The 144,179-nt window shown below is 39.1% G+C and overlaps 4 protein-coding genes across 12 annotated transcripts in view; 1 reads left to right on the top strand and 3 right to left on the bottom strand.

Annotated features, from left to right (window-relative positions):
• The window catches only part of FAM71E1 (family with sequence similarity 71 member E1), a 27,170-nt gene extending 26,293 nt beyond the window's left edge, over positions 1-877 (top strand). For all 6 annotated transcript variants that reach the window (XM_039360189.1, XM_039360190.1, XM_039360193.1 and 3 more), the window contains 2 exons: positions 1-212; positions 568-877. The exon at positions 1-212 is cut by the window's left edge and continues 29 nt beyond it. In XM_039360189.1, coding sequence (XP_039216123.1) covers positions 1-212 — 212 coding nt within the window. In that variant the 3' untranslated portion in view covers positions 568-877. The remainder of the gene's footprint in view (positions 213-567) is intronic.
• Positions 878-1,006: 129 nt separating this feature from the next.
• Positions 1,007-75,542, bottom strand: MYBPC2 (myosin binding protein C2). Of its 2 annotated transcripts, XM_039360179.1 has the most exons (30): positions 75,419-75,541; positions 50,488-50,550; positions 47,112-47,141; positions 45,479-45,556; positions 44,026-44,174; positions 42,304-42,421; positions 41,285-41,333; positions 40,888-40,947; positions 40,005-40,216; positions 39,685-39,817; positions 38,242-38,366; positions 37,998-38,103; positions 37,286-37,452; positions 36,370-36,535; positions 31,680-31,786; positions 30,782-30,811; positions 29,145-29,287; positions 23,363-23,522; positions 23,168-23,272; positions 20,814-21,002; positions 19,909-20,043; positions 19,017-19,184; positions 18,160-18,248; positions 14,071-14,266; positions 11,547-11,686; positions 9,891-10,050; positions 8,620-8,756; positions 6,617-6,803; positions 1,912-1,955; positions 1,007-1,229 (listed from the first exon to the last, which is right to left on the bottom strand). In XM_039360179.1, the coding sequence occupies exons 1-29, from the start codon at positions 75,438-75,440 to the stop codon at positions 1,945-1,947; spliced, it is 3,435 nt and encodes a 1,144-aa protein (XP_039216113.1). In that variant the 5' UTR covers positions 75,441-75,541; the 3' UTR covers positions 1,007-1,229; positions 1,912-1,944. The 2 variants fall into 2 exon arrangements, with proteins under 2 accessions (XP_039216113.1, XP_039216111.1); XM_039360177.1 differs by lacking the exons at positions 1,007-1,229; positions 1,912-1,955 and having other exon boundaries at positions 6,603-6,803; positions 75,419-75,542.
• A 4,957-nt stretch (positions 75,543-80,499) lies between these two features.
• SPIB (Spi-B transcription factor) lies at positions 80,500-101,419 on the bottom strand. Its single transcript, XM_039360234.1, has 6 exons — positions 101,063-101,419; positions 94,809-94,836; positions 94,147-94,234; positions 86,258-86,466; positions 84,958-85,105; positions 80,500-83,172 (listed from the first exon to the last, which is right to left on the bottom strand). Exons 1-6 carry the CDS (start codon positions 101,083-101,085, stop codon positions 82,874-82,876), a joined length of 795 nt encoding a protein of 264 aa, XP_039216168.1. The 5' UTR covers positions 101,086-101,419; the 3' UTR covers positions 80,500-82,873.
• A 9,006-nt stretch (positions 101,420-110,425) lies between these two features.
• On the bottom strand, positions 110,426-138,755 carry POLD1 (DNA polymerase delta 1, catalytic subunit). 3 transcript variants are annotated; one of them, XM_039360164.1, is made up of 28 exons: positions 138,416-138,755; positions 137,589-137,690; positions 137,167-137,381; positions 136,233-136,346; positions 135,149-135,289; positions 134,940-135,065; positions 134,209-134,377; positions 133,365-133,479; positions 132,768-132,897; positions 132,018-132,184; positions 130,461-130,565; positions 130,097-130,237; positions 129,847-129,957; positions 126,679-126,870; positions 125,311-125,399; positions 124,466-124,582; positions 123,923-124,036; positions 123,412-123,559; positions 121,451-121,546; positions 120,342-120,479; positions 118,540-118,715; positions 117,911-118,063; positions 116,815-116,917; positions 116,409-116,541; positions 114,832-114,945; positions 113,673-113,725; positions 112,712-112,809; positions 110,426-110,785 (listed from the first exon to the last, which is right to left on the bottom strand). In XM_039360164.1, exons 3-28 carry the CDS (start codon positions 137,369-137,371, stop codon positions 110,689-110,691), a joined length of 3,345 nt encoding a protein of 1,114 aa, XP_039216098.1. In that variant the 5' UTR covers positions 137,372-137,381; positions 137,589-137,690; positions 138,416-138,755; the 3' UTR covers positions 110,426-110,688. The 3 variants fall into 3 exon arrangements, with proteins under 3 accessions (XP_039216098.1, XP_039216099.1, XP_039216097.1); XM_039360165.1 differs by lacking the exon at positions 113,673-113,725 and having other exon boundaries at positions 138,416-138,607; XM_039360163.1 differs by lacking the exon at positions 137,589-137,690 and having other exon boundaries at positions 138,416-138,603.
• Between the last annotated feature and the right edge of the window lie 5,424 nt (positions 138,756-144,179).

The following is a 144,179-nucleotide window of genomic DNA, read 5'->3' as shown; positions in this document are numbered from 1 at the left end:
ATGTCCATGATGAGTCACGGTTCCAGCTCAAGGTCCGCCTGGCCAATGGCCGCACCTTTTATCTGCAACTTCTAACACACCCCCTCAAGCAGGATAAGGTCTTTGGGCACTGGATACGGCTGTTATACCGCTTGCGCTTTTACCACAGTGATGCTCCCCTTACTTATGAAAAGGAGAATGTACTGCATCACCATAGAAATACCTTTATTTAGGTGAGCCTCAGCTCCTTTGTCCACTCCCTGCCCCACTATAGGATCCCCATTCCTCCAGTTGCCCAGGTCTCCACAAAGGGGCCTGATTCTTGGGATTCGATAGGGATTCAGATCCTGATGCTCAGAACTGGAGAAACAGTGAAAGCCTTATTGGAAAAGTAATGAGCACCCAAGGCCTGCTGGGAAAGGCAGTTGGTGAAGCAGGTTCTGAAACTAGTAGGCAATTGAGTTATGCTAAAAAGATGCTAAGAACATTTGGGGTCATTTTGATATTGCAGATGACTGGGTTTTTGGGGTCAGCTTCCTCTGTGCCTTTGCCTCTCTGTCCCTATCTGTTTCTCTCTTTTTTTTGCAGGAGGAGGAAAAGGAAATTTCTCCTGGTGAAAAAGGAGACGACGCTCAGGGGAACCAAGGATTTCTTTATCTCTCTCTCTCTCTCTCTCACACACACACACACACACACACACACACACAGAGGGAGGGAGACACACACACACACACACACACATACCCAGACACATACACACACACACACATTAATACAAAGTAACGTTCTCTTTCCAGCGCCGACTCACCAGTGTTGGATACCATCCTCCCCATATGGAGCTACTGCAAATTCCCCCACCCACTTACCCCATCAATAAATGAGTGAACAAAACTGCTTTCTACATAGCGGATAATTGTAAGACATCTGCTCAGACCAGCCATCCTCTAAACTAGAACATCTCTTCCTCCACTGTCTTCCACTCCACATTAGATGTTGCTGATCTTTCCAACAGGGAGAGGAATTCAGATTAGTCAATCAAGTTCTCTTTATTGACACAGGAACTGACTGAACAAACAGACAGATTAGGAAAAGATTGGCTGGATTGTTGTAATTATGCTCCAAATATGATATTTGTGACTTCTGTAATAGGGTCGGTGGTAAAAAGAAGAGAGACTGTTCTTGATGCACTTCTGTCCAGCCTTTGCACAAAGCAGGAGAGGATCCTGGAGCAAAAATGAGGTGACTACATGCTGAGGAAAAAGCAGAGCAAGAATCACTGTTTGTGGAAATTGGGAGTCAGTAGATAAACAGATCATTTGACTCAGTCATGACTTCCCTCTCAAGGCCCCCTTCCATGCTCCCTATTCAGTCTTTCCAGTCTTTCAGGGCTCCCAAATAATTCAGGTATGATAAAGTTCTTCTGCAGGAACCCAACCTGAGATCTACAGAATCATCTGGAATCACCAAACTTTGTGCTACAATAACATTAATGGATACAGGCTTTACAGTATTTCATCTCAAAAATAGTTGGACGATACAGAAGATGCTATAAACTTGAGGGTGAAGAATGGACAGATGTAAAAGACTCATCCAGATTCTTTTACAGGTATTAATCCAGTTTTTAGGATTTATATAGCACCCCTGAGTAAGACAGGTTGAATTTGCCCACATTTGGGGTGTAAACCTATGTAAGATGTAGTGCTAATCATCAGGTTATTTTAAAAAGATGTAGTGCTAATCATCAGGTTATTTTCTAACACATCCAAGTCACTGCTTGGGAGGGGTTGGCCTAGATGACCTACAAGCTCCCTTCCAACTCTGTTATTCTAATTCTTTCTAGAGTAATACACAAATGCATTGTTGTCCTCTAGATCCCAATCATTGACTTATTCACTCTTCAGATATATTGGAAAATATATACATGTTACTCACCATTTGCCTGAACTGACAATTGTGTCAACAAGATTACTGAGGTGCTGTTGAGGGAGAAGGAGGGAATAAAAAGGAAACACAAAAATGAATGAGCTTGGGAGCTTTGTGTTAGTTTCATGAAAAGATGAGCAAAGCTTCTTTCCCTTTTTAACTCATTTGAGCAACAAATTCCACATCCTGAGTTGGGGCTTGAAGACTTTCCCTGCCTCTACTGCTGGTTGTGTACCATCTCCCATTGACTGTATGATGTTAAGTACAATTTAAAGCTGATAAGTTGCAAGTGCCTAGAATCTCAAGTTCCTCCTTATTCTTCAAAAGTAAAGTCTGCCTTAAATTTAACTTGGCTCATGAGTGACAGAAGAACACGTCCATAGAATCACAGAATTAGAAGACCCCCAATTAGAATATCAAATTCAGCCTTTCAGAAATGTATATTAAAGCATCTCAGACTAATAACTATTTATGTTCCACTTGGGCTCAGCTAGTCAGAGGGGAGTATTCTCTAAGTCAGTGATGGTGAACCTTTTAGAGACCAAGTGCCCAAACCTCAACCCAAAACCCATATGTGTTGCCGGGTGGGCGTAGCTGCCAGGTGGGTGTGGCCCGCCAGGTGGGCATGGCTACAGTGGTCATGGCAGATGGGTGGTCGTGGGCAGGGTGGGCATGGCCAGCTCAATGTTGCTCCTGGGGAGGGACGCCTGTGGGGGCCGGGCAGGGTTGGGGAAGATCCAGAGGTCTCTGGCAGGTGGGGCGATGGGCAGGAGGCTGTTTCTGCAGGGTGAGGCGAGGCAGGGTGGGGGTGCCATGTCAAAGGGCAAGGCGAGGCAGGGGCCAGGGCGGCTGCTGCCTGACACCATCGGCCCTTGCACACAAAGGCCAGCAAGCACATGGGTGCTGGGATGCATCCGGCCACGTGGGACTTTGGCAGGTTAGCAGACAGCTGGTTGAAGAGGACAGTTACCATCTCTGGGGCATGATGCGCATGCCCACAGAGAGGGCTCCGAGTGCCACCTCTGGCACATGTGCCATAGGTTCACCACCACTGCTCTAAGTGATCAGTTTCAGCATGCAACTGTCCCCCCCCCCCTCTTTGGAAGCTTTTCTAGCATTCAGTCAGTATCTGGCTTGTGATAATTTAAATCTCTGTAGTTTTCTTGCCAATAATGTAAAAATAGTTTGCTAGTGACAACTTCTGGATTTTCTTTCAACTTTATAAGATAGTCTATTGCTCTGAAAGGTCACCCATAAAAGTATTATGGAGGCCTATCCCTGCTCAGCTTCTGAACATAGAGTAAATCAGCTGCTGCCATCTGCTGCTTTTCTTCTTCCCTTTTGCATGTCAGCAGCAGATGCAACTTGTGCACCAGTAAGCTCATCTTGTGTTGGGAGGCATTTATTTATTTATTTATAATTCAATTTTTTTTATTATTAAATTGCCAAGATAGTTTGAATGCCACACCTTTCAGAGGCTCCATACCAGCATGGAACTCTCATTTGGTTCAGTAATACGTAATACTTAGGCACTGTTGGCGTTAATACACACACACAAACTTTATCTGGCACGAGGAAAACAGAAGGCTTTTGGGGCTTCTCGGTACATTTGCTAATACTGTGATTTCAAAAATCAATCCTCTTTGCAGCCACCCATTAGCAGCCTTTTAGAAGGAATGTAAACTGCCAGACAGATGAACACAAATACATGGGAACAAATGCACAAACAAGTGAAGACAGCAGGCCAATAATCTAGCTCGGGTGTCAAACTGCTGGCCTGTAGGCCAGATGCGTCATCCGGAAGCTGCGCCCACCCCATTGCCGGCAATGGCGAAATTGTCCCGATATGTCTTGCAACATCACGTGACGTCACAAGTTTGACATGTCTGATCTAGCTGCTCCTGTTTCTTATGAAAGGAGAGAAGAGGATTTGTTTAATTCATAAACACTGAAAGCAGAATGAGAAAACTACAGGTAATCCTCAATTTACAACAGTTCATTTAGTGACTGTTCAAAGTTACAACGCTGAAAAAAATGACTTATGACCGTTTTTCACAGTTATGAATTTTGAAACATTTCCATTATCATGCAATCAAAATTCAGATGCTTGGCAACTGGTTCATATTTATGACCGTTGCTGTGCCCCAAGTTTATGTGATCACCTTTTATAATCTGACAAAGTCAATGGGGAAGTGAGATTCATTTAACCAGTTTACTAACTTATCAGCTGCAGTGATTCACTTAGCAACTATGGCAAGGAAGGTCATAAAATGGGGCAAAACTCATTTAACAAATGTCTCACTTAACAACAGAAATTTTGAACTCAATTGTGGTTGTAAGTTGAGGATTATCTATATGTTCAGTGACTGACCACTTTGAAACAGCTTTCTATACTCAGCTGTTAATTAAGTTTTGGTGGAGCAATGGTTAGTTGAATATGTTGTCTTTAAGTTTTAGGTTTGCAAGTATGCAGATAAAGTGCTTAATGTGCTTTCAGTCTATGGGAGAAACCACAAAGGTTTTTAAAAGCATTGGGAATAACTGACAATGGAGAAGATTAGTAGAGTGGTAGACAGCTTAATTATGAATGCTCTTAGTTTCTGCAGCCTCAGTCCCAAACTGAGCTGAAGAAGGAACCATCTTTGTGGCTGTTGTGAGGTACATAATAAATGTATATGTTATAATTTTTCATAATATAGATTAACTTTATTTTATAAAAACTATTTAGAGCCAATATTTTAAGGTATAATCATATAGTCAAAATGCAGCCATATTTAACCTTGCTAAAGTGATGACATACACAATTTTTGGTTTGAAGCAGGCATTAGTTAAATTGTACAGATAGGCAAGGGAACAGGGTTAAAACATTTGTATCATCCAGCTTAGACAAACAGGCTCCTATTGTGAGCTGAGTTGGTGGAATGTCACGAACATGAAAAGGGAAAGATAAAGGTAAAACAAAGGAGAATTATTAATTGTACAGCTGCAGTGTCTAATAATTTTACTAGGCGATTGGAAAGTATGGGACAAGACTGGACTTATCAACTGGGTCTGGAAAAGAAGGCTGTGATGCATTCTACCAGGCAGATATAAAGGTTTTTGCTGAACTAATCTGGGTGTGGCCCTTTGCTTGCAAGTAGAAGGGTCCATCAGCCTTTGCAAACTCTTCAATAAAACTTTTTTTGTTTTCCAATACCTTTGAAGTGGAATTCATTTTATTCCTAACATTGTGGTTTTAAATTCTATGGTTTTGATTTAAAATACTAGAATGCAGATTTACATGGGCGCAATGCGTGATATAAATGATGATGTTTTCCTTCAGAAATCCATCTTGCCCAATTCTTTTTACAACAGATCTTGCAGCCTTTGCCACTTTTGTGGGTTGCCAAATGGCTTCAGTGCTTTACTTTTAGGATACAAACATACCTGCTGCTTATGCAGCATAAGCAGAATCGCAAGAATGTTAATCAACATTGCAAACAGGGGAAACATTATGAAATTGACTAGATTCAATCCGATGACACTCCCATTGTGAAATTGCCTAAAGAAGGAACCAAAAGGAGGTAGAAATACCCCTGATTTCTGCTTCTCTGAGTAAATTGGTAGGCAAAAATGGATTTACATCTCTTTTTTTTCTGACTCTGTCAAATATGCAGGAGTACAAAAAACAATTGATCAAGTCTTTGCATGTTTACAGGTTGAAAACAGGACTAAACTATGTCAGCAAATGGAATCTACAATTGGTGTACTACTGATTGCTAAAAATATCTCTTTGTTCTCCCACAATTATGAGGTATCCCAAATAACCAGGTGGCCAAACTAGAAAGTATTGCATTCTTCTATTAATCACTTATCTACTTGGGCAAAATATGCCTTTAGAAGAGATGCAACCATCATGCCTCACGTTGTGAGGTAGATCCTGCCCAAATTATTAATTCCTTGTCCCTTTCTATGGTGCAGTGTGTTCCCAGAGGATTCTTTTGAATAACATAAAAAAGTGCACAAGGGTGAATAAGAAGGAAAAGATTCTTTGTTATCTAAAGATTCAGGTCTGAACTGGGGTAATTCCTTCCTCTGTGACCATGTCTGAAGTTTAATCATGAATTATTAATCAGCTTCTGTTCTGCTCTTAATGGTAAGAGCTGCCTATAATGTATTTCTTTGCATTATTTATTTCCTTTCCTTTTGGGTTAAAGAGTTACTTCGCTATAAAAGAAAAACGAGAAGAGAAAGTAAACCTGTAATTAACACACACACATACAAGCAGAGAAACCAGTTCAAAAGCCTATCCATGACTAATGCCCAAAAGCCTTGAATGGGAAGCAAAAGCCACAGAAGCAACAATCAAGAAGGCCTTAATTAATGATCCAGTCTTCTGTAAAAGAAGTAATAATGCTTTGCTTGTTCATGCTGAACAAAGCTGGTGTTGGTGCAGCAAAAGCTATTTCTTGTAAAAAAAATAAATAAATCATTAAACAAGTACAAAGAAACACTAGGCAACAATTACAAAATCCAGAAATGTGATAAGAAGAATGACATGCTCAATAAAAGTGAGTTAGCAAAGGATGGGAATTCTAGAGAATGATTAATATTGGGATCCTATGTGTGAACCAACATTGGAAAAAGTTAGAGGCATAGCTGCAGCCGCTGCTTTACATCTCTGATAAATATCATTGATGCATTTCCAGGCCATGTCATTGTCACTCCAAATCACCTTTGACTTCCAGCTTGCACTCTACTATGGACTCGCCCAGTTCATTGATGGCCTTGCAGGAGTAGGTGGCACTGTCAAAAGGACTTGGTTTACGGATATTGAGAGTCAACACTCCTTGGTTGTTTTTCTGCAGAAATTTGGGGTCCCCACTGAGATCCATTTTATTCTTCATCCAGATTACCTTTGGCTGGGAATGCACACAAGTGGGATAAAATAGAAAAGAATCCAAATCAAATATCTTCACCATCACACTCTAATTTAACCCAGGGCCATATGCTGTGTCATAAAATTTTACAATTCCATAAACTAACTATTTTAATTTGAAGATTGTGCAAAAATCAAACTAAAAGTTTAGATATGTTATTTGTGCATTCTAGTAAAGTTCTTAAAGCTGCATTTTGGCTGTCCTTCCAGTATTCCAAATCCAGAACCACACATATTACAATTTAACTAGGAGACAATGCATCACATTGAAAGAAGAGCCAGGGCAGAAGAAATAATTTATATTGAATTTTAAGGAATGTATTACCACAATATGTGGTGCTGCTCACTGACTTAGATGGCTTTAAAATCAGATTGGACAAGCTCAAACAGAATAAGTCTACAGAAACCTGTTATATATGACCATTACGTTCAGAGGCAGTATATTACATTTACAAAGGATGACAGGTAGTGGTATTTCCTGATGCCATTTTGAAGTGGCCTTCCTGGAAGCATGTGGCTGATCAACTTGAGAAGAACATTTAAAAAGTATAAGCATTTGATCTATTCCAGCAGGGTTCCTATTATGACTAAATTTCCACTGAAACTCTTTCTACTTTTAGCAGTTCCCCTCTACCTACTCCTTATCCTTTTTCTTTCCCTTTTCTTCATTAATTCTTTGTCCTTTTTCTCAACTTGCCAAGCATAAATATAAGATGGGAATTACACATTAGCTCAGCAGACATATATTCATGTGAGGACAGAGAGAAACACTCTATGGGTTCTCTCTCACAAAATGGTCTGAATTTTTTCCCCTTAGCCTAATTCATTTAGATGGGAATCTAGCTGAGACAAAAAAATGGTTCCAAGTACAAAAAGAAGAACTTTTCTGGGGAGAATTAGCAAGCAAGGGAACAAATCAAGAATCCCCATCTGCTTGGAGGGTGAAAAAATGGAGGTCACAGTAAAGAGATAAGTTAAGATAGAGACCAGAAATGTATAGTTGTATATAGATATATTATATGTAATTAATGTACAATATGGACTGAGATGTCAGTCAAAGACGATTTACCATGTTCAATGTTTTAATCCTTTTTTTTCCTTGTACTCAATACAATCTTTAAAAAAAAAAAAATCCCCATCTGCCAATTCACCCTAGATATGCTTCTCACTTTTCTTTTTCATATTTATGAATGATCCTTCTAAAATGGTCAAACATATCAACCATGCAGTGGTCAAGCAATGGATTTTGAAACATTGGCAGCAGATTAAATAACAATACATAGCATTATGCTAATTATTAAAATCCATCATGGTCATAGAATAGTGATCAGCAAAAGCTGATGTCTTGGCAGATTGGTTGTAGAAACTTATTTCTCTTATAAATCTTTTGGCTTTTAATTACTTCCCAAATGTAGGAGCTGTATCACGTAAATTGGAAGCTACTTAACAATTATTTACAAAACACAAGAAAACAATTAAAAATGAATATATATATGAGTTATTTTGTTTAATTAAACATAACCTGCATTAAAAAAGATACCCTAATATCTTGCCTAATATTGGTTTCGATGTCCATTAGTTATTTATTAGAATGGCTCTTGCTTTCAATACCGATTATAAATTCTTGAATCAGATGTAATATTATTTTCTCATTATTTATAATTCAAGATTATCTTTAAGATTGTCTAATAAAGTAGAAACCATTATTTTTTCTGCTCTTTCCTATTCTCTTGCATCATTCAGTTGATTCACATGGTTTCTTCCAACAACTGGATATCTCCTATTTATTTGGTACATACTTTAGGATGTCCCCTCACTGCGCAGTTCAGGGCCGTGGTATAGCCAGCCACTACTGTTCGGTCTACCAGTGGAGTCAAGAATATGGGGGCCATGCTGAAGTCATGTTCCTTATAGTTATACTTCTTACTGATCAAGCCTAGAAGAATAAAAAGCCAAGATGATCATCAGTGGATTCTAGCTCCAATCTTATACTCTAATTTCCTTGGTATCTCATTGAATGGGATTGACTTGATTAGATGCACATAAGAACCATTCCTGGATCACTTTTGCTGATTTTGTTCTTTCACATAAATCTGATGCAATCTATTTAAGCAGTGACCTATGATTTTAAGAAAAATCTATACAAATATTGGCATAGATGCATGTAACTGGCATCTTTAGGTACATATTAGTATTCCCTCCTCAGAATAAATGTATTTGCCAAGTGTGATTTTAATTGTTTTATATTTTTCCTGACCCAAGAATATTATTAACTTAGTTTGCAAACATGCAAAGCTGGTAGAAAGAAAATTAACTTATTATCTGTTCCATAGGCCAAGTTCTCAAGCATCCACAAAAAGTTCTAGAGAACCTAGAATTTTTAAACAATCTCTCCTTTGAGTTACTATTTAGGTTCTTCCTCTCTTACACAAGCTTTCCCTTTTCTCAAAGCTGGCACTCTACCTCCCTGTACTCATGCTCTTACCATCCTTTGACAGCTGAGCCCATTAATAACTGATTCAAACAGTTTTCTAGCAGTAGTGATGGATTGTGCAGGCAGATGGTTCCCCATTGACAGAAACTTTCAACTTGCCCTGCTTCTTGGCTTTATCCCATCCCCTTGAGGATTAGGGTTGTGATTGGCACTCCTTTTCAATAAACTACTTATACTAAGTGAAGGGTAACTTTGCAGCTTTCCTTTCACAGTGGCTGATCCATGATCTCTTTTTAAATCACCACAAATCAAGTATGAGTAAAAGTGGCAGATGGATTGCTGGCTCAATGCCATTTTTCCATGTCCCTGTTTTTCAACTGGAGGAACACCTGGTCAGCATATCCAGAGACTGTACTGTGTTGTGATGGACATAATGGATTAATAAGAATTGGCTTTTGGGGGTATCTGGGGTGCAAAAATAATGATTACTGGTATGTAAAAGTTAACTAAAGAATTCAATGTTTGAAAGTGATAATATATCTGCTCCTCTTCAGTTTGGGATAAAGGTCAGTCCCCTCTGCTAAATTTCTTTGGCTCCACTATCTTTTCAAGCCATCTATGTATACATGAGCTTACCAGATTTCTGAATGTTTGCAGTGTTTTTGGAGACCCCAGGTTGCTCACTGAGTCCACAGATATTCTCGCTGTAGACCCGGAAATAGTATTCATTGCCCATGATGAGATCAGACACTGTGCAACGGGTAAGGCGGTTGTGTTCATATACAGTGAACCATTCCTGAGGGTAAAATCATGGACAGACAGAAAAAAGATGATGAGGAGATAGGGAATAAGATAAGCTTGGGGCTAAACTAAGAAATGTCTTATTGACCACTGCATTTAGACACATTATTACCAAATGAAGTATGAAGATTTTACACAGGTTCCCTACATTTGCTACTGAAGACCTAATCCCAACTGCTGTACAACATTGAGGAGGCGGGGGGGGGGGATACCCAGATCTTCCACAGCAGAAAGTACAGGCTGATCCTCAAATCCAGCAGCACTGGTGTATCATGTTTTGAATGAGACATTAAATACTCATCCATTTAAATGGAGAACATCGATGCTGTCCAGGTACTTAAGTATGCACAGGACTACAAACTAACAGAACATGCTGGCTTACACCATCAAAAGCTGTAATATGCAACATACATATAAGGGTAATGGAGAGGGGAAAAGGTAGTTCTCAAAAAGCTTGTAATCCAGAGGACCCAAAGCTTCTTTTTATCTGCCCCAACAGACCTAATTTTCGTCCTCAAAGCAAAATTGATAGAATGACAAGTGTATCTGATGTTTCCTTGTTCAAAGAAGGAGGGTTCCGAGAGTGAATTTCTTTTTCTGTCCATAGATTATCCCAGTAAACTTATTGTATCATATCCCCTTACTCAGAAACCTTCCTGGGATCCATAACACAATGCCTAAAATAAATCAGTGGCATGAGTTGACATACCATTTCTAAAAAGGACACTTTTTCTTAAGATATCATTCTGGGCAGAAAGCAGCAATTACTCTAAATCCCAAAAGCACATAAATTGGATCTTTTGATAATGTTCTCACAGCAGTCTTGGAATTAATGCCTGATCATCTAGCTGTAACTGAATTGGATTTTGACAGTGAATTATTCTGGCAAGTGGAACTCCTGCAGTGATAGTGGGTATGTACTTTCTCTGAAAATCTCAGCAGTAAACCTGCTGTAGCCCAAGTATACTTAAAAGAATGTTAACCGAGGTTGTGCTAAGAGTCTATCTATCTATAGATGTCTCTCTTTTATAATATGTTCAGGTCACATTATGTCATCATCAGTTGAGTGTGTGCCTAAGTGAGTGTGAGTGTGAACTGGTCAGCAGTGCTGGATAGATCTTGTCTTTATTCATACTATTCATTCACCTCATTTTTTATAATAAGGAGCTTAAAGGAAGCTCTCCACAGAAGCTCTTAATTTATTAGTAGAAACATATGGACCTGGTTTTAAATCACAAAAGTCTTTAAAAATCAAAATATGGATATCCTTTGATTTGGATATGGAAAGAGACCAGTAGTCAGTGTAAGTGAAAAAGCATACACACAATATGATTGTAACACCCAAATCCATTCTAATTTCCTCTTTTAAAAAAATGATTGCTTATGTGCCATCATGTCAACCACATAGCTACACTTTCTCAGTAAGGGCCAGAAAAAGTCCAACATGTTCATAGGTTAGCCAAAGGAACTATGAAAAAAAATCGACTTTACCATGGTCTTCTTGTCAGCTTTTTGGATGGAGTAGCCAGTGATCTCCGAGTTCCCATCATCCTTGGGAGGCTCCCATTCCACTAAGGCATTGAAGCCCCATACCTCCTTTACCAGAACATTGTGTGCTGGGCCTGGCTTCTCTGCAGAGGAAGTGATAGACAAAGAGACACATTATTATAGAAATAGCAGAGCCCAAACATAAAGTTATTTAGTACACTCAAAATCACTAAGTGAACAAAATAAGAATGAAAGAATTGAGTGGGTGAGGGCAACAAAGGGAATCTCTTTATTTTTCAAAAACATGCTTAAATATATGGTGTAGATAATTTTTAAAAGTTTTGTAGTGGTTTATATTTCTAATTGTGCATTAGATTATATTAGAATAGCTTGAAATTTATTTGCTATTTACCTGTATTGCTTATGCAGGGGGATCTCTATATATCTGTTGTAAATGAAGCCACCTCCTACCCTGTCTGTTTATCTGTTTTCCTACTTTTTCTGTCTTCTCTTCTCCCCACCCACCCACCCACCCCTTTCTTTCTCACCAAGCAGGCTGCTAGGAAGATCTGAAGTGATTGCTTGCAGGGCTTCAACATTAGATTGAGGGAGGCCATCCCTGCTCTGTAATGCCTGCACTGTGTGCTAGGCTGCACCAGTTAAAGTAATATTCAAATTAGATGCAGGAAAAGCTGTTTCTTCATGCTGTACAAATGCATGCAAAAGACAAGCCTGTTCCAGCTGGCAGGGATGCAGAGCCAGCATAAGGACAGTACCATCTCACATCTATTCCTTGTTCAAAGAACACTCAAGAAAACCTGTTGAAAAACACTAAATTTCACTTCAAATCTTCCATGAGGCAAAAAGGGATTTAGATGGTGAGTGAGGGAGAGAGGGAGTTTTTGGGACTGTACTGGGAGGAGTGACATTTGGCTTAACCCATGAAGAATGCTTAAATATAGAGCTACGGAATATGATCTCACTCTCTTGCAAGGAGGAAGGAAAAGAGCTGGTAAGGGAAGGTGACAGACAGGGGGAAGCATTCAGCAAAGGAGAAAACATCCAGAGGATAGTAAGTAAGTACACTGAAGAGATGCGATAGGCCTCTAAATGAGATGAAAAAAGTCCAGAAGGTCAGAGAGATTCAGACCACTCTGCACCTCTTACTTGTTCCCACATGCTTACAGAACAAAGTTGTGTAATGCTTTCTGTCTCTTGCAAGCCTGAGAGCACCAAGCATCTGGCTTTCCCACAGAGACAAGGAAACTAGTGGAGTGGGCATGGATTAAGTCTGATTAACAGTTTAGCAGCTGCAGTGAAAAGAAAGGAAGGGAAGGGGGAAAGATCGATTGCTAAACCCTTTCTGATTCTACAGTTCTTTGGAAGGTAAAAGCCTGCAACAGGTTCTAAATGAACATTCCCAACAGCAGTTCTCTTTGCACTGGGCGTTCAAGAGCAACCACAGTAATAGGAAGGGCCAAGTAACCCGTTCCAGAGCCCCTGCTTTGCACTCTGATGGTCTCAGTTTCCACCTACTGGCATTTCCTATTAAAGGATTAAATAGCAGGTAATGGGAAAGACATTTTTCTGCCTGAGATCTTGGAGAACTACTATTGGTCAGAGTGGACAACCCTCGGCCAAAATAGAAGGCAGGTTCATATATCCCATGTCTTCACAAGGTCTCTCCATGCTTCAGAGAGAAAGATACATGTTAGAAAGTAGAGATAATTTTACCTGCAAGGGGACAGGTGGTTTCTGTAAGACTGGTTCAAGGCTCAAATTACAAGATAGTAAGAAGAAGTTGGAACTCTAAGTTTAGCTTTCTTTAGTGACTGTCTTTAAACAGCTATTAAAGGATCTTGCAGCGCTTGTGGATTTTAATAAGGCAGTCTACTTATCATCTTCCCGATAATTCATGCAGGTCACCAAAAGATACCCACTTCACTCCTTGAATTTCCTGGCCTTTCCCCAAAGTTGCCCTAGCCACTTTCAATAAGCAGTTCCCCAGCATGCTATTCACAGCAGCCCTCAAGTCAATGGAACTTGCATACCTGTTGTTCTCATAGCACTCAATAAAATACAATGCAGGTATTAATTGTATGGTAAGAGAACAGAGAGAGGAGTGGTTTACGTATAGATAGGAAGGCTACATAGACAGGTATTAAGTACATGAGGATATAATACTAGATGTTCGAGGGAGCTGATGTGAGAAATAATTAGCATTAAAGAAATTAAAGACAAATGTTTGCACAAAAATGTTTAGGGAAACAGCTTGTATACTTCAGCATCTACTGAGACTATGACTGATATTAACCTTTACATGTAAATATCTCAATAATGAAAATTTGAGACTGTCCATCTTAGCACACTCTTTCTCTTCTGACCCAAACTTACTTACTTATTCACTTCTTTCTTTCTTTCTTTCTTTCTTTCTTTCTTTCTTTCTTTCTTTCTTTCTTTCTTTCTTTCTTTCTTTTTTCTTTTATTAGTTTGCAGTTTGGTCTATGAAAGGCAAAACGGTCCTTACCTACAACACGGATCTTAATATCGGCTTTGTCCTCCATGCTCTCAATCTGCACTGAGAGGGTATAGATGCCTGAATGATGTCGCTCAGCCTTGCGGATGAAGAAGATGGTGTCAAAATCAGAGTCACGGATGTTAACCTCCTTGGGATCAAGAGGATGCCCATCCTTTGTCCAGGTGACCTTAGGGCGAGGCTTTCCCTGCAATGGATAAAATCTTTAGCTTTCACTTAGCAGCACTCCTTTCATTTTCCAAGGGAATGTCACTGATCCACAGAAAAAAAGTAAATTAGAGTTTGTACAACATTGAGAATGGTTTGCTGACTAAGAATCAATACTATCAATGAGATTTGCATTGCAACTTGGCATAGTTCTTTCTGCTTTGCTACATTACTCACAGGTGTACTGTGCTTTGCTATTTTTTTTTTTTTACAAATATACTTCAAAATTCCAAAGAAGCAAAGAGGCTGCTTGATATTTTCTAATGGGAGCTAATGGTTGAGAACCCTTAAAGATTTTTCAGATGTTAGCAAATTCCCCTGCCTCACCCATAGATATTATTAAATGGAGGGGCTGATGAAAAACTCTACAATTTTTTGAAGGAGGGAAAGGAAGGTGAGAAAAGAACTAACAATTTGAAAATACTCCTGGAAGTGCTACCCAGCCTTTTGGTTTTTGCTGTTATTCAGCATTTCACGTTTATGTTCCTTCAAGAACGTCATTGCTAGATTCCTCATCAAGTCTTATATGTTATTTTTGGGGTCTTGCAGAAATATCACCAAATTATCAGTGAAGGCCCTCAATTTATAAACTTCCTTCTTAACAGTTTGGGTCCTTGGCCACTTTTAAAATTAATAAGCAGAAAACATCATTGTTGATTAAGAATATGACCGCACAGGATGGTGATATATTGAATAAAAAGTTGGGTTTTAGGGTTGAGAAAAAGGTGAAATATTTGGGATTTATGTCATCAAATTCAAATACAAACTTGTTTAAAAATAATTATGTGCCACTCTGGAATGGTATCAAAAAAGATTTATTAAAATGGGACAAATTGCATTTATCATTACTGGATAGAATTTCTGTGATTAAGATGAATGTTTTACCAAAGATAAATGTTATGTTAAATGTTTCAAACATTACCAATACTTGCAACTGAAACTCTGTTTAAACAGTGCAGAGGGATATCTGCCATTTATATGGCAGAGGGGAAAACTGAGAATTAGATATAAATTATTGCAAGATGCTAAAGAAAAAGGGGGTTTGGGTTTATCTGGTTTGAAACTGTATTTTGATGTCTGTTGTTTGGTTTGGCTAAAAGAATGGGTGAACCTTCAGAATAAGAGGTTACTGGCCCTAGAAGGTTATGAATTAAGGTTTGGTTGGCATGGCTATTTGTGGTATGACAAAGTTAAAGAAAATGTTGACTTCAGTAATCATTTTATCAGATGTGCCATTTTGAGAGTTTGGAATAAATATAAAATAAGGTTCTCTACAAAGGTGCCACTTTAATTTCCCCTCAAGAAGCCTTTTTTTAGAAAAGAGGTGGTGATGAGGCCAATTTGGTGGACTTACGGTAAAATAATATCTTTTAATCTGGGTGAGCCTACCCTCAAATCCAAGGAGTAGCTAGAATCAGAAGGTCATGTCTACCATTGGTTTACATATATGCAATTGAAAGAAAGATTTAAGTTAGATAATTGGGTTTGATTTTGTTAAAAATGAATCGGAAAGCCTACTGTGTGTTAGTGGTGAACATATTATTGCTAAAGTTTACAAAATGTTATTGAATTTAAATCTGGAAAATGAACAAGTAAAACATTGTACAATTCAGTGGGCAAGAAATTTTGGGTATAACATAAAGCTTGGATAATAGGAAAATATGTGGAATAACGGATTAAAATTTACATTAAATTATAATCTAAAAGAAAATTTTTACAAGATGATGTACCATTGGTACTTAACACCAGACAAGTTATCAAAAATGTATAAAGGTATTTCAAATGCATATTGAAAATGTAAAGTAAAGAGGGGACTTTTTACCATTTATAGTGGACGTGTGATAAAGCAAGAAAATATTGGAGTAGGATTCATACGTTAATACATAAAATTCTTAAACTGAATATAGAAAGAAAACCAGAGACTTTTCTTTTGGGGCTAATGGACAGAGACCTGGAAAAAAAATATGGAATTTTGATGTTATATATGTTGACATCAGCAAGATTACTCTACGCTCAGAAATGGAAGACTACATTGATTCCAACAACAGAGGAATGGTTACAAAAACTGATGGAGCTAGCAGAGATGGCTAAACTGGCTGTACTGATTAAAGAAAAGAATACGAATACTTTTATTGCCATGTGGGAATCACTTCTAGATTTTATGCTTGAGGTGGAAAAAAATGTAAATTTGATTTTGGGCTTTACCAATCAGATAATTTGATGTTATTGAAATGGCTAGTTTATATTATTTTGTAGAAGTAAAAAGTTGAGGTTTGAAGTTGATACCCTATTGCACCACAGGAAGTCAGAAGTCAATACTTTTTTTCCCTTTTTTTCTCCCTTACCTCACTTCTTTACTCCCTTTTCCCTTCCCCCTCTTTTCCGCTATTTACTTTTGTATTTCCATTGTATCATATATTATAAACTAATAAAACTTTGAGTTAAAAAAAAAAGAATGTCATTGCTAGAGAAGGCCTCCCTGCAAATCTCTTACAGAGACACGGGCTTTCAAAGACTTGGTTTTGGTTTGCTGATAAGTAGAAGATGAAAATAGAAGGTAGCTTAGGAGTATTTCCCAATAGGGGCAGTGCTGAGCTGACAGAAGTAGACTCTAAAAAAAGAAACTCTGGAAAGGAAAATGTTGACGGGGGGGGGGGGGGGGAAAGAGTAGGTCTAACAACTGAAAATGGAGTTAAACAGTGTGGGCTATTGAACCTTGTTAGTTTTTAGAAAAGAATAAAGTTGGTGGGTTACCCCAAGATAGATTTAAAAGCTGTGATGGAGTCAGGCTTGCTGGATCAAGAGAACCTTGAAGATTGTCATCTGCAAGAATGGACAAAATCTGCAGGGTTCCAATATAGTATCAGACCCTTTAGTACCGTGATGGCGAACCTATGGCACGTGTGCCACAGGTGGCATGCAGACCCCTCTCTGTGGGCACGCGCACTGTCGCCCCAGTTCTAGGCCTTCAGCTGTGTTTTATAAAACCTTTTTGCTTTAGGCCTCCGCTGCCATGTGCAAAAAAAAAAAGGTTCAATCAATCAATCAATTTCAACTTCTCACGGGAAAAAAAATCTCGCAAAGTTGGAATTGATTGATTGAACTTTTTAGTCCCATCCAGTCTACCGTTACTACCGCAGCCATATCCACCCAATGAGCCACGCCCACACAATGGGCTATGCCCACACAATGGGCCACACTCACCCAGCACCCGACGATACATAAATGGGTTTTGGGTTGCAGTTTGGGCACTCGGTCTCTAAAAGATTTGCCATCACTGCTTTAGTATAATATCAACATACATACAAAAGGAGTAGAGACGGACTAAGATGTCATGCCCATCAGATTTTAAAACACACACACCCTGGACACTGCTGTGTGATGAAGAAAGGTTGATAAGCAGGAAGGAAGATCACATTCTACCAGCCAATACTGCATATGCAGCAGCCAATCTGAGAGAAAAAGAATACTGGCCAAGACATGTAGCCCTTTTTAAAATTCTACATAAACATAGTTATAAAGCAATATGAGTGTATAATACCACAATATTATGGACTGCACAATATGCCATTTGACATTGAACATGCATAATAAAGCTGCAGTTGAGGGGGAAAGCTCCCTTTAATAGTTAGTGGGAGAAAGCAGGAGAGGCCAGGTTTGGTTTCCAGCCACAATCATTAACCTTGATAACACTTGCTAAGGAATCTTACTGAATCAGAAGTAGATACTCTTTGACTTAACAGGAAAGGAAAAAACATTCTAAAGAATGCTTTACTCCATGTTTCATGGCAAATCCAGAGACCTCACAAAAAGACTATGATACTGTGAATTTGTGTACTGTAAGTTTCTCTACCTTTTCAACCAGTTGCCTACCTGGAATGGGATTACCATGTTGATTTGCTCCCCAACTTTCTTGATGTATGTCTGTCGGAGATGGCGAGGGAGACGAATCTTGGGTTGTTCTATATGAAAACAAAAGAAAGTATGTGGGGAAAGGAACTCAAAAACACATGGTGAAAGACGCTGGATGGGAAAAAATAGCACCTTGGGAAATATGTAGTTTCATAGACATACTTTATGAATTATTAGCATACAGCCATAAATATGAGTGGAATTCTGGCAATTCAGAATCATCTTCTAGATAAATAATTAAATAATGTCTAAAATCATCATGTCCGACTTTCTTTCCAACTTGGCTGTGCTAGCTAAAAGTGATGCTAGATGCATCTGCGGTATCTAGAGTACCAGACAGAAATATTCTGCTAATATCAGACTTATGAGGCTAGAAAGGAGCTATTGAGTGACTTGGATTCTTTTTTTTTTTTTTTTGCTATAATTGGAAGAACAGAATAGAAATGAGAACAATTAAGACGACTTATGCAATCCCAAAACTATTAATAATTTTTTAAAAAAATCAGTCAGGGGCTAAACTAGTTGGAAATACTTGGATGCAATTAATAATTGCATGAAGCTTTTTAAAAAATAGGAAGACTGGCTTTTAATCAGATAGGAAAGTACCTTTTATTTGCAAATTTTAGGAGGAAATCATGTGCAACACTCCCACTGTGGAGCACAGTGGGGCAAAATTTTGAGGAACCTGATGTGTATTGGGTCACCCCATTGCCCTATTGGAGCTTGAAATTTCTTCTTATAAGACAATTTGATCCAGGAGACAGAGCAAGCTACTGTATGTTCATGATTAACATTTCCAGATACTCAAAGTGACTCACCAACAATCTCACGAATGGTGACTGGCTGTGGTAAACTGGCTGGTAGACTTTTGCCTGCAATATTGATTGCAGTGACACGAAAGAAAAGCTTCTCGCCTGTTGGAAGTCCTTTGGCAGTAAAGCCACAGCGTTCTACAAGCTCTGTATTAGCAGGTATCCATTCATCGGCTGGGAAAGAGGGTGGAATATAAGATTAGGAGATAAAAAATAAGTGGGAAGTCAGAAGCCATTTTTTTTTAAGTAACTGAATGTCCTGGCCAAAGGTATATTTGGGAGAGGTATTTCCCAGTGAGTTTCTAAGCGTTATGTTATAGATATTCAGGAAGCAGCAAATAAAAGAAGAGAAACACTGTATATTCTGCTGAAATTTGATCTGGTCCTTGATTTCCAATTGGCACTTGTGGATCCTGCTATAGGGCTGGTGAAGGTTTAGCCCAGTCAACTATATCAGTTTTGTGAGGCAGACCAGACAGGGAGCACAGCCAGATGAGGGGGCAAGAGAAGAAATTATTTGCAAGATTCTGTTAATGTAACTTTACAATAATTTCTTCTCCTGCCCCCTTTATAGCCCAAGAAACTAAGAAGGGTCCCTTCTGAGATGTTTGCCACACCCACATTCTCTTTGGGGCTATGTTGCCTTTTATCTAAATGTTCCCTTGGCTGTGTCTCTTCTCCCTATCTTCCAAGGTCATTCCCACTATCATTACAAACTATCTTGCCAGAGATGAAAAGGAAAAAAAAACAGCAGCAACAAAGTAGGCAAAGGGAGCAATTAATCTGGCCTCCATCACTCTGGGGAACAACTTCAATTAATTGCTTAAATAAGAGAGCTATAGAAGGGCCATGCACAGCATACAAACTTAGATTTTCTTTTACTGGTAGAGAAACTCACTCCCTTCCTTGCAGTACTCAATGAGGTAGCCATCAATGCCCCCTGCACCGATTCGGTTTGGAGCGCGCCATTTCAGAGTGGTTGTTGTGTCTGTGACATCCTCCACAGTGAGATGAAGAGGCTCACTGGTCGGGGCTGAAGCAGAATTGAATAGGGAGGGAAATTAGTAAAATAATAACAATAAAAATATAAATACACACACATACATACACACAAAAATTATCATTTCCTAGTGTTTAATGGACAATAAGGAAATAACAGTCTGTCCCTACTTTCTCCAATTTTGTCCTTTTTTTCTAGTGTCATCCTTTTCTTGATACATTAGACTGCAAAATGTTTTTTTTAAAAAAATCTTTGAATGTTCATGCAGACCTCTTAATCTACTCATTTTAACCCAATTGTCCCTAGTGGCTGCATGTTTTGCAGTTGATTCAGTAATGCAAGCAAATCATTATTTGCTTATTTATCTATTAAATTTATATGCCAACCATTTCACTGATAAGGTGACTCTAGGCCTTATAGATATTCAGATAGAAATGTCCATTACATGTCCATAACATGTTCATTCTGTGACCATTTTTTAAATCAGTTTTTCAATTTGGGTATATGTGCTCAGGAAATTTTAATGTTTTTCTTATATCATTTCCATGAAAATGCAACCTGAATTCATCTCCCCCATATCCAGAATCAAAAAGTCGAGCAGAAATCTTGTGCTGTTGACCTGGAATTCTCAACTCTTCGTCATGATCCAACAGCAGCTCTTTGGCTTCTTTGGCTGCTACGTCTAGCTCAATAGTGGTATATGAGGGAAAGGACCAGTCTACCTTTTCTACCTGTTCCAGTGTCTTATCAGCTCATGCACTGCCCTTGCCAGTATTTCATCCCAAGCCAGCCATTGTGCTCACCGATAGGCATGAAAGGTTTGGTATTCTGGCTGGGTTGAGAGATTCCAATGGCATTGACTGCAAAGACCCGCATCTCATAGAGACACCCTTCAATCATCTTGGTGGACTCATAAGTCAACTCGGTGAATACTTCAAAATTCAGTTTCATCCAGCGCATGCTACCCTTCTTCTTGCGCTCCATCAGGTAACCTGGAGTCCAAAGGAGCGGGGGAGAAATGATATGTGGTGGAAGATATTTCATCAATCAGCATTACTCAGTCATTACTTATTATTATATATATATATATATATATATATATATATATATATATATATATATATATATATATATACACACACACACACACACACACATATATATATATATGTACACACACACACACACACACACAGACAGACAGACAGACAGACAGATAGATAGATATATAGATATAGATATAGATATAGGTCTTTGGTTGTTCGGGTTTTCTCCCGTGCTCAAAGCACGAAGCTGAAAACACCAGCCTGAAGATGACGAATGGGACTTCGTCGAAACGTCGCCAAGACACTTCCAATTTTACGTGGGAGAAAACCCGAACAACCAAAGACCTACATACAAATACCCGCAAAATATATATATATATTCCACTAAGCAAGAAGGGGTATCCATATCAAAAATGGAACAGATTTGTACTAATATGGATGGAATTTATTACAGCCTAAAATTTTAACCAGTGATTTGCACTGTGTTGACCATACAGTAGTTTTCTATATTAATTCTTAACTTAAGAATTAAGATAAAAGGATACACAGTGCATTCAGATACAGGTAATCCTTGAGTTACGAACAGTCACTTAAGAACCATTCAAAGTTATGATGGACTCAAAAAAACTTACTTATGACCCATTCTTGAAGTTATGACTGCATACACACCCTACGATCATATGATCGAATTTCAGGTGCTTTGCAACAGGCTCACATTTATGATTGGTTGCAGCATCTTACAATCACACGATCACATTTTGTGACATTTTGCTGTGTTGGGGCAAAAGGCACCTATTGGATGAGCTGGATTCAGTCTTATGATTATGTGATTTGTTTAATAATCATTTGATTTGCTTAACAAATATGGTGACCAACTTAACAATATTTGTAACAATGGTCACAAAATTGAGTCAAGTCATACGGCAACTTTACTTACAATTGCAATTTCAACTCAGTTGCGATCATAAATTGAGTATTTACAACAATGTTATCCAGGAAACTTATAATCTCCAGATTATTTCTGAAAAGTAAAATCTCAACTACAGGTAGTACTTGACTTGCGACCACAGTTGAGCCTAACATTTCTGTTGCTAAATGAAATAGTTGTTAAGTGAGCCTTTTCCCCATTTTATGATCTTTTTTACCACAGTTGTTGTGAATCACTGCAGCTGTTAAGTTAGTAACACAATTGTTAAGTGAATCTGGCTTCCCCATTGACCTTGCTTGTCAGCGGGTCACAAAAGGTAATCACATGACCCCGTGACACTGCCACCATCATAAATATGAGTCAGTTGCCATGTGCCTGAATTTTGATCATGGGACTATGGGGATGCTGCAATGATTGTAAGTAAAAAATGGTCATAAGTCACTTTTTTGCTGTTATAACTTTGAACAGTCACTAAATGAACTGTTGTAAGTCAAGGACTACCTGTAGTATCCACAAAGAAAAGGGTTCTTGGTTTTCTCCCACAACCCAATGTTGGATGTCTCCCACAGGGCAGACATCCAACATTTTAATTTCGGATGTGTTAGTTTACTACATCCACCTTGGCCAGCCAAAAAAAGCATAACCGTATTTCTTACAAAGACCTGAAGCAATGTTAAATTAACTAGGATTACAGCAGGTGGCAGTACTATTTTAATTTTAGTTTCAAGGAAACCAAACAATCAAAATATTCTTGAAACTCATTCTAGGCTTTGCTCTTTGTTTAGCTTGAATGAGGTATCTCTGGTGCCACAAAATTTGAGAAGCCCAATAATAACATGTGTCAACACTAAATGTAAATAGTTGTAAATTTAAATTAATTTAAATTATGTATGTATGTTTAATATACTATTAGATGAATGTATATCAAAACCTAATGGTAAATTTATTTCTTGCCCAACATTAGAATAATTAGTTTTATTTAGGAGCGGCATTTCATCAATTCATTTATCTTTTTAGGGTGAGCCCCCAAAAAGTTTCAGAATCAGTATGTTAGGCAATGCCGTAGCCTCCCTTAAAGACTGAGAGAGAGTCAAAGAGTAGGATGAGTTTATCCTTATTCCATTCCCTAACTTTAGGTTCCCATGTGTCTGAACAGCCACCAACATTAACTTGAAGTACTCACCAGTAATAGGCATACCACCATCGTAACTGGGTGGTTCCCATACCAAAATGGCCCAGTCCTCTCCGACGGAAGTGACACGCACAGCTTCAGGAGGATCAGGAACATCTGCCAAAGATAAGGAGCAAGAATGTTATAGGTGAAGAAATGTTGGGCAGAAAGAAGGATCTCTATCTTCCCACTGATCTACTAACTTACCCACAACCTTGATGTTGAGAAAGGCAACATCCTCGCCCACCGGATTAGTCACCTTGATAGTGTACATATCTTCATCAGAGCGCTCAGCACTTTCTACCACAAAACTGCTCAGCTCTTTGCGCTCTTCTATACGGACCCGGCCTTCTTTTTCTGAAAAAATCTGAGGGAGGATTGAAGAAGGCAGAAACAGTCAAGGGGATCTAGAAATTTACAAACTGGAAAGAAAATATATAAAGAAGCCAAGATTTTGAAAAGCAATAGAATGTTCAGCATTTCAGAAAGATGAGCTGTTGCTTTAAAAACCAAAACAAATCTCATCGCTTCTACAATAGGGCAAGCAGTTTCAACAGTGTGGACCTGGAGCTTTACAAAGTCATTGAATCATTGTCTTAACACATTATCCTTGCTTAGCCTGGAACAGAATTGGATGGTTTGGCATGTTGTGTGAATCAGTTCATGAATTTTAAAATACCTGTATTTAATTATTTTAAATAAAATGTACTATTTTTCTTTTGGCCTTAACTATTAACAAGCTGCAATGTTAAAAAAAGATATTTAAAATAAACTTGAAACAGAACATGACTGATATGGTTAGATTTGGAATATATATATTTCAAATCTCCTATATATTCCAATACTCCTAGAAGCACGAAGCCGAAAACACCAGCCTGAAGATGACGAATGGGACTTCGTTGAAACGTCGCCAAGACACTTCCAATTTTACGCGGAAGAAAACCTAAATAACCAAAGACCTACATACAAACACCCGCGAAAACCTCAGAAAACATATATATATATAGGTCTTTGGTTATTCGAGTTTTCTCCCACCTAAAATTGGAAGTGTCTTGGCGATGTTTCGACGAAGTCCCATTTGTCATCTTCAGGCTGGTGTTTTTGGCTTTGTGCTTCTAGGAGCAATGTGTGATCATAACTGTTTCTTCCTTTTAACTGCCAGTGGGAGTATGAACTGATTGGGTGGGAGCTTGGCTGTGTTCTGGTTGGGTGGAGGTGTGTTCTGATTGGTTAGGGGCTTGACTGTGCTCTGATTGGATGGGGGTTGGCTATGCTCTGATTGAATGGGGGACTGTTCTTTTTGGGTGGGGGCTTTGTTGTGCTCGGGTTAGTCTGAGTTGCAGGGAAATTTGAGATGGAGAGCTGAGTTGCTGTTGTTTGGCTTCATGTACGTGGTCGTGCCTAATCTTCATGGTGGGTGTCAGTTTGGTTCATGTATGGATTGGAGGGATTTAAAATGGCTAATGATGCAGCTGTGGTCTGGCTTCTGGTTTGTAGTCGTGCCTTATCATCGGTGTGGGTTTGGGTTTGCTTTTTGCGTGGATGTATGGTGGTGACATCCTGTGTGGTTTTCGTGAGTGTGGGTCTGGTGTCCTTCTTTGTGTTAGGGATTCGTTTGTCAATAGGGGTGGGTCTCCAAATGGCTGGTAGGCAGGAGGTATCATCTCGTTTATTCATGCTATGTGGGCGTTTTTCTATCTCGATGGCTTCTCTGATTATTCTGTTATTAAAGTGTTCAGTTTTGGCAATAGTTCTGGTCTTTTTAAAGTCAATTTCATGTCCTGTGGCTTTAAGGTGTTGAACCAGGGAAGAAATTGATTCCTCTTTTTTGACTGAGTTCTTGTGTTCTTCAATGCGTGCACTTATTCTTCTGTTGGTTTGTCTGATGTACAATATGTGATGGGGCAAGCGGTACATGGGATTTCATATACTCCTTGATTTTCTAACTCAATTTTGTCTTTGGGGTTTCTTAGGATGGTGGATATTTTTCTGTTTTTGCAGAATGCTGTCTTGATGTTGTGTTTGTGGAGGATCTTGCTGATTCTGTCTGTGGTGCCTTTTATGTATGGGAGAAGGGCTTTGCCGTTTTCTTGTTCTCTGTCTTGGATTTTAGTGGGGGTTTCTTTTTGGATTAGGTTGGTAATCTTATTTCTTTGGAATCCATTGGATGTTAGTACATTAGTGAGAGTGTGTAGTTTGGTTTTTAGGTGTTGTTCATCAGCTAAGCGTTTTGTTCTGGAGATGAGTGTCTTGGCTACGGAGTTGATCTGTGCTGGGTGGTGGTGTGAGAGTGCGTGCAGATAGCGGTTTGTGTGTGTTTTCTTCTGGTAGATGGTGTGTCCTAGGGAGCCATTGGATTTCTTGTAGACTAAGACATCCAGGAAGGGAAGTTGGTTATTAACTTCTGTTTCCATGGTGAACTGTATTTTGGGGTGTAGGCTGTTGAGGTGTATGAGGAAGTTGTCCAGTTTTTCTTTCCCATGTGATCAGATTATGAAGGTGTCGTCTATGTATCTGAGCCAGAGTTTGGGTTTGTGATCAGATTTTTCTAGAGCTTGGGTTTCAAAGTGTTCCATGTAGAGGTTTGCAATGACAGGTGAGAGGGGTGATCCCATGGGTGCTCCTTCTATTTGTTTGAATTTTTATCCGTTATAGATGAAGTATGTGTTGGATAGGCAGTGGTTGGTCAGATCTAGGATGTGTTTGGGGGGGTTATATTTGTTTTGGATAGCTGTCAAGGCTTCTTTGATTGGCCCTTGGGTGAAGAGGGATATGACATTGAAGCTCATGAGTAGGTCGCTGGGCTGTAAGTTTTGTTTCTTTATGATCTCTATGAACTGGAATGAGTTTTTTACGTGTGAGGTGATGGATTCTGCATAGGGCTGTAGTTGTTTGGTGAGAAATTTGGCTAGGTTTTGTAGAGGTGAGCCTATGGAGCTGACTATGGGTCTAAGTGGAGTTCCTTCTTTGTGTATCTTGGGGAGACCATAGAGCTTAGGGCATCTGGATGATTTCTCTCTGGGAATGATTCTTTGCTGTATCTCTTCGCTAATGGGGGAGGCTTTTATCTTGGTTCTGGTGGTTTTTTCCAGGTAGGTGGTGGGATCTGTATTTAGGGGTTTGTATGTGGAGTCTTGGAGTAGGTTGGTTAATTTGGTTTGGTAGTCAGATGTGTTCATAACCACCGTGGCATTGCCCTTGTCTGCTGGTAGGATTATTATGCTGGTGTCTTCTTTCAGGTTAAGTAGTGCTGTCTGTTCCTCTTTGGTTAAGTTGCTTTTGGGTGGCTTGCTTGTGCAGAGGATGTTGGTGATTTCGAGTCTGATTCTGTTAGCATCATCGGGGTTGATTTTGGTCAGGCTGGTTTCAACTCCGCATATAATGGTTTCAGTGGGGATGTTTTTGGGGAGTGACTGCAAAGTTGAATCCTTTGGAAAGGACATTGGTTTCGGCTATCTGAGATGTTATGCACTGTTTGTTTCAAGTGTGGCTGTGAGGGAGGAGGGGTTTGTTTCTGGCGTTCTTGTAGTCTTCGGAGTTTGTTGGTGTGTGTGTCTGTCTTGAGGGTGGTCTGTGTTTTGGCTCTCCAGACAGCAAGTTGTTTGGATTTGTCCCAAAGTGCGGAGTGGATCTTGTTGCTGAGTTTGAGGTGAAGTGTGAGGAGATCTTTGTTGATTCGATCTAGGAGGAATCTTTTTGTGTGAAGTTCATTTCTGATTAGGGCCAATTCTGTTCTTTTCAGGATGTGTTTGGTGGCTGGAGAGTTGGAGTGGAAATTCAATTGGAAGCATGTGGGGATTAAATTTTGATCTCGGCAGTTGCGTAGGAATGCGAGGTCACGTAAAACGGAAGCTCTTCGGACTTCGAGTTTTTCATAGGTCCTAGTCAGATGGTGGATTTCCTCCCTGCAGAGGTACGATATTTGTTTTCTGAGGTTTTTGCGGGTGTTTGTATGTAGGTCTTTGGTTATTTGTGTTTTCTCCCACGTAAAATTGGAAGTGTCTTGGCGACGTTTCGATGAAGTCCCATTCGTCATCTTCAGGCTGGTGTTTTCGGCTTCGTGCTTCTAGGAGCAATGTGTGATCATAGCTGTTTCTTCCTTTTAACTGCCAGTGGGGGTATGAACTGATTGGGTGGGAGCTTGGCTGTGTTCTGATTGGGTGGAGGTGTGTTCTGATTGGTTAGGGGCTTGACTGTGCTCTGACTGGATGGGGTTTGGCTGTGCTCTGATTGCATAGGGGACTGTTCTTTTTGGGTGGGGGTTTGTTGTGCTCGGGTTAGTCTGAGTTGCAGGGAAATTTGAGATGGAGAGCTGAGTTGCTGTTGTTTGGCTTCACATATGTGGTTGTGCCTAATCTTCATGATGGGTGTCAGTTTGCTTCATGTATGGATTGGAGGGGGTTTAAAGTGGCTAATGATGCAGCTGTGGTCTGGCTTCTGGTTTGTGGGCATGCCTCATCATCGGTGTGGGTTTGGGTTTGCTTTTTGCGTGGATGTGTGGTGGTGACATTCTGTGTGGTTTTCATGAGTGTGGGTCTGGTGTCATTCTTTGTGTTAGGGACTCATTTGTCAATAAGGGCAGGTTTCCAAATGGCTGGTAGGTGGGAGGTATTATCTCGTTTATTCATGCTGTGTGGGTGTTTTTCTATCTCGATGGCTTCTCTAATTATTCTGTTATTAAAGTGTTCACAGAACTCCGGATATCACTACACTAGATCTCAGGATGTCATCACACAGCCCATTACCCAAGTTGTTACAACACAAAAGACTAATGGGCACACAGCCAGCACCTCAACTACTCAAGATGTTACAAAACAGCCAAACAATCCACAAACAATAACTCCAATACAGCCAACCAATCCACCTACAGCAACTAAGCCAGCACTCCACACACCCCCACCAATATTTATAGAGAGACGGCAGCTCCGATCACACTTTGCTCACACAAGCACAAAGCCGAAGACCCCAGCCTGAAGATGACGAGTGGGACCTCGTCGAAACATCGCCAAGATACTCTCAATCTTACACGGGAAAAGACCCAAATACACCAAGACCTGCATACCTATACCTGTGAAAATCTACGCATATATATATATATATATATATATATATATATATATATATATATATATATATATATATATATATTCGTAGATACATATGTATATATAAAGTATAAGAAAAAAGAAACTTTTAGAATAATTTTAAAAACACTTCATGGAACAATCAGCTGAATCCTAATTATTAGCATTAATTCAATCTGACCTAGGAAGTGGCAATTCTCACAGAAAGGATGTTGTCATCGGAATCATTATTTAACTGACAATTTAATTGTACTTATAGTATTTTAAGAATATGAGGACTTTTAGTGTTGAACAAGCTTGACTTACCAGAGAGGTTTTAAGTAATAAAAGCAATAGAATCACTTAAATAATAGTAAGTAATATCTCTTTAGTCCTTTTCAGTTTAATTAGGATTGTAAAAAGCTCTAAGGAGGTACTTTGTAACACATGGAAATGTGAAGAAAACTCCTCCCTGTGAATCATTACAGGAAAAGCATCATTTGCCAAGGGTTGCATGCCTGGTTCCAAGACCGCTTCCAGCTGTCTCCAAACTGCATGACTGGACAGCCAGAAGAACCTTCCAAAGAAACCTTAAAAGCTTGTTCCAATACTGCAAAAGAGAGAGGTGGTTTCTGCTCCACAATTATAATCCCCCTCTATTTAAATGCTTTGCATGGCCATATTAATTTAGATTTAATTTGGTACATAATTTTCTCTTGTGAAATTATGGCTGGGATGGGCAAAGCGTATGATGCTATTACTGGACCTGCTATTTCCATTAGTTATCCTCACAGATTCCAAAGTCTGAAGAAGTTAATTTTGAGAAAGAGGCAGTGTTACAAATTAGTTAGCATTCTTTGGTTTAGCTTTTCTGATTTTGAAACTGAAGCTTTAATATGTTTTACTTGGACCCAACAAATACTTACTTCAGTACCCTTTATCCAAGTTGCTGTTGGTGCAGGTTCTCCAGTGATGTTCACGTCGAGCCGTAATTTGTTCCCAGCAACAACAACAATTGTGTTTTCATTTGTTTTCCCTGATCCACAATCTAAATGGATCTTGGGGGGTTCTGGGAAAACCAGAAGAGACAGTGAAACGATTTCCCCTCCACATTAGTAATGCATTACCTGGTATTTCCAGGATTGATACTAGCAGCTACTAACAACTTTTGAGAGAGTAAACAGGGGGCAGCTGATTTGAGGTCCTTTCTTTCTTTCTTTTTTAATTAAGGCCCTTTGGGGGGATTATTATAACTATTCTCTTGACAATTAGTTGCCTGCCTATGTCCTCATACAGAGATAGTTTCTTATGGAGAGCTGTTTATAATACTGGATCTATTCAGCTGGAGAGTTGCATTGCCTAGTTTATGCCAACAGCTCAAAGCAAAAAATAAATAATTATTCCTTAATGAAAATAATTATTTCCATTTCATAAACAGGAGCTGTACATATTGTCTATTAGGAGAGAAGAGCCTAATGATCTATATAGAAACACATTTAGTTCAGCATCCATGGGCCAATCAGATGCCTCTGGAAGGGCCACAAGAAAGATTCAAAGCCAATAGTTCCCTCCTGTATGGGAGAGGTTCAGTTGTTATGACAAATAATTACAGAAAGTCTTCTTCTCTAACCCATCCAAGCTGATTGCTGTCTCTCCATTTTGTAGCATTAAAAGTCAAAGTATGCAAGTGGCCTTCAATTTAAAACCATTTGTTTAATGCAGGGGTCTTCAAACCTGGCCCTTTTATGACTTGTGGACTTCAATTCCCAGAATTCCTCAGCCAGCCATGCTGGCTGAAAAATTCTGCGAGTTGAAGTCCTCAAGTCATAAAAGGGCCAGGTTTGAAAACCCCTGGTTTAGGGGCTATTCAAAGTTATGATGGCACTGAAAAAGAAAACTTATGACCAGTCCTCACACTTATGACTGTTGGCAGCGTCCCCAGGGACTTGTGATCAAAAATCAGGTGCTTGGCAACCAGAATGTATTTATGACGGTTGCAGGATCCTGAGATCATGTGACCATTTGCAACTTTTCCAGATGGCTTCTGACAAGCAAATGCAATAGGCAACCGTGTGATTTGCTTAACAACCATGTCAAAAAGGTCATAAAATCAGTCACTATTATGATTAGAAGTCAAGGACTACCTGTAAGTGTTTGGGATATGATGAAATACTTTATTCTGAGTGCCCTGAAGCTTCCACCATTTATCTTCATGAGATCATGTTTGCCCTTGGATTTTTTTATTTTCTAAATTAAAATGCCCCAGATATTGTAACCTATCCAAATATGGGAGATGCCTTAATCCCCTGAACAGCCTGACTCGCCTCCAGCTGTTTAAGTGAAATACTTGGGCTCAGCAAAAACTTTAGGCTAGCAGCCTTCAGCATACAGCCACTGAGCACCATTGCTCTGCATCTGATATCTCTGCAGGGAGATGAAAGGGAAAGACCTCTTCACTTTACTCATTCAAAGTTTTCACAAGCCTGAATTTTGCTGTCTTGGAAAAAAATCTGAGGTTCCTTTCCTAGCCAACATTCTGCCAAGATTGAAAGAATCCACCCACCTTGCTTAGGAACATATTCAATCTTGATCTCTAGAAAGGGAAAGAGAAAGAAGAAAAACCAGTAGTGAAACCTCTGGGCAATACTTTGAGGTTATAAACCTATACTGTTACTTTCTGTGCCACTATAGAATTAGGGCATGGTGTCATCCCCCAAAACACTGTGAAATAAGAGCATCATAAACGTCCTTACAAACTGAAGTCAATCAAATCCAAAAGATTACATCAATGAGCAGTGTGGCTTCTGCAGTTAATGTAAAAGTTTTGCAATTGAAGCATTCATCTAAACACATGCATGCACAAGGCACCCAAACTGATGATCCATAGGACCCTGAACCCTTTTTTTAAAGCTCCTGAAGTCCCCACCCCATCTCCCAAAAATTCATAGCAATGGGTATATGTTTCCTTTTTTAAAATTGAAAAATGAAGCAAATACTGTAACTTAAAAGTTAAAAGGGAAAAAATCCTAGAAAAATTAACTCCATATATTTGAGTGACTTCACAATTTCACTGTCACTGGTCCTTGCTACAACAATGGCAACACAATTAATTGTGGCCCTTGTGTGCAATTCCAATTCAGTTTGGCAAACTGAGCGGCAATCCTTGCAATTCGAACATGAGAAACAAACAAACATATATTTGTATAGAGGAACTTTTCCAAGAGTCTCATGTAATGCACTCATGCACCACATTGGCTAGATGGGTGGTTATAGAAGTAATTTAGAAAAAAACAAACTCGTGTTTTTGTATGTTTCCATATGAATACCATAAATACATGATATTCAGCCACTCAGCCACTCTTTTGCACATGGACTATAACTATGATAATCATGAATATCTCAAGGGCTTTGCACTTAGTGGAGAATCTTCAGCCTCCCACAAAGTCCCTCCTTGCACTGACCCAAGAAGTTGAGTTTAGCAGAAAGTGAAAGAGCATATCCATCAGGGATAAAGGTGTAATCTCCCTCATCTTCAGGTCTCACATCATCAATGACCAGCTTGTGGACTCTGCAGAATAAAATTGAAATAATGAACAAAGAATCAGAATCAGTGGACCATCATCAGCTGATTCACAGGGTTGGGATTCTAATTAAAGATCACCCTCACAGATGGTCCAGCACCTTGATTTTTCCTCACCATTAAACAAATCATTTGATGTCTATTTCTTATCAAATGAACAAACTGGCTATTCAGAGGTGAATAGCATACATTGCATCAAACTGTTGTTCTTCCTGCAGTATTTAAAGCCTAGGCACCAAAGCAAAGCAAACAAAGCTGGAATAACCAGAATGATGTTTTGTGACACCTCAGTTCATTGAGTGTAATGTATTTAGCACTGAAAAGTATAAGAAAGTGGTGAATCAGTGTGCATCAATATGTATGCACATGTCTGCATTAAAAATAAATAAATCAGGAAGCAACCCTTGAAATAAATATTGGGTTTGCCTTTATTGTTTATTTCCTTCAGAAATTATAGTTGCTGTTAGTGAGATGGAGACATATAAATTTAATTAATAAATAAACAAAAAGGAAATAACGAAGTACATTGGATAGAGAGATGGTATTCTACCCAAGCCTGTATGGTGAGATTTATGCCCAAGCAAAGAACTAAAGCTGAATTTCATAAGCTCAAGACAAGAGTTTAATCTGTAATATCAAAACAGATTCAGATGAACTACCAAAATGGCAGGCACAAATGGAGTCATAACAAATGGCAAAAATAAGTAGTTCACCTACATTTTGGATGCTACGTGCCTTTTTTATGGCAGGTTACTTGCAGAAACATCTTCTCCCTGTTACATCTGCCTATCCCAACCTGTCAGGAAGGTAGAGTAGCCTATCAGTTAAAGAATTTGAACTGGTAGGATCCAGGAAAATATCATTCTCTGCTGTCTCCCCCGTTCTGTGGAATATTTTTCCCAAGGGGTGAGGCGGGCCGTCAGACTCTTGGCCTTTCAGAAGTGTTTGAAGACCTAAGCTGTGCCAACTTGCTTGGGATATGCAGAAAGCATGCAAGCTTGGAGTTGGTTAGCACCTTTGAAGGCCTTCTGCCAACTTTTTAACTTCAATAATTTTATACTTACTTTAACTGCCTCCAATTGTACTATAATATTTGTATGGCTTTTATGTTTTAAATATGCCCCACCCAGAGTCCCTTTGTAAGGTGAGATGGGCAATCTCCAAATTTGATAAATAAATAAATAAATAAATAAATGGAAGATTAATATTGCATCATTGAAAAGATAAATGTATGGTCCCAGTTATTTAAAGGATTGAAAACTTGATTACGCTTGCCATCCATGCAATCCATGAACAGATTACCTATAGACTTTGTATGGACAAATATAATGATATAATAATAATAGTAAAGTTGGAAGGGACCTTGGAGGTCATCTAGTCCAACCCCCTGCTCGGGCAGGAAACCCTACACCATTTCGGACAAATGGCTGTCCAGTCTCTTCTTAAAAACTTCCAGTGTTGGAGCATTTACTGCTTCTGGAGGCAAGCTGTTCCACTGATTAATTGTTCTCACTGTCAGGAAGTTTCTCCTTAGTTCTAGGTTGCTTCTCTCCTTGATAGTTTCCACCCGTTGCTTCTTGTCCTGCCTTCAGGTGCTTTGGAAAATAGCTTAATTCCCTCTTCTTTATGGCAGCCCCTGAGATATTGGAATACTGCTATCATGTCCCCCCTTGTCCTTCTCTTCGTTAAACTAGACATACCCAATTCTAGCAACCGTTCCTTATATGTTTTAGCCTCCAGTCCCCTAATCATCTTTGTTGCTCTTCTCTGTACTCTTTCTAGAGTCTCAACATCTTTTTTACATCGTGGTGACCAAAACTGGATGCAGTATTCCAAGTGTGGCCTTACCAAGGCATTGAAGAGTGGTATTAATACTTCACGTGATCTTGATTCTATCCCTCTGTTAATGCAGCCTAGCACTGTGTTGGCCTTTTTGGCAGCTGCAGCACACTGCTGGCTCATATTTAACTGATTGTCTACTAGGACTCCGAGGTCCCTCTCACAGTTACTACTATTGAGCATGGTGCCACCTATGCTGTACTTGTGCATTTGGTTTTTCTTGCCTAAATGTAGAACCTTGCTTTTTTCACCATTGAATTTCATTTTGTTAGTTAGTGCCCAGTGTTCAAGTCTGTCCAGATCCTTCTGTACCTGAAGCCTGTCTTCTGGAGTGTTGGCTATTCCTGCCAGCTTGGTGTCATCTGCAAATTTGATGAGTTCCCCATCTATCCCTTCATCCAAATCGTTGATGAAGATGTTGAAGAGTACTGGGCCCAGAACAGAGCCCTGGGGCACCCCACTACACACTTCCCTCCATATAGATGCAGTTCCATTGAGGACCACTCGCTGAGTACGGCCGGTCAGCCAGCTACGGATCCATCTGGTGGTGGTTCTGTCTACCCCACATTTTTCTATCTTGTCAAGTAGTAGGTTGTGATCTACTTTATCAAATGCCTTACTGAAGTCCAAGTAAATTATGTCCACAGCATTCCTCTGATCCACTAATTTTGTCACTTGGTCAAAGAATGCAATAAGATTTGTCTGGCATGATCTATTTTTGACAAACCCATGTTGGCTTTTAGTAATGACTTTGTTTGCCTCTAGGTGTTCGTTGATTCGTTGTTTGATTATCTTTTCCAGGATCTTCCCAGGTATTGAGGTCAGGCTGATAGGTCTGTAATTTCCTGGATCCATTTTTTTTCCTTTTTTGAGGATGGGAACTACATCAGCTCTTTTCCAGTCCTCTGGTAGTTCCCCTGTGTTCCAGGATCTTTGAAAAATATAGTTCAGTGGCTCCGATATCACATCTGCCAGTTCCTTGAGAACTCTGGGGTGTAATCCATCTGGTCCTGGCGATTTGAACTCATCTAGGCTGGACAGGTGCTCACTAACCATTTTCTTGCCTATCTTAACTTGTGTTTCTGTTTTGTTTTTTATGGCACTATTTTTGATAGGTTGGTCTGTTTTTTCCCTTTGTGTAAAGACAGATGCAAAAAATGAGTTAAATAGTTCTGCTTTCTCCCTGTTGCTTGTCACCTTCTTGCCACTTCCACCCACTAATGGACCAATCATTTCCTTCACTTTTTTCTTGTTTTTTACATGTTGAAAGAAGCTTTTTTTGTTATTTTTGACTTTGGTCGCAAGCCTTAGTTCATTTTGAGCCTTGGCTTTCTTCACTTCATCTTTGCAGGCTCGGGCTATTTGCTGATATTCTGACTTAGTTATGTTCCCCTCTTTCCACTTTCTGTACTTGTCCTTTTTATCTTTCAATTTGTCAGAGAGTTCTTTATGCAGCCATGCTGGTTTCTTTTGAGAGCTGTTATTTTTCCTCTTTGTTGGTATTGTGCTAGACTGTGCTTTTATTATCTCATTTTTCAAAATTTCCCAAGCTTCTTGAGTTGTTTTCCCCTTGAGGATTCTCATCCATGGAATCCTTCCCAAGCCCTCTCTAAGTTTATTGAAATTAGCTCTCTTGAAGTCCAAGACTCTAGTTTGACTGTGTTCTATTGGTTGTGCTTCTATAATGTTGAATTCTAATATTGCATGATCACTTCCTCCCAGGGTTCCTATGGCTTCAACACCGTCTATCATTTCATCTCTGTTAGTGAGAATTAGATCCAAAATGGCTAATCCCCTAGTTCCCTTCTCTACTTTTTGGGAGACAAAGTTGTCTGCTAGGTTTGCCAGGAACCTGTTTGATCTTCCACTTGGTGCGGAGTTTGTCTCCCAGTTGATGTCAGGGTAGTTAAAGTCCCCCATTACTATTGTGGTGTGCTTCCTACATACCTTAGTTAGCTGACTAGCAAAAAGTTCATCTATTTCCTCTGTTTGGTTGGGTGGTCTGTAGTATACACCTATGGCAATGTCATTTCCCCCCCCCTTTTATATTGACCCAAATGCATTCAAGAGAGTTTTTATCATTGTTGTACTCTATTTCTGTGGAGATGTAGTTATTTCTTATATAGAGAGCAACTCCACCTCCTCTTTTATTTGGTCTGTTTCTTTTAAATAATTTAAATCCCTCTAGCTGTGTGTTCCATGTGTGAGTTTCATCCCACCATGTTTCCGTAATGGCAACAATATCGTATCTGCCCTCGTTAACCTGAATTTCTAGTTCACCCTGTTTGCTGTTCATACTCTGTGCATTGGTGTATAAACATTTGAGTCCTTTGTGGGTGGCCCTGTGTTTCCTTTCTACATAACCTGTGTGGTGCCTGAGTTCCCCTATTGTCTTACCACAATAGGGTAATAGAGTTCTATATAGAACTCATTTTACTTAACAAAATAGAGTATAAAACAATAGTAGTTATGTATGTATTAAAATAAATATAAAAGAATGCTAGTTATATAAGTGTATTAAAATAAATATATTGAATAAAATTTACTTTAGAAAAGGATATATAGAATTGTAACTGCTACTTGTTGTAACAATATATTGTACTTTGGGGGGGGTTCCCCTTTTATTTTCTTGAGAATACATGTATTTCCATCATAATTTCCTTTTTAAATTACTAGGTAATTAAAAAAAACCCCACTATGCCTATATACTATTGTTTTTTCCAAATGCTCACCTGCCCTTGTGAGACATTGTGATGCGTTTACTGGGGCGGATCTCAACTCCATTCTTGAACCATTTGCCAGTCACCTTCTCATCAGACACTTCACACTTGAAGACAGCTTGTTCGGTGGCCTTGACAGTCAGATCAGCAATACCTTGAATTACCTCTAGCGGTTTGTCTGGATGATAAGATTTGAACACATAATATAGACTTAGAGAAATGGCAAAACTTGTGGGAAAGAAATTATAAATTGACACTGTCAATCTCTTAGAAAGAAAATTTATATAAAATGTTTTATAGATGGCACTTGCCACCAGCAAAACTAGCAAAAGTGTTTAAAAATATGTCAGATAGATGCTGGAAATGTAATCACATTTCAGGTACTTATTACCACGTATGGTGGATATATGTTAAAGGAAAGAGATATTGGACAAAAATACATACTTGGCTAGAAAAGATGTTGGAAAAACATGTTAATTTTAAACCTGAACTTTTTTTAGTAGGTATAATGCCAGAAAAGCTTGACAAACAAAGTATATACTTGATTTTACATGTGATAACAGCGGCAAGAATCATATTCGTACAATATTGGAAAAATGAAGAAACATCATTAGAGGAAGAAATAATTTAAATAAATACTATGTGTGGAAATGAACAGACTTACTCTGATGTTGAAAGAAAAAGAAGGAACAGAATATTTTTAAACTTGGGACTTATTTTATCAATGGTTGAAGAAAAAAAATGGAATTCAATTTGTATTAGTGAATGATAAACTCAGACAACCAGTTTGCTGAATAAGTACTTTTGAGTTGTATTAAAAAATAAAAAAAAACTCAAAAAAGAAAGATTTGAACACATAAATTGCACTGTGAAAAAAATTATAAAATTATAAAATCCCTTTATAATCTTTCTATTGCCCTCTACAGACCTTCAACAGCAAGATCTGCCTCTGATTGGCCCCCGTTGGTTATAATCTGGTAGCGCCCAGCATCTTCTTTGTCAGCCTCATTGATGATGAGCATGTGCTTTTTGCCATCCTTTTTGATGCGGTACTTGAAGGTATCTTCACGAGTCAACTCCACACCATCCTTCAACCTGGAAATGAAGAGAGGGAAAAGGGGAAAAGATGGAGAAAGGACATGGCTGGAGAGACATGGCAATGTCTATGATGTAAATAAAATAAGAGGGAAGGCAAGGGCCTTACTTGCATCATAATGGGCAGAAATAAGGCTTTTCCAAAATATTAGCCATATTTTCAAGCAATCTGATTACGTTTCCTAAAGTTGTTGCTTTTATGATTCTACAATATATCTCCAGGCAATATTTCCTTTTTTAACTATGTATTATCTATAAATTTATCACTATTATTATGCTACAGAATTTTTGCTTACTAAATTTAAATCATAGAATTTTATAACATTTAAAAAGAACTGGCATTCTATTTTTTATTACATTATTATTTCTATTTTTTTTTCAGAATTAAAAGAAGAAAGATGAAAACAAATTGACATGAAACATATGCTGGTAAATTAAAGAGATAGCTCTGTAGCCAATACCAGGGACTGGGATTATTTAGAAGTCGGCTGATTGGCTAGAAGATAAAAGAGAAAAAAATAGGAAAAGTTGAACTGGTAACTTACCACATTACCTGAGCTCCTTCCTCAGATACCTCTACTTCCAAAACTACCTTCTCTCCCACATACACTTGTTGGTCATCCAGGCCACTCATGATCAGGACAGGTGGCTCTAGGTACATAAAGATAGAATGTACAATGGAGATATTGCTCATACAAGGCTACACTTTTCAATTTTATTCTGAAAGTCATCACCACCTTTGTCATGTTCCCCAGTTGTATTACATTTGCATACATCCTCCATCCTCACCTTTTACAAAGACCTCTGTGAAGCTCTTCTCATCTCCAGCCACACATTCGTAGGCTGCATCATCCGCCAGTGTTGTCTTGGTGATTGTCATGATACGTTTCTTACCCACATTCTCAAAGATGTACCTATCCACAAGAAAGAAAAAAACACATGCTCCTGCATGAAGAGACCTGTTTCCCTAGACTCGGAAACAGAACTGGTTAAAGATTGTATGATTAAATGGGCTCAGAATATACAGGAACCGATTTCATTGGACTTATGGGAGACAATTTGGACTAGAAATGTTAAATTTACACAAGCTCAAAATTTGAGAGAAAATTTTTATAAAATGTTTTATAGATGGCATTTAGATCCTAAAAAATTATCTTGTATGTATCCTAATATACAGCCCAAATGTTGGAGATGTGGTAATAATGATGCGACATATTTTCATATTTGGTGGAATTGTAAAAAAGTAAAGGCTTTTTGGATTATGATTTGGTGGAACATTCAAAAGATTTTTAGAAGGAAGATAAAGTTTACTCCTCAACTATTTTTACTGGGTATTTTCGTTGATTTAAATGAAAAAGAAACTATCTTGATGTTGAATTTAGTAACTGCAGCAAGGTTATTAGTAGGTTCATATTGGAAGAAAGATTCTTTGCCTACTTTAGAAGAATGGACATTTAAAGTATCTAGTTTTGCAGAAATGGCAAAAATTTCTGCTTATTTAAAGGATCATACACAAGAAAGATATATCACTATATGGAGAAGATGGATAGATTATATTCAGAAAAAGTATGGAATTAAAAAGTTTCACTTATTTTATGAATGAATATTATAACAAATATTATAGAGAATTGTCTTATAGGTTATGGAGTTAAAGGTTAATTATGATATTTTCTTTTTTCTTTTCTTTTTTCTTTTTTTCTTTTCTTTTTTATTATTATAAATTTTGTTATTATTAACCCTGTATTCTGCTCTGGGAAGTGAGGGAGGGGGTTGGGGGTGGGAGGGAGGGTAAGAGGGGGGGTAAGTGTAGTATAGATAATGGTTGTTTATAGGAGTGGGCCCGGGTACTCCCCTTATGCTGCGTTCATGGGTTTGATAGGGATGGGAGGAGGGAAGGCGTAGAGAGGAAGTGGGGTATTGAGAGGAGAGGGGGAGGGGAAAAGAGTAGAGGGGAGGAGAGAAAGAGGAGGGAAGTAGGGAATGTTTTAAGAAAGGGTGGACGCAGCCTGGGGGGAGTGGGCGGGTCACACCAATGGTTATGAATTTATCTTATTTTAAAATTGTATTGTATTTTTATAATCTTTAAATGGAAAAAAATAAAAATTTTCAATATTAAAAAAGAGAGAGAGAGAGAGACCTGTTTCTCCTGTTTCCCAATATATTTTCCTACTTCCTACCCACTAGAAAAATAAACAGGCATCCTGGCTTTACCACCTCATTGCTCAGACTTACTTGCCACTGGGCTTGATCAGCTGCCCATTTTTTAGCCATTTGATAGGTAAGTCAGGGTCACTCAACTCCACCCACATCTTGATCTTGTGGCCTTTATCAACTTGATAGGCTGGGTCCAGTTTCTTAATGAAGGCTACAAAAGAGATTGAGAACAGACATCCCTTTTGTGCTCTTGGACTAAAGGAGGTGAAAAGCTAAGAGAAGGCTAATGAGGCAATATCATCTATACGTGATGCCAAAATGCTAATATATGCCACATAACTACCGGCATTAAACAGAAGTTATATCTCAGTCTCCACCAGCTTAGTCCCTTCTGGTACCTGCACTTTTCTTGATCTCCACTTTGGCTTTCTTGAGCCTTTTCAACATGCCACGTAGATCAGTGATGCCATACTCAAAGGCAATACGCTCATACTCGCTTTTCTTGGTCACACCCTTAAGCAGTTCCCAGATCTCTGGTGGAATCCCCATATCATCGTCGTCATCTTTCTTCTTCTTCTTTTTCTTCTCTTCTTCTTGCACTTGCACTTCTCTACAAAGAGGGATAGAGGAAGAGGAAGCTTTTGAATCTATTCTCTAGATAGAACAACAGTCCTCAACCTTTGCCACTTGGCGGCCTGACTGGGGAGGGAGAAGGGAACCGGGCCGCACAAGTTGAGCTGCATGTGCATGCATGTGTGAGCCAACCTGCTGCTCATGTGAATTGAGCTGTGTGCGTGTGTGCACTGGCCCGTAGCCTAGTTGCGAATAAGCCATGGCCAGGTAGTGGGCCAGAGCCTGGTGGTTGGAGACCCCCTGATTTAGAACAGCCAATTCTTGTCCTATACTGTATTGCATTATAGGAAACTCCCAAATTTCTCCAAAAGAAAGCTTGTCCTATATTTGACTGTCAAGGAGCCAAAAAGAAATTACACAAAACCCGTCTCCCCTCATCTGGCTTTGTTATCATGTCCTCAGGAAATCCAAGAAAAATTATTTGAGAAAAAAAATGCAGGTGAAGACAATATAGTATATGCCTAAATAGGCATTCTTCAGCCTAGTACTGGCTGGGAAATTCTGAGAGTTGAAATTTACTCATCTTAAAATTACCAAAGTTGAGAAATATTGTCCTAGACTGATTGTCTCTGATGAGTATCTATTTTCAGGCAAAGAGAAGATTAGTGTTACAGCTCCCTTCACTCCTAATATCTTCACTTATTGTACCTTTTCTTAAGCAAGCCAGTGAAATCCAGCTCTCCAGCAGCATCACTTTTGGCGTCTCCACTGCAAGGAAAAGAATAGGGAACTTCTCATTCAAAGCAACATGCACTGTAATTTTTAATATTTTGCGTCCTCTCATCTTCTGATTTTTACAATATTTTGTCTGAAGAAGAGTTCTGGAGATGGCTAAACTTGCACATTCTTTTGTCTCATTGTGGTTTGATTTTGGAATTGTTTTCATGATCCAGTATACTGAGCCAGCATTTCCTTGCCTGCCACCATCACCTCCATATTTGGAGTCAGGACTACAGAAGCCGTAGTCCAACAGAACCAGAATGATTAAATGAAGGTGGGCTTTCCAAATAAGGGATTCATCTGTGCTGAAACCATGTGTACTTACGAACGTTTGAATGTTTCTAAAATATTTCCAGCTTCTTCTGTTCTTGGTGCTGGAGGAGAAAATAACAGTGCTTTAATGCTTTTATATTTATACTTTTATTCTAGTGCAAGCTGCAGTGTCTCTGGATAGTGAGACAGGCAGCATATGAATTTAATAAATAAGTAAATAAAAATAAACAAAGATTTAAAGAAATAAGAAGTTTACAAAGATAGGAGTGGGAAAACAACATGGAAATTAGGAAGGAAAAAAGTGTCCTCTAAAGCAAAAACACCTTTTTGCTCAGAATAACTCTGCATACTAATCCTAGCTAAGGATTAATAACCAAACAAATAAATATAAGTAAAGGAATGATAAAACATCCTGAAGATTAAAATTCCAGACAAGGATGTCAGCCACAAAAAATTGCCAATATTAATATTAATCTGGCAAATTAATCTTGACCAGTATGAAAAACTATTTGGTGGGATACAGATGCCAAAGGATGACATTACGTGTCAAGATATTTAGGCTGAATTTGTACAACATGGGTCTTGGCTAAAGTTAAGTTTGGTAGTCTATGTTCAGTGAATATCTATGGAGATTTTTGGTCATCTATGTCATGGTCATCCGAAAGGTGCTTTCTTTCAAATCTTCATAGACATTTAGCTTTGCACTTTGGGATGAACACCCTTAAATGCTGCAGGAGTGACCCGAAGGCATAGATAAACCTCCAAGTGGCCTCAGTGACTCTCAGAAAGAGGCTAACAAGCACATGAATCCTTCTATTCTCCACCAGTCAGAACTGAATAAATTTCTTGAATGAGAAGTGAAGCATCTTCTAGCAAAACAAGAAAGTCTAGATGCCTTTTGAAAAAAAACACCTGTGAATCAGTGACTTTTGGATAAGCCACTTACTGACTTAAAAGGTAAAATGAACAATGTCATTTATCTCTGTAAGCAAAGAATATTATGCAAACATTTGAGGGTTGTTTTTTTAATTTAGGTCTAGAGATAAGCAAACAGTGTGAACATTATGGTACCTTCCACATCAATATTGAAGACACAGCTGTCAAAAAAGTCCTTGGCTGTCACCTCAAAGCGATAATCACCTCGGTCTCCAATTACTACTTTCTCAATTTTCAGTTCATTGGAGTAAATCTTTGAGAATAAACAAAACATTAAGCACAAAGTTTATTGGTAGCTATTTTTATTGCCACTATATCTCTGACATATAATGGTTCTGAACTAGGAACAAGCATCTCTATATTCCATTGGTGTTAACGGGAGTTTTAAGAGATTCAATAGGATAGGAAAAATGTAATTCCAAGAGAAAGACAATAGCAGCAGAAAATGAACTACCGGAACTGCGATGCACTGTGTAATCAATTCTCCAACCAAAGTCCCACAAGTAGCTTTGTTTGTTTGTTTGTTTAATAATTCAGAGATTTAATAGATAGTAAAATAGTTTGGCGGGGGGGAGAGATTTGCAACAGACACACAAGGATTAAGCACACCTACATTATTGATATCTTACCCCAATTTTTTTTCCTTCACTGTGCTAGTTCCTGTTAATTTGGCAAATATTTGAGATTAGACATTTGCCAAAATTGGTCTGTTATTACTCTCAGTGTCTTTAAGCAGTTAAATCTCAAAATCAGCTTAAATTAGCTTAAAATGTCTTGTTTAGATTGAAATAGGACATTTTCAGATGTGTTTAGATTTCTACACCAATTTTAAAAATCTTAAACTGAAGATATTCCCAAGTGCTTAAGAACTGTTTCTGTAGAGCTGTCTGATTACTCTTTAATTCAACTTATACACAGAGAATTCTGTTGTGTGAATACCTTCATAATGCCACAAGTGTCATCCACCAAATTTCTCCAACAGTCACCCAGCAGTATTATGTATGACAAGTTTCTCCTACCTGATGGTCCCTCCCTTCTCATGGCTTGTTCTTAAAAGCAGCAGAGTAGACTTTTTCTATTCCACTTAAAGTCATTGGAAAACATGCAAGCAAATGCAGTTTGGTTAGAATAAAAGAAACATGGGGATATTCCCAGGGGAAGCTGATTGTTGAAAAAGTTCTACAAATTCTCCAAAATGTACTACCTGTGATTTTTGACTTATGACCGCAACTGGAATCGGAATTTCCATTGCTAAGCCAGATAGTTGTTAAGTGGATCGTGCCCAATTTTACCATCTTTTTTTCCCAAAGTTGTTAAGTGAATCACTGCAATTGTTAAATGAGTCATACAGTCCTGTGAATCTGGCTTCCCCTATTGACTTTGCTTGTCAGAAACTGGCTGGGAAGGTCACAAATATAACTGTAGGACGCTGCTGCAACCATTGTAAATACCTGCAATTTCCAAGCATGCAACTTTTGATTACGTATCTCTAGGGATGCTGTGATGACAGTAATTAAGTGTTATGACCAGTTGTAAGTTCCGTTTTTCAGCAGCTTTGTAGCACTTAATAGTCAGTAAATAAATGGTTGTTAAGACATGGATTTAATCTTAAAAAACATTAAGCTGAAAATTTAGAGAGTGATGGGTTTGGGAAAGCACACATATTTACAAGCCAAATCAGGCTTAGCTGGGAATTGTGCTTTGGCAGAATTCTTAGCTGCTATTGCAAAACATATTTCACAGTATCCTTTTGAAATAAGCTATGGTAGTTAGAGTAAAGTACTTTTAAGAGCTCAATAGATTTTAAGAGAACAGATATCAGTATCTCTTATAGCCTCCTTTTCTACAGGGGCTCACATTTTTATCCTTGTCAAAGTCCTCTTTGAACTGGAACCGTAGCCCGCTCTTAACGCCCAACTCCAGCCACTTCCCCTTGAACCACTTGACGGAAGGTTTGCAGGGGAGCTGAGCCCCATCCAACTGTATTTGGATAGACACATCACCGCCTATAGAAAGGAGACATCAAAGTCAGAACACCTGTTTCCCTATCTAAACAAGCACTTTGTTATCCTATTCATCTAAATCAAGAGAATTAAACTTCTATAGGGTGTTTTAAGGCAAAGAGAATGTCTATAAAGATGGGCTCTCTTTGAAACCCTATAGCAATGAAGCTATTGGTATTCTAAATGTGCTGGACTACAGTTCCCAGCATTCTTAGACTACACAACTATTAGTTGTGGTGGCTGGGGATGGTGATGTTTCAATCAACCTTGCTGAAGGGTGATAGCTTCAAGGAGATGCTCTAGTTGATTCTGACCTAGAGAAACCAACAGTCACTTTATACCAATTGAAAGAAAGCCACTTTTCCCTCTCAGAGAAGATTCTTGGAAGTGTCCTGACTATTGCTGATATGCAAAATGACCAATTATAACACTGATCAATAGCTTAAGGCATGTGATAGAAGTCTATCTGTAATTAGGCAGGTAGTTGCTTTAATCTGGCAAGATTAAAGATGAAGAACAACAAATTAAACTACTCATATGTAACACCATATGTTGTTCTTGGTTCTTGGGCCCTGTCAAGGCAGGACACACCAAACCCTAGACGCAGTGGTAGGCAACCTGGCTCAGGAATTCTGGGAGTTGAAGTCCACAAGTCATAAAAGAGCCAAGGTTGCCTACCCCTGCCCTAGAGTTATTACACTAAACTAGCAAGAATTAGAAAAAAGCTTCTAGGTTCTCTTCCTGCTTAAAACCAAGCAACATTTGGCTCCGTAACATCCTATCAGTTATAATCAGACATAGAGAGAGAGAAAGGATGAATGAAATTTTTTTAAAAGACTACAGGAGTAGTGGTCTAATAAGAGAGAGCTACCTTTTCCTCCTATCCTTTGAAATGACCTTAGCGATTTCTTTTGAAACTGTTTTGATTTCAACTGAACAGTGGAACTGTAAATTTTCAGACTAATGTCTGATTTAATTTGGTTTTCCCTCTTCTTCATCTTTACTATTTAGGTCGTGTCTCCTAAATTGCAAATGTCTTTTTTATTGATCTGTGACAATGTTTAGACAGGAAGGGAGGGAGGGAGGGAGGGAGGGAGGGAGGAAGGAAGGAAGGAAGGAAGGAAGGAAGGAAGGAAGGAAGGAAGGAAGGAAGGAAGGAAGGAAAGAAAGAAGGAAGGAAGGAAGGATATCTAAGTAAAGCATGATGCACAACAAAATGATGAGAAGAAATTTTTTAAAAAGTTTGTGTAAATTTCAATAGAATTTAGAATATGCATGGACTTTCTGCCTTTCTACTTTGCATTTACCGCAATTTATTAGCACATTTTCCGGCTTCTTGATGAAGATTCCTTCTGACCGTGTAGAGGGATCCCCTTTGTCTTCCCCTGGGGGGGGGGGAAAGATAGATTGATTAATGAAGGACAAAAAGTGCTAGGGTGATTGGAAGTTCTAGGATATAGTAAAGCAGGAGAAACTCTTATTATTGCACTTACGTTCTAAGGAGGAAGGACACATTATAGGGCACAAGGCCGAAATTTCAAGAGCATGACTTAAGACAGCAATCTATAAAAAGTATTCCATATCCTACTTATAGTTAATATGATTTTGTCTCCAAAAGATTAAATGTCAAAATTAGGAGTGGATGAGGGACCCAAGTTTATTGTAGATAAAATTTGATAAAAATAGAGCTAACCCCAGAATGCTAAGCATCAGTGATTCTATGGACTTCCATATAGTTTTAATTATGGTATCTTTCTGGATCAACTCAGGGCATAGAAAGTAGGAGGGATGATTTTGCGGTGGATCTTCTCTTTTCTCCAGGTGATAGCAAAGGAAAGGTTTACAAGATTCATCAAGAATTCAGTCTCTCCCCATTTATATTTGACATCTGTATGGACCTGCTGGATGAAGTCATCCATCAATATGAACTATATATCCCCTCATCCAAATCGTTGATGAAGATGTTGAAGAGCACTGAGCCCAGAACAGAGCCCTGGGGCATCCCACTACACACTTCCCTCCATGTAAATGCAGTTCCATTGAAGACCACACACTGAGTATGGCTGGTAGAAACAGCATTGTCCATAGCTAATAGTAGGTAGGACAAGAAGCTTAGAAGAGACCTTCACTAATTTCTCAGGCTATATAGGAGATAAGGGGAATTGTACTGTTAGACTTGCCGGATTGGTATCAACCTTGCAGAGTAAACTAGGTGGGAATCACGACCAGATGAGTTAATTCCAATTTATTGTAAAGCTACACTGACAGTCTTGTATGTCTAAAAATAAAATTCTCCCCACATCTATCCAGAAACTAAGGAGCCTTCCAAACCTCTTGCCCCACCTGTTCTCCAGCTATTGGCAATGCTGTCTCTTCTCTGACCATTCCCTTGACAATGTCTATTGAAGATAGCTTGAAGATTTCCAAATGCCTGTGTACTTAGTTATCTTCCAGTTGGATTATTGTAATAGATTCTATGTGGGGCTCCCCTTGCAATTTGTCCAGAATGCATTTTTTAAAATTTGTGTGGGCATTTTTGGAACTTCACAATGTGCCCATATTACACTATTTCTATGTGAGCTGCCAATATCTTCCAATGAGCTTCTGGGTGTAATGTAATTCTCAATGTTTGTTGTTACCCATAAAGTCCTGCATGGTTCATATCTAGATTACAGTACGTGTAGGACTGCCTAATGTCCAATAGTTTCTGCTTGGACAGAGTGACTAAGAAATGACAGTTTGGGCATGCTCCAGCTCTCTCTATTAAGCAGAGTCATCATATTTTCTCTGTCCCAGCACCTGCTCTGGGGAACTACACCCAGAATTCTGGATAGTCCCTCTTTTGGCTGTTTGCAAAGCATTGGATATTTGAGCCAGGATGCTAAGAGAGCCCTGCTAGCTGATTTCTTTTGCTATTTTTTTAGGATGAAATATTTTTACCTCCTGGAGCCTGCTTTTCCGGAGCTTCAGCTAGAGAAAATAAAAAAAGGGGGGGGAGATTAGATGTTTAATTACAACCAAGGAGTAATGTGTTATTTTCCACATGGTCCTAAGTACAAGTAGTTCTTGACTTACAACTGCTCATTTAACAATGATTCAAAGTTATAATAGCCTTGGAAAAAGTGGCTTCCATCTTGTCCTCAAAGCTTTGACCATCACACTACTCCTGCTACTCATCACTACTCATATGGCTGCAATTTAGGCTCTGAGGGTCACATTTACCATATCCTGTGGTCTCATCATCACAATCACCTTTTCAACAAGCTTCTGACAATTGGGGAATCCTGATTTGCTTAACAACCATGTGATTCACTTAATGACCACAGTGATTTGCTTAATGACTGCAATAAAAATTATTGTAAAATTGAGTCCTGTCACATGATGACTTGCTGCAAGAACTAGAATTGCATTGCTCAGTGACTGAATTGTGGTTGTAAGTTGAGGACTAACTATATACATTCTTGTTGCAACACAGCTTTTCTCAGGCTTGTAAATATCTCATATTTTTCGATATTTAAATTTTACCCACATTCTTAAAACATACAGGATAGCCTTATAAAAAAATCAGTGAAACCTTGTCATAACAAAGCAACAGGAGGACCTTATGTGTGAATGGAAGAGAATGCCTATAACAAAGAAATGTTTGGCAAAGACAGGACTTTAAGTGCAACTTTTCTTGACTAAGTTTGAATGTGGCAACTAAGTGATTTCTTGCTGAATGAGTAATGTTTGAACTTAGGAGCTTATATATTCATCCCCATTCTTTGTTCCTCTGCTATCGCTGCAAAAAATGGATCAGTTAAAAAATACTGCCCAGTCAGTTGAAACAACCAATTTCCCAAACCATGCCACAGCTACTTATAGTATCATCTGCAGAAGAAATAATGTATGGTTCAATACAACACCTTAGTGTTCTGCTGTGCTATATGATTAGTGTAAAGCCTAAGCAAAAGCTTTCAAGGGATGTGGTGTTATTTTTTTTTCTGCTAGAATCTAGAATTCATAAATCCAACTTGAACATGCTTGCAACCCCTGGGGGTGCGAGACAATATTCCAGAGGATGCGAAAACTTGGGTTTTCAAAATTATAGTGTATGTGCATAATTCGTTGCCATTATTTCAAACTTTTGTAAGGGGTGTGAGAATGTATCAGAAGTGTTCTAGGGATGCGGGGTATAGAAAAGGTTGGGAGCCGCTGGCTAAGAGGATAACAAGGAATTGAAACTTGTGGCAGCTTAGTTCACCTTGAAAAACTGAAGTTCAAAACTTCTTTCTATGTTTGGATGTTTTAAACATACATGCTGTATGCAGAGTGTGATTTTTGGCTTTTATGTTTTATTAGGCAGAAATGTCCTTTTCAATTAGATACCAATGCCATGCTGAATCCCACAAAGGAAAGATATCAAAGGCAGTAAAGGACTCATTTTTTTTTCCAGGACCAATAAAGATATCATCTTACTTGTTTGTCATTCCTCTAATTAAAATGGTCTCTCAGGGATCAGCAGACTAAGAGTTGGGAGCCAGTTTTTCTAGGTCAACATGCCAGCATGTGGAACACTAATGCAGAGGTCGGCAAGTAGCAGGTCTCTGCTTAAATTTTAGATTAAAAGGTATGCAAAATCTTTCCCCTGCTCCTTCAACTCTGAGAATGCAGGGCCAAATAAAATTGAAACTTAGTTTATTTTTTATTTATTTATTTTTCACACTTCTCAACTGCTCATCTTCCTCAGAGAGAGGTGCTAAGTGGTGTATAATTTAATAAATAAAATTAAGCATTAAAAACAGAGTAATTTAAGATTATTTTATATCTATCTATCTATCTATCTATCTATCTATATATATATATATATATATATATATATATATATATATATATATATATATATATTTGTTTTCTGAGGTTTTCGCGGGTATTTGTATGTAGGTCTTTGGTTGTTCGGGTTTTCTCCCACGTAAAATTGGAAGTGTCTTGGCGACGTTTCGAATCCCTCTGCAACTCAGACTAACCTGAGCACAACCAAACAGAACACTCCCCCAGCCAATCAGAGCACAGCCAACCCCCCAGCCAATCAGAGCACAGCCAACCCCCCAGCCAATCAGAGCACAGCCACGCCCCTAACCAATCAGAACACACCTCCACCCAATCAGAACACAGCCAAGCTCCCACCCAATCAGTTCATACCCCCACTGGCAGTTAAAAGGAAGAAACAGCTAAGACCACACATTGCTGCTCGAGGCACGAAGCTGAAAGCACCAGCCTGAAGATGACGAATGGGACTTCGTCGAAACGTCGCCAAGACACTTCCAATTTTACGTGGGAGAAAACCCGAACAACCAAAGACCTACATATATATATATATATATATATATATATATATATATATATATATATATATATATCAACTAATATATTCCAAATAACAAAAAAATAATAATTAATTCATGCTGCCTTTCCAAGGCCTTTTTACTGAATGGACATATAGTAACTTATATGTTATTTCAAGGGAATCAAATGTGTGTTCAAATCAAAGTAGACATTTTTCTGTATTTCTGTGTTATAACTGACATGCAAGAAGCCAGAAAGAGAAGATTATTAAAAGTAGCATAATTAGTCCTAAACATCTTCTGGCTATGGTCCAGTTGTCCACTAAATTTCATGGCATCCAGAAAAGCTGTCCTCTCATCTTTCTCCACCCACCCAGACTCGGACTTAGACATTGTTTCTTATTAGAGAATGTTTTATTCAGTAGAAAAAGACAGAATAACAGTATAATGTATTTTGGTTGATAATGGTAAGAGCACCCTTTGATTCTGGCATCCATCCTGACTCTGCCTTCGATGGATTATTTTTAATTTTTTCTTCTCAACAAAACATAATCATACTATCAAGGTATTCTTGGGAAGAACAACTGCCCCAAACACCATTTGTAGAGGGGGCATCAAAGGACAGTGCAATATTTGCAATGACCAAATGGATTAAATTCTTTTTATTCAGTTAACAAATAATTTCAACATCTTTGACTTTGGGGCTCCTCCACAAATAGAGGTTTATTGGGATACTGACTTCAAAGGGTGATGGGGAAAACATTCTCAGATGAATATTCTGCTCTTGGCCTTTCAAGAGTCTTGAAAAGGCTTTGCATACCATTTTATTTCCATTCCCTTGATGAAGCTATTCATAATCACCAGGGAACAAAAAGGCAAACAGTATGTTCTCTGCAGCTCTTCATTTTTCCAATCTAAAAAAAATATGAGCAATTGGCTTTCTGCTAGCTACTGTATGCATGAGCAGGTCAAAATATGGCTCATAGTCTTACTTTTTGGCACTTCTTTCTTCGCATCCTTTGGCTCTTCTTTCTTCACTTCTTTCTTCTTTGCTGCTGTAGAGGAATGAAAAGACAACAGATCAGGGAAAATGTTCGTAACAAGACAACCCATGTCCTCCAAGGACATGCAACTATGTCAAGATACTAGGTGGCCTTCAGAGGTTACTCTGTTCCTTTGATCATATCCAAAATTGGGGGGGCAAATATCTATTTTGAGTGGCATTATTTCTTCTACCCTCCCCTTGGCAGTTTAACACTTTGATCAGTAAAATATTTGAAGTCCTGTAAGCAAAGGGAAGATGGGGCATGACTTGGGGAGAAGAAACAGAACTTTCCCTAGCAGCTTTGTAAGCCACATGAACCACCTTTAAAGGCCAGATTCATGCCTTACACAGAGCATGTAGCTGCCAGTTGTCAACAGCTGTATATAGCCTGATAAAGTGGAACATTATGGCATGATGGTCATTGTTCTGGATTCCTATTGAACTCTACCCTCTTAATTTTTGTTATTTATTATTGTATTAATTAACATTTTGTGACCACTGCACGCACTCATTCTTGGGTAAGCTATACTTAGGAATTACCCTTTCTTCTTTTTTTTAATAATTCTGCAAATCTAATGTAAAGAGTTGCTCTAAGCATACTAATGCATGATTCTCCTCTGTAATGATGCTATTTTGGCTATATAAGTAACAATAGCATCTGAAGACTGGAAATAACAAGAAATGTATTATCAGAGGATGTTCATAAAAATATTATTTTGAGGAGAAAGCTGAAGGAATAATATTGTAGGAAGAAATCTCACTCATTAAGAGAAGGTTTGGAGAAAATAAGGTAAGCTAAACCTGTGGAAAATCTGCCATCCTGTGTTTTCAATAGACCTGAAATCACACACTTGCTTTGTGAGCTCTTCACATCTATCTTCATTTATCTTGATGAAGTTATTTCAAACTGTCTTTAAAACAGGGCTGAATGAAGTACAGTCTTCCAACTCTATTGTCTTTACATTAACATTTTTAATATAACAGAAAGACAAAAAATATTCAATGCATCAGCAGTAATATTATTAACCATAATAATTAACTAAGAATGAAAACAACTGTAAACCTATGTTCATTCACTTAGTTAAAATAATAAATGTTATATTCTGTAGTTTATTTTTGTGAATTTATATCCCCAAAAGGTAGATATTTCTCTGGGAGCTTGGGGAGGGGGATTATATAGAGATCTCCCTGCATTTTATGCCAATATCAACCATGTGGAGTTGAAAGAGAGAGAAAGGTTGGCCCGAGGTCCTTTGGTGTGTCTTTCAAGGGCTGAAAGAAGATGTAATGTTGGATCTTTCTGGTCCTATTCCAACACTATAATCATTACTTTAATATTAACATTTAATCAAATTCTGCTTTTCTTGATACCCAATAACTTTTTAGAATGCTACTCTGGATCAAATAGTCTTTGGGGGGGGAAATTGGATTTATCTGAATGTTTTAAAAGGTGGACAAGCACAATGGAAGGCAATATTATTAATCATCTCCATTGGTAATGATGAAAATCTTAATGCAGCCCATCTGGTGTAACCAAGTGGACAAAAGTTGGATTAGAACAACAAAAATATCTATCACTCTGTGCATCCAAGTATACTCCATCTCTGTGATAGCCTTTATATTGCTAATCTAACCTTTAATTGGACAATACAAGGGCCCGTTCCCATTGCTGAGATGAAGTATTTTCCGTCCATCCTTGAGCCAGTAGAAAAGTATATTTTATTTTTATTTATTGGATTTTTTTTATCTTGCCTTTATATCATTATGATATTAGCTGTTCCCACTGTTGATCCCTATCCTGCCTCTAATGCTTTAACTGCATTAACTGTAACTGCAATGATCTGGGTTTTTTCCGCTGCAAGGAGAACATTTTTTATGTTCTAAAAGGAAAATATTTTTATGTTCTTTGAGGGTATCCATGGACAATGTTGGTATTAGACTGAAATAATTCCTTAAATATTAGCTAAAGACCACTTAAGAGTTTTTTCACTCATGGCCTGGGGACCACATGAAGGCTATGTTATGGGAATGTAGTTTTTAAAAAAAGTTATCCAGGCTTGTTTGTGCCATGATTAGCTGTAAATGGAGAAAGACTCAAAGACAAATGTGAATTCAGAAAGGCAAGAACTTTAGAACAGCACAAACATTTTAGCTGCCAATAATAGTACAACATACTGAGTAAAGCATGTTTAGATGAATTCAACAATTAAATTTAACAGCATGCTTACTACAGTTGCCTTTTATTCTTTTATCTCAGCTGGCATTTGATTAATCCTTTCTAAGGGAAATATGCTTTTCTTTCTTTCACCCATAGGAATTGCTTTTGGGTATATCAATTCTTTATTTCTGATTCTTTGATGTCTAAAATTAAAGCATATAATGTTATAATTTTGAATCGTTCTCCTCTGAAGCTTATTGCATTAACTGAAGAAAAAGTACAAATACTCTTTAAGTGGTTTCTTTGCTGCAAAGATCTGTCAAGCAAATGGAACAGAAAATGGCAGGTACTTTTCTAAAAAGAGATTTTCACTTACTGTTGTCTTTAGCATAGGACACTACCATGAGAACCCATCGGAAAGTGTCAAAAAATTCAAGCTAGTGATTGTGACTATGCAAACAAGCCACAACCTCTTTTTTTACACTCATCAAGTAATGTATTTAAAAACAGACCAGGCCTTTAATTGTACTGTTAAACCTATCACCTTGCCTTTTTTTTGACCTTGGATATTGCTAAACTATTTATTCAAGAATATTTACTTATTTATTTAGCTCCCAACTTACCATAGGGTAACATAGGTGGCTTACAGTTACATCTAAGCTAAAACATAAAAAGTTAAAATCCAACATTAAAACTAAAGACACATGAGGAGAGCAGAGGCGGTGTGGAGGGAGGTGGGATCTGTTATTACCTGTTATCAACCACCTCCATTATGCTGTTCCCCCACAAAGGCCCCAGACCGATTGGCAAAGCCATGTCTTTAGGCCCTTACGAAAAGATAGGAGGGTTGGGGGGCCAAACTCACATCTGGGGGCAAGAGGTGTTCCAGAGGGCAGGAGCAACGGCAGAAAAGGCCCTCCTCCTGGACCCCTCCAGGTGGAATAATTGGGCTAAGCCGGCACAAGTAGTGCAGACCAATCCCAATGGAGTGAGATGACCCCTGAAGTATCATGCTATTTAATCACTTCTTTTAAAAAAAGAAAAATTGGTTAAACCAGTGGTTCTCAACTTGTAGTCTATGGACCCATGAGCAACTGCGATGTCATGACAGGGGGTCTGTGAAGGCTTGAAGAAATGTTATGATTTAAATCTTGAGTTAAGTCTTGGGGATCCATGGCCACAAAAGGAATTTAAAAAGGTTCTGTGGTGAAGAAAAGACTGAGAACCACTGGGCTAAATTTATGTTTTTAAAGGACAAAATAAACTAATTTTTATTGTTTTATTCATCCCAGTTATCTCTGGAAGGACATAAATCTAACCACAACCTTAACAAGTTCTTTATTTCCAAGACATAAATTTACTACCTTGAACAAAGCAATGATATAAGGAAAAGGGAGCGAAATCTTGCAAGTTATTTTTATAGACTTGAAAGAAAATCCTTGAACAATGAAATATTGTACCACCTGTTATAGCATCATTAATCAATTTTTGTTTAAAATCTATTCTGAATTGTAACATATTTGCTTTTGATAAATTCCTTTACACAGAAATGTGGTTTGCTACATTTATCAGAGGTTCAAGCTACTAATTTTATTTCACCTCTTTTGCTTAAAAAAAATATTACTGCAATCAGATCTATCAAACTGAAAAAGATCCTGCTTCTGATAGTTTTCCAGTTGAGTGATGTAAAAAGTATGTTGGGTTTTGGCCTCTTTTTGTTCGAAATCTATATTGAAGTCTTTTCAAATAAAGGCTTCAAAACCATTCCAGGTTTTTTTAAATCAGGAAATTATATCACTGGGAATGTTCTAACAACTGAGAAATGGGGATGCTGAGATTTTAAGTTACTTTGTCCCTCAAAAGAGAGGGTACCTTTCTAACTATATTGATCCAGATCAGACTATATTTATAGAGGGCTATCAAGCTTCAGGCAATATCAGATTTTTATTGTTCTTACTTTAATTCAAAATAAATAAGATCCAGCAGCCATAATTACTATGGATGCTCAGAAAGCTTTTGTTATATTCATTTGCAGCTATTGCAGTCAGTTTGATTTATTTTAATTTCTGTAAAGGATTATATTTGGGGTTGATAGATTTATTCAATGTCCAAATCTTGGAAGATTTACTAACTGTATATCCTTACTGTAGTTAAATTTATGTTGAGAAATGCCTCATGGTTGCTCTCCTTTTCTTTTAGTTTAGTTAAGGACGTCTTGCCATCCACTCAAATCCATGCAATTCAGCAGCTTCCACCCCACAAAAGATCCACTGGCTTCTAAAGGCAAATTCTGCCAACTTCCCATGGTCAATGTCATACCAGAAATTCTGAATATATCAGTGGAATTACAGTAGGCTGAACAGAGTGTAAAATTTTGTTCTACATTAACAATATTTTAGATATTTTAGACTAGATTTTTTTTTATTCCTAACCTTAATCTCATTATTCAAGGAATTGAAGTCCTTTATAGTTACTCTGTGTATTGAAGAAAATCAGATTAGATGCCAGTGGCTCCCAATAATAAAATATGATTTCATTACTGTTGTTGTCCATCTATGACACTGAAGGAAGAGAGCCATGTTTGTGCACGATGATAAAAAAAATGGAGTCTACTAGCCTTTTTCGAACTAATCATTTTTTAAGGTTTAAACTTTCATGAGTTATATCTCACTTCATGAATAGCCAGGAAACTCCATAATAGATCTCAAAGTGATTATTTAAGAAAAATAAGACATTAACAATTGTTGAAAAAATACATATGAAAAGATTTTAGAAATCTCAGGAAAATCCCTACAGACACTATAGGTTTTTAATATAGTACCATTATTAATTCATAAGTTATTGCTAATTTTCCATGAAACCTACAACTCTTCTTACTATCCCTCTCCCCACATTTCCCCTTCATATTACCCCAATTTATATCCAGTTTAGCCAGACTATGTATGATGAAGTGAGTTGCAACTCAAGAAAGCTTATTCCCTTTAATTAAAATCATTAGTTGGAAAACATGTTGGCAGAGTTGTGGTTTATTGTCAATTTATATTAGTATAAGAATATTGAGGAACACTTCTCAACTGATAAATTTTGATTTATCTTCTGTTTTGATACAAATGAAAAAAATTAAACAGATTATCTAGAATTCTCTTGAGTATTTGGGGTAACTAATGGATTCAGCATTGAATTTGAGATATTTTGCTATGTTTATTTCACTATGTTTTTTCACTAACTAGATCAAAGAGCCGGGCATAGAGCCACCCGGCAGTATAAAAAGGACTCCCAGCAATCTTGCATTATGCATTATGCTCTGATGATGTCGGTAGTGCTAGCCGACGAAAGCTCAGCTTTAGCTTTTATATTAAACAGTTTTTGTTTTAATATTATCCTGGTGCTCGGACTATTTTATTTCTATGATATGGATTTACCCAGGATTCGCATATATATATATATATATATATATATATATATATATATATATATATATATATATATATATAGAGAGAGAGAGAGAGAGAGAGAGAGAGAGAGAGAGAGAGAGAGAGAGACATATATGTACTTTTCTAAATTACAACTGTCTGTTAAGAAAGGAACCTTAAACTTTACACACTTACAAGTTTATAACTGGGTATCTAGCCTATCTTTGGTTACTGACTGGAGTAAGTAACTTTAGAATTTAGCTCCTCCTTGGACTCAGCTTGAGAGTTATTATCTGACTCCACTGAAACCCTGGCAGGTATTGTGCAGGTATCAGTTTCAACACCTATACTTAATACTGCAAGACATATATAAAAATATTAGCACTCAGCTTTGACCCATTTAGCCATGAGAAGGCTACATTATAAGCCTAATTTTAAAATAGCTTCCAAACCTGTTTTTTTCCACAAACAGGGCCACTCGTTACGCTATTAGTTTTGATCAACTCAGTTTTGAATAAGCTGTTTTTTAAAACTTCATAGAAATAAAAAAAATACATTTGAATTAAATCTCAAACACATACTGCTCTTCTTGGCAGTATATTCAGCTTGTTGAATTTGCTCAAAATATATATGTTCCTGATTGAGTTGCAAGTATTTAGAATCTATCAAGATATCAAGAACTATGGGTAACTTTTGCAGGAGTTGGATAAAGATATTATGCAACCCTGGAGGATGAAATATATATTGAATTGAGGAATATTGTTAATAGTATAGTTTGCAATGGACTTTGTGGGGCTGGCCTCAGAAGTAACTCAAAAGCTGCAGCTGGCCAGCTGGAACCAAATATACCAGCTATATTGCAAGAATATAGAAAAGAATAACATCAATATTTCAATTGGTTCTAATTGGTTTCTAGGCTCACTGTATAGTCTTATGTGGTGATATCAGGAACAGATCCCAGAGTTGCCAATGTTGACTCTATTCACCCGCTCTGGACAATTCTTCAGAAGTGGAGCAGCATAAAAATAAATAAGCTGATTAAAATAAGCTGATTAAAATCATCAAAAACCAATGAGACTTTGACCTTAACAGTGTTTGAATGACAGGGGGTGCTAATTACTATACAGTTTTATATTTGTCCTTTGTTATTTGTGGTTTACTTTGCTTCATTGAACACTACCCCAAACCTCAATTACATGGTACAATTCATAAATAAATGAATTTTTTTTGAAATAGTGCTTTTTCAACAAAGGGAGCCAAAAACAAGTTCTTCAAGTAATATGGGCAACTTTTTGGGAGTTCTGTTTTCAAGACCTTTCCCCCCAATTTTTATTTCTTTAGTTGTTAATTTCGTGGTTGTATGCATCTTTTAATGCAGTTGCATGCATTGGTACTTTTCAATACATGTGGATAATAGAATAAAACAGACAATATGAAAAGTTTAAATTCTTTAATCATTCCTTCTTCAATGGAGTGAATAGAAGCATTAGTATTCCTCATGTAATCTATAGCAAAGCTATCTTCCTTCCCCTCCTACCATATTATTTAGCTGAATACTAAGCTAAGTTTTAAATGGAGCAATATACAAATGCTAAAAAGGTGTTTTAGGCAGGTCTGGATAGTGTAGATTGTTTTTTTTTACAAAGTGTGAAGAGTGCTACAACACAGCACACAAGACCCTAAACTTGATTTAATCTTAAACTCACACAATGTTTGTATTCAGATTGCAGTAATGAAAATATCTTATAGATGCTAAACTATTACCAAAGTAAAAATACAGTAAATTCTTTGTTGAGTCAATTCTTGGTGACTTGGAGACAAGTCCATATAGTTTTCATGGCAACACTACAAAACACTCCATTGCCTTCATCTGTGAACTACTCAAATCTGCTTTTAGCCTGGTCTCACATCACCTGCATATTGACACGAAGCACACAAGCAACAGTATTTAGGATGATCAAGAGAAGATTTGATCTTGCATTTAAATAGCTCCCCACACTAAGAAGATCATCCATGTCCAGATATGTGAATGCTCTCAAATGCCAAGTATCTCTTCTCTATTTTATCCTCATTCCCTTGCTGAATTTTTCCACAACATCCCATGCTCTTCATGTGTAAAGACCTTCATGTGATCATTTGGAAGGGACAAAATCAAGAAGGAACAACTGAGATGTGGATTTTAGGGAGCAAAGAGGATATTTGTAGGACAAGAGGGTTTGAATGATGATGAGATGACCATGGGGGAATTGATGTTAGAAGAGTTTGGTAGTAGGGCAGAACAGGTGAAACAATTCTTGTCTGGGATTAAGTCTCACACATTTGAACAGCCACTGAATGGTTGGCTGTAACCTAAGAATCATCTGTAAAACATTTTTTGCTTGTTTGCTACCCACCTCACACAACTGACTCTGTGATGAACAATTATAAAATCAGTTAAAACCAGGGACTGAACAAAAGCTGTTATTCCAATTCCAAGTGACTACAAATCAAAATGCTGAAGCTAGAAAGCAAAAGCAGACAAACGAATGCAAATTAGAGTAATTATAAAACTTAGTTTGCTTATTCCTTAGCAATTACAATATGATTTCTAAGTTCAAGATATTTGTATTTTAGCCATATTTGTGTCCAAACCATTTAAACCCAGAAAATTGGATTAAAGTTAACCAAGAATAAATTAATTGCAAGTTTGTACATCTTAGAACAGTGTTTGGGTCAACAGGTATCTACTAAATTCAGTTACTCTAACGCAGGTGTGTCAAACTGCCGGCCCACGGGCTGGTTGCATCATATGGAGGCTGTGCCCACCCCAGCTCCAGCAATGCAAAAAAAGTTGTGATATACTGCGACATATCACATGATGTGGAAAGTTTGACACTCATGCTCTAATGTCTTAAAATAAATGCAGCAGCTGAAGTGACAGGATGGGATGCTTTTTCCATTAAGACCATAATGCCCCCATCATTTTAAACAACAATCCCAGCTTGAAGAAAAAGGTGATTCCTTTCTTTCCCATGCAAACAAACCCTTTATTATTGCTATTTGTTCTAAGTTATTATATTTTTGAGGATCATACTTAAAGGATAAATTGATGTTCTTTAACTGCAAATTGTGATCTCAAATCAGGTAACAGACACACATATACTTGGTTTTAACTTTATTTCTGGAAACACTGCACTGAAATAACACCAAATTGCTTAAAAAATTATTTCCTAGTTGGGATCCTTTAAGAAATTTCAAGCTAAAAATCTCATCATTTCACTGATAATCCTGTTGGACCTAATGGAAGATATAGTCTAAAACATATGAATCAGACTACATTGTTTTAATGTTAAATAACATGATTTTTAATTAGTATAACTTTCTACATATCAGAAATTACTTTATGGTCTCCTACTGATCTAAATGCAAAGATATTCATTTTCCATGTGGTTAATTTACTTTAAAAAACTCTGTTCAAAATCAATCTCTTAAGAAAATAGAAAGTGACAGGCAATTTGCCAGTTCCAGTTAATTTATGGAATAAAAAAGATCAACAACCATTATTTAACAAGTTTATTAGATATGAAGGCTAACTGCTAATTGTATGATGTGTTTATTTTAGATTTAAATATATATGAATTAGCATTGGGGCCAAAGTCTCCAGTTCCAGATTTAGGAATCCTACTTAGAGATTTATTATTCCATCTATGGCAGACATGTCAAACTCGCGACATCACGTGACGTCGCGCAACGTATTGGAGCTTTTTCGCCATTGCCGGCAATGGGGTGGGCGTGGCTCTGGTATGATGAAACCAGCCTACAGGCCAGCAGTTTGACACCCCTGATCTATGGAGCACCCACACTTTTTAAAAAAAACATTTCTTTCTTCACAATACTCCCCTCCTCAGGCCATTTTGTGCAATATCAACTTAAACTAGCTGGCTATATTAGGAAAAAAATGGATTGCAATGTTTAATCACAAATCACCAAGATCCTCTTTTGGCTTAAGAACCTGAGATATGAGCAAACTTTATAGTCAGGAAAGTATCTCTTTTCTCTTCCCAGACACAAATGAGTACATAAATCAAGAATTCTGTGAATCATAGAATGCTTATTTTCCATAAACCAAGACCTGATGGGAAATTGCTTTTGAATACATCAGGACATTAAGAATTTTTAAATCTGGGTATAATATATTGGTTTGTTCCAAAGATGTTAGCCATAGTTTTAACTTTCAGATAAAAGAGCCACTGTAATAGATTGCATTTACAGATAGTTCTCACTTAATGGTAATTGGGATTGGCAAATTCATCACTAAGTGATGTGGTCATAAAGCATAACATCATATGACTGCATTGACATGATGGCAGCTGATGCAACTTTTATTGCAGTCATTAAGTGAATCCAACTTGGTTACTGGGCGCAATGTCACATGATTCACACACACACACACACACACACATACACACCGCCACTTCCCTATTGACTTTGCTTGTGGGAAGACAGCAGTGAATGTAGCAAACAATCATGTGACCACAATATACTGTTGCTTTCATAATTGCAAGCTAGTTTCCTAGTGTCCAATCATGATTATGTGACAATGGGGAAATTATGATAGCTGCAGTTACAAGGACCAGTCATATGTCTCCTTGTTCAACACCACTGCAACTTTGAATGGTCTTTGAATGAGTGGTTGTTAAATGAGGACTACCTGTAATAATGCCTCCAATTCACTAAGCAACAGATTTTTTGGGGAGAAATAAAAATTACTTTTAAAATATTGTAATTGTTAGTTTTGTTAATACTACTATTAACACTAGTATTTTAATAGGATTTGGAAAAATGCAACTGGCTGGCACCATCAAGAAAGAAACATTTATTATATTGTTATGCAGATTAATTCATTGATTGAGCAATTGATTCATCAAGCATACTATAACTTATTTAACAAGGCCGCAACCCTTTCAATGGGACAATAGTTATCTGATGTCCTCTACTGAATTTATTTTTTAAATGTATTACAAGCCATGTACTGAAGAGCAGAGGTCCCCAACCTTTTGGGCACCAGGGACCAGTTTTGTGGAGTGAGGTTATTCCACAGACCAGAGGGTGTGTGGTTTTGTGTGCGGCCTGCATCTCACAGATGGGCCTTTGTTTGTTTGTGTGGCCCGGTTGCTGGCATGCCACAGCCCGGTACTGGTTCAGGGACCGGAGGTTGGGGACCCCTGCTGTAGAGAAGGCAGGACCTGGAGCTTACTTAAACCTCTAGGAATATATGAACATATATTGCAATCAGACAAGTGTTTTGGATTGTGGCTCCTTAATTGCTCATTCTCCTACAAAAAAGCAAAGAATTAATCTATTCCTTCAAGTCTGGATTCATAAGATTCCCATGTCTTTTCTGGTGCATGGACAGTGTGTAGCTTATTAAGCAACTGCAAACAATTGAAAAAGATGGGAATTAGGAGATGAAGACTATGCAGAGATGTTTAAGCCCAAGCACCTCTCATTTTAGAAAGCACACTCTCTTGCGTGACCCCGGACATAGTCTATTCCCTTTTAAGTGCTACGTCTGCACTCTATGCCTCCCAATAAAGCTAACACAAGGACCGGATCCTTTCTCACAGCCTGTTTGACCCCTAATATAGCCTGGTGCAGAGTGCTGAGCTATCACCCAAAGCGATCACTAATAACACAGCAAGAGCAATGCCCCACCCCCTCCACCCCCATCCCACCGGAAAGTTGGTCCAGCTGTCGCATGGGCTCCGCCAGGACCTGCCTGATCAGCTCTGCCTGAGATGTTTTGCATAGTTCAGGAGCCTGATGAGAGACTTGGAATCTACTCAGCAGTCCCTGGGAGAAAGCTTCTTTTCTCTCTGTAACTATCCACACGTTAAATCCAGTTCTTTCTTTATTTCACTTCACTACCATGAATGCCTCTGAGATACTACACGGAAGGGAACAATTTGAGAGGACTCTGATCCCCATTTCTTTTGTCTAGAGAAGCTAAAACTAATACACTACAGCTTCCCCCCCCCCGGACCAGTTTGCTTTGTTGTGGTGACTTGGCCAGCTGATTTCCTGTAACCAAATCACAGAGGTCCCATTTTATGAAGACAATATTCTGTCTTTTTTTAAAGGGATGTCTATTTTAACTCTTGTTTAAAAATAAAAAAACGTAAGAAGGGAAGGCAGCCATGAGGCCCAGAGTTGCCCATCAACAGTTAGTATCTGTCTCATACCATTCATGCCTTTATTTATTTAAATGCATCTCAGTTATAGTACTTATGTCCTACACGTACATCTCTGTATATAGAATAGCAGAGCTGCATTTTATGCAATTCTGTAGCCTCTTTGGTGGCACTGACCATGCTAATGGACAGCTCTCAAGGTGTCACTGCTCTCAGAACTGTACAAGCATAATGGAAAATATTTCCCATAATGCCATTAAAGGTGTCTGGATGGTACCTATGTAAGTCAGTATTTGGAAGAGGAAGAAGTAGTGGAAGTGGATGGTGAATCTATATAAAACATGTTTAGTTGGCAGACTATGGGAAAAAGAGGTTTATTATCAGTCCAGCCTGAAAAGACATACACTTATAAATACTCCAATGTGACCATTTTCCTTTTAGTTACTCAAAATGATGATGTAATTTTAAAATTATTGCTTGATTGCAGGGAAAATAAAATCCTTCTGATTTTTTTTAAAAAAAGGGACTTGAATATTCAGCAGGCCAATTGTGCTCAGAAAGTAAGAAGGATTGGTTAGTACTTGGATGGAAAATTATCAAGAAATATTAGGCTTTAACCTAGAACAAGAAGTCAAAAAAAGGCCCCAAATGCTCCAAAGAAGACAATGACATTGAGAAAACTTGCAAGGATGTGAAAGTTAAGTCACTCATCTATCACTTTATTGGGACTGATCTCTTATGATAATGGTGGGTGAGTGGGCAGAATTCAGAAATGTTACAGTAGAATAGAACTATTTGCATTTTGACAAAGGGCACATACAACTAGAAAATGTTGGTTGTTTGGTTGGTTTTTTAACAGTTTATAAGGTGACCAACCGTCCTCCTTTAGGGAGGAAAGTCCTCCTTTTTTGAGTTCTGTCCTCCCTCAAAAAGTGTCCTCCTAAATGTCTTCCATATACCGTTCTCCTTTTGGGAGGTCAGTCCTCCCTTTGTGAGTTCTGTCCTCCCTCAAAAAGTGTCCTCCTACATGTCTTCCTTTTCGATATTTGAAGACTAATCTGCAGGGCTTTTTTTTTTTTCTCACAGAACGCTCAGAACAGCGTTCCAGCACCTTTTTTTGATGGTTTTTTTTTTTTTTTTTTTTTTGCATGAGCTGTGCTACTCCCCCTATTGGCTTTTGAAAGCCAATAGGAATTGCTGCTAAGCATGCCAAAACACCCGGCCGGCAAACTTTGCACATGTAGGTTGTCTGCAGCGAAGGCAAATTGGCAGGAACTTTGCACCCCTCCTTGCTACTCAAATACACCATCTCCTAGTTAGTCCCGAAGACACCTGAAGGAGACTGGAGCGGCGATGCCATGGTAACTTTCTCTTGATCTTCAGCACTGCTAGGGCAATAATAGCTGCGGGCACAAGAGGCAGAGGCGGTGGGGCTGCTGCGGGCGGAGCTGTGAGGGGTGGCGGTGGCCAGCTGTCCCCCATGCTGTGGGAGCCATGGGGCCTGCTCTACATGGGGCTACACAGGGTGGGCAGTGGTGCTGGCGGGGTAGCTGCAGGCGGGGTGTGTCAATGGCGGGCTGCCCCCAGGGCCGGAGCCGGCACAGCTGGTGCTTTGGGAGCCGCGTGGGCCTGCTCTACATGGCGGGACAGCAGTGCTGGTGGGGCGGCTGCGGGCGGGGATGTGGCATGTAAGCATAATTACAATATAAAATGTTATTGTTACAAATGTTTTTATTATGCATTTATCATATTATAGTGTATTCTGTCTTATTGTTGCAATGAATAAAACGTTTCTTTTATTTACGATATTTTTTTCTTCAATTTATTTGTGTCCTCCTTTTCATTGTAAAAAAATTGGTCACCTTACTAAAGAGGAAAAAGGAAATTCTTAGGATCATGGTTTCTAACCGTAAGATCCCCCAATTTAATCATTTACTTCCTAATATAAAGGTCTATATCCCCCACTCCAATTCAGGAGGATTCCCCTAAATTTACCCTGCAAACATGAAGCACTAAGCAGGAGTAATATCTATGACAGTGTTTCTCAATCTTAGCAGCTTTAAAATGTGTGGACTTCAACTGGCTGGCTGAGGAATTCTGGGAGTTGTAGTCTACACATCTTAAAGTTTCTCAACAATGGCCTATGGCTTCATCTGCTCATTAATTAGAAAGCAAAACCCCATAAACTAGATGGTAATCTCACTCCTTCGTTTGCAATTGGAAGCCACAGCAGATATAAAATGAGGCTGTTCTCATCTTGAAGTAATATAGTGATTTCTTTTGAATTGTTAATCATTCCCTCTCTTTAGCTTTTAAGGATTTCAATGTAGGATTCCATTGAATTTGGGACTGGACTCATCAATAAAATACTTATATTCTCATAGGCTTTATTTGGGAGATCTTAACTTAGGATGGTTCACTAATAGCTATAGTGATCATATTTTCCCAGAAAAAAAATAAAGGGCAAACTTGAAAAGGGGCAAATCTCAAAAAGATTTATAAGAATAAAAAAAAATGTAATTGTTCATATTTATGTCTTTGCTTTACAAAGAATATATATTAATTATATATTAATATATGTTAATCTTCATTGATATTAATGTATTGTAAGATCATTAAGTGGTAGCATTTGTACAGTAAACATTAAATGATCCAGTTAAAAGACAAAAGTGAATCTGAACAATAAAGCAATCTAAAGGCAAGCTTCCTGAAATAAAGGGCTGTTCTTTGTAATACAGTACATATCATCACTGTACCTGTATCTCTTTCACCCCTTCCCATTAGTGCTTCTCTGACCTTTCATGAGCTCCATCTCACTTTGCCATTTGGGGGGCCTTCTGCCCTATTAGGGGCACAGAAGGAGTACAGTTTTCTGCCCAAGAAAACAGGCATGGCCATGTTTATAATTAGCCTCCCTGGCTTTAGGCTGCTTTTGCTGAGCCCCTAAAGTAATTCAACCCACAGGCTGAAGATGAATCCCTTGGCATCAGCACTCTGGTGAAGCTAGGCCTCTCAGTTTACTTTACTTGCTTCTTACCAAGGAGTTCATTTTCACCATTGCAAAATCCAGGCAGGTTGCTTCAAACCCAGAAATGCAAATTATCCACTGTGCAAGGTTTAAAGGGGAAAGATGTCCCTCCAAATGTAAAGATAAACCTCAGCAGCAAGTTTTAACTTCAAGAAAAAATATACAGGTAACTAAAAATATGCAGTGCTTTCCTGCACTCTCTAAGCATGCATATCTCAGTGCATATTCTGTCCTTATACAGACACCCAACTATGTGTGAATCCATTGAGCTGAAATGAAAGATGCAGACTATACATTTTTAGATTCATTTTCCTAGAATCTGAATCTAATGCACAATATGCATTAAGTGGTACATTTGCACAGTAAATATTAAATGATCCACTTATCAGATCCTAGAATCTGAATCTAATGCAAAATAAATGTTATACACATTCCAGGTGCAGTAGTCATTATATGCATCTTATAATATAGATATTTCCATGTTTCATTATTAAAAAGATTGATCCTAGGCCAGTGATAGCGAACCTTTTAGAGACCGAGTGGGCCAAAAATGGCCCCGCCTCCACTCCACCCCCTGCCCCACCTGCCCGCAGGGCCACTCACTATCTCCAGGGCCAGCTACAGATCACCCAGGCAGCCCAGCAGTGCTATGGTGGTCACGCCCTCTGCCCACGACCTGCAGCATCAATTGTGCACGATGGGGTATGAGGGCAGAGTCTTGTCTATCTTGCCTGGCTGCCATGTCCTTGGCTGCGCTGCTCCGCGTGGGCCATGCTCAGGGGCGATTCTCCTTCAGGGGGGCTGCTGGTGAGGAGGGGGTCATCGGGGGAGGCGAGGTTGGGACAATGGCACATGTGCCCACAGAGAGGACTCCAAGTGCCGCCTCTGGCACGCATGTCATAGGTTCGCCACCACTGTCCTAGGCAATATCATTATGTACATATTCCCAGAATGCTTATCATACTAATCTCAGAGTCAAAGAAGCAAAATAAAAAGTAGGTTTTCCTGTGTTTAAAACATAAAACTCAAAACTAGAAGATTTGTATGCCTCATGCTTAAAAATTTCATGATGATATATAATTCAGCTAAGAGGTAGGATGAAATGCTATAGATTCAGATGTGCAATGTAGCACCAAGTATTCCATTTCTTTTTGCATTTTAACTCAGTTGAATTTTGATTTAAATACTTTGTACAGTCTCTGTTCCAATAACTATATGAAATAAAATTGGGCATCTATTCCAGCAGATCTCTAAATCACATCAGTCATATAAACACCATTCTTCACACTGTTCCAGTTTGTGTTACACAATTAATATGCAGTTACCAACTTGACTTTCTCTCCATATTAACAATGGGATTATCAAGTGTTCATGCATCACACTAGCATCAGCCTACACATCAACTGGGATTTACAGTTGGAATGTAGCTATACTTTTATTATTTTATTTTAATATCTAGGTCACTACCCTTGAAAGTAGAATGGGAGTATATATAAATATATAAGTAAGTATAAAGCTCAAATATATTTCAGTTTTCCCCATATAGAATGGGAATGCCACAATAAACAAGTGTTCTGGGAAATGAAATTTTAACACACTAGAGGGAGATAGTAAGAAAAATGCCTCTATCATTGCAAAACTCACTCCCTGTCCATGTTGAATACAATGAACACTCTTACCAGTGTTAAAGTTCTATATAATACTGTTCCACCAATTTCATAAAATAGATACAGAATGTAGACAGGGTTCATACCTTAATAATTGAATGCATGGTTTATCAACATTGCTTAATTATGATTCATGTATTACTCATGGAATATTGAATAAACCACAATATATGCGGTTCCCACAACGTATTGTAATGAGGATAATTAAGCCATCATAGGTGACATTTCAAAATGAAGAAGGATACAATGCTGAGTGAAATCCACTGTGGAATAGTAGACACGGTGTCCAACTGCAACTAGGGAATGAAATTATCATTTCCCCAACCAATTAAGATTCAGGAGACTCCCCTGCAAATTTCTTTGTTATCAATAAATAGACCTACCAATTTGTCAATTTCACAAAATGGCAAAAAAAAAGAATATTAGGAAGACATCAACCTAAAGTAGTCTACAGGTAGTAGAAGAGAAATTGTTCATTTGCTGGAATTTTCAAACCCTCCTCCATTCTTCTTAACAGATATTGCTGAAAAGACTTGGTAAGAATCATGCTTGGTTTAGCAAATACTTAGAGTTTTAGACAGATGCCTGCAAAGACTTAATCATGCACAAGGGCAGATATAAACCCCTTGTGATGCACACAACTTTGCAAACATGATGGTTGTATATCAGGGCATTTTTTAAAAGCAATTTATCTCAGTACATGTAATATTACAATCAACATTCCTAAAATAGATAAATCTGTGTGGCAAAATAAATCTCTTCAGTCAATCCTATACTACAGCACAAATACATTTCAGCATATGATCTGGAGAAGATCCAAAATATTTGGAGAATCAAAGTCTAAATAAATTGAGTTAAACAATTAGGTCTGAAATTGGAATTGAAACTGATAGTACAGCAAGACAAAAAGTCTGGTTGGAGTGTCTGGCATGACAATAGGAGACAAAGTCTGTGCTCCTTTCATGTAGTTCTTAGGTGGCCTCAGAAAAAGTATCTCTGAGTGTAATATTGCCTCCAAAGTTCTACTGGATAAGAATGTGCAATAAACTACACAATAATACATTTATGGGGACATAAATCCATGAAAAATAAACATAATTTAGGAAAATATATTAATAGGGTAATCACATGGATGTCTATTTAGAAATAAATCCACTGAGTTAATGTGATTCTCTTCTAGTAACTGAGTTCAGAATTACAGCTAAAAGAATAATCACTGAATAATTTCCAGAAACAGCTTTTGAGCTGCATACTGAGCAATATATCTGGGGCAATTACTGGGAATGAGTAAGAGAGACAAGAGAAATGAATAAGATCAAAGGAGTTCACGGATTTGCCTTAAATTTCCATTCACCTTATCTGTAAAAATAAGAATAGTAGTTTTTTTATGCTACAGTATGGACACAGTTTATTTTATTTCAGGCTGCTTCTTTTAAAAAAAAAAAAAAATCTCAGCCCAGCTTACAGTCCTGGACTTTTCTGGTAATCTCCCATCTAAGTACTAATCAAGTCCAACCATACTTAGCTCTTTTTGAGATCAGCCAATTGAACAAATGTATATTTAGAAATAGTTGCAACCTTAATAATAAAATGAGTGCTAACTCTTGAAGGACAACTTCAAGGCCCTGCTTTCCCTCTATCAATCTTCCTCAAGAGCTTGAACTAGACTAAGCCCTTTAAACAGAAGCCTCTGGAGCAGGAATATTCAGTCCAATTTCCTTGATTTCCAGAGTTTAACTTTTTTCAGAGGATTGACCCAAAATTATTTAGTTTGAAGGTAGGGAGGAAGATGACCTACTTCGGATAGGTGGCAGATTTATTATCCTGCACCGTGCAATTTCCTGTACCAAATCTGTATTCACAAGGCATTTTTGGTTCAAATCAATCTTTCGAATCCATTTACTATGTTGCATCAGTTTCTCTCTAAAATGTGTTTCTTTTGCTTTTCATATTCATCTCTTTAACAGCATATTTATCCAGCATCTTTTCCTACAAAAACAATCCCTTTGACAAGATACACAAGACTTCAGTCAAAAGGAAATGCTTATTCTAACTTTAATTTCATTGAGTATTCATGTTGTATCTTACAGTAATACATGCATTTCCTCAGTTGGCTAATAGTTCAGGTTATATTGGTCCTCAGTCCTTGTGGGTCCATAACTGAAGTATGATCTAAATATATGACTGAAATTCCGAGCTCAAAGTTCATAATTTTAGCCTGTTGTTCCAACTCCAAATTTTTCATCCCTCAACAAACCACTTAGCACTCTTTTTCCGTTGCAGATACTTAAAGGTTTAGCCAAAGTTCCTAGCTCATAAGTTAATGTCTGATGATAGATGTAAACTCTCACAAACATAAACACATGTGTACCCACCCACACCAGTCCTCCTACCTCAAATCAGCTGACTGTACTCCCATCTATCTATCCATAGCAACACAATGCATCCTCTCTGTTTTCATACACTTCTCACCTTCTTATTTCTTTATCCTGGGTTGATGACACCTGTTAGGTGACAGTGATGTGCAATGCATCCAAGACCTTGGCAGTGAGATATGGAAAAATTGGTTCATCTCTCTTGGCATCACAAACCTGGTACCACATTTCCACAGTCTCATCTACATCAGGTTATTTGAACCAATTTCTTCTCCTTCCCAGTCCTTCTTTGGTATGCCAACCCCTTAGCAGAGGTTAAAAAGTTAAAAACACTCTAAACATCTCCCAAAATCCAGCTCCAAGGCCACCCATAATATGAGGCAAAAGGAAGCAATGGCTCTGGTTGAGAGATCTGGGGGCAGAGGCAGCAACTAGAGGTATGTGCCACATGTTGGGTCCTAAGCTGGCCTGATGCCCAGCTTAGGACCCAACTGATTATTATTAGGATGATTATTATTAGGATGAAAATACTTAATGGTCAATCCATTTGGCTTCTTTCAAAGGATCATTATGTACTTGGTCCCAGGGAACTTACTGCCCTTGATTAAGCCCTGCTGAGCCTCAGTTCCTATTAGAAAAGGAAGGTTATTGTAGCACAGATATGGAGCCCCAGAAAAACCATAGGTTTCCACTTCTTGCTTCAGTGATAATTGCCAAGAGTAACATACATTCCTTGGGTCTGCAAATCAGAGAATTCAAGCAAGCAAACCAAATCAATATTTGAATGTCTGCTTTGGAGTGGAATCAAGTCATTTCATTCCTCCTGATTTTTAAGAAGGTACATTCAGGATTAAGAACATGTGTGATCTACTCTTTTTTAAAAAAATAAGTTCCAAAGTCATAATTCAAAATTATTTCCAAAGCAAATGATATCTTCTATGATGAATTATGACCTGTTTTCCAAATTACGACCTGTTTTCCGAATTATGACAGCCCCACAAATCACATTATCATATTTTGGGCACTTGGTAATCAGCTCAACTTTATGGTCATTTGCAGCATCCCCTGGTCACATGGCTGGGATTTGCGACTTTCTTGCCAATTTCCATCATTTATTTTTTGTTTCTGGCAAAAATGCCAATCAGGGAAAATGGATTCGCACAATGATCGTGGTGTTCTCTTAACAACTGCCATATTCACTTAATAACACTAGTGTTTGCTTCATAATTGTAGGAAAAAAACAAAAGTAATTTTAAATTCAGTCATGTGATCCTTCCACTTATGATCACAACAACTTACAACCTTAATTCTGGACTTTATTACGGTTGTAAGTCGAGGACTACCTGTACTTATGTTCACAACCAAACTAGCACATCAGGTGTGCAAGTGGCAGGCATGAAGGAAGTATAGGTTAGGACCTGGTCTTACTCCACTTTACTCAATTGTTTTAATTTATTCAATTTTGCTTTACTTTACTTAATTGCTTATCCCCATTTTACTCAATTGCTGTATGTGATAGTCATTTAACTCTCCATAAATAGGAAGGCTGGTGTTGAATGGCAGTGGTAGCCAGTTCTAATTAATTCTGTCTCCTTGGCAAATGTTTTCCTTAATTTGAGAATAGTTAAAATGAACAAAGAAAAGATTCCTGTGGGTTGGATTGCAGGAATTCTACTTTCCACTACCAAAGTACTGGGTTTCTTCTTCCTTAACATCTTATCTCAGCACAGGGACATTTGGTTCACACAATATAATCTCTATCCTTTTATACTACATTTTCTTCAAATCCTATTTTTTTTATTTTTTATTTTTGTAATTGTGTTACTATATAGCTCTTTCTAGTTATCATAACCCCTGTAATTATTATAACCACTTTAAATATATAAAAACCACTCTTTTATAAATTTTGGCTCAATATTCCTTTGATCTAAGCATGACTTCCGTTGTTTAACCACAAAAGGAATGATGAGGTATTTTGAAATAGAATATCTATATTATATGATTTGTGTTTGTTAAGAATGTCTTTTTATAATCTAGGTGTATTTTAACAATTTGAATTAGAATAGAATAGAGCTGGAAGAGACCTCGGAGGTCTTCTAGTCCAACCCCCCTGCTCAAGCAGGAAGACCTATACCATCTCAGACAAGTGACTGTCTAGCCTCTTCTTAAAAATCTCCAGTGATGGAGCGCCCACAATTTCTGGAGGCAAGCTGGTTAATTGTCCTCCTTGTCAGGAAGTTTCTCCTTAATTCCAGGTTGCTTCTCTTTTTGATCAGTTTCCAACCATTGTTTCTTGTACTGCCCTCTGGTGCTTTGGTGAATAATGTGACCCCCTCTTCATGGTGGCAGCCCCTAAAATAATAGAATACTGCCCTAATGTCTCCCCTATTTCTTCTTTTCTTTAGACTAGCCAAACCCAAGTCCTGCAGCTGTTCTTCGTAAGTTTTAGTCTCCAGATCTTTAATCATCTTAGTTGTTCTTCTCTGATTGTTTTCCAAACTCTCAACATCTTTTTTGTGATATGGTGACCAAAATTTGCTGCAGTATTCCAGGTGTGGTCTTACTAGGGTTTTATAAAGCGGTACTAATACTTTGCTTTATAGATCTTGATTCTAGGCCTCTGCTTATACAACCCAGGATTGTATTTGCTTTTTTTGCTTCTGCTGCACACTGCAGACTCATCGTCAAGTGATCATCCACTAAGACTCCAAGGTCCCTCTCACAGTTACTATTTTTAAGCCAGGTCTTGCCCAGTCTGTACTTGTACCTTTGACTTTTCCTGCCTAAATGTAAAACTTTGCTTTTCTCCACATTGAAACTCATTTTGTTGCATAGGGCCCATTGTTCAAGTTTGTCTAAATCTTTCTGGATCCTGAGTTTGTCTTCTGGGGTGTTGGCTACTCCCTGCCAGTTTGGTGTCATCTGCAAATTTGATGAGTTCCCCTTCAATTTCCTCATCTAAGTCATTGATGAAAATATTGAAGAGTACTGGGCCTAAGAAGGAACTTTATGGTACTCGGCTGCTTACTTCTCTCCATGTGATGTAGTACCATTGAGGACTACTCATTGAGTACGGTTTTCCAGCCAGCTACAGATCCATCTGGTTGTGATGTGGTCTATTCCACCTTTTTCTAGCTTACCAAGGAGTAGGTTGTGGTCTACTTTATCAAACGTCCTACTGAAATCTAAGTATACTATGTCCACAGCATTTCGGTGGTCCACTAGTTTAGTCACTTTATCAAAGAATGAAATAAGATTGCTTTGGCATGATCTGTTTTTAAGAAACCCATACTGGCTATTAGTTATAACTTTGTTTGCTTCTAGTTGTTCGCAGATCTGTTTTTTTATTATCTTTTCTAGGATCTTCCAGGTATTGATGTTAAACTGATTGGTCTGTGGTTTCTTGGATCTGTTTTTTTTCCCTTTCTTGAAGATGGGAACTATGTCAGCCCTTTTCCAATCCTCAGGTACTTCCCTGGTGCTCCAGGATTTATGAAAGATGTGGTGCAATGGTTTTGAGATAACATCTGCCAGCTCCTTCAAAACTCTGGGATGTAATCTGTTGAGTCCCAATGATTTATGTTCTTCAAGGTCAAATAGGTGTTCTCTTACCATTTTCTTGCTTATTTTAATTTTTGTTTCTAGTTTGTCTTTAGTTTCAGTGCTTAGTTACAGACACCCAATTGTTTTTTAAGTATTTTTAAAAAGCAATGTATATGCATATGTACAGTGTACACAGTTACATATTTAAAAACAATCTAAAACCACAGCAGGACTTTCCACTTCTAATGTCCCAGTGCTGGACAGTAGTTTGTGGCATGTGTTTATGCTATAAAAACCAAGTCTATTTCTCCCACTACTGTAATCTTATGCATTGGTAGATAGCACCTGATTATGTTATCAACACAGCAGATATCAGATTGCATTTATTATCACATATCTACAAAACCATAGTTCTATTTGGAGAAATATCTTACCAAATATACTGCTGTCTCCAGAAATTAGAATAGCTCCACTGCAAATCCTGCTCAATTTTTTTTATGTGAAGTGACTTTGCTTTACATATTTAAACCTTTAAATTAAACATTTTCTGCAGTTGAGTTTTATAGTAAGCACGGTGTCAGCCAATTAATGACATCTAAGCAATTTTGCTGCTTCATTCACAACTAATAAATCATCTCTGATATCTGAATACAGCTATTAGAAAGGATTAACTAGCTGTGAAAGAGATAAGTATATGCATCCTGGCAAATAAGTATAAGTTATCTTAAATGATGTAGCCATCTGGTGATAAGATGAACGGCAAAGTGAAAGCAAACCCTTACCTAGTCTTATTCATTTTACAAATGATTCAAGGTATGGCTGTGTTAAAGCATCTATTATTCAAGATTATCATACTGTATTGCCATCAATATTTTTGCTTACCAAAAAATCTAGGAGAAAAAGAAGAAGAAAAAGAAGGAAATAAAGAACTTTCAAAGTAGGGTGGGAGGGAGAAACAGTGGGTCCTTCAGATATTTTTAGTCTTTAGCTCCTCTCAGACCCAGCAAGCGATCGATGTTGATGATAGTAACTGGAATCCTAGAACACCTGGAACATCAAAAATTCTCTATATTCCCTCCCTAAATTGCACTATATTCTAGTTCAGCTTTCATCAGTTGCCCTCCATGATGGCCAAAAATATTGGAAACTTGTACTCAGTTCAAGTTCTGAAAATCACTCTGTTGTGGGAAATGATTACTGTACAACTGTATTTGGCCCCATATCAGAGGGAGGGGGAGATGGAGAGGAGGGGGGAGAGTATACACTTGAACAAAAAAGACCTTTAGATACTTTTTGGACACAAGGAAATACAGTTTAAGGTAAACTTCTCATATTATGCTGTTTGTTTTTTTAATGTTTTGTGTAAAACCAGCTAATGTAATTTATGTCTCACTATGCAATATATGAACCAAATAAACTAGGCTTTGTGCAGTGTGTTAATCCAGCTCAAATGTCAAGAGTATGCAACACAAAGATGAAAGGGTAGGTAACAAATTAATGCAATTGCATACATATAGTAAACATTTTGTAAGAAAGAAAAATTTTGAGAATGAGAGTTCACAGTTGGCTAATAATCAGAGATGAAAGTTCTCTCTGATCTGGAAGCAAGATTAAAAACTACTGAACTCAGAGAGGTGCTGAAGAAATTGTGACATCTATACTTGGTTAGGTTTTTACATTCCATTATTCTGCTAAGAAAGCCCAAATTGGTGTAAGAGTTTCAATCTGTCATTTTATTCCCATAAAAACCCTGGGAGGTAGCTTAGATGGAGAGAAACTGAATCCTATTAACCCCTAAATCAGTTTAATCTCCATAGTTGGGCCCAAGATCTCTCTTTACATCTCTTTTAATGGACCAAGAAGAATTTCTGCCTGAAATAATTGATCCATTACTTTTATTTTCTCTTTGCTTTCTGTTATTTTAAAACATACAGGAAACTTTCTGCTTGTTTGTGAACATGACAGAATGTAACAGAATATCATATACTATAGAATATAATGGAATCTACATAATCATAGAATATAATATCCTTACATCAGGAAGTTTTAACACTCCTTTTTCATCCTCATGCTCAGCACTCAATCAACACTCTCAACCTATCACTATTTTTATGCCCCCGTTTTCCCCGTCACTTCTTACAATATATCTACTTGGGTGGTGGGCCTAAATTATTGTCTCAACCGTTTCCTGTGGCAGATTGAAGCAAAATCCTTATCAGACTTCGGAGTTCCCTTTCAGTTCCATCTTAGCAACCATCACATCACAAGCAAAGCACCAATACTGTAAATGGCACATTCCTATCCATCAATTGGCAAAATTCAAAGACAGAGCGATGAGGAGATCAGGGGCCAAGCACAGCATTCGCATCCCAAACAGAGCAACCGGGACAGGGTACAAGCCCATATCAGTTATTACTAACCTTCCCTGGCTCAATATTCCATTTTATCTTTAGAAAAGAAAGAAAAGGAGAGGGATTGTTATCTTCTGTGTCCAGATGGATTTGATGACATTTAGCTCCCTTACCAGTTTTTGCAGGCTCAGGCATGGTTCAAACCGCAGGGCAGATAAATGCTGGGTCTGTTCGAGGTTAGGTTTTCCCTGGAGAATGCACTCGGGCTAGTGGCTTTAAAGACCCAGCAAAAGGGACACAGAAGGTGTCACCTGACCCCCAGGGCCTGTTGCCAAATTCCAGAGCTGTGGCATAAACATCTTCAAATCCACAGCTTGGCTTTACCAAAAGAGAGAGAGAGAGAAAGGGGGGGTGGAGGGAGGAGGAAGAAAGAAGAGAGAGAAAGAGAGACAGTCCATATATGGGAAACAGGAAAGAGAGATGTACAACCAGGAATGGGTTCATATTTGAGAAAAGAGGAACATTTATCACAGGAGCATCTCCATTAAAATACCCATTATGAAAAATATAGGAATCATGAAGACAGTAATTCTTGAACCAAAATCATGTATTTGCTGGTTTTAAAAATAGATATCCTGTCTTTATATCAGCTACAGGATGGGTAAGGAGGGGGCTAGGAGGAACATTTTGAAATCAGTGGACCATACCATCCATTAAAAAGAAAGATATTCTACACCCTAAAATAAATAAGTGGACAAGGAGACTCTATCACTAGAAGAGATTGTAAAGGGATTTTACTTTTATGAAGTCAAAGTAGCTCTCTTAAAACTGGAACATATTTCTGTTCCTTACCACCTCAAAATGTGTATGTATGTATTTATTTAGCTAAATGTCTTTTATACCTGAGTGAAAGTGCAGGCAGATATGTATCATGATTTGATTAAAAGTTGATAACCCTGTCAAAGATCTGTTAAAATTGTTTCAGGGACTGGAACTAAAAGTAACCATACTTATATTTAAAAGTTATAGGAAAAAGAAAAACCCTGATCTGATCATATATTATCTTCCTTTTCAGTCTAATGATTCCCAGATTCCTATTAACCTGTTCAAGCTAGGAAGGAGAGGGATCTGTCACATAAATCAATATAAACTGTCGTTCCACCTTAATTAAATTAAATTAAAATTTTCCAGTCCAGTCTTCTATTCCCTGACATACTACTTTCCAAATATGTTGACATTATATCTTCTAGGTTTCCTAGTTAGTAGATTAACTATGACATCATCTAGCTTGGATTTGGGAGACTGAAACCAAGGGCTTGAATCAGCAGGATGAACAAGACCATTCCCAACATGAGAGGGTGTTAATAAATGACCGAAAACATGTTACCAACGGGTGGGGAGTTAGAAATAGTTATACTGCTGCTATGTCTAGCCCACTAAATCCCTGAGAAATTAATACTGTAGTGGGATTCTAAAGAATACTGAAGATATTTCTAATTGCCCAAGGTTCCCTCTCTGCTGCTGTCACTTACAGAGACAAGCCCAGGGAAGTGGCATCTCTCTTTTTCCAAAGACCCTAAAGCATTACTGCCAATCACAGCACACAGCATTTTCTTTTTAATAAGCCATTCTGGGGGGGGGGAGTGAAAAGAGGTCCCTACACTTGCAGGAAACCCCTAGAAGGAAACAAAAATGCAAACTACTTGATTAACAAATTGATATGATATTAATTTAGGCTTCAGGTCATTGTGTCCACCCATCTGCCAAAGCAGACATGCTAAGAAAAAAAACCAATTACAGTTACGTGTCGAGCACTGTTTTGGTGTGAAAATGTAAAACAAATAAAATAAAGGGAGGCTATGTTTGGAATCAAAGTTTCCTGGTTTTGTAGGTGGGTGGAGTGGGGCAAGAGACACCACTCTGGCTTACTGATCAAGGCAGGTCAGTAAAGGTAGAGAGCAGTTGCACCCTGCCAAGATCTATCTCCTTTCCTTTGAAAGAAGGGATCCTGACTGACTGACTGAAAATTGGAGCCTTTCCAACCTTCCTGAAAGGTATTCAGATTCGAGACTTCTCAAAAAGATTCTATCTACTTAGGCATTAGTGCCCCTATGTGGCCATAGGAGGTAAACATCGCTCAGTGAGTAGGACTCATCAGATATATATGCAAAGCAACTCTATAGCTTCTGTAATAAATATTTATTCGTTTCATTTCTCTCTTCCTGTCCATTACCCTATTTTTCTCCCAACCAAAGCCTTGTAAGGTATGTTGCACTGTGAGAAAGTGAATGGCCCAAAGTTATCTGGAAGCCTCCTTAGCTGAGGGTGGAATAGAACCTGGTGTCATCTCTCCAAATCCAGAAAATTGCCCATTACATCCAACAGCAGTATTTTTCAAGAAATATATCTTGAGAAGCACTACCCTGCAAGCTGTCAGTATGTTAATCCAAGTGAATTTGCTTCAACTGACACCATTTGTCAGAGGTAATACATTGCTTCAAATTTGCATTTGGAAAAAAAGGAAGAACAAAATGATGACAAACCATTGCTATTATCAGTATATCCAGGTAAATACCAGAGGTCAGCCATGATACAAGAAATTCAAACTTTGCTGCCATCTAATGGTTGCCCAGGTTTTTTTCAATGTGAACATTATGCTTTCTTTCTAATGCAAGCCGATCATACATTTAGCATTTGGGAATTGTTGCTAATTAAACTTAAGAGCAGCAGAGTTGATTCAGTTCATATATCACAGTAAGCCATAATTTATTTATTTTGAGGAATGAATCATAGTTGTCAGAATCATACTATGCAGGCTTATTATCAACCCCAGTGGTTGAGTACATTCTTTCTGAGTAAAAACCAAACAGATCCAATGTAATATTAAGCCTTCCATTGATTGTTTCTAAATGTAAAGAAATTTAATTTCAGAGGGAGAGCCAGTTTGATGTAGTACCTTAAGGCACTGGACTAGAAAGAGGCAGATCATGAGTTCTACTTCTCACTTTAGGCATAAAGCCAGCTGGATGAATAATCTTGGCCCAGTCACAAGAGGGAGAGGCAAAAGAGAGATGCAAAACAAAAAAAGTGATAAGAGCTTTTTCACTCCTAAGAAGGCAGCAATGGCAAATCACTGCTAAAATCTTATCAAGAAAACTTCAGGGACTTACCTGGGGAGTCAAGACCAACACAAAAGCACAGAATAAAAGAGTCTCATTAGGAGCCCAATTAGCATTAATTGTACATTTAACTTAGCACATAGCAAGATAACACCTAATTTGCCTCATCCTCACAGATCTGTGCTTATCTATTCAGTGAAACAGAAGAAATACATCACATCCTCCCACCAAAAGAAGACCCCAGTTTTGTTTCTGCATGAAATATCCATATGCAAATCCATAAGCATATAAATGCCAGTTTCAGTGTGCAGGTGTTTGAGGTTATACATGGCATATGGCCTGGTTATTTAAGAAACCTCCTGCCTCCCATAATATATGCTTGGCTGATCTGATCTGGCAGGGTTGGCACTTTCCAGGTTCCTTTAGTTAAATAATACCATCTGTAGGGAACATCATCTGTGTAGCAGTGAGGGAGTCCAGACAGGAAAACAAAACCATGCCTTTATTGTGGGTTACTTTAACAGAGTCTTGAAAATCTGAAAGAACTTTTCTCCCCTGCCCTTACTTTCCAGAAAACTACTGGAGAAGGTCCCTTCTTAAATGCTTTCTTCACCCCAATCCAATGGTGGGATTCGGCCGGTTTGCACCACTTTGGCAGAACCGGTAGCTAATTTTTTGTTGCCCAGGCATAGAATGGACTTCTGGAAGTGGCATCCACACAGAGAATTGGTTGTTCACATATTTGAATTCCACCACTGCCCCAGTCCTTCCTTTGGACTCAGATTTCTCTTGTAGGCATTGTCTAAAGCAGCAGCTCTGCCTCTTGTCTTAGAGGTCTATTACAAGCTATGCCTGCCTTCTAGAATGAGATCTCTTTGAAGATTGAGATGCCCCGCCCCCCATTGATGTTTGGAAGGGCCCAGAAGAGCTGACATTTTATCCAGGCCTTTGGCAGGCATGGTTGAACCTTCCTTTTCTTCTTTTTCTTTATTTTTGGAGGGTTTGGTATGTTTTTTTTCCCCCTACCAACTTGGTTCGTTTTTGTTTGGGGGGGTTGTTGTTGTTCTAATGTTTTTTTTTAAGTAATTTGTAAATTGTCAGAGTCGCTAAATTCAGGAAGTATATACATGTAGTAAATTATTATCATCACATGAAAACTTACACAGAAATATATCTCTATTAAGGATTATAACAGTGTGCCCTAGTCACATGGTCACTTAATTCAGAGTGCTCAATGTTAATGATCAATTTCAAATTTCAAACTCCCTCTCCGTTATGATGATGGCTTATTTTGATACCAGCTTTTGTCCTTAGACTTGAGTGGCATGGGCATCCAGTGTGGGTGTGGGTGGGTGTGTCAAAAATGTCAAGTGGCAACTACAACACTGTGAATATAGTTCTGTTCTTTTTCTTAACTATGTCACACTGAGAAGGATATTGTGGAGTTCAAAAAGAAGTGCAAAGATATAAGCAAAGTTTGGGAGAAAAACATCTAAATTAAAAAGAAACCCAACACCCCAGCCTTTTCCAAGACGATGCTTTCCGGAGAAGTTGGGTCTGTGGCTTCCAGAATTCTCAGCCAGCATGGGATTTGTAGCTTAAACTCATTTGGTTTGTGAAGGATGCTATATATTAAAATTAAAATTATTTTTGATAGAGTACCAAAAACACAGAAGGAGCCATCTCATACAGATTCTGGGATTTGCAGAGGTAAATTAAATAGAACAAGGGCAAGGTAAAATAAAATTGGCCAAATTTGCCATCCAAGAGAATTTGCAGGGAGGGATTAAGAAAGACAATATGGTAGTCAGAACACCATTTAATGCACTATGACAGGGGTAGACAACCTTGGCTCTTTTATATGACTCGTGGACTTCAACTCCCAGAATTCCTGAGCCAGCCAGCCTATCCCTGCACAATGAGGTGCATAAACAAGAAACTACATGATTCCTGCCACCATCCTGATTAGTTTTCTCCCCTCATCACATACACAGATGCCCTGGTCTGACCATTCTTTCGTGCTTTTCCTTCTATTTGGCTGGAGAAAGGCTACTTAAAGTGCAAAGAGCTTCCCCCACCAGCATCCTTCCCTCCCAGTGTTTGAATGACTGCAAAACAATTCAGCTGCAACTAAATTCACTGTTGTTGTAAACATTTATTAGCAATTTCTAAAATATGTACAAAAGATATCCATTTTAAAAATAATCAGATTTTAACCAAAAACTCCTCACTCTGTAGTATTAAATAAACATTTCAACTCTATATTATACACTCAAGTCCTGGGCCAAAAATTTGAGTGTCCCCCTGCCCCCCCCCCCATTGCTGCCCCACCCCATCAACACTATATTTTTTTCTACTATTTGAAGATCTATTATATCCCTCCCTCCTGAGAGCTCTCTCATGTTTAACCTGCCTGTTCTTAGACATAAGCCCTCTGGGCCTCATCTTGTGCTTCCTCCAGTTACAAAAGGCCAGCCCACAAAACTGGAGTTGCACAACCTGATTAGCTGTAACTCAACAAACCACAGTGATTTGATTACACAACCAATTCTAGTTAAGCCAGCAAACTGTGGCTAAACAAAACATGATTTATCAAAAATGGTACGTCTGTCTTGACTCCCAAGGGGAGAGACTAGTAGAAAGTCTCACCGACATGAATAATCTGCTTCCTTCCCATCATGATGCTCAAATGATGCTAACTCAGGCCATTTCCACATCTCCACTGTTCTCATTTCTCAATCTTTAGAAGCAATTTGTAAGTGATTGCTTCTACCAACTGAAGAACTAGAAGTAAAGATCACTGCCCTGATCCAAACTTTGCTGAACCTAGAGCACTAATTTTCAACCTTGGCAACTTTAAGCTGCATGAACTTCAACACTGAGAGAAAAGTGACTTCCTCCTGGGAGTTGAAGTCCATACATCTTAAAATTACCAAGGTTGAAAAACAATGCTGTAAGCAACAAATATCCCCTTACTTCCAGTACAGAAAGGGAAACTAGCAAACTCATAAATTATGGTTTCTTTCTGAAAGAAGAAACTGAAAAAACTGAGAGGGTGCTACAAAATTATCAAAGTCAAGGTTCAGATGTTCCTCAGGTTATGACCTTGAATGCTCAGAGAACATTCAAGCTTGGGACAGTGCTCAATAACTTATAGTGGGTTCTCGAAGTTCCAGCCATCACAGTATCCCCACAGTCATGTGATCACAATTTCCTAAGTTCTCTACTGACTACTGACAAGTAACTTCAGTAATGAAGCTGGCAGGAAGTCAGAAGTTGTGGTCAGATGAGGTTCTTGCTCAACAACCCACATGGTCATTGCTGAACAATACAAACTGCTTTACTTAGCAACAGCAACTCCAGGCCTAATTGTTGTCATAAGCCAAGGACAACTTATACCAGAGATGAATTGGAAATTATTTAGCTCAGTCCTCCAATACTATCAATGCTGCAAAAATATAAAAATTTTGAGTTGCTACCAAATCTTTGTGTGGAGCTGCCATAAAGGATTATATCAAACCAAAGAATTCATATAAATCTCAAGGTGCATATCTGCCTCTGGTTTTCTTCCAGAGTAGTTGTTGCATCAAAGGACAAGAGAGGAGTACTTTTTCAGACCAGTACTTGTGGGATGATGCCTCTCCTTACCAATTTTCTTTATTCTTTCCAAGTCAAAAGAATGTTGGAAAGAAATTATTTAAAGAAACTGTATAGATGTTTTAAAAGACTCTAACCAACTGTCTTTCCAGATTATTTTCTAAAAACTGAACAGAACAGAACCAAATTTGGTGTGAGGAAGGAAGTTGGCAAAAGATAAAAAAAAATGGGTTGAATCAGGGCAGTAACTTAGATTGTGGCTGATTCATCCATTCTAAGCCGAGTCCCTCTACCTTCCTGGTCATATGAATGAAGTAGCTATTAAGAGATTGGAAAGAGTTCCAGAAGTGTGCTCTGCACAATTTTCCTACTTGCTCCAAAGGTCATTCATGTTGATGAAACAGTAAGGCATGGAATGGCAAGAGAATAAGGGAAGCATTGGACTGAGCTCTGTGCAATTGTAAGAAGACACTACAAATATTTTAAGGAGGGGCCATAAATCCATTAAGGCCATACTCAAAAATAATTTAGCAGCTCTGCTGCTGTTTCATTCCTTTTTCATTCCACCAAGACCCCCCCAAAAGAGTTGATATGAGCACTGGTTCTCAAACCATCCAGGAAAGATCAATCCAGGAATCCCAGCCAGATGCATCTTAGCTGAACTCCATTTTCCCATCCCAAAAAGGAACCCTCCCCCCAAGTCCTGGTCCAGAAACCTTCCCCTAAAGTGCAGATCCCCCCATCCAATAAAAGCCCTCATTGCTTTCAGATCCTCCCTCCTTGCTTAATGCAAAGCATCTGGCAGGTTTTCTAATACAGCCATACTGGCAAATGCCCAAATATAGTTTTCAAGAAAGCCAACAGAGGAAGCATTTCATGGGAGGTTATTCTGGCCCAGGAGTCTTGAGGGCTTTAGGAAGAAGGTGATGGGCTCAGCAGTGAGGTCCCAAACTGGTACGTGAGCTTCTTTTTCACCTTGCGGATCTCACCCGTTTTGCCATAGTTGCGCAGAGCTCGAGCCATTTTTTGGTAGGTCATTTTTTTGCGGTTGCCTTTCTGCTGGCCCCAGCGATGTGCCAGAAGCTCCTTGTGCTTTGAAGAGAACTGGAAGATGCCTGCATCACGCTGCACCCACCACACACATTCTTTCATGTCACCACCTTCAAGGAGCTCCAGCAAAAACTGGTAGAGGCGGAGTTTTCGGCGAGAGCCTGCAGAAGAGACCAAAGATCGGGATAGACAGATGTGTCAGATGCCCCCCACCGTCTGCTGTTCAGAGGAAAGCACTCCCCCAAGGAGGAAAGAAACCAGATTGCCATGACTGCAGCCTCTCTTATTCTCAAGGATGGCAGAGGTCCGAGAGGGCTTTTCAGCATGTCATGAGGCTAAAAATCTCTGCGACAAATTTCCCATTTGTCTGCCTGAATCCCTGATGGCAAATTAAAGTAAAATCTCTTTTTGGATTTCCTCCAAGAGTTAGGATACCATGGGGGGGGGGGAGGACTTCTTGTGGAGGGTGGAGGAAGATCACAATCCTGACATTTCACCATTTAGCTCTAAGAAAATTCTCCCAAGAATGGAGATTGACCCTGATGCTTGTTTTGTAATCCAGATGAACACTGCCCTTAAACTTCCTCATTTGTTCAGAAAATAGGAACAGTTACTCAAGGCTGGGAATAGATAGGGTTCTAGCATCATATCACAGGATTTCTTCCATTCAGCTAATCATGCAAAGCAACCATTGGTTGTTTTATAGGCTATTCTAGAGAGGTCGAATAGGAACAAGAGATTTTTTGCATAATATCAATATGGACTTCATTTCACTAAACAGCACCTGTGAACAATGCATCAAGCTAGCACTGTGGCATAATAGTATAAATAAGAAAGATGGTTGAAGAATCCTCACTATTAATTGTATACTATAGACCAATAGTTAACGCTACCATGACAAAAAGCAGAGTTACCCGTTTCAGAATGAATGTAGAACTGATTCTAAGATTGAGAGGGGGCAAGGGGTTAAGAAAGGAATTCCCATATATACGTACAGCTAAGACATAAGCAGGCAAAACAAGAATTAATAATTAAGAGATTTTCCTTTGTGGAATAATAATCAACTTCCTTGAGATGGTAGATGGTTACAGATTCTTAGTAGCATATTCTGATAAAGAAAATCCTTATTTAGCAACCACAATTGGAATTGGCAACTCAGTCAGTAAGCAAAGTGGTGGTTAACTAGGATTGTGTTTACAATCTCACTTCAACTTTCCGTTGCTTTAGGGATCTGCGAAGGTTGAAATGCAAGGATTGGTCATAAAATTACTTTTTCATCACCATTGTAACTGCAAACAGTCATTAAATAAGAAAGTTGCTAAACCTTAAAAAATACACCAAGCTCAATTGTCTCAAAGGTGCTTTTTCAAAAGACAGCTGGACTTTGTTTTTCCTTGACGATATTTTGCTTCTCATCCAGGAAACTTCTTCAATTCTGAAGAATAGATGAGAAATGAAACATCTTAAAAGTAAAGCAAAGTTCAGTTGCCTTTTGAAAAGGTATCTTTGGGGCAACCATGACCTGGATGACTGAGAATCTCCACAGATACCAAGCTCAATTCCTCTTAATTGTAAACATTCAGTTGTCTTAGCAGTGCTCCAGCATGTGTCTGAAATGCTTTTCAATTTCTCAATCTAGCCCACATATTGTGCCTTCCGAAATTTAGTGAGCAAGCTGCATTCCCTCATCCAGATGCTCTTTGGATGTGCTGGGCCACATCTGTTGGGAAAGAAGGGAAGTAGAATCTAATACATCTGCCCAATGCCAGGCTGTAGATAGCAGCTGTGTTCTCGGATCATATGCCTAAATTATCTATTGTGGATTGATTTCTTAGTGATGGTTTGTGCCTGGGGCATACTTTATTAGCTTGCAGATCAATACTCTGGGCCCTCTGTCATCTTTGGAGGCATTATCTACTTTCTGAGGATTCTTACTCTCCACTCACCAGAATCAAACCTAGACAAGAGATTCTCATCCAAGTCACTCTCAGAAGATACTTCCAGATTCCGGCCATCCTTGTGAATTTCCCCCTCTTCTGACAATGGGCTACATATTTCCCTTGGAGCAGAATATTGTTCGTATGGCAGATAGATCTGTAGAGATCAAATGACAATTTAATGGAATGAAACATTTAAATAGTAGTTGCCAGTCTTGAGAGTAAGGACCAAACTGGATTACATAGATTATTACAAAAGTTAAATGGTTCTCCAGTTGATCTGTTTCTTTTATATGAAAGACAGCTTTATAATCTGAACCTTTTAATGTTACATAGCAAAGAAATACTTTTGGGGATAGGAAAAAGGTTATTTGTCTTACACTTCCTGCCCCAAAGATCTCTAAAACCATGTGTACTGTCAAAAGGTCTCCATTTTACACTGGTTCAATTTTAAAATAGAATATACTGCCATGTTTTGTTGACAGCATTTCCTCATACCTTTCTAAGGTCCAAAGATTACACCATGCAGAAAACTCTATCTCTTGTCATATATATATATATATATATATATATATATATATATATATATATATATATATATATATATATATATGACTGACAATGGGAAAACTGCAAAATACAGATCACAATGCAAGTAATGCTCCTACCTCATTCCCCCATCTAGAACAGCTAAATTCCAATAGTATTTTCTTTTATCAACTCCCCATTCTCTTGTCCGAAAACTCGAGGGTTAATGATTTCATATCCCTTGCTTAACCAACAGTACAAGTAGTCCTCAACTTACAGCTATTTGTTTAGAAAGTTACAATGGCATTGAAAAAAATGGCTTATGACCAGTTCTCACACTTACGACCATTTTAGATTCCCCATGGTAATGTGATCAAAATTCAGGCACTTGGCAACTGACATATACTTTTGACAGTTGCAGCATCCTGGAGTTACATGATCTCAGTCTGCAACCTTCCCAGCCAGCTTTTGTCAAACAAAGTGAACGGGGGAAGCTGGATTCACTAAACGACAGACTGATTAACTTATCAACTATAGCAATTCACTTGCAACTGAAGCAAAAAAGGTTGTAAATAAAGTGTGACTCATTTAACAACTGCCTTATTTAGCAACTGAAATTGTGGACCTACTGTGGTCATAAGTCATTAGCAAAAGCTATGCTGGCCAGGAAATCCATATGTCCGGAAATAACCTGATAGGAAAAGAGTCATGGTATTCCCAAGGAGATCTAAGGGATCCAGATTCCTTTCCCCTTCCCAGATACTGAGGTTCCGCCCATTACCTCAGTGTTGTATTCATCCTTGAATACCATAGCTGAATTCTGGGCCGGCATCATTCCCTCGTGGTTGTAGACTGGTTCCAAAGAGAGCTGTGGCTGGGGGTAAGTGCCAGGGGGGTAGGAGGGTTGGACATTCTGCAGCTGAGCCAGGTGTCCTATCTCAAAGGGTTCATATCCAGGTTCTTGCATCTCTAGCCAGTTCATACAAGACTCTGAAAGACAAAATCCCATGTCAAAAAGAAGGATCCAAAAGACCTAGAGAAGCTCATTGTTCAAGAGCATCCTATTAAAAAATAATCCAAAGTCATCAGCAAACGTACACAAACTTCAGGTTAGTAGGTGTTTCCTTTGACTATTCATTGCAACCAAAATCTACCAGCTAGAAGGGATGGTGAAGTGTAATGAAAAGGAATAGCTACTGCAACTCTTTTTCCACCATACACTGGAATAACTACCAGGCCCAGCCTTTCAGGCTTTCAGAAAATAGTTAAGAAATGGTTCTTTCCATGGACACTTAGCTCAGGTTGAGCAGAGTTTCCATTGGTAAGATATAGCAAATTTTAGCTTCTGATTGCCATTAAATTGTTTATTTGTTTTAGTTATATATGTGGCACTTGGTTTGAACTGGGCAGCCACAAAAATGCTTAAAATAAAGCAATAAACAAATAAACAAACCTGCACATCTACTGGAAATCAGTAGAGCCTCATCTGCCCTTTCATCTGCTCTTGTTTTGTATTTACTGGTAATCTTCAACTTACAACCACAATTGGCATTGAAATTTCAGTCGCTAAGCGATATTTATTTATTTATTTATTTATTTTCAAATATTTATATGCCGCCCAATCCCAAAGGACTCAGGGCGGCGTACAGAGTTAAAACAATCATAAAACAATAAAATAAAATAATACAGTCATACCGCGAGTCCGATCATATCCCGGCCCCCTGGGGACATCAGCCCCAGGCCTGCCGGAACAGGAGAGTTTTAGTGGCTTTCTTAAAGGCTGGCAGGGTGGGAGTAGTTCGAACCTCGGGGGGAAGTTGATTCCACCAGGTCGGAGCCACCACAGAAAAAGCCCTTCCCCGAGTGCCCGCCAGCCGACATTGTCTGGCCGATGGGACCTGAAGGAGGCCCAATTTTTGGGACCTCACCGGTCTCTGGGAGCTGTGCGGCAGAATGCGGTCCTGTAAGTAACCTGGCCCTATGCCATGAAGGACTTTAAAGGTGATAACCAACACCTTGAATTGCGTCCGGAGACCCACAGGAAGCCAGTGTAGCTCACGGAGGATAGGTGACACGTGGGCGTACCTTGGCGCGCCCACAATCGCTCTCGCAGCTGCGTTCTGAACCAACTGCAGTCTCCGAACGCCCTTCAAGGGTAGCCCCATGTAGAGCACGTTACAGTAATCCAGTCTTGAGGTGACAAGGGCATGAGTGACTGTGAGTAAAGCCTCCCGGTCCAAATAAGGCCGCAACTGGTGCACTAGGCGAACCTGTGCAAAGGTCCCCCTGGCCACAACCGATAGATGTTGTTCCAAATTTAGCTGTGAGTCCAGGAGGACACCCAAGTTGCGTGCCTGCACTGAGGGAGGTAAATTTGCCCCCCCCAGGACTAATGATGGACCATCCAGTTGGCCTTTGGGAGGCAAGACCCAGAGCCACTCGGTCTTGTCAGGGTTGAGTCTAAGCCTGTTCACCCCCATCCAGACCCTCACATCTTCCAGGCACCGGCACATCACGTCGACTGCTTCACTGAAAGGACACAGGGTGGAGATATATAATTGGGTATCATCCGCGTACTGATGATACCTCACCCCGTGTCGCCAAATGATCTCACCCAGTGGTTTCATGTAGATGTTAAAAAGGAGGGGGGACAGGACCAAGCCCTGAGGCACCCCATGATCGAGGCGCCTAGGGGTCGATCTCTGTCTGCCCGCCAACACCGACTGCGACCTGTCAGAGAGGTAGGAGGAGAACCACCGCAATACGGTGCCACCCACCCCCACCTCTACGAGACGACGCAGAAGGACACCATGGTCGATGGTATCGAAAGCCGTCGAGAGGTCAAGAAACACCAGGATAGAGGAATAACCCCTATCCCGGGCTCGCCAGAGGTCATTGGTCAGTGCGACCAAAGCAGTCTCAGTGCTGTAGCCGGGCCTGAAACCAGATTGAAAAGGGTCCAGATAATTAGTTTCATCCAAGGATCGCAAGAGTTGAGACGCCACCACCTTCTCTACAACCTTCCCCACAAAGGGGAGGTTGGAGACGGGACGAAAGTTCTTCAAAACAGCTGGGTCCAGGGAAGGCTTCTTGAGGAGGGGCCTCACCACCGCTTCCTTTAAAGGTTGCGGGAAAGACCCCTCCATCAAGGAGGCATTGATTATCGCCTGGAGCCAGCCTCGTGTCACCTCCCTACTGGCGGAAACCAGCCAGGAGGGGCACGGGTCCAATAAACAGGTGGCGGCATTCATTGCCCTCACGGCCTTGTCCACTTCATCAGGGGTCACAGGCTCAAACTTGCTCCAGATAACATGACTAAGACCAGCCCCTGGCAACTCGGCTGGCACTGCCCAGTCGGAGTCCAGGTCTCTCTGAATCTGAGCGATTTTGTCCGAAAGAAACTGAACAAACTCCTCAGCTCTCCCCTGCAAGGGTTCCTCCGCCTCCTCCACTTTAAGAAGGGAGCGGGTCACCCTAAACAAGGCGGCCGGGCGAGATTCTGCGGACGCAATAAGTGCGGAAAAGTGAACACGCTTTGCCGCCCTTATCGCCACTAAATAAGTCCTAAGATAGGCTCTTAATAGTGATCGGTCAGATTCAGAGTTACTGGCCCTCCAACGTCGCTCTAGACGTCTCTTGTGGCGCTTCATCTCCCGGAGCTCCTCAGTAAACCAAGGCGCCCTCCGGGGACCACCACCACAGAGAGGTCGCAAAGGCGCAATTCGATCCAGGGCCCCGGACGCCGCCTCATTCCAGGCCGCAACCAGGGACCCGGACGAGTTGTGGACAAGGGAGTCAGGTATTTCCCCAAGCTCCTCCTGGAACCGATCTGGGTCCATTAGGCGCCTGGGGCGGAACCACCTAGTCGGCTCCCTCTCCCTGCGATGGGGGAGTGATGCTCTGAAGTCCAGCCTCAATAGGAAATGATCTGTCCATGACAAGGGCGAGATCTCTATTCCCCTTAATTCCAGATTATGTCTCCATTGCCCCGAGAGAAACACAAGGTCAAGTGTGTGACCACCCCTATGAGTTGGATCCTGAATTAGCTGGGTCAGGTCCATGGTTGCCATGGAAGCCATGAACTCCTGCACCGCCTCTGAGCAATCGCCGAATGATGGTAGGTTAAAGTCCCCCGGTACTATAAGTCTGGGGAACTCCACCGCCAACCCGGCTACTGACTCCAGCAACGCAGGCAGGGCTGTTGCAATGCAGCTGGGAGGTAGGTACGTCAGCAGCAAGCCCAACTGAACCCGTGAACCCAACTTCAATAGGAGGGACTCACACCCAACAACCTCCGGGGCAGGAATCCCATTAGGGCTCAAGGACTTCCGAGCGATGACTGCCACTCCCCCACCCCTGCCCTGATGTCGAGGCTGATGAAGCACCACAAACCCATCCGGGCACATCTCCGAGAGGGAAACACCCCCCTCAGGGCCCAGCCAGGTTTCGGTTATACATGCCAGGTCCGCCCCGCTGTCCAATATTAAATCACGGACAAGGGGGGCTTTGCTGACAACGGACCTGGCATTAAGCAACAGCAGCCTACAATTAGGGCCCTGTACTCCCCTGTCACCAGTACTACAGGATGAGCCTTTTGAGGGGCCGGAACAAGGAATCGCTCTAACATAGCGAGTCCTCGTTCCCCAAAGATGGCCTGCCCCTCGGCTTCCGCCATATCTGCCCATCCCAGTCATGACCGGGATGCTCCGACCTTCTCCCCTCCCCGGAGCACCCCCAACCTCACCAGCCTTCTCCCTTCCTGACCGGACTAGCTTTCCATACAGACCAAGCCCAAGGGTAAGTCCTGCCCCCCCTACTTTTGCTATTGCACTCAACAGAGGGGGTACCAGGCTCCACCCCCGACTCCACCATTCTCATACCCCAAACACTCAATACACATTCACACTCAATTTATATACATAGAAAATAAAAATATTCACATATAGTTACTAAATTTTTACTGTGGTCATTGGGAGCATCAAGCAATTAACATGGTTGTTAAGCAAATCCAACTTCCCAAATTGACTTTGCTTGTCATGGCTGGGAAGGCTGCAACTTACAATCGCATGACCGTAAGACACACACCCATTGCAAATGCGAACCGGTTGCCAACTATCAGAATAGCAATCATGTATTCTGGGGGTTGTGTGATGGTTATAACATTGAAGATGGGTCATGAGTCATTTTTTCTGATCCTGTTGTAACTTTGAATCATTGTTAAACAAATAGTCATAGGCCAAGGACTATCTGCAGTAGCCAGTTGGTCATCATCAACTACAGTTCCATACAAGTGGACTGAAAACAGGCAGAAGAGAAAAAGAAAGACCGTGTGCTCTAAGAGTTAGGTGTTGGATTAGGAGGTTGAAGGCCAGATCTACTCTCCACATGAAAACCTACTAAGTGACATGAAGCCAGTCATTGTCTCTGACTATTCTAGAAGCCTTTAAGGAGGAAATGGAAAGCAAGAGCTCTGTACATATTGCCTATAATTACTGGAGCAAAATGGGGATAGACCTTGAATTAATAAAGAAACGCAAAGGAATATCACATCTTTGTCTTGACCCAACTTACTTTCCACAAAGAGGACAAAGAGAAGAGGAGGTCCTTCCCACACAGTCAGCATGCAAAGAGCAGATCAGAAAAAAACAGCAAATAAGACTGCTGCTTCCCTAGTCTGCTGTTCTTGATGGCTTTTTTATACTCCCTATTACAGGCAGCTTTCAATGGCAAGCTTCCAGCTTCTTAGTAGTATCAGAAATCAAGTAAATAAAATAGAATCACAGATCAGTTACAGGTAGTCCTTGACATACAACCACAATTGAGCCCAAAATTTCTGTTGCTAGCAAAACAGTTGCTAAGTGAATTTTGCCCCATTTTACAGTCTTTCTTGCCACAGTTGTTAAATGAATCACTGCAGTTGTTAAGTTAGTAACATGGTTATTAAGTGAAACTGGCTTCCCCATTGACTTTGCTTGTCAGAAAGTCACAAAAGATGATCATATATCTGCAGGACATTGTAACTGTCATTAATATGAGTCCGTTGCCAATCATCTTAATTTGGATCATGTGATCATGGGGATGCAGTAACTGTCGTAAGTGTGAAAAATACTCATAAGTCACTTTTTAGTGCAGTTATAACTTTGAACGAAACAAATGATTGTAAGTTGAAGATCACCTGGACCATCTGTGGACTTTCCTTTCAGATGGTTTCATGTGCTGTTCTCTTTTCTTTTGCTGATAAGACTGGTGGGCATTCTTGTGGGGAGGGATAAGGGAATCCCTGTGTATCATTTGCACTCATGTCCACTACTTGCTTAGAGGTGTGGTTCTGCCCTTGACTGTTGAGGTTTTCCAGGGGAGGAGGCCTACATAATGCTTCTTTTCCCCCCATCACCCTAAGAGAATGGCTTCAGTGCTCAGTTGGTTTGCTCAGATACAAGAGATGGATGATGCACAGAGCTGACTACAAAGAGCTCTCTGTGTTCTGGGCAACTGTAAAGTAGGGTCTGTGCAAATATCTGCCACCATGAATTTGCATAGGAATAGCAAGCTGTACCCTAATGCATATTTGCAGTCTTGCTTTTCCCCACCAGGGAGCAAAATCCGCCAAGGCAGCAGTGGGCTCACTGAATAGCTCAGAAGGTGGGTTTCATACAATAGAATAAGGAACATGTTTAACTCCTATATTATAGCAAACTCGATTTGCAAAGTATGAATCTCTAATCAGACTAACTAGTACTATCTATTTTCAAACAAGAACTATCTTTAGATATCGAGGCAAGGGGCTATCATAGGATAAATGCTAATGAAGCATTTCAAAAGAGGCTTGCTGGCTCATTAAGTAGGACATCAAACAATATTTTTCAGTACAATATTTTGTTGCAAATTCTACTTGGGACTTTGTATCTCTTCTATCAGACAAATTGCAATACTTGGTTTCCCTTTGGCTTCTTGCTAATGTAATTCTTGCATTTGTGTTGTTTGTTATTGATTATAACTTCCAATGAAAAATATGGTGTGTGCTTAAAATAGTCCCATGCACTTACATTTTTCAAGCTACGTAAGAAGTGTGGTTTTGGTGATCCTGCTAAAAGAGGACCAAAGCAGAAACAGTGAGGAAGATGTCGTTCATCAGGAATGTTATTTGCTAGCACATAGACCCACTACATACATGTTCATAGAATGAACATCCACATTTCCCTTTCCATTTGCCACCAAGGCAGTACATGCATTGCCTACTGAGGAAAGAAGTGTCATTTCCCCCCCTTCCAAGAAAAATGTGAAGAGCTCTTCCAATGCTTGCAAAGACTGCAGCAAATGAGGATAAAAAGTAGCCTTTCGGTAAAATGGGAAGACTAAACACGTTGGACTTTTATGTTAAACTCAAAGGAGCTTCCTGCACTGGCCCTGGAAGATTGTCTATCGAAGCTTCCACAAGGCTAAGCCTGCTGGGTGAACTGAGCAAAACGGCCATTTGTTCAGCCACTCAGTCGGCCACAGTAGGCTGGTAGCAGACATTCGAGGCAAGTAAAGGCTGCTTTCAGTTGACATTGAGTCCTGGTATCAATATGGAATGTGATCATGCTGGTTTTTTCAGCAGTAATATAGAAATGGCCATTCACTTTCTACGTCAAGCTCACAATGCAAACAAGATCACCTAAGTGCTCCCATGGGCTGAGATTAACAATAATTATATTGTTATTGAGGAGTAGTAATAGTTACGTTATTATTGGATTGTTAGATTTGGTATGCAGAGAATATATCAAATATTCCTGCTTCCTGTGTTCCCACAATCACCTCCCTGTGAGGTAGGCTGGGCCGTAAGAGAGCAAGTGGCTCACCCACCCAGCTGGCCTTCATGCCTAAGGGAGACCTAGAACTCAATCTCTCAGTTCCTAGGCCAGCCCCTTCATCACTACACGTAACTGGCAATGTCAAGCAGTGGTTAAAGTGATGAATTTGAATAGTAAGACCCAGGCAAATACCCACTTGACTGGAAAGCTCACTGCTGAAATGTGAGTCAACCATTCTCTTTCAGTTCACTCTACCCCATAGAGGTGTAGTTGTGGTGATAAAATGAGAGGGATGTCCTAAGTACAGTGCTCAGAGGATAAATGTAAAGGCCCACTATTTATCAAGAGTTTTGAGCTCTAAGTAATATTTACGACAGGAGGCTGATCTCTCACAATGCCTAGGCACTTTCCACCTTCCTAAGACTAGAAAAACCCTAAATATGAGATTGCATTTATTGTGGCAGATTCCCATGAATGTTAACTATGCAGAAATGTCCCAGAAGTCAGGTGGCGGTTAGTTACATGACTAAATCTAAATTGCGCAAGAGACCAGAGCAGAGGGGAAGAAGGGGGAGAAGAGAGATCAGCAGCTGTGAAGCAGAAAAGTGAGTGATAAGAGTTGCTTCTTGGAGCTCTTTAAGGCTGGGCAAAAGTGCCCTATATAAATCAGCAAGTCAGAGAGTGATAAACCATATTTATTTGTGAGGATAGCTGGGATCCTTGTGGTTGATTTCTATGGCATCTTATTTCAAACTTTTGTTTTCTTTTGTTTTTTAAGTGATGGATTTTCTCCTCTATCGTGGCCTTTTAACTGATTGGTTTTCTTTACAATTTTGCATTACACAGTAAAATATTGAACCACTAAAATAAATCTTACCTGGGGAGCTCTCTGGATCTCCAAGGCAGGGAGGAAATGTGGATTCTTGCTTGTAAGAGTCCAAATCACTGATAAATCCACTAGGGAACTGAGAAACATAGTGATGTTGTAAGTATAATATAAACTCCTGAAATATTTCCCAAGATCCATTAGGAAGGCAAGGGACCCTGCCTTGTCAATCTATCCAATCCTTGCTTCAAGACTGACATTTTCCCACCATGAATTCTGCAGTCATGACTTCTGCCAACATCTCATTATGCATCAGTGGAGAGGTGAAAGATGTGCATGATGATGTCATCTCATAAACCATATGTCATATATTTATGTCAGGCCAATTACTTCAGGCTATTCTTTGGCCACTGATGTGTGTGAGAGAGAGGGGGGGAGAGAGGGGGGGAGAGAATTCAAGATGATAGCTGCAATGCATTTGGTTGCCATTTTGGCTTTTTTTTTTAAATCATCTCCCATACCTGCCATTCCCATTCTCCATGAGAAGTAACCTGGTAACCTCCTTTGTCTGTTCCTCTCTCTTCCTTCCCTCCCACTCTTTTCTTCACTCTCAACAGGTTAACAGAAAAAGTACAAAGAGGTTTGAACCTCCTAAAATTAGGTCAGGTGTCTCAAATTTCCACCCTATTCAGAATTCGAAATCACATGCTTACCATATAGCCATATTGGGATCCATCAGGCCTGTGAAGAGAGAAAGAAAATTGGTAAGCAGGTATACTTACCTATACTTACATGCCTGTACTAAGCTCATGTCTCTCAACTCGTGTTCCCATGTATTACCAAGAACATTGAACAATGATTAAAACAGCCAGCACTAAAAAGTTAGGCTCAGAATGACAGGAACTTCCTGCTGTATATTTTTCTTAGTTGTTGTTTGGGTAGATAATACAAGGTTTTCTTTCACAGACCACATAAATCTATACATAGCCATGCTTATTCAGAAGCAAGTTCCACTTTGTTCAATCAAATAAAAGTGGAATTTAATCAGTTAAGATTTCTTTGAGTAGAAGAGTATTTTATAAATCTTAACAACAACTTTCATTATCCCTATTTCAGTTGCAGGGGATTAATTTTGAAACTGCAATTCTATACACATTGATCTGGGATTACAACTGAATAGACATATATGCTGTATGACAGTCCTATAATTAGCTTAGAGCTTTCCTTATTAATTTATCAGTATAAATTATCCCCAGAATGGGGATCATGATTTATGCAGCCTCTTCCCATTGGCTTGTGTACCACCAAACACTCAACCCTGGCTGCCTTTCGTTGTTGCCACAACATCCTGGAGAATAAAACCAACAGGGCTGTCTTTGGCTTTCATTTGTTGCCTACATGGATGGGCAAGAGAAAATTTGGAGGACATCAAACACAAACTATTGGATGGTGACAACAATACATTATGTTAGCAGGACATTATTTCACTTTAGCAGGAGTAATGCCTGGTAAAGCTCCACGATGAAGAAAATGTTATGTATTTTATATATTCCTATAGTTTCATTTGGTTTAAGTGAAAAAAATGCAAGATATACATGCCCCAATAAAAGAGAACAGATGTAGGTAAGAGATGAACTCTGGGTGCTTTCTGAGCTTGGTTATTTGCTTGCAGATGTTTCTTTATCTGACTAGGTAATATCATCAGCGCGAGTGAGTGTGGGGTCTGCTCCTGACAATAGCTTGCCTTGCCAGTGTGGTGGGGTTGCAGATTTCTCCTTGGCTGTTCTTTGATTAGGATATTATTTTCTGCTTGATTATTAGTCTCGTGTTAATCAAGGGGAACAAAACCTAAATTATATAATTGTACAGAGAGACACACAGAGGTAAACCATATTTACACACTTTTCAAAACAGACAATACTGTAAAAAGGCTAAAAAGGAGGGGGGGAGTTCAGAACAGATCCTCTCCAGCAACCAATATCCAGATAAGCATGGATTAACAAACAATTAAGCAGAAAATAATATCAACATCAAGGAACTACCGGCAGGACAAATTATTGTGCATAACCAGGAAGCAAACTCCATGCTCACTAGCACTGAGGATGTTACCTAATCAGGTAATGAAATGACTGCAAGCAAGGAAAACGTGTACAGATTTCATATACATGTCCTCCAGTGGGAATGAAACCTAATTCTATATAATATAATCCTACAGAATTTTCATTCAGAGTAAAATTGGAAAGTGTTCAGAGAATCTATTTTTTTTCCTCCTCTACTACTATTAATTCATTGAAATCAATATAACCTTTTTTATTCCACAAATATAATCACTAGACTGAGTATCCTTACTAGTTGCAATTCATCCCCATTTAACATCATCTTTAGCTTCGTAACCTATTCTTTGAATTAATTTTCCTAAAATCAAGGGTTCTTCATATTTATTGAACTTCAGGTTTCATAATTCCCATTATTAGTTGTTGTTGTTGTTAATTGCGAAGTCGTGTCCGACCCATCGTGACCCCATGACAATGTTTCTCCAGGTCTTCCTGTCCTCTACCATTTTCTGGAGTCCATTTAAGTTCACACCTACTGCTTCAGTGACTCCATCCAACCATCTCATTCTCTGTCGTCCCCTTCTTCTATTGCCCTCAATCTTTCCTAGCAATCTTCTCCAGTGAGTCCTTCCTTCTCATTAGGTGGCCAAAGTATTTGAGTTTCAACTTCAGGATCTGGCCTTCTAAAGAGCTGTCGGGGTTGATCTTTTCTAGGACTGACCGGTTTGAACGCCTTGCAGTCCAAGGGACTCGCAGGAGTCTTCTCCAGCACCATAGTTCAAAGGCCTCAATTCTTTGGCGCTCAGCCTTTCTTATGGTCCAACTTTCACAGCCATACATTGCAACTGGGAAAACCATGGCCTGGACTATACGCACTTTTGTTGACAGGGTGATGTCTCTGCTTTTTAGTATGCTGTCTAGATTTGCCATAGCTTTCCTCCCCAGGAGAAAGCGTCTTTTAATTTCTTGGCTGCAGTCCCCATCTGAGATGATCTTGGAGCCCAGAAAAATAAAATCTGTCACTACCTCCATTTCTTCCCCATCTATTTGCCAGGAATTGAGAGGGCTGGATGCCATGATTTTGGTTTTCTTAATGTTGAGTTTCAAGCCAACTTTTGCACTCTTTCTTCACCCGCATCAAGACGCTCTTTAGTTCCTCTTCACTTTCTGCCATTAGAGTGGTATCATCTGCATATCTTAGGTTGTTGATATTTTTCCCGGTCATCTTAATTCCAACTTTTGTTTCATCTAGCCCTGCCTTTCTCATGATGTGCTCTGCATATAAGTTAAATAGGCAGGGTGACAGTATACAGCCTTGCCGGACTCCTTTTCCAATTTTGAACCAATCATTGGTTCCGTGTTATAGTTTAGGTCAGTGTTTCCCAAACTTGACAATTTTAAGGCATGAGGACTTCAACTCCCAGAATTCCACAGCCAGCAACGCTGGCTGTGGAATTCTGGGAGTTGAAGTCCACATGCCTTAAAATTGTCAAGTTTGGGAAACACTGATTTAGGTCAATGGTTCTCAACCTTTTTAATGCCGCAACCCCCAACCAGTCGTTAAGTCAAGGACTAAACTGGTCGTATGTCGAGGACTAAACAGGTCGTAAGTCGAGGACTACCCAACCGTTCATAAGTCAAGGACTACCCAACTGTTCGTAAGTCGAGGACTTTCCCCGCCCGGGAGCGCCACACATGCGTGGTGCTGCCCCCTGCGCAGGCTGAGGCGTAGCTGGCAAGCAGCAGAGACGGAGCAGGCCGACCACTGGCTGAGCCACCAGCTGGCCCAGCCCAAGGGAGGTAAGGCACCCGCCAGAAAAGGGGAAAAAATGGCAGACAGCCTTGCTTGGTGACCCCTGTGAAATGGTCAATCGACCCCAAATGGGGTCGCGACACATAGGTTGAGAACCGCTGGTTTAGGTGCTGGGATTGTTGTAAATAAAATAGCCCCACAATGAGATAGGCAGCAAATAAATTTAACGATTAAAATAAAATGGTATAAAAGATTCTAATGATTTACAAAATGAGCTCTGTCGTGCAATCTTTTCTGACATCTGGAAGGCCTGAGAGTGGGGAAGGCTGCTATTCCTTTCAGAGCTTAGGGTGCATTTGGATGTGGCATCAAAAGCCCCAAGGGGGGAATTGGGAGCTACAGTTCCCTACCCCTGGGATAAGATGTCTTCTTTAAATCTGGGTGAGTAATAATTCATTAGGAGTTATATCAAGTTCCCAAAAGGATGAATGTGGCCATTTCTGCATTGCATTGATGATGGAAATACAATATGCTAATACATCAGCATAGCAAAGCATTGTCATATTTTGATACAGCCCCATGCTAGTAAGAAATTATGGAAGTTAAAAGTTAAAATGCCTGAAAGCAAGGAGGAGGAGAGGGGGAGGAGGGGGATGGTGATAGCTCCTACAGCATGACCCATTCACTTACCATGACATCATTGTACATGGCTCTGCCCATGATACAAAGAAAGAAAAGAGACAGTGTGACTCCTAAGGCTGAACATAAACTATGTAGTACTTTCAAACAGGGAGCAGCTTTTTTCATAAAGGAGAGATATAGGAGAAAGAACAAGTTCCCTCCAACTTGCTCCTTCAGATGTTTTGCTCCAACAACTCAATCACATCTCAGTTACTTTGACTTTGCTTTTAACCTTCAGCACAGGGCATCTAGATAGGGAAGGCTTCATACTAGATAAGGAAGGGGGAGGGGGCTTTCAAGTATTGTGCAATATATAACCATCTTTGCTCTACATTGTACATTTACTGTATGGAGGGTAGTGGCAGAAGCAATCTCACCATTAACTAGAGCTAGTCAGCTATCTCAGACATCCAATTTGGTATCTTGAGAAAAGCAGTTATTAATTCCTTCATTTACCCTGGCTGTGATTATACTGGCATGAAGAGGGGAAAAACTTGTCAACCAAGATCACTTCACCAGCTGAAGCAATTTTATTTTTTAATAAATAATAATACACCAAAAAACTATATTTCCCCAAGGTGGCTTCGAGCAGACTAAAATCACACGTGGTTCTAGGGAACAAAGCATTATAATTAATATTAATATTGAAAGAATCATGGCAGCACCCCAACCTTCAACAAAATGGGCCAGCTCTGGGTAGACATGGGCAAAAAATCAGCATTTTTGAGTAGAACTACAAAGCAAGAGAACTGTTCATTGTCTCATTGTCACACTCTTGTGCTGGGGAAATATTCAAATCTATTTTTCCCAACCTTCACCAGTCTCAATATTTGCATAACAGACAACAGGAAAGGAAGAAAAGTGAGAGGGAGAAAAGTATGGGCTGGACGGAAACCTAGAATACAGAACATCTGGTCAGGTACAGGAGATGACAAAATAAAAATAGCAGCAAGGCTGCTAATTTGGAGAATAGCTGGCAAAGTATGAAGTTATCTCTATACTTACAACTGTTGCACATTTTTTGCAAAACAGTTGTATAAGTCAATTTTCTAAAAGGCTGCAATGGGAGAAATAGCAGCCAAAATATTACTATATAAATAAGACAGGCATAAAAATACCAGAGTCAAAAATGAAGTCCACTTAGTGTATTTGGCACACACTTAAAGAGATGGGGTGAAACACTAGATTGCATTAAGCTTCAAGAAGTGAAGGACAGAACAAAAATGTCCCAAGATGAAAGCTACTCCTGTTGATTATATGAAGATGTCCATTTGGGAGTGATTTCCTAAGGATTTCTTTTGGGAAGTTTTTAAAATTCCAAGTCTGCAAAGGGTATCCCATCAAAGCACTAAACAGTTCCAATCATGTTTAGATGTTTTTATTGTTGTTTTTTTGTTTTGTTTTGCTAAAGCCAAGATCCAAAAGGATCTGCCTAAATTCAACTCCTAGGTCAACCATAGCGCTGAAGAAGTAATCACAGATTCTGTTCTTCTTCACTGGGTTGTTGTGAGAAGAGAATGAAAACTGTACAGTGCTTAGATAACCTTTTAAGTAAAAATGGGATTGAGTGTAATAGAATCTAAATCAGGTCTGCCTCCTTTATGCCCTCACTCCCAGCAATGAGATTTTAACTAGCTCTTTATTTTCATGTATGACTTTTGACATTGTTTTCTGAAATATTAAAAACATGTTGCTTTCTCAATTTTAATATACATGCATACAAACTGTTTTCTAGCAAGAAAATAGCCTTTTAATTTTCAGTTTTGGCCCCCAACTTTTTGCTTCATTCTTTTTAGACGTTTTGGTGGGCAAACTTCAGGTGGCTGAGGGTTACCCATTATATTTGGGGAGACTTAAGGACTATAAAGTGGGTGCAACTGGCTTTGGTGAGAACTTCAGAAGTTATTAACTGTACGATAGGCTTCTTTTAGAATTTCATATTTTAATTTAAATCTGTATAACAGCTCAGCACCACGGGATACTTTGTCATTCTTTCCAGCGACACTGATCCAAAGGGGGCTCCGGGGGTCCCAAAAAGGGATGTTGGAGATTTATGTGGGTTATGAGCCATAAGTTGTCTACCTCTGCCGATGAGCATCTGTCTTTCCCAGGCGATGCGTCTGTTTTGCAAGCGTTGCGGGGCAGAGCCCTCCGAGTTCCACAGGCGCCCAGTTCTAGCACCTCGCGCAGATCCACTGAAAGGGACAGGCAGGCGCTAGAGCCGGTCAAGCGGAAAACTGTCCGCTTCTGTGGCCAAAATCTACCAGCCCGGTAAGAAAGATGCGCGATTCAAGAAGGCGCCACTGTCCATTTTTACATGCGAACCCGAAACACGAGGATCCGCTGTGCCCACGGTGAAATGCCACAACATTATGCTTCTTTAAGCAAGTATAATATATCAAATCCGCGGCTCCCATCAGGGTCCGCTTCTGCCCTCTCTCCCTCCGTTCGCCCCCAACCCAGTTCCCCTCGCACTCACTGCGCGTAATCCAAATCCAGCATCCTGGATGGGCGACGACGGGAAGCGTGTGCCAGTCCGCTACCCCGCCGAGGCGCTTTCAGCGGCAGCGTCCAGCCTTCTTCAGTGGTGCCGCCAGCAGTTTCGCCGACAGGGGAGCATTTATGTAGCCTTGCGATTCGCGACTCGAGAGGGGAGTGACCTCAGACAAAATTCCCCCAGATAGGTGGGGCTGCCCTAAGATGGTCCTTGCGCAATGAGCGCCTACAGCGAGGAGTGTTGGGGGGGTGGAGTTGTGGGACTTGAATAGTGGATCTCACACCATCTCAGTTAATACACCAGATTCGGGGACGGAGATGCCTGAGGCGGTGCAGATCTTCCTGTTCCAGCCATGCAAAACGCCGCCTTAGATCCGAATCACAATGTTGTTACCAGTCAAAAACTCGGAGGAGGTTTCCTTCTGATTTAGCCTAAAGCAATCGGCCAAATTGGACATAAATACCAATAGTTGCCGTTTGGAGCAGTGAGAGAGAAAGAGAAAAGATTGTTCAAAATACTTTTATTAGACCATCTAAACTTTTATAATCATTGTAAATGTTTGGGAAAGAAAAAAAATAGACACAAATAGGTAAAAGTTAGGAGAATTGAGGCTACAATAGTACATTCACCTCCCCTCCCATTCAGAAATTATGTTTTTTCTCCATAGTTTTTTTTTTTTTTCAATTTCCACTACTTTGGACTGCAGAGACCCTCATCTGCTGTGGTGATGGGCTTTGAAAAACATTGTACTGTAAGGAACCAAGTTGTGAAAAGATTCAGGAGGGGGGATTTGATTAATTGTCCTTATAAAATAAAGGCCAAAAAAAAGGTATCCTCTGGCACTATAAAAATTAAACAACTGAATCTCAGAATGATAGCATTAGTTTATTTCACTGCATAGAACTTTAATGATCAGTTTTGAGAGGTGAAGGATTGGATTAGACCATTGGAAAAGTAGATCAAGATTCAAAACACAGAGATAGATTTAGATATCATTGCATTCCAACATTGATTTATTATTTTTATAATTAGCTTTATGCAATAAGTTCATATGGTGCAATAAGATTGTGTGTTTGTTGTCACTGTGAGTTGTGTTGGGGGGGTGCACGAAGGGAGGCTCAGCCAATCTCATTGTACACATGTTGTACTTTGACAATAAAGGTTAATTTGATTTGATCCCACTTTTATTTTGTACAACTCAAGACAGTGTGCAAATGCTCCCACCCTCTAAGTTGCCCATAACAAAAAGCTTGTGAGGTGTGTTGAGTTGAAAGAGAGTGACGGGCCCCAAATCATTCAGTCACAATTTATGGAGGCTAGAATTCAACAGCCTCCCAGTTTTTAATTCAGCAGATTAACTATTACCCCATATACAGAACTCCTCAAAGATACAATACTGACATCCAAAATATAAGTTTTACTAATCTGAGCACTGAGGAATTCAAATATAAAAAGAAAGATACAGTTGCTGCTTTTTGTCCATTTCTGCCCAGAGCTGGCCCGTTTTGTTGAGGCTTGGGCTGCTGCCACTGTTCTTGCTCTTGCATTGTTGTTTCTGGAAAAAATAAAGTAACTTCTTATCAGAGCAGGAATTTTTCAGGTAAGTCTCTTTCCTATTAAAAATGTTCTGTTTCTAACATTTACCAAAAGTAATATAAAACTAAAAGAATTCATAACCAACTTTGGTTCCATCACATAACACAATTACTGGCTTCATGTAATATTCTAAAAGATAATGTGGATGATTTGACTTTGGTTTAGTCCGTGTTGTTTGTTAATCATAGTTTTTGTTTAATATAGTGTATGAACATAGCTTGACTTATAAAAATCTAAGCATACAGGAAAAATAGCGGGGAATGTATATCTAGATGGTATTGCAAGAAAGTGTTTAAGAAATATATATTTAAAGCAATACTTATGTAGTGGTCTCACACAGACGTTTTGATGTAGTATTTGATGATTTAATACATTTGATGATGTATTCAGTGGCTTTGATTGCAGAATTTTAAATGCTAGGCTAGGAAACAGGCAAAAATGTTCAACAAGTAAAAAATCTCTTTTCTAACAGAGCAAGTTATTGCAACCAACCTAGAAGGCCAAAGGTGCTTTTTCAGGAGGCAACTGGATTTTCCTCTGTGTGTGTGTGTGTGTGTGTGTGTGTGTGTGTGTGTGTGTGTGTGTATGTGTGTTGAAAACATTTTCCTTCTTATCTAAGAAGCTTCTTCAGCTTTACCTGGGTGGTGGGGAATGGAAGGATTTATATGCCTCACAGACAGCTGGTCATTTGCATTCTTTTAGAGATTCATTTTACCTGTGTCATCAAGGTCACCTGAATAGTGCAAATGGGTGTGGAGCCTTCTTGGCTGCAGAATGTTTTCTGCCCTGTGTCCCTTCACTGTTGAAGATAAGCAAAGGCTGTTGGGGATGAGTCTGTGTTGTCTGTATCTCAAACTGAGCTGCAAATAGTTCCAATAGTCTGCAATTTTTCTGGAAATCTGTTCACACTCCCACACCATTTGAAAGGTGTTCATCCCAAAGTGCATGGTTACAGTTCTATGGAGATTCTCAATCACTCAGGTTATGGTTGAATGAAATCCTTCCATTCCCCACCATCCAGTCAGAGCTGCACACTGTTGCTTCCTTCGCTCAATCATTATTCCACTATACTATTGTCGCTCTATTTTTCTAAAACAATGTTCCCAACTTTGTCAACTTTTAAGATATGTGTATTTCAACTTGCAGAATGGCTGGCTGGTGAATTCTGGGAGTTGAAGTTCGCACATTTTAAAGGTGCCAAAGTTTGGCAACACTTTTCTAAAATTATTCAAGCAATGCATAATATTCACTCAACCTTGTAAAATAGGTTAGTCTAAGAGACAGAGAAGCAGCAAGATTTGAGTTCAGTCCACTGAAGCTCTATGTTGGGCTAACAGCGATCCAAACCTCACAAAGTTTCATCCATCAAGTTCTTTTTTGCCCCTCTGGTACATTTCAATGTCTTTTCCATTTCACAATGGTCCTGAGAGGTTGGTCCTTCATAATTTCAGTTTACTTCTAGAATTTAGTACAATAGTGAACAAAAACTCCTTCTTAGGGGCGACACCATGTAATTATACTATCTTCACAAATTCTTTTGTCTTCTGTTTTCATGAGCTGATTAGATCTTCCCTGCTTGAGCTTTTTATTATCTCCCACAGGAGGTACAGCTGCCCCCACTTAAAAAACAAGTATTTTAAAACAATTGAATATATCTTCTCTTGGTTCTTGCAGACAACAATTGCTCAGGACTAGACTGTCTCTTAAGGGAATGTTACAATTAGTGTTATAGTGAAATTATTTTTTTTACTGCTTGATAATTTGATTAAACATTTTTAAATACAATTCTGGAATAATAATAATAATAATAATACAGCTAATAACCATTTAGCCCATAATAAGTCAGACATGACTGTAGTTAACAAAGAAATAAGTATAGATAATTGTCATTGCAATAGCTGCAAATGGAAAAGTCATTAAGAAAGAACTAGAAAAAAATAAGGTAATAATAAAACCTTCAATAGAGATCAAGCAATTGTGGAAAAATGTCATACTAGTGCCAATAGAGATTAGTACACAGTCCTGTACTAAAAGATCTGGAAAAGCACTTGGGCCCAATAATAGACAGAATCTTATCAATTTAAAAAATTCTATTATTTGTAACAGTATTACAATGATATCTTCAACTATCTTAGGTTCTTGGGAATGACTCAATAGCCAAAACTATCAAATCCAATCAGCATTATTTGGTAAACTATGTAAACAACAACATTTTTTTTGTAATCTACATTTTCTTTTTTTTAATGGAGTTTATTTGCTCCCATTTTACCATGTGTGGTTATTATTCAGCAGCTAAAAATATTAGCCTTGTCTGGCTAAAAAGCAAAATTGAAAGTTATCGTCGATTGTGTTAAATTTACAGATAAGTTGTTAATAAAAAGTTGCTGAATAAACCAATCCTACATGAAAGCTCTGCATGTAACCAAACCACAGGGGAGAAAAATGAGGAGGCATATTGAACACACTTGCCATTTCTCCCCAGTGTCACCATACCAGTTTTCAGATACTGGAAAGGAAAAGTTTGAGGGTCCCATATGTTTAACACTGAAAAATAAGCAGTCTGATACCACGTGTATTATATATTTTACTTTTTATTATTCTGTAAGTCACTCAGAGACTCTATAAGAGTGAGATGCGAGGCATATAAATTTAATAAATAAATAATAATTTACTTTAGCAAGCTTCTAGTTCTGAAGAAAGATCACTGAGCAAAGCTCAATTCTTAGTAACTTCGTATGTTTGGCCATGTAGTCTTCACTGAAACAAGTGGTTAGCCATTGCTTTCTTCCAAAACTTCCCACCTCGTTTCCTGTCTTGTGGTCTTCCAGATGCTAACCATAATTCCTTGGCATTTTTAAGATCAGCTATGGTTGGCTGGGTGTTTACATAACCACCAATCTTTTTCCTTAAGATGTTCCAAGTCTCCCCCAGTTTCTCAGCAAAAGCTGAGGGAGCCCTGCATCCAGAGATTAGTACATCGAGATTGTTACATGGACTCATGCCTTCCCACATATCAGCCTCAAGAGGGGAGCTCACGTGGACAACCAATCATAACTTGTGAAAGAATCAGAAAGGCTTTTTATCTCTTTAGACACCTTTCCCTGCTATCTGGATTGCCCTGCCTCTGCCATCCGGATTGGGGGAAAGCTCTTACTCAACAGAGGAAAAGGCAGAGAGCCACCTATCCACCCCCATCATTTGGTCTCATGCATTCTCTCTTCCTCTACTTACACCCAAGGACCTACCACTGCCATCTACAACTTCCAGTTTAGGTGAAAGAGAAGCACATAATAATAATAATAATAATAATAATAATAATAATAATAATAATAATAATAATAATAATAATATAACAATTGTCGATAAGAAAGACAAAAAAGTCTGGATAGTGGACATGGCAGTGCCTGGAGACAGCAGAATAGAAGAGAAAGAGCTGGAGAAGATAACAAAATACAAAGACCTACAAATAGAAATAGAAATTGGCCGTGGCAAAAGCAAGCAAGGGTAGTACCAATAGTCATAGGCGCCTTGGGTGCAATCCCAAAACAACGGGAGCACCACTTGTAATACCATCAAACATCCACATCTGCCTATCCCAGGTCCTGGGTAAGGACTCGATAGGTGACAAAATGCCAAATCCAGTCTGAATGGCTGACTGTGTCAATTGCAAAAGGCGGCCTTACTAGGCAAGCAAGGGTAGCTCATAGGCGCCTTGGGTGCAATCCCAAAACAACTGGAGCACCACTTGAACACCATTGGATTGACAAACATTAGTCAATTGCAAAAGGCAGCCTTACTAGGAACTGCTTCCATCCTGCGACCTGTAATACCATCAACATCCACATCTGCCTATCCCAGGTCCTGGGTAAGGACTCGATAGGTAGACAAAATGCCAAATCCAGTCTGAACATCTGGCTGTGCGATGATCCATAATAATAATAAAAAAGTTGGAAGGGACCTTGGAGGTCTCGAGTCCAACCCCCTGCTCAGGCAGGAAACCCTACACCATTTTGGACAAATGGCTGTCCAGTCTCTTCTTAAAAACTTCAAGTGTTGGAGCATTCACCGCTTCTGGAGGCAGGTTGTTCCACTGGTTAATTGTTCTAACTGTCAGGAAGTTTCTCCTTAGTTCTAGGTTGCTTCTCTCTTTGGTTAGTTTCCATCCGTTGCTTCTTGTCCTGCCTTCAGGTGCTTTGGAGAATAGCTTGACTCCCTCTTGTTTGTGGCAGCCCCTGAGATATTGGAACACTGCTATCATGTCCTCCCTCGTCCTTCTCTTCATTAAACTAGACATACCCAATTCCAGCAGCCGTTCCTTATATGTTTTAGCCTCAAGTCCCCTAATGGTAGTAGACTGTAGCTAATCCTGCAACTTGGCTGCACATCTAAGAAGGAAAAGGATTTAAGTTTCGCAACCAGACAGCACCAAGGAGCCCAGTTCTTATCTAGAGTAATTACTGTATATCTTCTAACAATACAAAGCCCCATGTGGCAATTTTAAATCCCGGATTAAGTAGATTGAACCATTCTGATGGTCAGTAGTTTCTCTTTCCATCTTCCACTACCACTGTAATAATTACTTGTGTTTTAACTTCTACATGTTCTTGATTGCATTGGTTCACATTTTGTCTCTTAAATCATTACGCCAATTCCAAGAATAAAGGGGAAATTGTTTTATTATTTGGCAAAAAGCAATGGAATGTTGTAGAAAAAGTATAGGATGTATTTTAAAGGAAAGATAATAAATTGAGGATATTGTGATTTGAAATGCCTCCTGAAATAAGCTGAAAAGAAAAAATGTAGCTCATGCTGGGGCCATTGGCTGCTACTCCATCAGCTGCTGCTCTGAAGATAATTTGCAAAGAGACTACAGTAATCTGGGCTGTGAGATCCCAGTTTTACCCTGTTTCACAAGAATCATGTGACATTACGACCTTCTTAGATGCCCTTGAGTAAACTAGCCAATCCACACAAGTTGTGTAAATGCAGAAGAAGCTCATATAAAGTGTGAAAGAAGGGTAAAATAATTCAGTAACATTTGGGGATGTACAATAACTTTGGGGATATATGAATGAGAACAGCCAACATCAGGCAATATCATAGCTTAGCCAGAAAGCACACACCTTGCCTGACTGGGGTAACCCTGGATCTTTGCCTAGGAATCTAGTGACATGTGGCCCTACACACATGTAGCTTGTGGAAGTGGCTGTTCTTTTCTGATTCTTATTTTGGAAAGGCTCAGCACTGATGGTTTGAGCCAGTGGAGGCTTGGATGAAGTTAAACAAAAATGAAATCCAGACAAGACTGAGATGCTGTTTGATAGATGCCTGGTCATCTCATCCTGGTTTCCTTGAATGGGAACCCTTTTCTGAGACTAAAGGAAACCTTCTTCAACATACTATTGCAGGATTGGAAGCAACCATAGGTGGCAGTGGACAATCCCATCTATACATTAAAGTTATACTAATACACTGAACTCTAAACTCAGTAAACAAAATACAGATGCTGGCTGCATAATATGCAGTGTCTAAATCTTATTGTTGTTTAACCTGATGCCTTGCTCATCCAACACACAATAAACCTGGTGAGCTTTCCCAGAATTTCCAAAACAATGGAACTGCTTGTCCCAATTTTATCTTTGTCTTAGATGACCCCAACCACTAGGTGCCACAGTGAAGCTGGAGAAAAAATGGCTGACTTCAATAAAATGCTGCTAACAAGTCAAGCTGAGAAACATATTGATGGAATATATCTCACGTTATTAATGTTTATTCTATTTTCTTCTCACCCAGTAATAGATGTGACTCTCATTGCAAAATGGTTTTGCTAAAGAAACCCATGTTTGGGTTACAAAGCCACAACTTTATAAAATCATGTTGTACATGAAGGATAGTCCTAGACCTGATGCTCAGCTATGACTGACTGTTGAGAAATCCAGATTTAGTGAGCAGAGCATGGATTTGCATACACCAGCTATACTATAGTTGAATGACTATAGCATTGACTTTAATCCTACCCAGTACTGAAGCCACTTAGAAACCACTACTGAGAGAAATATATTAATTGCAAAACACTGGGACAAAGTACAGCAAACAACTATCTGCAATATTTGCTTCCAAAACCTCTACAAATTTTCAATCCCTATTTAGGACCTTAGAAATACAATCTAATTCTGAATTGGCTCCTCTTTGGCATTGTTATCCAATCCATACTCAATGTTCTTGTACATTGCTAAGTGATTTATTATTCCCCCACTATTTTTTCTGTACTTGTTTTAGTATTTTATGATTGGTTACATGGTTTTAATTGTTGCTATACAGTGTGCTGCCCAAAATCACATTGTTTGTTTAGTAATTAAATAAAACCAATCAATCAATCAAGCTATACTTAAAAGCTTTGTGCCTTAAAATGCTATCTTCCTAGATATATCTACTAAGCTTTTTAAAAAATATTTTAATATCATTTTGGAGGGGAAATCTGGGTATAAATTTTTATATTTATTTCATTTATCCAAATGTACATGGTTCACATAATTTCTTATAGCACCAGATCACGATCTGCTTCAAGACAATTACTGAGATGGAATTTGAACCCATATCCATCTAACATTATTTTATAACTATTTAACTGATTATAGTTGCATTATTTTGGTCTCAGTTTAACACCTATCTGGTCAGGGACTCCAGCTGGGTAAGAGGTATTAAATGATCGGTGATCAGAAGTAAGTTATGGTTTTCTTTATCTTGTTTTGTGAATACATGAATTGGTGATAGATAATGAGTTACTGGGATTACAGAGCATGACAAAGTCAACAAATAGAATTAAAGGGACAATCAGGCATCACAGAATATAGCATCTATATTGACTAAAAAGTGTGATCTAGAAAACCAATTCAGATTGTTTAAAAAAAAACATTTTTTCCTAATTACACTTTTACTCAGAAGCAGAAATTCATCTGAAAGAAAATTATATCTCAAAATTTGAGTCAGGTAACTAAATGATTCAACAATATCAAACTGAAAAAAATTTAAAAAGATTTTTTTCTCTACTAACCATTATTCTACTACAGACTCGTTTTGCATAAAATGGTTGACAAGACCAAAATGGAATTGGGTAGTTTGATTTCAATGTGTTGTCAGATCCCAATGATTGAGTCAATAAGTTGTGTGAATAGGCCATCACATTAAGCCATAAAATAATTTATCCATTTGGAGTAGCATGCTAGAGAAGCATAGGAGTTGTGCTTTAATTTGTGCATTATTTCCTTTTTTTTTCTTCAAAAATACAGTGAGTTCTCGTGATTGGTGCTCAACAATTTTTTTCTTCTGCATTAACTTTAATGCCCAGTTTGCTCAGTTGTTTTTAACTCTATCAGTAGCATAACCTGGGTATACTCTATTCTAAACACAATGCATTTTGCTATAAAATATGTATGGTGTATTCCTGCTCTGTACAATAATGCACATGCACTCATAAATCTGTTCAGAAACTTTTTACATAACTATATGGTGCTAAATGAAGATTAGTGTCAATTTCTGGGGCACAAAAGAAAAAAACCCAAACAATAAGGCAATACCTGATTATTCAGGGGAGTATTATTGGGTTTATGAAACTGACAATTAAATGCTTGAACTGTTTGCTTTAGCTGCACTGTAATAAATACAGGATTCCTGAATCTGATGCCACCTATAGTCATCTGGAACCATGTAATAATTCTTCCACAAAATTCAAATCTATGTGGCTTCCAATAGCGTGTAAGAAAAAGAGCTATTTTTTATTTGCAGAAATTTATATTACAAACACACAATTCTATAAAGGAGCTTTTCTGAGCCAAGCTATATTTCTCCTGCAATATGCAGAGTTTGTGTCCTCCCCAATTCTGACAATGAGGTCTATAATACAGAAGAGTGCCAATGCCAGTAATTTTCCCTGATAGCTTCTTGAATATCGCTGCGCCTTGATTCTAAATGTAAAAAGATGTATGTGGTTCCCATCAGATGAGAGTGAGCAATCACCAAGTAGGGGGGCCAAAGCGCGAAATCAGCAATTCTTGATCATCAAGATCCTTCTGAACTTTTTTCCGCATGTAAAAGATGGGGCAGTCACGACTGAAGAAGGGAAAAAAAATTCAGAAATTAGAGCAATGAAGAGTTGGTATCTTTTATGAGAATAGCAAATTATTTGTTAAAGACATCCAGAAATGGGGGGGGGATGAGGACAAAGGATAATTCTCCTGCACGAAAAGAATAGAACCTTTATGTTTTGGCTTGTCTCTACCTTGATAAATCAACTTTTTCCTTTAATCAAAACATCCAGAATTCTTACTGAGCACAGCCAACACCTTGGTTGGGAATTCTGGGGTTCAGTCTCAATACCTCTGAAGGGCTCCCAGGGGGGCTGGAGTGGGGGAAAAGCTTTACTTGCAATGAGAATGAAACAGTATAGTTTGTACCAGTGTTTCTTAAAGGTTTTGCTCTCAGGACCCTTTTCCATTTTCAAAACCTGTGATCCATTGAGTTGTTATTTCAGAGACATTCCTTACTTAGAGACAGAATGACCAAAGGCAAAAAAAACCCAGTGAGAACAACAGTGACTTCTGACTTTCTGCTAGCTTGACCAGGGCTGACTATCCTTAGCAGTCAATTGTGGGACCAATCTACTTGGTCTCCAAAGAATTTGGGGAAGACCCTTCTATTGAATCTCCAGGCAACAGTGTGGCAGCACTTAAGTGACCACAAAGTTGCCAAATTTCAATCACATGGGAGTCTTGGGTCCTGGATTCTGGGTGCACTCTGTAAATTAGCCTTTTGAGGTATCTTGGTTCAAAAATCGTTGCCATACAATGCACTGTTTCAATCAGTTAAAGGTAACAGGAAGTAGAATTTTTGTAGCATACAGATAAAGGACCCCTAAAGAACTTTTGTTTGTATGAGTTATATTTATTGATACTTACTATATTTATCAAATTAAAATTGATGTATTTATAGAATATTTATTGAATCATGTAAAAATAAGTATTAAAATATTAGATATTAACATACATATTTTTTTATTTTAAAAAAATATTTTTAACAAATAAAAAATAATAAGAGTGGCATTATTAAATGTTTGCAAACATCCTCAAGATCTGGCAAATATTGTTGATTTTGCGGACTCTGGAGGGGGTCTTTGGGGATTCCCAGGGATCCTCAGACCACACTTTAAGAAGCACTAGTCTATACCATCATTTCATATAGAGGCTAGAAGATTCTGGTTCTAAAATAATCCTACATAGAAATGCTTCCTACAAATTATAACTAAAATAAAAAAAGAGTAGCCGGGCTTGAGTTTAGCATACAGTAGATTCAAACAGGATAATTTATGGCATAGCATACTGTGGGAAAGTCTGACACTAGATGCTTTGTAATCAAAGCCATTACATTAAATCATAATATGGTTTATTTGTTGGGATGTTACTGGCTACAGTAATGATTTAATTAACTCAATTTATGATATGCACAATTTAAATCTAGCCCAATGAGGAAAATTAATACCTTTTGGGGGAGGGGGTGTAAGTATCGTGCTTATTATCAATGTGCACACAATAATGTGTTTGTTTTTAATGTAAAGGAAAATTTAAATGATTACTCTGCACTGCAGTGAGAATGCTGTTAAGATTCTATCCCCTAAGTTCTTAAAATTCTAGCAGCCAGGCTTTGCTTGTCACTATATCCCATGTTAAATGTAACCTCTCTTGCACTCTTCTCTAAATCCAGACAACCCAGCTAACACATATTGACTACCACAACATGAGGCTCTATCTTTTCCCTCCCAATCCCTTTGCCAGCTGGCAGGTGCTATATTTATAAAGGCAATAAATGGCTTCAGGTATACCCCTGCGTGGGAGCCATCTGTTTGCTGATCCCAAACCGACTTGATAAGCAGTTGTAAACACTTGGGGGGTGGCATAAAGCCATATTTCATCCCAATGTCCCGTGGGAACAGACAAGAGCCTGTGCTGCCATAAGAGGGTGCGGTGGGTGATCAGTTCTCACCTGGTACACAGTACATCTTCATGTAAGCTCCCTTGGCAACGCTGACACTGTGTCCATAAACGAGAGAACTTTTCTTCCAGACAGCTTAGATGGGTCACCTATGGGGAGAAAGAAAGATGGGGGAGGAAGAACCGCAAGAAGACAGAGCAGAAAGACATTCTCCCTTGGATATAACCCAGGATTTAGAAGGCATTGCAAAGTCTCAAACTACTTTGAACATGTTATGTTGTTGGGATCGTCAAAGTAGATTTGTAAGGCAGTACATTACTATATCCATGTTGCAATGAGGAGTCCACAAAAAGGTCCAGATCACACTCCCACTAAGCCATAAGGTTGATCTGTACTTTCCACCATGTACAAATCTGACCATGATGGCCTGTTCAACAAACACATTTGAAAAAATTAGGTCATAGCATGTTGTGAATTCAAAAAAAGGAGAGAGGGAAAAAAGCCCATAGATATGGAGAAGAATATGCCAAAGCAAACAACAATCGTTTTAAAGGCAGGAATCTATTTACAATAATTCCTGGTCACAAGGGGCCATAGGGAACACTGTTGTGATCCCTGTGGGGTGGCATCTATATTTTTACTTTTTTTCCAGCTTAGGTTCTGGTAGGTGAGATGGAGAGGTTTAAGTTAAAAAGGAGCTCTTGATTCAAAAAAAGAGACGGAGGTTACATGATTGCTTATATTAGGGATTTTCTGATTTTTTGAGTTCAGACTTTTAGTGTTGACATTATACCAGCAAATTCTGCTTTCAAACTGCCACCAGTTCCCAAGTGGTTAATCTTAAGCAAATTCTTCTCCCCAGTGAAATCAAGTATTTGTGATTTCCAAACTCAACATTTCTTTCATCTAACATTTCCCCCTTTTTGAAGGATACAGGCCTAGCAGTGCTTTGTAGTGGATCGTAAGCCAGCTAAAGGGGCCCACTGAACTGCCTGATCATGAATTCATTTACCTCTTTCTGGTAAAGTTCAGACTGATGATCCAGGCAGAACTTGCATACAGCGCCTATTGAAGAGCAAAACATTTAAAAAGCATCTCCACCCACCCTGCCCTGCTACATGGAATTATATTCTCAAATCCATTCTGAAGGGAAGGGGCAACTAGGAAGAGACAAAGAAGCAACAAGCTACATTTTATTTGCAACAATGGGATGGATTGTCCTATTATCTCAGAATATTTCAGTGTAATTTGGGCCTTGTTTAAAGACTCATTAAAGCCACTTGCTTCACTAATCTCAAGTTACTCATTCTTCCAGTTTGTTGTTGTTATGCACCTGCCTTTTGATTAACTAGGGTCTAGTTTGCAAGATAACAGAACCACAAAAAAGAAACCACTACTGAGACGTTTCAGATAATCCTCTTTGAAGAGTTTAAGAAATTTTATTTAAGCTTCCCCAGAGAATAATTTTCTCCAAAGTTTTCTCTCTACGGAGTGCAAAATGTATAGGTCACCAGGAGTCTTTTCTATAGCCCCAGAACCACCATACCACAAGTAGGTAGGTTTTAAAAAATCACTTCTTGGCATTACTTTTGGATTTTGTAGAGTGTTTAAGGGGGCAGCATGGATACATTAAGTCTTGCATAAATGTAAAACACCAGTTTCATTCAGAAATGTGTTCCCAAAATAAGCCTTGACTCCTCCCATTTTTGGACTGCATCCTTTAACATGACGTGCAAAGCTTGCTGCAGACCCTCAACCAACGGAAGTTGCACATGTCTGTGTTAAACCATATTCCAGAAATCTATCTCCTCCCAAAGAAGCCAGGAATCCTAGTTGAGCTTTGCTAACTATTAGTCTCATATACATTCAAGGAGAATGCCAACACCTGAACTTTCATCTCTTTTCCTACAATGTGCACTTTTCACTCTCCTATAAATTTGGAGGAGACTGAACAGGGAGAAAGTACTGGGGCAACAGCAGAAGTCACAACTGTGAAGTGTGCTGATCTATTGCAAGAGTTTTCCTGCTGGTTAGAGGCACAGCTTCTGTACTCTGTGGCAAGTTCCGGCAATAGGAACTTGCAACATGCACTGCTGATTAGACGTGAGGGATGGGGGAAGGGAAAAAATTAATGGGCTCTGAGAAGACATGTGGGCAGAGCAGGATCTCACCGTGGTGGTTGAGCACAGCCCGGCAACCAATGCAGGTGCTTCGTTTAGTCGCAAAAGCCATGAGTCCTCCAACTTTGGCTGTCAGTACTGTTTTGCAGCGAGTGTGTTCTCCCTCTGCAAGGGAAAGATATGAAGGATCAAACACACCGCAATCCAGACCTTTATGCGCATTGGGAAAATATTGCTGATTTCACCTGCCCAGTCAGTCATGTTTTTATGCATTTATCAAGAAAATTTATATGGCCATCCAACTCACTCTCCATGACTCTGGGCAGCTTACAAAGATAAAGCCCCGGTACAAAAATATTCTTGTTGTTGTGAAAAAAGCAAGAGAGCCAGTTTGGTCTATTGGTTAAAGCAGCAGACGTGAATTCTAGTCCTGCGTTAGATACGAAATCTGGCTGGCTTTCGGCCCAACTCTCTCAGCTCAACTCACCTCACAAGATTGTCATTGTGGGGAAAATAGGATGGAGTATTAAGTATGTTCACTGTCTTGAGTTGTTTACAAAAATAATGAAGGTGGGCTAAAAATAAATACATAAATCCAACTACCCGGGGCACCCCCCAAAAAAGAATACTTGTTCAGATGATCTCATTGTTAGTCTCCTTCAAATCAAGCTTGATTCCCAGTGACATGCCTACATAGTTTTCTTGGCAGCAATCTGAGATGGTTATGATTTTCAGGCTTCCTAGTCTGAGGCCCTCAGATTTCTTGGTAGTTTTCCATCAAAATATTAACCCAGCCTAAACTCGGTTACCTTCCAAAGCTAACCAATAATAGACAGGTGCTCCCAAAGGGCATTTATTATATCTCTGCCCCCTTTTCATGCAGTATCCCAGCTGCCTTTTTCCCTATGGCTCAACTGAAAAACAGGCAGACCGAGCTTAATTGTCTTAATCGTTATTAAAAGTCCAGAGAGATTTGGGGATCAGAATCCTTCAAAGGGAACTCATTCTTTTCTTTTCACATGCAGCATGACTAGAGTTTGGAGATTCCATCTGAGAAAAACTTTTGTGGACTCAAAAATATCAGTCCTTTCTTTCTTACCCAAGAATTTTGGTCACTTCACTCAAGTGGCCTATCAAACACCAGACATCTCTAATTCACATTCAAGAACTAGGAGTTTTGCTTTGTTATTTCCTACATCAATAAAAGGAAATTCTGCAGGACTATCAGCAAAAAGAACCATGGTTAGTTAAGATTCCTGACAAATTAACCTGAAATTTAAAAAGTTTGGCTTCAGGATTTTGCTTTTCTAAAATTAGAGAATTCCCTCTCTTTCAAAAACTTTAATGGAAGATTATCAGATGGATCCAACCTAGAATTAAAGAGAAATTTCTTGACCGTGAGAACAATTAATCAGTGGAACAGCTTGACCCCAGACGTTGTGGATGCTCCATCAGTGGAAGTATTTAAGAAGACACTGGACAATCATTTGTCCGGAATAGTATAGGATGTCCTGCTCAAACAGAAGGTTGGATTAGAAGTCTTCCAAAGTTCCTACCAACCCTGTTATTCTAAGTCAAAATCAAGATCCTATTTTGATTTATTGTTGAAGGCCAAATGTCACACTCACTCAGTAAAACATTCTGAGCTTTGCCCTCTCCCAAGATAGGCTCAAAGATACGCAAGAGGGGCTTAGCTAGTTGTTGCTCAAGATAGTACTGGGTATCAATAGGCAAGTTGTTCTCCAGCACATAGATGGGATCCTGAAAAAAGAAAAGAAAAGCATAAGCAAGAAGCATTGGTAGGATCCAAGACAGTAGACGGACTAGATTGCCTGGGCACCTAAGGACAAAGCTACTTTATCACTTTACTGAAGGATGAAAGCCACTTAACAGGCTCCAGGCCCAGGTGCACCTGCATTCTGATAATAGTAGGGAAGAAATATTTACTCCTTTACAAGATATTAGTCATCACAACAGCAAACCTTATTAGCCTTGTCTTTTCACTGTCTAGCATCATCCTTCCTCCATACTTACTTCAGATTTCATGTACGCTGCAACACCCTTGGCTGCGCTGATAATAACATAAGGAACTCGATCTCCCAAGTTGGGAGCACTGCCAGGATCCCGTCGACGCATCCTAAAGGGAAAAATGATAGGAGGGCCACACAGGTCAAAGAGAAGGATTGCATGAAGGATGGAGACAGGCTGGAACTAAGTAATCTCAGAAGAAGGGACTGCAAATTAAGCCCGAGCAGAGTCAGGATGGACTGAGAAAGAGGGAAGCAGAATAAAAAGCTCTGGACAATTATAAGTTTCAGTCATGGGAGATGGAAGGTTTTTCACACATGACCCAAGTGGAGTATTTTCCTTGAGCAGAGAGATATCTGAGTAGGAATCCAAAGGGGCTGAAGGAATGGAGAATGGCAGAGGAAATATACAGCAGAAAGTAAAGCTAGTGTTAGATCTCCTCCACAAATGTGGCTACGCCAGGGCACTTTCACCTTCTAAACTTTTGTTTATCGAGAGGCAGTGGAGCAGCCAAAAGGGCCCTTTTACCTCCCAGGTGTCTCTGGGTGGCAGATAACATGGCTGCAGCCAAGACAGGAAGCCCAGAGCCAAGAGGTGGGTGTCACAGAAGTTCCACTCGCAGCTGCACTCACCACGACTATTTCTGCCTTTCCCCTCAGTCATGCCTGGCTGGCCACCCCACACCCACACACCTTTTTCCGCTGCCCTGAGGACAGACAGGGTGGGTATCACTTAGGGTAACAAGACTGTGGGGAGAGAGAGATGAGGCAGCTCCAAACCTTCAACACTGCATGACAGTTTCTTTATCAAATCCCAAGAGAGGGGCCAGAAATAGCTGAGAGAGCATGTGCTTTGTGTATGCAAAAGGTGCCAGGTTCAATCCTTGGCATACTGCAGGGCTAGGAATAAGTCCTTGGAAATTTGTTGCTAGATAGACTAGATTAGGAAAGGACTAGACGAGTGGATCAATAGAAGGTTGTTTAACAGATTTAGTCTACTTCCACCAAGTCTGGATACCGAGTATTTTAAAGTTAGAGCATCCTTGCTGCACTCTTAAACAAGAAAAAGTTAATTAAAGCATTCCCTCTTGCTTTCAGCTCACCTCTCGGCCAATTCCACATGAGCCTGGCGCCCTGCATATTCATCTGCGGTGCGTGTCAATTCCTTGGTGATCACCAACTGCGAAATGTCAACTCTGTTGCACAGCAGATCTGAAATCACTTCCTTGGCATGGGTTACAGCCCCAGAAGGGTCCCTGAAAAGTGCAGTGCATGTGACAATTTGGAGTGTCCTGTTGAACAGGACACCAATTCTGAGCTTTATAAAGTACAGGCAGGCTGGAGTGGGGGTGGGGATAAAATGTCTCAAATCAAAGGGGCAATATGTCATTTTAGGAGCTAACATTCTGAGCTAATTGCTCAGAATGTTACAATGAACTGGGGAAACCCAGCTTCAAATTGTTCCACTCAACTGCAAAATTCATTGGGTCAATTATTCTCTTTCAGCCCATCCTCAGAGAGCTGTTGTGAGGATAAAAAAGAAAGGGAAATGGAGGACATAGACTGAAATTCCCACATCGCTCACACCAAAGTCATACTAAGTCAGAAATACTGCAATTAAAAATACAGTTTAGCAGTTGCAAATATTTGCTCATACTGTCTCTCTGCAAACACATTCCTGCCACTCAGAGATGCTCATCAGACACAACAATTTCTGCTCAACTTTACAGACCTATCTATGAGCAGCTTCTGTAGACAGGTGTTGATGAGGTTTGCCACCAGGGGGCAGTTGTCTCGACGCACAGTCTCAATGCCCTTGCAATCCATCTTGTCATGCATGTCAGAGTTGGAGGAAAAGTACAGGCCAGCATAGCGCTTCTTATTGATTAGGAGATATGGAAAATATACCTGGTGGAGAAAACATCATGGCTTTATATAATTCCCAAAACCAGATTCCACTGCAGAAGGTTTATCCAACTATTTAAATTTGAATAGGATTTTAGGAACTGAAGAAATAACTGTCTGGTTTGAGAACAAACACTCCACTTTTGTTTATGGTGTGGACAATTTCCTTAGCATATTTATGAGGATGGCACTGAAGACTGGAAGAATGGAAAGCAATGAAAAGGTATCAAGAGTGAATGCAGAAACCATAAAGTAGGTTTGGTTAAGTAAGTTTGGGAAGATGTTTGGTAGTATTCTGAATGAAAGGGAATAAGAAGTGACAAGGAAATGCAATAAGGCTGGACAAGGGATACAAAGATCCCATTTTTGCTTTGAGAATTGTATGTATGCAAACAGAACAGGTACAGATGCCAATGGGTGGTCAGGATTGCAGAAATAATAATTGCAATCAGTCTCCCTTCCATAGAAGTATCTCCTGTGTATTGTACAGGTCAAAAGGAGAGCTGAGATGATATCTACAGATCCCTCAGATCCTGGACATAAATTGCTTCAACTCTTTCCCTCAGGATGGAGCTACAGATGACTTGTGCCATCACTTTGCTGAAAATCTAATTCTCACAGTTCTGTTTACTGTATACCAGGAGTGTCAAACAGCTGGCCCGTGGGCCGGACGCGTCATGTGGAAGCCGCGCCCACCCTATTGCCGGCAACGTACGTGATGTCACGAGTTTGACATGTTTGATGTATACTAACCTATACAGCCTGTAATATTATTATTTATCCTTCTTATCTTCTTTGCTTCTTCTTTTATTAGTATTATTATTCTTTCCATTGTACACTGAGTGCTTGTATACCAGAGACAAATTCCTAGTGTGTCTAATCACATCTGGCCAAATAAAGTATTCAGTTCTATTCAATAAAATATTCAATATAGCAACATTCTCTATTGTTCTTCTCAATGGAAGACTTTGAAGTAGAGAGATAAGAGTTTTAGCTGAAAATAAACCATTCAGATATGTATTTAAAGAATTCTAGTAATTTGAAGACCACAATGTTTCCCCCCCCCCCAGGCATGTAACAAAAAAGTGCAAATTAAATGTGTTCTCACAGTTAAAACAGTATCTAGTTTGATATTTGAATATTCATTGAACAACTTAATATTGGTAATTTTGATTTGAACATTTACTATCACTCCACAGCTTCTCAGTATCACTATGTTCTGTCTCCAGTATCTGACTCCTGCAAAAAATGCCTTGCTGGATAGCGATCCTCTAGCCAACTCTGACAGATCTCAAAAAGCTAAGCAGGATCAAATAAGAGTCTATCAGGAAAGTCTAGGACTTTAGACTGGATTACAAAATTGAAAAAGAAATGTTCTGGAAGAAGGGAATGGCCAAGAAAATTACATGGACATATGAAGTTGCCTGGACATGAATTCAACAGGAGAGTTTAGCTTTGTGTAACATTCTGTTGGTGAAAACTTCCCTGATCAGATGTTCTTCAGAGATGTAAGAAATATAATTCCAGAAGTGCAGCTTGGACACACCTGAAAGAACCACACTGGAAAACAGCTTGACAATCTTGTGTCAAGTACTTCTTCAAACCTACTTCAATGCTCATCAAACGTACCTTCTCAAACTCCAATTTGATGGGTGGGATGAAATGGCTGGAGACCCAGGCTGCTGCTTCCCTGCCTATTTCCATGGTTTCAGCAACTGATTCCACACCCAGGCGGCACATCACTGAATCTGTGTCTCCATATATAACCTTCAAGGAAAGAATGAAAGATCTTCAAGAACTCTTGTCCTTCTTTATCTCCGTGCACTTCTGTCACACCAAAGACCTACTTTAGACTCCTTCGTCAAAAGACATGTCATACCACCACTCTTCCTTTGGTCAGTTCTGCCTCTCCCCCGTTCACTATAGTGAGAAGACGCAATTCCCTCCAATTCTTAACCCCAATTTTAAAAGTCGTTGGAAAGATGATTACATTGTGTCAGTCCTTTGAAGTAGAGCAGACAAGAAGCATAAACCATGAATACCAAAATTATCTTTATTTTAAGGTTAGTGTCAGAATTAGGCAATTCAGAAAGCGTTTCTACCAGCCTTTACTTTTACTTGTCAGAAAATTAGGGAGAGTCCCTTCTGAAATGCTTCCCACACCCTCACTGTCTTTGTGGACTAAGATACCTTTTGCATAACGGTTGTCTCGTCTGTGGCTCTTCTTCCTGTCATCCAAAGTCATTCCCTCATACCATTACATGTTGCCAAAGAAATGTATAAACAATGTGTTGAGGACAAGATCCCAGAAGATGACAAGGCAAGTTTTATGCTAACCAATACTGGAATATAGCAAATGCTTTCTCCTCTAAGGCAAGCATGGGCAACCTTTGCTCTAGAGCCAGAAGTGGATTTCAGTTGAATTTCCTATGACTTTTGCTTAATTTCAAATATTTCAAATTCATTTCTGCCCAAGCCAAACATTTCAGACTTCTGCCAAGACCTGGTGACTTCTCCCCTGGCTGCCGTCAGCTTGATAGAAGGTATTAAATTTTTTAAAAGAAAAGACCAACTATCCAATTTTAGTTCTGGCACTGCCTTCATTAACATACACTACCCAACTGATCTATTCCTCAACAGAAAAAAAGCTGTATGCTGCTATTCTACAAAGTATGTTGCTTTTTCACTTTCTCTATCCATTTACTATTGAAATATAAGTCTGCCCTTCTCTTGCTCACCTTTGCATCAGCACTATATCCATTGGCAATAGTGTACTTGGATTCTACCAGTTGCTTTGTTTTCTCAATCATCTGACGCCCAAATCCCGTCACACTCTGGAAAGGAGGAATAGTTAGCATGCGTTATTTTTGTCTTCATGGAGACAAACAAAAAAAATTAGTTGCAGTAACTTTAAATTTCAATGTCCAACATTCAATCAATAGTTTTCATCAGTCTCTGTTACCGTCTCTATAAAAAACTGTATCTTAGGGCTTCCTTAATTTGTTAGAAGAAATAATTGCTGTTTGAAAAAAATATTTTCTACTTTCTCTCTCAGATTAGATGTTTATGAAAACCATTTTTGCTACAAACTATATTCATTTGTACCAGATAAGCTTCTCAAAGGAATCAAGAAGTCCAAGAGGACTTTTTAGCAATACCTACCCAGGCAAGAGTATTGATTGTATAGAATTTTTGTAAATAGAAAAGGAATCAAGGATTATTTTTAACTAACAACTAGAAGGTTGTTATCACCTTATCACAACTACAGCATCTGGCTTACAAAATATGCTTTCATTTTTCCTTTTAATTAAAGCTGCAGGAGGAAGGGGTTTTTTGCAAAGGGGGAGGAAGTTTTTGACTCTGACCCAGTAAGTTGGTTCTTATCACTTCCTCTAATAGGAAATCTAATTGGTGAGCAACTGGGCTGTTATTATCTTGCTTAGAGGAATTCCAGTGCTTGCAAAAGGACTTTCTGAGAATCTAAATTGAGTAAAAACTGAGCAGTCAGTAGGACTCTGAGAAAAAAGGCCAGTTCTTCAAGAATTGCCTTTATTAGTAGATTCTTCAAAGCATCTTTTCTGTTTTTAGACTCATTTGGAAGTCAGGCAAAATCAGGCTTCCATTAGACAAGTAGTAGAGAGGTGCTGTGCTTGCATATTAGTATAAAGCACTTCCTCTGAATCATTTTCTAAGTGTACTCCTCCCCACCAGTCAAAAGTTGTTTATTTTAAAAAAACTGCTACAATTTAAAAAGCGCATATATTTTATAGAGACAATGTTCGATAGTACTCAAACGCCAATAAATCAGAGAATTAAAACAATCTTTAATTCTCTTATAATGTTTCCAGAAAATAGTGAACCCTGAAATTTGATGTTCTGATATTAAATTCTCCACCCACTTAGAAAGCCTGCTTAGTTTCCAGGCAAATATCTGCTGGCTATCTAACCAAACTTGTAGAACTGTAGCTAGAATAATCAAGATGCGAAAGCTGAACATTTTGTTTTCAAGCATAGATAACCCGACACCTTGGGCTATCCCACATAGGTCATGGGCTTCCCCTTGCCTATCTTTGGTATCTTTAGAGAAAGCACATCCATCTGTCAAGAGTTTTTGTTTAGTTGTTATAGTTAATTGTCACTATGCAAATCTTCTTCAACATCACTCCTTCCAAATATTGTGCAACTACAGCTACCATCATTCCTTATTTCTGGCACTGTTGGTTGAGGTTGGTGGAAGTTATATTCTAAAATGTCCAAATTAGAAATGGCTATTTTCGATTATCTTGTACGACAGGAATTTGTTTAGTATTTTTTTTAAAATCTTTTCATGACAATTTTGCATTAGCCCCTCACATGAAACTAAAATATGTTTCTATTTCCTTCTGCTAGCTTTATAGCTCCAACTGATCAACTATAAAACATTGTTTCATTTTAAAATGTAAAAATAGTTTTTTAATATCTTAGCATAAGCTATTAGCAAATCAAGGAACAAGAGGGCAAAAGATAACAGATATTAGCAAATCAAGGAACAAGAGGGCAAAAACAAGAGATATTTTATGTGAAATCAGTTTAAGTGACAGTAGGAAACATGGATGTGTAGATATATAACTGCCCCAACAGGAGATACACAACAATGGCTTCCAGCATTCAGAAACAGATCCTGTGGAACTCCCCTAGCTTTGAGAGAGGTTAGGCTTACCTGTGAGATTTCAAGGCAAGGTAGTTTGCCTACTTGGGCCCCAGTGAATCCATAAACAGAATTGGCGCTGACCTTGAGAGCCAACTGCCGTCCATCCAGCACCTGTCGCTTAAATGGGTCAGTCTCCTGCTTCAATTCTAGCTTGGCCCTTAGCCAAAGAAGGAACAGAATGAGGTAAAACCACCAGTTCTTCTTTACTAGCTTCCTTTACCAGCTCTGTCTCTGTTCAGTAATATCTATGGATTCAGGCTCCTGCCAATGGCACTGTGTTCATAGGAAATATACTGTAATCCAAGCCAATAAATATCCATTCTGACCAGAACAGCAATCCAGCACTTTAGGTAATGTCCTCTACTCATTTACTGTCCTGCTTCCTGACATTTTCTTAACTGGAGATAGCAAGACTGAACCAGAGCTATTAATGTGTTCTATTCTGTTCAAGAATTCTATTTTGTTCCTGTAGTCTACATGCTAAATTATGACCTATATTCCCACATTCCTCCCTTTTCACCTCTTACGAGCAGCCAGCAAGTTCTCCAAGATCTCAGGCAGAAGACCTTTACGAACAGATGACTTCACAAAATGGTCCCCCGTAGGGGTGCGAATGAATTGCTCTGGGGAAAGCCTAGTAAGGCAAGAAACAATCAGTCAGATCATAAATAATCTAGAAGTCCAAATTGTTAGTTTAAATGTTACCATCTCAGTTAAATTACATCTTGCTTCAATAATATACCTCAGCCATCTCCCCTCCCTACTCAGGTTCCCTGCTTCAAATCCCTTCAGTTCACTTACAATAAAATTTTGTCGGAGATCTGGGATATCAGGCCTCTTGGATTTTGATAAAACAAACTTGCAAATAATGAGGCTTACAACCAATCAGCTAAGTTTTGGGGGAAATAATTGTGTCAAGCAACATGGAGCATCAAAAAGGCACTCTTGTCCCTCCAACTCTAGGAAATGAGGGCTAGTGGATTTTATCATTTATGATTTCCTCCCATTCAATTCTTCAGGTAACTGAGTAAGAGTTAGCAAGATACCATCCTTCTTCACTCACCCATAGCGCTCAACTGCCCCCTGTTGTAAAAGAGTAGTATAGCACAGATTGTGAGCCATCATGATTGAAGGGTACAATGAGGAGAAGTCCAAGGTTGCAATTGGCACATCATAATAGCTAAAAGAGAAATATTTTTATTTAAATGTGTATACTCCCCCCACTCTCATACAGAGGGGGAAGAATTATCTGCCTAATCTAATCTAATCTCATCTCCTCTTCCTTCACCCTCCTCTCCAATGGCATTCTCTAAAGATCTTAGATTAAAACTACAATTCCCAGAAATATCAGCAAATATGCCTTTAATTGCAGTCCCAATGAATCTGCCAAGCTAAATAGGACTGAATTAGACAAAATGCTTTGCTATCCCTCCAGAAAATCATTTCATCCTTCTTCCACCTTTCATCAAGGAAAGAGTCTGGGATTCAACTTCATGGGGATCTCCTTCTCCAATTAGAGTCTTCTTCTCCATTGCCCAAAGTTGGAACAGCCTGGGACCCAACCCACTGTTTTTTTCACCATGGTCCTCTTTTCTGAACCCAAGATTCATATATGGAAGAAAAACTCAGTAACTAAATTCATATATAATGTTGTTATGGCTTGTTTTAACATGGCCTGAACCTAGTTTACACACATTTGCAAAGCATCAAATTCATGCATCTCAGTGAACCAAACCAAGGAAAAAGAGTAATGGTTTAGGACAATGCCTGAAGTCTGCTTATGCGTTTCTGCAACACCTCTCAACCAGAGTACACAACACCCCCACACATACAAATTCCTTCCCATCTTCGCATCCATTAATTTAAGAAAAATCTCATTTCCCGAATTTCGGGATTTAGAAAACTTACCCTTTCAGAGGTTCAATGACAGTTGCACCAGCGTAGTCCTCCCCACCTTCTGTCTTCACCACTGGCATCACCAGATTCTGCTTCATAGCCTTTGAAGGGAGAAAAATATCATCTTTGGAGCTACTCTTATCATTCTGCTATTAGGTGGGATTTCTTCCATTATATTTTTCAATATACCTGGCCAAAAAAAAAAAAAAATAAGCTCAATTTCCTACACCCATTCAATAAGAATGGGTTGGAATAAACTTTTAACTATAAAAACTGTCCCATTTCTTCACAGCCTTATAATATGCTACACATTTAATTACTGATGAATCATAATTTATGCACTAGATTTTTTCAGGTTTTTTTCATACTGTCATTTTCCATATATTCAGGGCAATATTCCTTGTGTTATTAGAGATAACAATGAAGAAATAAAATGCTGTATAACATTGACATTTTTTTAAAAAAAAATCAATTTACAACTCAAGCCTACATCCAAACAGTTACAATTGCCAGTTTCACAAATTAAACTATGATGTTTTAATTATGCTTTGCTGAACCACCTATGGTTGGCTTGGCTCATGGAATATTCCACAGTCTAAATGGTAATAGTTTGAGTAAAATGGCTGGATTCATGTATCTTCATAAGCTGGAACTGAACAAATCACATGGATTCTAAACCCAGAAAGCAATGAAAGATAACTGAAAAGGAACTGGAAGGATGAAACTTTTTGTAGAGGTTTTATTTAAATTCATCAAGTTCATGACTATAGCAAGACATAAATATGATTGATAAGAAAACCAACATGGTGGTTCATAGGATGAGAGGATCCAGCTTCAGATCTTCAATCAGTCACACAGCTTAATAATGAATTATCCATTAGCCCATCCCTTTTTAAAAGAACAGTTGTTTGGATTAGAGGTGAGATAGTGGGAGAATATATGCTACCATGAGTTCTCTGGAGTAAGGGTGAGATAAAATAGTAATTAATAATAGTAGTAAAGTAATAAAAAATCAGACTATATATTGATATTGCACTTGCGCTTCTAATTCTTCAGCTGTGAATTCAATTTTATAAGCTCCTTCTCAGGAGGAAATAATATTTTACAACAGTTCTATGTGTACAGAACTAAACAGATATAAACTTGCTATTGGATAAGTATGGGGCTAGCTGAGAGGTACCCCAGAGACTCTCGCTATCTCCCATGTAATTAGCAATACATATGGGGCTTTCTCAAAAGTCACAGTGGCAGATAAGCATCTTTGAGACAGTTGACAGCTACACGCTATGCTTCTTTGCACACGTTTCATAGTAAAAATCTTCTCAAGATTTGAGCTTCTGATCTCCTGACCTTGTTGGCAAAAGATCAGTTTCTCCTTACCTGACGCAGAAGTTGGGATACCACTTTGATTTGTTGCCCCCGGGCTAGAAGATAGCCAAGAGGTACTCCAGTGACTCTCGCCATCTCCATGTAATTGATGACACACATGAGCTTCTCCAAAAGCCGCAGTGGCAGGTAGGCATCCTTGAGGCAGTACACAGCCAGTCGCCGACGTGACTGATCTGAACCATTCTGCAAGGGAAAGTCAAAGATGGTCAGGAGGAGCTCAAGGAGATATCATTTCAGCTCTGGACAAATAAATACAAAAATAATTAAAATCATCCAGTTGGTTTCTTTTTAAAAAACAGAAATTCATTTCTGAAAAAAACAAAATCAGGAGCCAAAAAATATATGCATGTATGTGTCTTAAGTCTCAAAGCTGGCCAAATTTATAGGGAAACAGGAAAACTCCATATAGCAATAGAAGCCCTATCAATGTAGTGCTCTCCAAGCAATAGAAGCAAAGTGGCAGAGGCACTAAGTTGGTATGGGAATGGAGAAGGGTGGTAGTGGTATAGCCCTCTGACTGCTGGTTTTATAGGTCGGCTGAGATCCTGCCCAGGGAACACTTGTCCCCACTCTTTTCAGGCCTAGTGGAAATAATTTTTGATCATTCCATTAACTGCTCGATAGTTCACCTCAAGGATAACTGGTTGAAGTTCAGCTCAAGGCTAACTTCGTCATTCACTGTTAATTTTTAATATATTAGTTTAAATTAAATAGAGATTTTAGGAATGGATATAGGAGGAGGGTGGAGCGAGAAAGAGCCAATTTATGAAAAAAAGTAGATGAGGTTAAAGAAAATTATGTGCTTTACTCTGGACATATGCACTTCCTCTTTGGCTGTCACCCACTTTTCACCTTGTTACGAACACATGCAGTCTTAACAGAAAACGATATAAGAACCTTGACCCAAAAAAAGATTGAGCACCTGTTCTCTATGGCAAGTATGAGGAACTATTGATCTGCCAGGCTGACAATCTGCCACCCCTACCCTGAATGGGCTGCCACCTCACTTTTCACCTGGGTCTCATCACATTTCACATTTTTCCTTCTCAAAGAGAAAAGGCAAAGCATAGGCAAAGCTAGCAGGATCACTGAGGATCTTCTCATGTCTAACTTAATCAGGGAAAGGTAGTTCCACCTGATTTGCCCAAAATATGCCATCCTCCCTGAGAGGATACATCAGCTGGATGAACCATTTAATCAATTTTCCTGCATATTCCCTGATCAAGAATGGCACAAGGTGGCTGTTGGGCTTTTCTAATTCATCTGACACAGATCCTCTCCAGTGATGAAAGCCTTGTGCTGGTCTTCAGACCAAGGACAACCTGTGTCTCTTGTTCCTTTTATTGCACAGACAAATTAAGAATGACAGCCTGTTAAATCCTGACACCTGATGTAATTTAGTTTGTATAACACGTTGACTTTTCCATCTCAGACCCACAATATTTAAATAACTTGTCCAAGTTAAGATACCTTCTTTTGTATTGTGACCATGCCTTTTATTTTGTTTAATTTTATTATCTGAACTACAAGAGGTTACTGCCAAGCGTACAGCGTTTTTTCCCCCCTAATTATCTTTTCTTCTGAAAAGTTTATGCCTGTTTAATAGTTGATTTTATTTGTTTTTCTTAGGAATTATTGTCTTGAAAAAGCATTTAATAAAAGTTCTGAAGGAAAAAAAAACTCTTTCAGAAAGAAATAAGGAAGCAAGGGATAAGAATTCACTGTATCAAAAAAAGAAGGACTTTCTATTGTCATAATGCACACAAATCAGGATTAAAAAACTTCCAGTCCAGGGAGCTTCCCTATCTCCCTATTTAACCCTGTTTGCATCCAACCTTCAGCACTATGATTTGACTTTCTTGGCTGCAGCATAAAATCAAGACAGGAATGACATGTCAAAAATCAAGAGAGGAAGGGCAAAATGCTATATAATGTTCAGATAGTCCAGGGGTTCTCAACCTTGGCAACTTTAAGTCTTGTGGACCTCAACTCCCAGAATTCCTCAGCCAGCAAAGCTTGAGGACCCCTGAGATAGTCCTTTCTAAGCACTCGAAGAGGGTTTGCCATGTAAGGCAGCAATTTTAATGTTTTCCCCAAAATGTGAGTGCTCCCCAGGGAAACAAGGAGGGGGAGGGTCTAAGAAGAGAGAAAAAAATATGGGCACAGAAACAAAAAGGAAAAGAGAGGTGCAGATGCAAGCAAAGGATCTAGACCAGGGCTTTTCACCCATTGTACCACTTTTAGGATATGGCAATATCCGAGTACCACCAGTCGCCTAGCAAGGTGTCAAAAACTTGATGACAAAAAAAAAAGGAAAAAAGTGATAAAGTACAGGTAGTCCTCGACTTACAACAGTTCGCTTAATGACTATTCGAAGTTACCATGGCACTGAAAAAAGTGCCCCCCAAGCCACAGCTGAGCAAGACACCTGCCTGCCCGCCCGGCGGCGCTCTTCCTCCTGTCTGAGGTTTTCATTGTTGTGAGCATTTCTGTTGGGGATTGGTGGTGAAGATGAGGTGAGGAGTGTTTGGTTTTTATTCTCCCTGTCTGCGGGGTGGTTGCAGCAGGTTTTGATCACTTCACATGACCCTGGGACACTGTGACCGTCATAAATATGAATCAGTTGCCAAGCATCTGAATGTAAATCACAAGATCCTGGAGATGCTGCAACATTCCAGCTGATCAGCACTTCTTCTGGGCTCAGCAGAAGCACTAGGATCAGCGCCGAGCTCCAGCTGGAGCCTGGCGCTGACCTGGTGCTTCCACTGAGCCCTGACAGCCCGAAAGAAGCGCCAATCAACTGGAAAGTGGCACTGATCTTGGCACTTCCGCTGAGCCCTGACAGCCCTGCCGCTCAAGCCATCTCTCGCTCAGGCTTGTGCGGTGCTGCCACCGTTCAACTCATTCCCCTCCCCCGCTACCACTTTTCTAGGATGGTCGCGTACCACCTGCCAGGTGCCAATGTACCACAGGTGGTACCCATACCACTGGTTGAAAAGCCCTGATCTAGACCAACATTTGGTTCTCTTGTTCAGTGACCCAAATTAATCATATGACCAATAGAAGCCACTGGGATAATAAAACCAGTAACAACTACAAAAGGGTATTCATACCAGGGGGAAAAAATACTACTTGCAAAACATGGCTATCAAGTGTTACCTGCAGGTCTGTAATAATGGAATGCTGGACATCTTCCTTCTGCTCCTGCAGGAAGTGATAGCTGACAGCGTTCAAGGTGTAGGAGCGTAATTTGTAATCCCTCAATAGAACCTACAGGAAGAGAAAAAGCTAAATTATGAGAAACTGCATGTCCCCATAGGCAAAATACAGCCTTCAGCTGCCATTGCCTCTAAGCTTCAATTTCCCATCTGTAAAATGGAACTATGGGGAGGGGGGATTTTTTTTTTACCTGAAGTAGATCAAATTGGGCTCTGCCTTCCAGGTTAATGACTTTATTCTCCCTCCGTCCCATCTGCTTCGACTGGAAAGAAGAGTCACGGATGACAGACTTGCGGGAAAGAATACGGCCCAAGAAGGGAAATGGGATGACCTGGGAATGAAGAAAAACAAACTTTGAGGCATGAATGAAGAGTTTGGGCAGGGCAAGTGAATTTATAGGTAAGATTAAAGTACGGAACTAATTGATTTTGTTGAGCATGTTAAAATATGAAAAAAGGATTCCTGGTTCAATTAGTAATTCCTTCTTTAGACTGGTGAATACAAATCATTCGAAGAAAACAAAAAGTACTACCAGAAGGAAATGTGCAGATTACCTTGAGAGTCTGGGCTCTGGTAAGGAGATAAGGAAGGTCAAAGTTCTGGATGTTATAGCCGGTGATGATGTCGGGATCTACAGTTCGTATAAATTCTGCCCAAGTCTGGAAAAACATTGATTAATTTTTAGGCCTTTTATACCAAAGGGCATATTTGGATCATGAAGCATGAGAGATGCTCTTACAAAGTTGCTACGGGTGGCTTACCTATTCAAAAAGAGCATGACCAGACACAAAACTTATATTCATCAAAAGTCGACTGGGTAAACCTGCAACCTGCTTCTCCTGCAGCACTGACCCATTCCAGCTTACCTTTATCTTTTCTACAAAGCAAATTGGATGCTTCCAAAAGAAGCACTGAGCTGCAACCAATCCTTATTTTAAGTTTTTAGAATGCTTAATGAGTTTATGTGGATCTCTTGCGCATGCACATAATAAAGCTGAAACTAGAAGCTGATGCTATAGTCTGAAGCGTATTAGTTTCAGATTCATCAGAAGAATCTCAAAACAACTGAAGTCATTTACAAAGACCATCAGACCATTTGGGCCAGAATTATTTATTGTTTAGTTTAGTTCTAAACTCTGCAAGCATTTAAGATCTTCCATGGTCCCACTATGTAAATTCAGGAGAAATACAACTATTCTATCATCCCCTCTTAAATACATAAGTGCTTAGATTAGAATGGAAAGACTTTATGCTTATGGGAGTAACTACACTATTCAAAAATGACAACTTCATGAAATAAAGTTTCTTGTATCTTAAAACCAATGGCTTTTTAAGTCTTTCTTTTCATGATACTTAGTTTGCTCGCATTCAGTCTTGGATATTTGATTTTTTTTTCAATGTAACAAGCCTCATTTTAATGGACTAGTTGGAGGGAGGGATTGTCTGTTATAAACAAATGTCCATTCAGTTGGAGAGGATTCACTCATAATATAGAGATTTATTTAGGCAAATAAAATTTCACTTAATGCAGAAAAATTATCCATTGCATACAAAATCCATTGCTCCAAGGTATGGTAAATCAAGTTTTCATGTAATATGATGAATAAATGAACCAACCCTGGGCCAAACTAGAAGAGGGAAGAATGAATAGAACAAGTAGAAATTATACAACCTATTCAGGTCTTTCCTCCACAAGTCTCAGCTATTATTTTCCCTACTTTTTATGTCAGAGTCTTGACATAAGCTAATCTTTCCTCTTTCATAGTCTGGCACATAAGAACTATCTTGTCTTATACATTAGGCCACATATATATATATATATCCCTTATTATCACATCTCACACTGGAACTCGGTGTAGCATTCCATATTATCCACAGTGGGGCTTAAAGGTTTGTCTGATCTTGTGAATTTTCAATATTTCTCCATAAATATGATCTAAAATAGGATATATTATCCACACACAAATCCTAAAATTAGATACATTCCATATTAAGCACACTGGCTGGGGAATTCTGGGAACTGAAGCCCATACATCTTAAGGTTGTCAAGTTTGAAAAACAATGCTCTAAGTTCATCATACTCCACAGATCTAAGATAATGGAAGCCTAACCTTGAGAAGTTCATCTTCCTTTGGAAAGCAAAGCACTTGAGAGCCCACAATAGGGGCACAGTTTTGTAGTGTGAAGACATTACGCACAAAAGGATCCTTCTCACCCTGGCGTAGAACCATATTGGCAATTTGGATTACTGGGTCCTTCTCTGGTTCAGGAAAAATGCCTGAGCCAAAACACAGAAAAGGGATGAGGTACAGAAGAGACCATTAACATAAGAACTACTCACCTTTCACTCTCAAGGGCATCTATTATTGAATCTGAAGTATGAGCAATTTATTGTTATAACTTAGATGGGACGCCTCAGAGCCCATATTCCAAGCTTTTAGATCTGTTTCTAAACCATTCTTTTAATTTGTAAAGCAGAATTGTATCTGACAATATAATGAGTAATTGGTCATTCTAATTTGTAATCAATAAAGCATTGCACAATTAAACCACATACCCACTTATTTATTCAAAGTATTTGTTTGGCTCATATAGCTAATACAACTCTGCATATCTGCTATATGAGCCTTCTAACGACCACTCTGTTGTGTAAGCTGGCATTTATTCCCACTTCTAAGCTTAAGCTGATATATTTCATTACCAACCAAATGTTTCATCCAACATGTCTCTTCCTACCAGAGTCCTAAGCAATTCTTATATAGCTTATATGTGGAATTACCTAATGGGACTCTGAATGATTAGTCTCCCCATTTCTATTTTATTATGTCACATTCTGCCCTTTTCAAATTTGCCCTCAATACCTTTACGTCCAGCACATTCAATATCAAAACTGAGGACACGCAGGGGAGCTATCCGTTGCCATTCTCCCTCAGGTGGATGGCTAATGAAATCCATCCAAGCCACATCAGCTTCCAGCTGACAGAGCGACACCTAAAACAGGATGAAAAATCAAAGCTAGAAATCCAGATGTTCCTATTAAAGGACTTCAGCCTTTGTATGTTCCCAACCTAAGATTGCTATAGAATTACTGTATTCCAGAAAATATTTCTTCTGCTCGAACATCACACCTATATGACCTATGAGCCTACACTTTGGCCAGTTCATTCAATGCACTCACAAGACTCTCTTCTTACAGCCTATATGTAATTTATACAATATAGTTAACATTAGAAAGTAATAATGAGAAAATCTAGTTTCACCTCAAACTATTTCAGACAGTATTGTTAGGACATAATGGGAATGAGGGTCAGTAAAAATCAGAAAGTGGGAAGAAATCATAAAGTTGGAAAGGTTCCTTCACTCTCTCTTTACATAACTATATTTCTAGTTTTCCGATTTTCTTTATCACTCTTTTCTGGAAATGTTCCGGCTTTTCTAAGTCTCCCCATCAATACCACCTTGCGTAGATTCTCCTTATTAGATTCTCCAGCAGACTCTTCTTGTCGCAGGCGATACTTTCCAGCAAGCAATTCAATCCAGTTACAGCCAACAATATCCCGGTCTACCATGAATCTAAGTTTGGAGACAAAGTTGATGGAGAGATATTTGGTCCTCATCCCCACCAAGCATTATGGCATCTTCCCTCCATTTTGGGATTAAAATAGTAACTCTCAATGCAATTCAAAAAGATTACCAGTGATTCCCTCACGATAAGATGGCTTATTAAGTAAATTATGGAAGTATGCTCCAATGTATTTTATTCACTTATCTTGCTGTTTATGTCTGTTTATGTTTCTTTAAAATGTCTAAATATATTAGAAAACAGTCTAAGATAACTTTCTACAACCTGGCGGCCTTTAAATGCAATGGCTAAGAATTATGGGAATTTAGGCTCAACTCATTTGAAAGTTGCCTGGAGAAATTAAGAACAGAGGCAACATCTCAAAATACATTTAATTGTAGTTATAGCCCACTTCCATTAATTGCATTGCAGAATCTTGACTAGTAATTTCTGGTAAACAAAATCTTATTCAAAAACATGTGAAATCATGTAAGCACTGAAGTCTGGTTCTCAAGTTAATTTTTAGGTCTCCTATAAAAACTATATACTGTAACTCCAAGCAATTTTGAGGGCTATCCTACTGAAGTATTATTTTCTAGTATAATAGATTGAGAGTCTTAGCAAAGTTCTCCCATTTTTTCACCAAGCAAATACATGACATCTATGGTTCTGAAGGATTTCTTGGGATTAAAAACAATGCTTGGTAAAGGAAGTCAACTTGCTCAATAGTTAAGTCTCACCTGATTTCAAAATCAATATTGGCTTCAAAGGCTTGAAAATTGTGTGTTCCCAGTGTTCCACACCGCAGCCCTTGTTCCAGCAATCTCTTGGCAGGAGCAATTAGTCGGGGCAGGGCCATTGTAATTTTCAGGAAGGATAAGAGATTTGGCCCGTGGAAGCCATACATGTCTAAAATGAGGAGAAGTCTTAAGACATTTTAAAAATGGAGGACTATCACTCCCAACACCTCAAATCTCCATCTCTCATCTAATCAATTTATATAAATGACTTTCATCAATGTCCTTCATATCTGCTTACTGTTCCTTCTCTTTGCCTCCTGAAACTTTGCATGCATTAAAGATGGGTAAGTTACCCAGATAGTAAGATCAAAAAAGTTACTAGTCCACAGGAAAAAAACAAAACAAACACAACTTTTGTAAAATTTCCATATTTAGTGCTGGGAGGCAATCATTGCCACAAAATAAAGATTAAAATGGACTGATTTGCTAATTTGGAATTGTCCATGGCTTTTATGATATATTATCCAAGCACGTTCATCCTAGTATGTAATGTACAATATTACAACAGCTTTGGGGAGTAGTACTGAAAACAACATCAGTATGAAAGCACAATATTGTGTTGCTATAACCAAGTTGTGATTTTAAGGCCCAAGTACCCTATATCTAGATCTAATCTAACTTCTTGCCATCTAAACCAGATGGCAATACACTCTCTCTTCACAAATGCTCACTCTGCTTTTTGCAGATCTCCACTGCTAGAACAACTTGGTTCAAACCATCCTTGTTGGACCGCATGTCCCGGATTACAGCTGTATTCAGTTCCCGTTGAAATTCAGCCAGATTCTCTACTTGGAATCCTAAAGAAAAACGGAGGGAAATAAATTTTATTATAAGGATTAAGTTCAAGACAGATCTTCACCAACCATAAATTTTTACTCACCAGGTGGGGCAGGTACATAAAAATAAGGTGCAAAACCATGAATATGACAGCAGATACTGTTGCCAGCTGCAGTGACACCAAACATTCGCAGGACAGGTACAGAACCTTGGGTGCAGCCAGGGAATCCAGAGATGTGAGAACCTGATTCAGGAACAGAATGAGAACATATTACTTGGTGAAAAAACAGTATTGTATGATTCTCCCCCCCCAAAAAAAAATTCCAGAGTGTCTTCTCATTATTTAGCATCTAGGTAAAATAAACATGCAAATAGGAATTCAAGGTAAGCTTCAGGCTTTCATCAACTACATTTCATATTTAAGTTTGGAGAATACTGTTTAAAATTATTATTTTCTGATTGTTTATATCATACACATGATTTAGCAATCATTCTCTTTCTTTTTTAAAAAAATATAAAGATATTGAAGAAAAATTGGTATATATATATTACCGTATTTTCTGGCGTATAAGACGACTTTCTAAAGCGTGGAAATCGGCACCGAAGTTGGGGGTCGTCTTATATGCCGAGTCGTCTTATACGCCGGAAATTACAGTAGTTTCTGACTTATATGCCGGAAAATACGGTATATTTCTCTGAAAAGAAAAGTAGGACTTTTCTCCCAAACAACACATATTTTCAATAGGGTAAATGTGTTATGATTGCTGAAGATACAAAGGAATGGATGAGTTTTTAAATTTAATTTCATCTTTCTTGGAGAAAATTTTCCTAATTTCATTCACCTTCCATTGACACACTGAGAACATATTTCTATACATCCTGGACTATTTGCTATGGTACTTTTTTACAGCAAGCAAAAGCAAAACAAAAGTGGGATTAAAACCTCTATGGGGAATTCCATTTCTTACCCTTTTTTTTCTGGAGAGAAGAATTAGTAACTGTGGATCTGTTCAAACTGTCAAAACCCCCAGAAATGATAACAATTTCAGACTTCCCCTCAGGAGCAGAGAGTTATTGTTTAGTCAAGGAATAAGAATACCTAGTTCTGCAAACCCTTTTCTAGGAAAAATAATAAAACCAATCCATCTGTCATTCAATCCCTTAAAAAAATCTTTTTATAAACTTACCCACATAATAGTCTAGTTCTACTTGCTGGAAACACAGGCCTTCCTCTTTGGGATTTATTTTGGGAGGTAGTGGCCTCTGCCACTTGGGGTTGTGTACTGATGAGAAGAGTTTACCTGAAACAAGGAAAAGCTCACAGTATGGCTATCTATCAATCCCATTTTAATCAAACCCAGATTTTGAACAATAAAAGCTATTGCACTTTAAAAGATCATGAATGAAAAAAAGAGGAAGGAAAGGTAGCATGGAATAAGAGACATAGAGCCTAAGCTATTGTTTAATAAGTCTTAGTATGATACATGATGTGTATAATATATTTTCTGTAATATTGGGAAATATAAATGACAATGCTATACAGGTAATGTTTGACTTACAAGTACTTGTTTAATGATTGTTCAAAGTTATAATGGCATTGAAAAAAAGTGACTTATGCACTTATGATCATTGCAGCATCCCCACAGTCAAATGATCAAACTTTGGATGCTTGTCAACTGGTATGTATTTATGATGGTTGCAACATGCTGGGGTCCTTTTTAGAGAGCTTCTGATAAGTCAATGAGGGAAGCCAGATTTGCTTAATAACCTTACCACTCACTTAACAGTTATAGTGAGTTACTTAACAACCATGGCAAAAAAGTTGTAAAATGGAACATGACTCACTTAACAGCTACCTTACTTAGCAATGGAAATTTGGGGTTCGGTTGTAGATGAAGGACTACTTGTAACAATATCTAAAACATTGAAACAGTATATTAAAATAAATTTGAACTGTGTAATAGAGAATTTAATGGAAATGAAAAGCTTAATTTTAACATGGATCACAAAGCACCAGAGCCACTACCATCCACATATCATCCTTTTCCAGGTACCTTCACTGCTCTGTCACTTTGTTCTGCCTCAGAAAATCTTCTCTCAATTTGCAACTCTGCAACTCACCAAGGGGAATGGCATCAGATGACAATTGTGCTTCTTTCATTTCTAGAGCCACCTCAGCCTCCACCTCATCCAGAAAAGCCAGTTCTTCTTCAAATTGTGAAGGACCATCTTCTTCCCAATCTCCTCCTCGTGGCCTTTTCTGTTGTGATGGGATAAAGTCCCCCATACCAGTGCTTCTCATGGAAGCCTTCCTCTTGTTTTCCATCTTGGCTTTCCTAAAAATTGAAGAGCACCCATGTAAGCTTCACCAAAAGTATGTTGTTTCCCAAAAGCAAAATCAAATAGGGATATTCCAACTAAAAATTCTAGTATTTCAAAAATTCCATAACTATAGGGTTTCAAATTTCTACATTCAAATTTCTACAGAATATGATGTCTCAGGTATCCAGAATCAATGCTGCAAAATTATCCCCTTCTCTTACCAAATTAAGAGCTGTTTAACTTTTTCATTTGCTTAGCATTTATTCACTCAAAATCAAGTCCCACTTGCTTGAAAACAGTTATTGGGTCCTTTCAGTTTTTGCCTGTGATGAATAAAACAAGACAATGAATTTTGAACACAGAAATATAACTGTAAGGGGAAAAACTAGGCCTCAGAACCACTTCAACTTTTTCTTTCAAACTATACCATTGCTTGAAGACCATACATATATGTAATGAAATCATGTTCTTTACAAATACAATCTTACTGAATCAGATCAACAACCCATTAAAAATCAGTGGTTTTCAGAAAAGATAAACTGAATTAGCATTAAGGGCCATAGATTATTGTCCTGTGGGTTCTATGCTGCATGAATTTTTCCCTTTTTAAAAGCCATTTAATCTGTGCTAGAGGAACCACATTTTTGAGAAGCTGAATTTTCTCAAGTTGATATCCTTCAGATATATGGGGCTAACTTCCAGCTACTTCAACCGTCAAAGTTAAAGTTATAAGCCAACACATCTGGAAAGCACCAAGTGGGAAAGGCAACCTCAAAATAACAAGTGCTGCTAAAAAGTTTTATTTTTTTCGTCCCTCTACACTTTCTCTCTGCATTTAGTTTTATCCATTCCATTAAATCACTGCTTCAGATTCCTAAATCTGTCTCCATATGTGTTGACATGATGGTTGGGGAGGATGGATGTTACAGTTCAAAACTGCTATAAACCTCCAACCTCCTGCTCTCTGGAACCCCAAACAGATAGCGACTCTTTCCCCACAGCGGCAGGCCATTTTCTGTGCAGAAACATCGGTTTACCGTATAATTACCTCTCTTGGATTTCTCACGTCACCTCATCGCTCAGCCATTCTCCCGCCAACAAATTGTGGGGAGGAGCCTGGTATTCCTCTTCCTTGTTGCCATGCCAACCCTCGCCCCATTGGCTATCGCCTGCTGCCGAGCGACACTTTGCCTTTCGTGAGTCATTGCGCGTGCGTTTTGCTTTTCTAGGACGAGTCGCGACCTCCATATTTAGAAAAGCAAAGAAGGCGTTAACTGCAGACCTTCTACCTAAGCGCTCGTGATTCGTATTTGGGCGGGGATAGCAAGAGCGGGAAGACACACGAAAATTACAAGTGGTCCAGGCGCATGCGCACGCATAGTAACAGTGCATTTTCTCAATAGAGCGTAATAGAGAGTAGACAGTAGAGAGAGGGCGGTTGAGGGATTCTTCTGGATTTTTTGGCCAAAAGTTTACCTTTCTGTACCCGAGATTGGATTCTCTGGGTCCTCCGAGAGGCAGTAGCGAACACAGTGATTTAATCTGCTTTAGATTTCAGGAACTAAGGACATAATCACACCCTTTTTACAATGATGTCATGATGCATGAATCATCATTTTGATGTAGTTGTGACTTATGGAAGCTACTGTGCCCAATCACAACTTTCTTAGTTCTTCCATTCTCTCGACCCATTCATTCGTATATTTGTTTTCCAGTTCAATCCTCACTCTCTGCATATGATAATGTTTGAACACGTTCTTTTCATATTGCTTACAGAATTTGGTGTTTGACCCACGCTGATTTAACCCTCTTCCATTCATTCTTGATCCATTCTTGTTTTACCATGCACCCTTCTATCCCAATCCTGTTGCATTCAACTTTTTATTTTTTTGTTTCTCCTGATGTACCCACATTTCCATAGAACAAAATGAGAGACAAACTGTTACACAGGTAGTTCTTGACTTAAGACCAAAAATGAGCCCAAAATTTGTGTTGTTAATTGAGACATTTGTTAAATGAATTTTGCCCCATTTTAAAATCTTTCTTGCCACAGTTATTAAATGAATCATTGTAGTGATGCTCTATGGCAAAATTCATGCTCTCTCCAAAGCACCATGCCAGAAGATAGTGATAAAATTTTCCTGGGATCAGATGGCTATAACAGCTTTGGCTTTAGCTCCAAAGAACTGCTTACTAAACTTACAATTGCCGGACTTCGGGTTTTGTGCCCACAGTGCAAGGCTGTGCGAGAGCTGACCTCCGCTCCCCATGGCTAGTTTCTTCCTGCTTGGGGGACCCTAGATGGGTCCGAAGTTGCCCCGGACAGGTGACCGTGAAGGAGGGGTGCCCTGTTGATCACAAAACGATGGCAATCACTTCGTTTGATTTGGGGAAAGCCCTCCGAACCTGACAGGAGAAAGGCTAGGGACCCGATTTAGACTATACCAGATCAAATGCAGAAAAGAGGGATGTTAAATTACAATTCCCATCACCCCTGTCCATTTTTAAAGAATCCTCAACTTACTCTAGAAACACATCTTCCAGGCATCTACTACATCCCACCACCAAGACTTTTGACATCCAAAATACACAGACACGTGTGTACCAGCAAATGTTTTTAAGAGATTGTAACAGAATTCACAAGTGTATAATATGGAGGTGAGAAGGATCTAATTTCCTAATTTAATTCCCTCCAATTAAGTAGCAGTGCAACTGTACAAGAATAGACCAAAAATTCATTTAATTGTTTTCTAGGTTACAACTTGGAAATGGTCAAAAGTCTTTGTTAATGTTTTCCTTTCTTCAGCAACTGATGAATATCTAGATATATATTTATATGCTTTATAAAGCATACAGTTTCATATAGTGAGAGCGAACATCTAAAGAATAAATTCTATAATTATCTCTCTCTCTCTCTTTTATATATATGTGTGTGTGTGTGTGTGTGTGTGTGTGTGTCTGTGTGTTATATATAATCTATAGTATACCTATATCTCATTGTAGAATTTGTTCTCTAAGTGTTCTAAAAATGAAATAATTTATCCCTTTTCTGCCCAAAATAAAGCAAAAGAGAACATACAATATAAATGCAACACAAGATGCAAACCTAAACCAAACCTTTCACATAAACTTCATAATGAAAGTAATGAGAAATCTGAACCTGAGTTTAGAGAAAAAAAATTCCATAAGGAAGGAAGTTCTAAGCCTTGCAGAGTTTCATAGGTGCAAAGCAGCGGTTTGAATTATCCTTAAAACTAATTGAAAGTTAAAGAGAAACAGGATTAGTGTAATATAATATTAATGCCTATTCCCATATATACAATCGTAACCATGGTTTGTACTTAGCCTTTTTAAACCCTTGCTGACTAAATGAATGCTATATGGGAGTTAATTCCAATATTTTGGGAGAACACTGATTTGACGTATCTGAATTTTTTAAAGATAGTATCCTATCACAGCATTCTGTAGCAGCAAATTAATTACTAAGTTCCAAAATAGGTTCCTTTCTCCTACTAACAGATTTAAAATCTAGAGGTTGGTGCATGCACTAAAATTGGATTGAATTAAATTCAATGTACCCTACATATGGGGAATTTCAATTCTCAATATTTCCTTGTAAACTCTCTCTCTCAAAAAAAATCATCAAAATCAAAATGAAACAAAACTTACCTTCCTGTCCTTAGCTGATATTGTGTGACCTTGACATTATAGCAGGGGAGGAAAAAACCCATTTCCCTTGTCCACTTTCTCTATTCTATACAAAAAATTTCACAATGTTACTTTACTCAGTATAATCTGATTTTTTTTAAATCCTGCCTGAGGTTAATGTTAGTTTATTTCAGCCGATGTGATATAGATAGGAAAGTGTTAACAAGGAGCTGGACAACCCAGGTTCTAGTCCATCCTCAGCCATAGAAGTTCCCTGGCTTAAAATAGCTTTGGGCCAGTTGCACCCTCTTGATTACGTACATTACATCCTAATCCATTTTCCAGAGTTGTGGAGAAAATGGGAACAGGAGCACTATGTAGGATACCTCCTAAACCTAAGTAAGTTATAAAGAATTTATGATTGTGATTGTTGAAGAGTGAATAGAGTGGGGGCAGCTCTGGCTGCAGAGCTTGAACTATTGCATCATGGGGGTTTCATTCCGCTCCTATTTTTCTAGAATGGCTGAGTGGATGCATGTGAATGATTGGGGTGGTATGGCAAAACCTCCAGCTCCACAACCTGTTTCTGAGATGGGACTCAGAGGATCAGCTGGGATTGTTGCTACTATACTGACCTGGCTGCATAGTAACCTCCTTGTCTGAACTTCTAGAAGCCATCTCAGGATTGTCAGCGGAGTTCCCCAAACTCATGCTTCTGGTGACTTCAACCTGCCTTCCCTAGATTTGGCTTCAGAAGTAGCTGAGGAGTTCATGTCCTTCATGTCCGACTTGGAACAGTGGTCACATACCAGATCTAATATTGTTATCTGAGAAATGTCAATGTGATCTAGTGTGGAATCTAATGTTATACCCCCCCCCCCATTCCTGACATTCTCTTGCATCATCCCCCTCCATATGGAGACTGGACCCGTTAGAATGGTCCATCCTGGAGTCTGATGGACCCAGATGGGTTCCAGAAGGAACGGGGTGATAACCTGGAGGATTTGCCACACAGTCCTGCTGAAGATTTAGTAACGGTTTGGAACTAAAAGGTCACTCAGACTCTGAATAAGATTTTGCCTATGTGATCTCTCGTGACCCTTTACTCCCATTGTTCCCCGTAATTCATGAAGGAATTGAGGGCTCTGAAACAGATTAAGAGACATCTAGAATGCTGCTAGAGGAAAATGAAAGTTGATTCCAACTGGACATGTCTTAGATTAAGGCCTATCTCATGGTGATAAAAGCAGTAAAACAACATGATTTCTCCACTTTTACTGCACCCACAGAATGTTCCCCATCAATCCTATTCCAGATTACCTAAGCCCCCTTAGCCCAGGGGACTTTGGACAATCATCCTGGCCATGCAGAAGAATTTGCTGAACATCTGTCAGATAAAATCACTTGGATTTGTTCCCAGTTGAAACCCTTGCATAGTGCTAGTCCTTGTGAGATACTAGGAGATGTTTTGCCTGTTCCCAAATTGAACCGTTTGACTCTGTTGGAAGAGAAATGGGTAGGGTCCTCTGTGCTGTCAACACAACTGCCTGTCAATTAGATCCTTGTCCCTCCTGGGTAGTGAAAGCCTCCAGGATATGGACCACCAGATAGATTCGTGGTAATAAATTCCTTTTAAGGAGGCCCTGGTTTGTCATCTTCTTAAAAAACAATACATCATTTGACCTTTGCTGCCTGGACATTTGCCCAGTCTTCCTTTTGGGAGGAAGGTAGTGAAAACGATGGTTGTTCAACAGCTCCAGGATATCCTGGATGAAACAGATTTCCTAGACTCTTTTCAGTCAGAATTCTGGCCTGGCTATAGGACAGAGACATCTTTGGTCCCACTCATGGACGATCTCTAGCAGAAGCAGGATGGGAGGTAGTGCAACCATTTTCGTTCCCCTTGATTTCTCAGTGGCCTTCGATATCTTCAGCAATAGTGTCCTTTTGGACTGGCTACATGAGTCAGGACTGGGCAGCACCTTCCTCCAAGGTCAGTCCCAACTGGTGTTGAAAGGAAGTGAGAGATCCAGCCCTTGACTGCTGGCTTGCATTATCTCTCAGGGCTCAGTACTCTCTCCCCCCTTTTGTTTAACATCTACATGAAGCTGTTGGATGAGATCATCCATCACCGTGAGTTGATATATCATCAATGATATTCAGCTCTATATCCCTACACATGGCAACCCAATTGATACTGTCTCTGCCCTCTCATGATGTCTGGAGGCTATAGGGATTTGGATGGGGGACAACAGACTCAGACTGAACTTTGGCTTTGGGTGCATTTATTCTTAGTTCTGGATGGGGTTGCACTACCCAATTCAGACTCAGTTTGCAACCTAAGGATTCTCCTGGACTCACATCTCCTGCTCAAAGAGCAAGTGGCAGGTGTGACCAGAGAGCTTTAGCACAGCTCCAGTTTGTGCACTAGTTTCCCGGATCATGACGCTTTGCTCTCAGTTACTCAACCCCTGCTCATTTCTCATCTGGATTACTGCAAATGTGGATGGAGCCCCTAAGATAGCCCATACTACATCTCTGCTTGCAAACTTCATTGGCTACTACTCTGCTTTTGAGTACAGTTCAAGATGTTGGTTATGACCTTTAAAGCCCTGGACCTAAATGGCATAGGTCCAGGCTACCTGATGAGGTGCCAATGCCCACTAGGACAAGCCCGTCTTATTTGTGCCTGTAGAGAAGGCCTACTTTGGATCCCTTTGGTCAAGGAAGTCTGACTATTGGAATCCAGAAAAAGAGGCTTCTCTGCTGCAACACCCACTCTTTGGAACATCTTACCCTCTAAAGCAGGGATGTCAAACTGCCAGCCCACGGGCTGGATGCGTCACCAGGAAACTGCACCCACCCTGTTGCCGGCAATGGGAAAAAAGCTCCGCTATGTCGCACATCACATGACATTGCGAGTTTGACATGTTTGCTCTAAAGTAACTCCATTCTCCCAACCTTCTAGAAGAGCCTAAAGACTTGGCTATGCCACTTGGACTGGGAATTCCATGCTGGAGGTAGTTGCTGGATTGACGGCAGACCACACCCCATTTTCCCCCTCCCCGTGTTATGCTCTCCACCCATCCATCTTTTCGGTGATCATATTGATGTATGCTTGTGTTCTTTTTCCACTATTTTATTGTTCTATTTTTTTACTTTTG

Source organism: Crotalus tigris, unplaced genomic scaffold, assembly GCF_016545835.1.
Source record: "Crotalus tigris isolate CLP2741 ecotype Arizona unplaced genomic scaffold, ASM1654583v1 scf7180000019161.1078591, whole genome shotgun sequence".
Lineage (NCBI taxonomy): Eukaryota > Metazoa > Chordata > Lepidosauria > Squamata > Viperidae > Crotalus > Crotalus tigris.
This window is presented reverse-complemented; position numbering and strand designations above follow the sequence as displayed.

Bases quoted from the DNA above. Each gene is read 5' to 3' on its own strand.
- POLD1 (XM_039360164.1), bottom strand. From the start codon at position 137,371: ATGGAAAACAAGAGGAAGGCTTCCATGAGAAGCACTGGTATGGGGGAC. The intron at 136,347-137,166 runs GTGAGTTGCAGA...TCCTTGTTTCAG, and splicing joins ATCTGATGCCATTCCCCTTG to GTAAACTCTTCTCATCAGTA. The intron at 124,583-125,310 runs GTAAGTTTTCTA...TTTCTCTTTTAG, and splicing joins GTCATTGAACCTCTGAAAGG to CTATTATGATGTGCCAATTG.
- MYBPC2 (XM_039360177.1), bottom strand. From the start codon at position 75,440: ATGCCTGAGCCTGCAAAAACTG. The intron at 21,003-23,167 runs GTGAGTACTTCA...TTTGGACTCCAG, and splicing joins TGGTGGTATGCCTATTACTG to GTTACCTGATGGAGCGCAAG. The intron at 8,757-9,890 runs GTAAGCTCATGT...TTATTCTTCTAG, and splicing joins TGCAAACATTCAGAAATCTG to GCTTGATCAGTAAGAAGTAT.
- SPIB (XM_039360234.1), bottom strand. From the start codon at position 101,085: ATGCTGGATTTGGATTACGCGCA. The intron at 86,467-94,146 runs GTAAGATTTATT...TTTGTCTTTCAG, and splicing joins AGATCCAGAGAGCTCCCCAG to AGTCTTGTATGAACTGGCTA. The intron at 83,173-84,957 runs GTGAGTGGAGAG...TCTCTTCTGCAG, and splicing joins CTTGTCTAGGTTTGATTCTG to GCTCTCGCCGAAAACTCCGC.